This window comes from Primulina tabacum, chromosome 8 (assembly GCF_025594145.1).
Source record: "Primulina tabacum isolate GXHZ01 chromosome 8, ASM2559414v2, whole genome shotgun sequence".
Lineage (NCBI taxonomy): Eukaryota > Viridiplantae > Streptophyta > Magnoliopsida > Lamiales > Gesneriaceae > Primulina > Primulina tabacum.
Genome location: NC_134557.1, coordinates 36,985,459 through 37,129,637, shown reverse-complemented (window position 1 = coordinate 37,129,637; position 144,179 = coordinate 36,985,459). Strand labels below are relative to the sequence as shown.

General features: G+C 37.2%; 6 protein-coding genes, 1 long non-coding RNA gene and 1 other non-coding gene across 9 annotated transcripts; 5 read left to right on the top strand and 3 right to left on the bottom strand.

Moving 5' to 3' along the window:
- Window positions 1-32,786: 32,786 nt before the first annotated feature.
- LOC142554035 (7-deoxyloganetin glucosyltransferase-like) lies at window positions 32,787-34,614 on the top strand. Its single transcript, XM_075664644.1, has 2 exons — window positions 32,787-33,319; window positions 33,531-34,614. Exons 1-2 carry the CDS (start codon window positions 32,830-32,832, stop codon window positions 34,457-34,459), a joined length of 1,419 nt encoding a protein of 472 aa, XP_075520759.1. The 5' UTR covers window positions 32,787-32,829; the 3' UTR covers window positions 34,460-34,614.
- An 11,269-nt stretch (window positions 34,615-45,883) lies between these two features.
- On the bottom strand, window positions 45,884-55,913 carry LOC142554034 (protein HIGH CHLOROPHYLL FLUORESCENCE PHENOTYPE 173, chloroplastic-like). Its single transcript, XM_075664643.1, has 13 exons — window positions 55,081-55,913; window positions 54,333-54,545; window positions 52,980-53,184; window positions 52,783-52,858; window positions 52,318-52,453; window positions 52,104-52,208; window positions 51,894-51,974; window positions 51,656-51,745; window positions 51,509-51,574; window positions 51,353-51,409; window positions 51,194-51,271; window positions 50,960-51,007; window positions 45,884-46,183 (listed from the first exon to the last, which is right to left on the bottom strand). The coding sequence occupies exons 1-13, from the start codon at window positions 55,651-55,653 to the stop codon at window positions 46,112-46,114; spliced, it is 1,800 nt and encodes a 599-aa protein (XP_075520758.1). The 5' UTR covers window positions 55,654-55,913; the 3' UTR covers window positions 45,884-46,111.
- Window positions 55,914-77,330: 21,417 nt separating this feature from the next.
- Window positions 77,331-77,416, top strand: TRNAY-GUA (transfer RNA tyrosine (anticodon GUA)). The gene is given in 2 exon segments: window positions 77,331-77,367; window positions 77,381-77,416. It is a non-coding gene; the product is annotated as a tRNA-Tyr (tRNA).
- Window positions 77,417-86,460: 9,044 nt separating this feature from the next.
- LOC142554736 (uncharacterized) lies at window positions 86,461-88,056 on the bottom strand. The gene is made up of 4 exons (XM_075665410.1): window positions 87,857-88,056; window positions 86,873-87,371; window positions 86,679-86,789; window positions 86,461-86,631 (listed from the first exon to the last, which is right to left on the bottom strand). Exons 1-4 carry the CDS (start codon window positions 88,054-88,056, stop codon window positions 86,461-86,463), a joined length of 981 nt encoding a protein of 326 aa, XP_075521525.1.
- Window positions 88,057-89,658: 1,602 nt separating this feature from the next.
- On the bottom strand, window positions 89,659-91,407 carry LOC142554033 (uncharacterized). Its single transcript, XM_075664642.1, has 2 exons — window positions 90,486-91,407; window positions 89,659-90,267 (listed from the first exon to the last, which is right to left on the bottom strand). The coding sequence occupies exons 1-2, from the start codon at window positions 91,321-91,323 to the stop codon at window positions 89,855-89,857; spliced, it is 1,251 nt and encodes a 416-aa protein (XP_075520757.1). The 5' UTR covers window positions 91,324-91,407; the 3' UTR covers window positions 89,659-89,854.
- A 12,260-nt stretch (window positions 91,408-103,667) lies between these two features.
- Window positions 103,668-112,361, top strand: LOC142554032 (uncharacterized). The gene is made up of 2 exons (XR_012822074.1): window positions 103,668-103,978; window positions 112,070-112,361. It is a non-coding gene; the product is annotated as an uncharacterized LOC142554032 (long non-coding RNA).
- A 22,838-nt stretch (window positions 112,362-135,199) lies between these two features.
- On the top strand, window positions 135,200-138,833 carry LOC142554031 (ubiquitin carboxyl-terminal hydrolase 4-like). The gene is made up of 6 exons (XM_075664640.1): window positions 135,200-135,617; window positions 136,225-136,338; window positions 136,772-136,870; window positions 137,523-137,708; window positions 137,971-138,152; window positions 138,224-138,833. The coding sequence occupies exons 1-6, from the start codon at window positions 135,477-135,479 to the stop codon at window positions 138,630-138,632; spliced, it is 1,131 nt and encodes a 376-aa protein (XP_075520755.1). The 5' UTR covers window positions 135,200-135,476; the 3' UTR covers window positions 138,633-138,833.
- Window positions 138,834-139,377: 544 nt separating this feature from the next.
- Window positions 139,378-143,886, top strand: LOC142554030 (ubiquinol oxidase, mitochondrial-like). 2 transcript variants are annotated; one of them, XM_075664638.1, is made up of 4 exons: window positions 139,388-139,811; window positions 140,861-140,989; window positions 142,624-143,112; window positions 143,491-143,886. In XM_075664638.1, the coding sequence occupies exons 1-4, from the start codon at window positions 139,506-139,508 to the stop codon at window positions 143,548-143,550; spliced, it is 984 nt and encodes a 327-aa protein (XP_075520753.1). In that variant the 5' UTR covers window positions 139,388-139,505; the 3' UTR covers window positions 143,551-143,886. The 2 variants fall into 2 exon arrangements, with proteins under 2 accessions (XP_075520754.1, XP_075520753.1); XM_075664639.1 differs by lacking the exon at window positions 140,861-140,989 and having other exon boundaries at window positions 139,378-139,811.
- Window positions 143,887-144,179: the final 293 nt, after the last annotated feature.

Genomic DNA, 144,179 nt, shown 5'->3' with positions numbered 1-144,179 from the left:
GTATAGATGAATTAAAGAAACAAGGTGCATTTGGAAGTGATGAAGTTGGCAGGCTGAGTTTCTTTGAACATTGTGTGCTAGGCAAACAAACTAGAGTGAAGTTTGACACTGCCAAACACACAACTAAAGGGACAGTAGACTATATACACTCGGACATTTGGGGGCCTCCCACTGTCAACACATTAGGTGGAGCCAAATATTTTATCACTTTCATTGATGATTATTCGAGGAAAGTGTGGTTGTATGTCCTAAAACAGAAAAGTGAGGCCTTCAAAACTTTTAGGCAGTGGAAAGCCTTAATAAAAAATCAAACATGAAAAAGAATTAAAAGGCTTAGGACTGATAATGGACTAGAATACCTTAGCAATGAATTCACAGAATATTGCAAAGAACAAAGTATTGCTAGACACCGGACAGTTAAGAACACTCCTCAACAAAATGGTATTGCGGAAAGGATGAATAGAATCATCTTAGAAAGAGTTCGATGTATGCTAAAGTTTGCAAACTTAGAAAAGAATTTTTGGGGGGAGGCTGCATCTACAACAGTTCACCTGATCAATAGGTCACCATCAACTGCTCTAAGCTTCAAAACTCCCGAGGAGGTGTGGTCTGGAAAGAAACCTGATTACTCAAATCTGAGGATCTTTGGGTGTCCTGCCTATGTACATGTGAATGAAGGTAAGCTTGAACCAAGGTCTAGGAAGTGTATATTCTTGGGGTATCCTGATGGAACTAAAGGATACAGATGTTGGGCCAAGGATGGAATTAAATCCAAACTCATCACTAGCAGAGATGTAATTTTTAATGAACAAGAGATGTGGGATGATAAGCCTACTCAAACGGTTACAGAAAATGACAGAGGCACTATCAAAAATAAGGACAATCATGAAGCATCTGGAGATAAAAGAAAAATTACATCTGCTATAAAGAAAGAGGTAATACAAGCTCATGTCAAAGAAGAAGAAGAAGAGATTGAAGATCATGAGGATTTAAGTCATTATCAGCTAGCAAGGGACAGACAAAGAAGAAATATAAAGCCTCCCAACAAGTTTGGATATGATGAAGTTACAACCTATGCTCTCATGACGGCAGCAGACTTCATGAACAATGAACCAAGAACTTACAAGGAGGCCATGAGCAGTGATACATGTAAACTCTGGAAATTGGCTATGTATGATGAGTTGAGATCTCTGAAGAAGAATAACACCTGGATTCTAGTCCAAAAACCAAAGAATCAAAGGATCATTGGAAGCAAATGGATATACAAGCTGAAAGAGGGAATCCCAGGGGTTATGGATCCCAAATACAAAGCTAGACTAGTTGCTAAAGGGTATGCACAACAAGAAGGCATAGACTTTAGAGAAATCTTCTCTCCCGTGGTGAAACATATATCAATAAGAATCCTGCTGTCAATGGTGGTTCATTATGATCTGAACTTAGAGCAAATGGATGTCAAGACAGCTTTCTTGCATGGAAATTTGGAGGAGACAATCTTCATGACTCAACCCGAGGGGTATGCTCTGGATAATGACACAGATAAGATGCGTCTACTGAAAAAATCGTTATATGGCCTCAAACAAGCAACTAGAAAATGCTACTTGAGATTTGATAAATTCATGACAGAGAATGGTTTTAAAAGAAGCTGTTATGATGCATGTTTCTATTACTAACATGTTCATGATGATGAGCAACTCTATCTGATTCTATATGTTGATGACATGCTCATAGCAAGCAGCAAACAGAGTTCCATAAACAATCTAAAGGGTCTTTTGGCTACTGAGTTTGAAATGAAAGATATGGGTCAAGCTTCAAAAATACTGGGGATGGAAATTCAAAGAAACAGATCGAAGGGAACCTTACACATTACTCAGAGCAACTATATCAATAAAGTTCTGAATCGGTTTAACATGGCTCACTCCAAACATGTTATAACCCCAATAGGAGCTCACATAAAGCTATCAGCTGTGAAAAGTCCCAAAACACATGAAGGTAGTGAACAAATGAAGGTAATACCTTATGCCAATGCAGTAGGGAGTATAATGTATGGGATGGTGTGTACAAGGCCCGATCTTGCCTATGCATCAAGCTTAGTCAGTAGGTTCATGTTAAATCCAGGACCAGAACACTGGCAAGCTGTTAAGTGGATACTCAGGTACCTGAAGGGCTCTCAAGATATTGGACTAACTTACACAAATAGGTGGAGTAACAGGGAAAAAGTTGAAGGATATGTGGATTTAGACTTCGCTGGTGGTCAAGACAGAAAGAAGTCTCAAACAGGTTATGTTTTTACCCTCTATGGGAATACAATAAGCTGGAAAGCAAATCTACAACCCATAGTAGCCCTTTCAACTACTGAGGCAGAATATGTTGCTGCCACCGAAGCCTTTAAGGAGGCATTACGGACTAAAGGCATAATGGAAGAAATAGAAGGCAATAAAACAGAAGCTGCCATATGGTGTGATAGTCAAGGGGCAGTTCAGTTAGCCAAGAATCTCATACACCATGAAAGAACAAAACATATAGATGTGAGGCTTCATTTCATCCGAGACATAATAGCAAGCGGAAAAGTCAGTATCAAGAAGGTTGCAAATGAAGACAATCCCTCTGATATGCTAACTAAAATAGTAGCTGGAGTCAAGTTTCAACGATGTCTAGCCCTACTCAAAGTTGGAAAACCACCTTGAGTGAAGAAGGTATTCGAACTCGAGGAGCAAAGAAGATTTTGGAATAATAATGATCAGGTGGAGATTTGTTGAGCTTTGATCAGTATTTCCCAACGCCAAGTGATGAAGAAATAATTAGTTATGCTCATGAATTAAGGAGTACGAGACATAGGCCTGTTAGGATAAAAATTAATGGGCTGGGCTAATTCGAGTAGTGGGCCGGGTATTAGATTTAAATCTTTGTATAAACGGCCTAAGAAATCAGTTAGCGATGATCATCTTCTTCCTTGCTTCATCTCTGTAATTCTGGATATTATCTTTTGGTGTTCATCAATAAACTTTGCTCCAAGTTCGAAGTGGATGTAGGCGGGTTAAGCTGAACCACTATAAATCCTTGTGCACGCTTGTATTATGATTTGATATATGTTCTTTGTACTTAATATCTGATTCTTTATCTTGATAATTTTTGGGTGTTTTCGGGAACTCTTAAGTGTGTGAAAGGCTTGGTTTCATAACATAAACACAAAAGACGAGATATATCTTTTGAGATAATCAGATGATAGAATTTCACGGATATAAGGTCTGTTTAATTGATTCATGAATCGAGTTCAAGTCACAAACATGAACTCAATTTTGATTGAGTTTCGACTTTTACGTGATAATATAATATAATTGAATATTATAATTATTATTGGAATCAAGAAAATATGTCGATGACAAAACATACATAAACGAAGATCTCAATGTTATTTGGTGCAATTCATATATGTGAGGTCAATAATTTCAACATGGTTTGTTTCTCACCGTTGGATCGAATATTTGGCACGGCCGAATTCACTCTCCCACTGGTACGTTGATAATAAATAAATAAACAATTTAATTTAAATAATTGAGTTATTGTGAGCTAACATTTTCCGGACGACTCAACTACTCTTTGCAACTAGTTGATAATAAATAATTAAACTGTTTAATTTAAATAAGTACTAATAATAATTGAATGAAGTAGGTCTCTTGTGAGACGATCTCACGAATTTTTATATGTGAGACAGATCAACTCTACCGATATTCACAATAAAAAATAATACTCTTAACATAAAAAATAATATTTTTTCATGGATGAACCAAAGAAGAAATCCTTATCACAAAATACGATCTGTGAGACCGTCTCACACAAGTTTTTGTTAACGGAATATTATTAAATTTACTCCTGTTTTAGGGTATCGACGAATAATATATAGTTTATATTATTGATAAATTAATGTAATTTCTTATTAACTAAATAAAATACGTGCTGAAAGTATTCTTGTGAAGGAAAAGATTTAAAATTAACTATAAATGATTTTGACATGGTACGATTAAAAATTAATATTCTTATATTCAGAAATTATCATCTAAATTTAAATACTAAAATTGGTCAGATAAAAAAAAGTTTTTTTTAAAAAATAAATCCAGACTTACTTAAAATAAGTAGAAAATAAATTTAATTATTTTATCATATCTTCACGTCTTTACCATCATCATCTTCATTATTATGATTATTACGTATACTATATGATATTTGAGCCACCCAAAAATTTTCCTTGGTCTAATTTTTAGATTTCCCAAAATACCCCTCTTTCTTAGATTTTTTTTTAAAAAAAATTTCCTAATTTTTAAAACCTAATAAAAAAATTATTTTAATTTCAAATATTTTAATATAAGTATTTATTTAAAAAAAATGATTGAACATGCACAACTAGTTATTATTATACTAGTAGAACCTTTCGAAAATAGAAAAAGAAAAAATATAGAAAAATTTATCTACTTTAGACAAATTCATGTGTTCATTAATCTATTTTTACACAACCACTTCTCACACACACGCAAACCTTTAATATGTTTTCATGTTGTCAATTTGATTAAAATATTAGTATATCAGCTCGATTTTTTTTCACATTTTATATTTAAAATTATCCTATTTTATAAATAGATTAAAAATAATTCATTGATTTTTAACCCAACCTTAAAACACTTTTAAGAAGTTTCACACATATCCTTACAGTGTGTTTGGATGCTTAAAATTTTGGATTTGAAATTAGAATTGGATTGGATTGAAATTCATAGATTTGGAATTTCATCTTGTATTTGGTTTAAATTTTAAAAATTCTATTTAGAATTCATTTCTTGTTTGGAAAAAACTAGATTTTTTATTTTGAAAATTTAAAATTTTACTAAAATCATCTTAATTATCTTTTACAAAAATCAAGATTTAAAACATATTATTCACATTATTAAAAAACTGAAAAATTAAAATTAATTTTACCATATATTTTCCTATATCATTTCAATTAAGAGTAGGTCTCTTGTGAGACGGTCTCACGGATCTTTATCTGTGAGACGGGTCAATCTTACCGATATTCACAATAAAAAGTAATACTCTTAGCATAAAAAGTAATAGTTTTTCATGAATGATCCAAATAAGAGATATGTCTCACAAATACGACCCATGAGACCGTCTCACACAAGTTTTTGCCTTCAATTATATATTTTTGTTATACAAACTACATAAACTCTTATATAATTAATTAACTAATCTTAACGAACACAAAATAAATTATTAAAATAAAATAATCAAACATCACACCTACATATTCAAATTTAAATTCTACAAAATAAATTATTTCAAAATTAAATATTCAACCACATCCTAATTTTATAAATAAAAAATTAAATTATTATTGAATAAAGAATTGTTCAATATTAATGACAACTATAAGAAAGATTTCAAAAAACAAATATACAAAATAAAAAATAAATAAAATTATCATTTAATCCAAGCATTACATATAAAGATGATATAATATTTGAGAATATTTGTTTATACACAATGAAATCCAGACAAAACCTGTCAAATCTCTTAAAATCAAATTTCATTTTTAAAATCCAACTAACCAAATGGTTAAAACCAAGATTTACAAATCCAAATCTCAACAAATCCCTCCAAACTCTTACTTTCAAACATAGGGTTAATGTAACATGTATAAAAAAAAAATACAATAAATTTTAATTATATATTTCTATAAAGAAATAAGAACATTGATTGATTAGACATAAATTGATATTTATATATAAACTCCAGTTCCCCAACATATAAGATTCATAAAAAAAGAGACATGTTGGCATATAAGACCGAGAGAGATGACGCTGATTTTGAGAAGTTGACAATTATCAGTCATATTTTATAATTTTTTAATTTTTTTTTATAGAAATAAAACTAAGGCTAAAAATAATTCATGTTCATTTATTTAAGTCAAGAGCCTAGCAAAATAGTGGTTGATGACTTCAAATTAATGCCCTTCATTTTTTCCTCCAATATTTTTGGATATAAATTTCACGTCAAGTTGAATTTATTTTATTTAAATTTAGTATATGCAACTATACTCGTCTTCCCTATTAGTTCGTTTATCTAAAATTACCCAATATGTACGCATATCATCTTTTTTTTTTTTAATTCATAAGATTATTTTACATCTCGAACGACAATGATCGGAATCATTTCTCCCAAATAAAATTGAACAAAACAATTTCAAAGAATTTGTTGTCGAAGAAACAGTGTGAGGAGGATTCTGTCGAAAATGAAATATTTCGACGCTCAAGTCAACATAAAAATAGAGAAGAAAATTGAGTCGTGGTATTTTTTAATTTTAAATTTGTAAGTTAATGAAGTGTCATGACCTTTATTTTAAACGAAAAATGCTTTAAAAAAATAGAAGTTTATATAACCAGATCCATATCCATCTCGATAATAACAAAAGATGTCTTCAAAATATAATAGTACAGTTATATTATTGTGAGGCCATGTTCATTTATGTGACCAATTAATTATAAATAGAAAATTAATTGATAATTGAAATTCTGACAGCCAACATTGCTGTGGTCATTATATCATTAAAATGGAGAACACATCCATAAATATTGGGCATCATTTTTTTGCTTCAGGCTTCAGCCATCCTGATTCCCTGCAGTAACATGGATAAAATTTTAAAATAAAACATAAATTTTAAAATCTAATAATTTTTTGTGTAAAAAATTGTCAATTAGATTTTTTAATCAAAACGAAATTAATGTTTTGAGTTTTTATTTTTATCATATTTTATTTTATAAAAAATAATATGATAGGGAATTAAATATCATATTTCATTTTTTTAAAAAATTAATACGAGGGAACTAAATATTTTGGGAGAAAATTAGTGTGGATATAAAAAAATATTTTATAGACTTTTTGATGACTTTTGTGATGTTTAAAAGAATAGAAGTATTCAATTTAGATTTTATATACTCTATAAAAATTTAATGGTATTAAAAATAAACTTTTGTAGAGTTTTTAAAAGTCATGTGATATTCAAACTTGACTTTTAAAAATTCCACAAGTCTAGAAGTATTCAAAATATCTATAGACTTTTAAAGACTCTATAAAATTTTGTTAAGTACAAAAATTAAAACTTAAAGTACAATTATAAAGTGTTGAGAGTTGTCTTTCCTTTAGCTTAAAGATTTGGATGGAATTTAAATGAACAAAGTCTCAAACTCACATAGACTCACTTTCATTTCTACTGTAATTAATCTCTATACAAACATTAATGATGCTACTACAGAAAACTGAGTGAATTGAGTAAGCAAATTTTCGGGCAGAGACGTGTTCCTCCCTTGAGAGTGATGTGAACACATTGTGCAAAATGTTCATAATTTTTCGGATGAACTTGAGGACAAAAGACAACTTCGATAGTTCTTAGGAGTTGTTAACTTTACTGGAATATTCATTAAAAATCTAGCAAATCACATAAAATTGTTTAATCTATTACTGAAGAAATATGCTATATTCATTTGGACTGAAGAACACACTAAGAGCCTTAGCAGGTAGAATGAACCCGAACTGGATGGTCTGGACACTTGAAAACAAGGAACATTAGTTGGGCACCAGAAGGATTTTCGGCGTGGCCACTCCGATTCTCAAGTCAGTCAAATATCCACGCAAAAGAAATAAAGTGCTTTTAAGAGAATATAGAGCAAGTGTTTGGGAGAATGAAAGTGAACTCCATGATTTTACCTCTGTTAAGGTTATTTATAAGTATCAGAGTCAGGTGACCACTCCAAGATGCTCGAGTAATGGCCATGATGCAAAGATGTGGCCCACTTCTTGGATTCCAAATGATACGAGATCGTGTAGGGGAACATGCCCCTTGATTATCAGTGGACATGTTCCATGATCAACTGACTTAATGTTCTCGTGTTGCCCAATTGAGGCCATGGGCTCAAGCTTTTATAAGTTGTTAGTGATCTGACAAGTTTCCTAGGTTGATTCATGCCCGGATTGATTTAAACATAGTGCTCTTTCTTTGTCCGGACTGGATCCCACCCGATCTCCTCTTGGCTTACGGGACCAGCTCTGGGGTTCTCGGTATTTCTTCCCTCACTCGAGTACAAGGATGATCTACGCCCTTTCGGGGGTATCACCATTTCCTCCTTAAGTAGTCGGGATAGTCCTACTGTCCCGAGTTGTCATACTTGGACTAAGTTGGGAAGCGGTTGCATTTCGAATTTTAATTTGGCTAGGGCTGACAGAAGAGTGACATCATCCCTAGCAGTTGAAAAGATGGGTGTCATCTCAGATGTCGCTTCACCTACCTGACCTGACCTTTCGTCTTCTTGGGTGACCCGGTTCAATTTTTGAGATACATCTTGTTCATTCTTTATCCCGAGATCAACAGTCCAGATTACTCTTTCCACGCCTATAAATACTGATCTCCATCCCCCATTTCTCACTTTTTAAACCTCAAACTTTCTACTCTTCTGCTTTCGCAATTCCAGCATCCCATGGTTTTTCCGGCGAACTCGTTTCCACAATTCCAACCAATTCTTACTCTTCTCCATTCTTGTAAGTTCTTTTCATTTCCAACATGTCTAAGTTTACTACTTCAACTTCTGGTGCCAATGATAGCGGTTCATTGGACTTAAGAGTGCGATGTTGCACTGCGACTCCACCCCCTCCATGTCTCCAGTTATCCCTTCCACCGACACCTCTAAAAACCCGTTCCTTCCCTTCCCACAAAAAATTCCAAAAAACCCAAACTTTCCTAGGCTACATAGATTTTAAATCTACGGGAGAAAGAAAAAGGAAAAGCTACCCATGAAGCCGGGATCGAGGCCCTGGGTGCTCCATGGTTCTCTACCTTGGCTATTACCTTGCACCCAAAAGCTGACGAGGACATTCATGTCCACGGGTCCATCCTCTCCACTTACTCTGTCATTATTCTCGATCTCTCGAACAGAGCTGACCAGCCCCCACGGGCTATTACACCTTTTTATGGGATCAAATTCATAGTGGTCTCCGATTCTCATTCCTTTCTTCTATCTCGAGGTGCCAATTTTCTCATTTTCCCTTTGAACCAACTTCACCCTAAATCTTTTCACATAATTGTCAAGGCCTTTGTGCTATTTAAAATTCATAACATCCTCATCAACTCTCTCATCCTCTATTACTACTTTGTCTGTCACTTTAACGAGTGTTAATTCTCACTAAATGGCTGATTGAATAGCCGGTTCCTTGATAATATCCCTTCTTTTTTGAAGGGTTGGAAAGGTTGCTACTTTTACATATGAATTCCTTCTGCTCTTGCCTAGCGACTCTTTTTCTATCCAAACTACCTGCCCAACACGAGATTCCTTATGACTATAAGACCCACGAGCCCTATGTATAGAGCTAGGAGCTCGTGCAAGGGCATAAATTTACCTCATCTACCCAGATCTCGGAGGGGAATCTAATAGCCTACGGGTTGGGCACTTGGGATAAAGATCCCATGGAGTGGGCGATTGATGACTTCGATGTCCTGGATGCTCAACTCGGTACGCTTTCCTTTCATGCTTACGTTTTGTCTTCCGAGTCTTAATCATATCTGACCCTGACTCATTTGGCTCTTGCAAAAAACCCGAAAATAAAGCAGGCCTTTGTTAAAAAAAAACATATTGCGTAGAAGACAACCAAAGAGAAAAAACTGGCAGCCCAGAAGGTTGATGCCAAGAAGAATACTCTGGCCAAGAAATCGATCGAGGAGAAGAAGAGAGCTGCCGAGGCCTCAGATGCTAAACTTGGGAGGCCCGAAAGGGGGCTGTAGTGGAGAAAATAACCTCGTCTTGGGTGGAAGAGTTTGACCAGGGTCCCAATGAGCGAGATGAACAAATCTCTCTTTGTATATGATAGAGGAAAACCATTGCTGACCCCGAGCATATTATCCTTTGCGATATTGAGGAGGGGGTGCTAGAGGCTACCTTGGCAACCGGCCCGTCTTTCCCAAAATTGACTGTTCCAGGACCATATCCGTCGATTCCTCCAGCGGCCATGTGAACATTTTCTTTGATGGGGTTTCCTCGTTGGGGTCCGGCTGGTGAATAGTTTGACTTCCTTGCCCGAGCAGGCCCATCTTCTGAGCCTGGGCTCCGACCGCAAGTTCTTTGAGGGCACCACCCTGGGCCTTCTCAGTAAGTCCTCTTCCTTATATTAACTTTGCTTTCCTTAAAAAAAATTGCAAATATTTTATGTGCTTGTGCAGGGTATCTGTATATTGATAGATGCTTACTATGATGCCGCCATCCTAGCCTGATTAGAGACGGATCGGGCCTTGGCTTCTGGGAAACATTATTCCCAACTCCATGGCGAGTTAGCCGGGTTCCAAGGTATAAAGAATAAAATAGTAGATAGGCTAAGGATGGTCTTCGTAGTATGGGCTCGGGAGGCCAAGGATGAGGTCTCTGCTTTGACGTCCCAAGCAGATGCTGCGCTCCTCCCCGGCCCCCGGGGACTCAGCAAAATCTGAGGAAGAATAGTTGGATGTCTTCCTCCTGTCCAAGGAGTTTTGATAGGCTGTCGACAACAAATAATATTTATTCTTTCAGACGGGCTTCCAAAATTGCAGGGATCACTTTGAGAGGATGGTCTTACTCTTGTGGAAATGGATAACTTCCATGATTTTGATGAGGCCATTGACTCCTTCTCGGACGAGGTTGCTGAGGAAACATGGGAGAAGGTAGCCGATGATGCCGAGCCCGAGAACATGGAGAAAGTATAATAGGTTTTGTAATTCAGGGCCTCAAGCTCTTCTTTGTAATTGTCTTTATTATTAATAAAAATATTGTTTCTTCATAGACAATATCCTCTATTTTTTTCCTTAAGTTGACTGAGCTGATCAAAATATATCACGTAAGGAAAACCCTCTAAGTGTTAAGAGATAACCGGGCTCTCTGGGATGAGCTGATAAAATCCGAGCACCCGGCCTCTGTCCAACCCCATTAATGTATGAGTATTCAAACAAGCTTAAAAATTATAAGTGTTGAAAAATAATCGGACTCTCTGGAATGGGATGGTATAACCCGAACACCCGATCAATGATTGAGTATTCAAACAATCTTTAGAATCCTAAAAAAAATTAAGTTCTTAAAAGTAATCTGGCCCTCGGGGATGGGTTGGTATAACCCCGTCACTCAATCAATGATTGAATATTCAAGCAATCCTAAAAATTGTGGAACATTTAATGAAAATTGATCATAAAATTAATGTCTATGACCCGGACAGATGGGATCTCTGAGAAGTGGGACCTATAACCAAGATGGGGCTCTAGGTTTAAATAATATTTCGAGGCCTCATGCTTCCCGAGCTTAAATAATATATTGGGGTCTCATACCTCCCAGACTTAAATAAGATATTGGGGCCCTTACCTCCAATGTTTAATAAGATGTCGGGGCCTCATGCCTCCTGGGCTTCGATAAGATGCTGAGACCTCATATATCTCGGGCTTAAATAAGATATCGAGACCTCAAACCTCCCGAGTTTAAATAATATTTTGGGGCATCATACCTCCCGAGCTTAGATAAGATTTTGGGGTCTCATGTCTCCCAAGCTTAAGTAAGATGTCAGGACCTAATACATCCTGAGCTTAGAATAAGATGTCAGGGTTTCATGCCTCCCAGGCTTAAATAATATGACGAGGCCTCATAACTCCCATGCGTAAAAAATATGACGGGGTCTCATACCTCTTGGGCGTAAATAAAAGACTTATATTGAAAGTGATAAAATGAATTCCATTGATACTCAAGGGTAAATACTGAATACAAGAATTAAGCATAATACATCTTTAAATGAAAATCATTCCAAGGGCTTAAGATATCGACCTTAGTCACCTTGCAAATATAAATCTCCCAGTCTGACTCTCAGGACCACTTTGCAAGGACCTTCCCATTGAGCTTGTAGCTTTCCTACTTCTCTTGCCAGGAAATCATGAGGTCAGATTCATTTGTTGTAAGCATGCAAGACCTGGCCCCAGTGAGATTCAATTCGGATAACAACTCTATCTATTTTCTCCTCAGTGAGGTCCAATTCCTGGGCTCAAGCTTCTTCATTCCCTTCTGATAGGTTTTCACCCGGGCTTAAGTTTGCCCTATATTAGCTGGTAGCACGCCTCAGACTCGTATACCAAGCTGAAAGGTGTTTCCCATGTGGCAGGCCAGGGTGTAAGTTGGTAGCCCCACTGAACACTTGGTACTTCTACGACCAACTTTCCCAACTACGTACAACATGGCTCTTAGGGCCTGGAAAATGGTGTGATTGGTGACCTTGGTCTGTCCGTTAGCTTGTGGATAGGCAACTGGGGTGAAAGATTGTGTAATTTTTATTTCTTTGCATCAGGGCGTCACCTTGTGTCCTTGAAACTGTCAACCATTGTCGAATACTAGCTTTCTTGGCAACTCGAACCGACACACTATATTTTTCTACAAGAATTGAACACCTTCCAGGGGTTCAACCTCTACCCACTTAGAGAAACAATCCACATCTACTAGCAAGAACTTCTTCTGGACCCGAGCAATGAGGAAAGACCTCACAATATCCAGGCCACATTGATCACATGGAAAAGATGCTCGGACTGGTCTCATGACTAAGGTCGAGGCTTGGGGAAAATTTCCATGCCGTTGGAATCTTTTACATGATCAAACCACCAGGACATAATCCGATTTCATAGCAGGCCACAAAAATTTCGCCAACAATGCTTTTCAGGCTAACATCATGGCCTTGACATTGTCCCCACGACACCTCTCATGGATCTCTCGAAGCACGTACTCGGCCTCCTCCCACCCCCAGACATTTAAGCATTGAACTGGTACGATTGCCGGTACAGAGCCACATTCAACACCACAAATATGGAGGCCCGTCTTATAATCTTCTGAACTTGACCCGGTCCTTAGGTAAACTTGTGGTCAAGATGTACTCCAGCATAGAAATCATACTGGTGTATTCCCAATGAATTGATGATCCGGACACTATTATGGACATCAACTCGGAATGGCATAGAATTTATCGTTCTTTTACCTCAGCCAAGGAGGCGACCATCTTGTCCAGGGTGTCGGCCTTCGCATTTTCCTCCTGAGGGATTTGTTCCACACTCTAGATTGTGAAATTTTCAGATAACTCATGGATATTTCAAGCATCTCACTAATCTTTCCACTCGGGCTTCGTAATATCACCTTACTTATTGGATGAACGAATGTGAATCCGAGTAAATAATTTGTCGGGTTGCTCTAATTTCTCGGACTGCTCTCATACTGATCAGAACAGATTCATACTCTGCCTCATTTTTAGAGGCCTGGAAATCCAATCTGTAAGGATCGTGTATCGTATTATCGTAAATCCTTTGTTGATTATCGATAATTCATGAAATTGTTATGTTATTAAGTGTAAAAAGTATATAATTGACAATGAAAGTGAGAAAATAGGTGATGATAATGAAAGATTGTATTAGAAACTGATTTGTGCTTGAATGACGTGCTGAACTGCAATAAAAAAAATGACACATTTTACGGTTTTTATTATAATTATCTGAGTATTAGTCCAAATAAAATGAGATAAATTGCATTGGAAAGATAATACATAGTACTAAAATTTCATGTTTTTTGTTTTGTCCAAATCCATTTGGAAATAGGGACAAAATCATCTCGAAGTGTAACGTGTGCATTGCATATCCTGCACTGATGCATTCTGGGATAATGAGTGAGGTCAGTGGCAAATGAAAGATACGACATAGAGCTACAACTTTCGTGTTGACCATTTTTGCAAATTCGGAATCTAAAATAGTGTTTCGGACAGAACAAGACGCGCACCTACACAGGCCTGCGCGCGGGGACAGAACAAGGCACGCACATGCACGCACTGCCCTGTTGCACACGATTTAAGAATGATAAGGATGAGTTTTTGTAGAGATTTCTTCATTCCTTTGCTGAAGCTTCGAGAAAAAAGAAAGAAAATCGATTGTATCGTTTGAATCTACCTCGAAACATTATCCGAACTCGAAACAAATTATAGATTTGAAATCATCGCGTTAAGAGCTTTCTTTTGAGGGAATTTTCTTCTAGTTTCAGTACCTTTAATTATTAAAGTAGTGGAATAGCATGTATTTGAAGTCAAGATCCATATATGTGGTAGAATAACTGACAAGAAACGAAGTTTTACAGTTGGAATTGATTTATGTTATGATTTCAATTTGATATGAATTTTCAATGTTTCAAAAGATATTTGAAACTTATATTGTTGAATTTGAATGAATTTATCGATTGAAATGAATATGTTATGATTGTAAATAGATTTTTATACTGAAATCTTCAAGATACATCAACTGGAAACAAAGAATTGAGGTATGTTGTGACCGAGTAACATACGACAGGTATCTGTATCATATGATATATGTTTGATTGATTTGGTTTAAAATATATGTCTATATGCCTTATTTATTGAGTTTATGTGTCATACATGACATACACGTTTAGCTATGATCATTGGATACTTATTATGATTGGATTTGATTCTGGAGTTTGTGAACACGATGTTATGTTTGACATTATGTGGCCCTTAAATCATAGCCATTAGTGGCCCCGATGATTTTTTGAGATTTGAGATTTGATAGCGCTTTGTCAACGTTATCATACGCGTATCCCTGATTGAGGTCGGTGTGCCAGCTCGAGCATTGATTTGATAGCGATTCGTTTGATTTTGATATGTGCTCAGTGGATGGGCATTTGACCTGATACCTCCACGACATACATGCATTTCATATCATATATCATTATTTAGATACTTGTGGTATATATTGTGGTTGTTTCAGACTGAGCTTTGCTCACCCCACAGGGGGCTGTTGTTGTCTTTTTATGTGGACAATGACCAGGATATCAGGAGGCCGGAGAGGGTGCTTCTGGAGGGAGTCACAGTTTGAGTTGAGGTTTTATGTTTTGTTTCCCAGTATATTTATGTATCTATATACCGGGGCATGTCACGAGGGTATGAGTTTGTTTGTATGTAGTTGATTTTGATTATATGTGGGCATATTTTATGATGTGAGATGAAATACTATTTTTAGTATTCAAATAATATATTTTGAGCTCTGGTAAAGAAAATTTAAACTCGTTTTCTGCTGTAATTAATTAACCCTAATCAAATTACATTGTAATAAAGATTAGGAGTTAAGGGCCCTACACAATCTTACTGTTATCTTTATATTCTCCCCAGATGGGGAGATTAGGATGACTCCCGTGCCACTTTCATCTTTATTAGATTCTCCATCCACAAATACTCTTCATGCTTCTTACTGCCCAAAGTGATCAATCTCAGTTTGGAATTCTGATAGGGCCTGAGCTTTGATAGAATTTCTCGACTGGTACACTTATCCTGGTTCTTTTTCACCTCATACTTCCTTAAAGATGAAAATGTTTCCTCAAGATATGGGATGAAATAAAACCTTGCTCGGGATCTGATCAAAAAATCATCCACATACACCTCCACATTCCCGTCGGTCTGACTTTCGAATATTTTGTCAATGAAGCTTTGGTATGTGGCCCGATCATTCTTCAAACCTAAGTGCATTACCACGTAAGAAAAAGTACCGCCCGAGGTGATGAACCTTACTTTGTCCTGGTGTTCCCACGCTAGAGGGATTTGATGATATCCCTGATAAGCATCCATGAAGCATAGGAGCTCGTACCCTGAGGTGAAATCCACCAGTTGGTTGATTCGGGGTAGAGTATAGCAATCTTTTGGGTAGGCTTTATTCAAGTACCTGAAATCCACGCACATGCTCCATTTTCTAGTGGCTTTTGGGACCAGGATCACATTTGAGAGCCTGGTATGGAATTATACTTCTATGATATGCTCGGCTTTAAAAATCATGGGACATGTTCTGCATCACTTTATCTTTCTAGGGTCCAAGATGCCTCTTCTTCTGCTTTACAGGTCGAGAACCCAAAATGATATTTAGTTTATGCTCAGTTACATGGGTCGGGTTCCCTACTAACTCCATAGACCATACACAAATATCAACATTCTTCTTAAAGCAGGACAACAATTCGAATCAGGCCATTGGTTTAAGATCTTAGCTATTTTGCTTGTTTTTCTGGTATGCCCGGGATGATAGGATCGATTAACGTATCAAGAAATTTTAGAAAGGGGGGGTTGAATAAACACTCACAGTTAAAACTGGTCTTTTCTAATTTTGAGTTCAGTTTGGTGTCAAACTGACTCTCGGAATCTTGTTGGTCAATGACAATCAGTTAAACTAAAGTAGTTGCGGAAAATAACTGACCGAAAGATAGAATACGAAACTGAAATAAAGTAGGCAAGGGTTGTTTCTAGATGTTCGGAGAATTTAATTACTCCTACGTCACCCCTTCTATCTCAAGGATAGGATATCCACTAAAAGACTTTGATCAAATATAAGAATTGTACTGACCCACTTCAGTTTGGACTTAACACTGCCAAAAACTGAAACTCTTAGTTTAACAGAATGTTCTCAGTGCGTAACTGATCTTAGCACTATCGAATTTTAACGATTATTACAACTTGCTAGTGAGCTCAAATTGTAGCCTTAACTGATACGAATATATCAAGTAAGAGTGAGCTAAGATTTTGACAGAGTGACAGCAAGCATTTGAATAATGTTGACTCCCCTTTTTGCTTCAGCTGTTCTTCTGTCATATTTATAAGCTTCTTTTCTCCAACGGTAACTTGAGATGAATTTGAATCTTTGTATCTGTTGATTTCTACTTGATTATTCCTTGGACATTGTTTGCTTCATTTATTGTGATGCGGCGTCTTAATTGCTTTCGCCGAAATGCGTTTTTCTAAGCTGTATTGATTGAAGTGCGGCGTTGCAATCTTCTATGTCTCTTGACGGTTGAATGTTCTTTCCCGAGACATGTTCAGTTGAAGGGTGCTTAGCATACGGCTGAATATATCAACTGATCAGTTTCCAAATGATCAGTCTTCTTTATTAGATCAGCTGATTTCAGTTGTTAAGTCCAGTTGCTGATTTCAGTTTACTCGATCAGTTGGTTCGTATTTTCAGTTGGTTCATATTTTGTCAAACGCCGGAATTTAGTTTCCAACAATTTTCCCCTTTATGGTGTTTGACAAAACTAAGTAAATAATAACTGAACATCTGATATCATTGTAGATAAAATAAGAGATTGAATATCTTGAACTGAAAGGGATCTTGATTTAATAACAGCTGAATCTAATAATCTGATTAACTGCTTCTGCTGTTTCTCAAGATGCTCTTTGATCTTTGATTTCTTCCCCCTTTTTGTCAAACAAATCCATCTTCTCAGATAATTTTCGAACGTCAGTGGAAAAAATTTTGACATCTGCGGAGATACTTGAGACAGCAGTTTGTAAACAAGTCTGCAGCAATTCCATTTTATTAGAAACAGAAGTTTCCAATCGCTCAACTCGTTGACTGATTATATCCCGAGTTGTATAGAGACTTTGAGCTAGACCTCTGTTATTCTTCATCTCAAGTACAGTTCGGGTAAGAGACTCCATGTTTGCTTGAATGAATTTCAATTTTGCGGAGTCATATTCAATTGAATAATCCAATTTGACAGTATGAGAGAATTGTGTGGATTGAATTTTCTTGATTTCAGTAATCATCTGCTGCATATTGTGCTGCATATTCTGGATTTCTTCAAGAACAAGATCCATTTCTGTGGATTGAAGAAGAAGTGACTGATTAGATGTTCTTGGTTCATGTGAGACTTGATCAAAGACCACCATGGTCCTATCAGATAATATCGTTTCTGAAACAGTCTGTGCTAGAATGTCTGTTGCAGCAATTTCTTCGTGAATTTGAGGTGGTGAAAGTGGATTTTGATCAACAGATAACTCTTGGTCAGTTTCCACTGGTGCCTCTTGTTGAGAGTTTACTGAACTTGGTTCTGGCTCCTTTGTTTGAATGAGCAATCGACTCACCACATTTTCAGCAACTGCTTGACCTGGAGATTTTTCTAGTTCATCAGTTTGAGTGACTTGTTCAGCAGAGATTTCTGGCTGAGCTGGTGCTTCTTGTTGTTCTTGCATTGAATCTGGGACTGGCTCTTCAGCAGCAAGTGGTTCAACTAGTTCTTCAGATGGTATCTGAACTTCTTGTTCTGGTTGTTCAGTTGAAGGAGCAACTGATTCAGAATGTATTTCTTCTAGCTGAGCTTTCAGAGCTCTCAGCCTGAATGATTTCATCAATGTTTGCAAAAGATAGTTCAGTTTCAGAATACAGCTGATGTTCAACCTGAGAAGATTGAGGCATATCCTGAACTGGCTCTTCAGCAGCCGGTTGTGGAGATGGCTCGTTCTGTTGGGAGGAGGATGAATCTTTTTCTGCATTCGAATTGGAGGATTTTTCATGAAGAACCAATTCCTGATCTTGTTCCCAAAATCTGATTTCCCTTTGTAGGCTACTAAGATCTGAGTCCAGTTGGGTGAACACAGCTCTATCATGATATGCTGTTGGACCTATGGGATTGTAGTTGGATTTCAGCTTTTCAACCATTCTTGTCAGCTTTTTGACTCGAATTTGATCAAAGAAATATTTTTGCCTCTCCAATGCCTGAGCAATAGTAGCAGCTTTGACTATATTTAACACAATCTCTTCAAGTTTAATAAACTTTTTCAGCTGGGATTTGTGCTTCAGCTCTTTGGCAAAAATTTCAGTCCTAAAACTCTTCCAGCTATCAAAAGATTTTAGTTTCGATGTGGCAAATGCATTTACATGTTCCCAAACCAGGTCAATGTGAGTTTGGATGGTATTAGATGGCCTTGGTTCTTCAACTAGCTTGCCCTTTCCTTTTTCAGTTGTGAGAATGTGAGGAATATCCAAACCAGAGTGAGTGGTTTCCACTGGTTCCTTCAATATAACACCTTTAGATCTGGCCCGAGGCAAAGTGGTAGGTCGATTTACATGAGTCAAAGGAGCTCTTGCTTTAGCAGGTGCCTTTTCTTCAGTAACTGAATCATCAGGTGAAACAATTTGCAAAGGGATAGCATGAATAGGCTGTTGGGCAGGTGATTGAGTCAATCTCTCAGTTGGAATAAATTCCATCGCTGTTATTGGTTTAGTTCTTTGCGTTCTTGGTCTCTTGACAAGTTTAGGAGAAGGAGTTTTCTTCGAATCTGATTCACTGATAATCAGTTTTCATTTTGCAGTCTTCAGTTGGGCCAAAGTTTTGGTCTTCTTGATTGGTGTTGGAGCAGGTGGTTGCATTCCAACCTCCTGTTTGGTTTTCAAAAACTGTTTGGGAGAAATGTCCAGTTTGGTCTTTGGCGGTAAGATGTTCTTGGCATTGAATACCTTGAACTTTGAAGATTTTCCAGCATTGTCAGCTACCAATCCTTTTAGTTTCAGAAGATAACTGATTGGAATAGCAAAGCCTCTTGACTGTTTGGTAGATTGAAGCATATTCCTCAGAATATTGAAAATAATATGCCTCCAGTTAGCTTTCTTCTTTCCCATGATGATGGTCATCACTTGGAATTTTTCAAGAGTAAGGGCAGCATAGGAGCCAGCCTTAGCCAATATGCCTTTTGCAACAATGTCGGCTAATAATTGAATTTCTGATTTCAGCTCTTTCTTTGGATCGGAAACTTTGATTTTCCGCCCATCAGCAGACAGCAAAGATTGCATTTCCTCAATGTCAGATGTTTTGACTTCAGAAAAACTGACGTACCTATCAGTTGGCAAAGAGAAAATTTTTCCAAAGTCCTCTTCATATAGGATCAACAGTTGATTATTGAAGGTTACAGAGATACTTCCATCAGTAGTGACGAACCCCTTCAGATAGAATTCATTTACTTCCTTGGGGTATATCTCCTGCGAAGATTGTCCCAAAAACATCCTGAGACCAGCAGATTCAATCTTCGGAAAAACGTTCTTAACTTCTGCTTCTTGAACTGATAAAACTGAGTCAAAATCGATGGCCATAGCGTTCAACACGTGAGCTGGGATTTGATTCGCCATTTCGACAGATAAAATGATCTGAAATTCGTAAACGATAAGCTCTGGAATTAGTATGCTATTAGAAACTGATTGTATGCGTAAGAAGAAAACTAACTCTTAGTTTAACAGAATGTTCTCAGTGCGTAACTGATCTTAGCACTATCGAATTTCAACGATTATTACAACTTGTTAGTGAGCTCAAATTGTAGCCTTAACTGCTACGAATATATCAAGTAAGAGTGAGCTAAGATTTTGACAGAGTGACAGCAAGCTTTTGAATAGTGTTGACTCCCCCTTTTTGCTTCAGCTGTTCTTCTGTCATATTTATAAGCTTCTTTTCTCCAACGGTAACTTGAGATGAATTTGAATCTTTGTATCCGTTGATTTATATTTGATTATTCCTTGGACATTGTTTGCTTCATTTATTGTGATGCGGCGTCTTAATTGCTTTCGCCGAAATGCGTTTTTCTAAGCTGTATTGATTGAAGTGCGGCGTTGCAATCTTCTATGTCTCTTGACGGTTGAATGTTCTTTCCCGAGACATGTTCAGTTGAAGGGTGCTTAGCATACGGCTGAATATATCAACTGATCAGTTTTCAACTGATCAGTCTTCTTTATTAGATCAGCTGATTTCAGTTGTTAAGTCCAGTTGCTGAGTTCAGTTTACTCGATCAGTTGGTTCGTATTTTCAGTTGGTTCATATTTTGTCAAACGCCGGAATTTAGTTTCCAACACGGGAACTATCTCTACCTCTTCCTACTCTTCTTCCATCACTGCCTACTCTTTTCAAATCGAGTGAACTTCTCCTCTTCCCAGCATTTTATCATATCTCTTTCTCGAAGCCCTAGATTGAAAGCTCTAGTCTTAGTCTCACTGGTACAGGATGGTACCTCCAAGACCGCTTTATTAAACCATCAAATGTATGCTCGCAATTATTCCTCCACGTTCTGCATCACTTTGAATAGGCTAAAGACAATCTTTTTTACTTCTTGATGTTGTTTAAGTTATGCAAGAAGATGTGCTTGAAGTCTTCTAAGTAATGGATGCTTTGAGGTTCGAGCTTCTCAAATCAACGCTGGTCAGTTCACCAGTGTGGTAAAAAAATCTTTGCACTTGATTATGTCCTCAAAGTAGTGCAACATGGTCATGCTCGAACTGGATCAGGTGTTCCTCTGGATCGGTATTTCCATTATAATCTATGATCTTGGATGACTTGTAGTGTATAGGTAAGGGCTTATTCACTATCTGGAAAGAGAGAGGACATCTCCCCAAATAGGTTTGTATCCTTCTAGCCTCTTCACCTTCTTCCTCAGTTCTTCTAACTCATCGGCCACGGTAAGAGCCTTTGAACCCACCTGAGAACTCTCCTCATTCTTTTTATACTTGTCCCGATGATGTGTTTCTTCTTCAGATTCTTCCTGATCATGTAAATGCTTTTGTTGGGAGGTAATTTCCCAACCATACCTCCTAAAAACTCACTGAGATCCATTGGGCTAGCTTTTCAGGGAAATAATGATGGTTTGCTGAGGACCGTTTGGGGGCGGATTGCCCTGGGGGACCCCTGGGTCCGAGGTCTCCTAGAGATATTTATCTGGGATGATTTTTAGTGGAAGCCATATCTACGCTTATATATTTGATTTCCCAGACGCCAATGATGCACCTCGGGAAAATTGTGTGTGTTTGGTGAGCAATTTCAAGGAATGTTAGTGGAGTGTAGGAAGGGCTTCCGACATGGCATATCTGATGCTAAAGTCAGTCAAGTATCCACACAAAAAAAAGAAAGGACTTTTAAGAGAATATAAAATAAGTGCTTGTGAGAATGAAAGTGAATTCCCAGATTTTGCCTCTGATGGGAGTATTAATATAGTATCAGAATCGGTGACCACTCGAGATGCTCGGGTAATGGCCATGATGTAAAGACGTTTCCCAAGTCTTGTCTTCAAAACTACTTTAATTTGTGATTAATTAAAAAATGTTAGGATCGATGGAGGTATTTAGAAGGAGGATGGATAAACACCTCACCCATTTTTCTTCTTAAATCTGAGTAACAGTGATCTCAACTGGTTTTAGCAGCCAAAACAAATCTCAACCTTGAAATTTGTTGGAACATTTCATGTTCGCAATCTTGATTTTGATGTTAACAAAACTTGTTATTTTGTTACTAATGATTCTACCTAAGTGCGCAGGAAGCTGGAACTGATTAGAATTCGAATTGATCAGTTATCAAGCCAAAACTGAAGCTATCGAGACGCAAACTGAAATGGTCAACTGATCGCCCAAACTGAATCAGTTCAACTTATATATCAAAGAACAATTCAACTGATTGTCCAGCTGATAGGTAGTTCAGCAGAAGACCTTCAGAAGCCCGGCCAGCCGATGAAGAGCTCAATTGATGAAGAGTCCAGCTGACCAATTCAACTGAATAAGCGAAATCAGTTCAGCTGACTAGCCAACTGATTTCATTGAACCAGTTCAAGATCAATTCAACTGACCAGTTCAGAACATCAGTTATGAATCAATCAATTTGCCAAACACGACAAGCTTATTCAATGGAATCCAGTTGTGCGCACCGAGGAAAAGTTATTTTACGATCAAAGGTACAATAATGGACGTCACAACAAAGTTTAAAGACAAAATGTTCCAGCATAGATGTCAGAAAAGTCGAGACACATATATCAAGAAACACATTCAAGCTGCAACGGATACAATTATTGAGTATCACTGTACATCAGTTTTCCGCCTATAAAGAGAAGATCAGTGAAGACCAATAACAATAACAAGTGAGTGGAAAAACAGAGAGGGCACGCATAATGCTTATCAGCTTTGAAGAAGCAATCAGCTCAGAGGGAACACTTCAACGTGTTATCAGCTTAGTTTTAGAAGCATATTTCCCTCAATGTGTGAGAACACTTTCGGGTAGTATCAGAGATCAGTTCTCACACACACACACCACCACTCAAATATCGTCTAGCACAAAGATGTAAAACTTGTGTATGAAGTCTTTGACACACAGATGTTAAACAAGTGTTGGCTGGAAGGTGCTGTCTTCAGTCTAGTCTAGGAGTTCAGTTAGGCAGTTGGGTAAGTCCTAAGCTGAGTGTGTTTGTACAAATCAATTGTATAAATCAAAGTCTTTTAGTGTATCCTATCCGAGGTGGTAGAAAGGGTGACGTAGGAGCAGTTGAAGTATCCGAACATCCATAAACATATCTTGTGTATTTAATTGTTTAACTACTGTTTTCAAACTGATTTGATCAGTTAGAGCATCACTCAGTTCAGTTTTCAACATAACTGAACTGATATATGGCACAAATGATTTCCTTTATTTTCAGTTATTCAGTTACACATTATATAAAATATATCAGTGTTTCTCAAAGGATTACTTCGAGTGTTTTCCGCTTGATTTAATATCAAATTCGATTTAATTAATCGGTGTAAATATTCTTAGAACACGAGCTATTGCAGCTCTCGGATAATATTGTGTTTGAGGCACCTGAAGGTGCCCAGCACCCGATCATTCAATTGGTATCAGAGCTAGCTTTTCTAAGAAGGACATTTGAAAATTGACTAAAATTATTTTACTTTAAAATAGTTTTAAAAGCTATTTAAAAGTGTCTTATACTATTTTCAAAACTATTCGAAAATGTTTATCTAATGCTCATTGCTAAGAGTTGAGAAGATTGGCTCTGGAATTATCGTTGTAGCCACTTCGCTCGACTCAGAGCTTTGGGGCTTTAATTAGCCTACAGGTGTATGAGTCCTACCTGTTGGCTATTCAGCAAAACTGATCGGAAGACAAGGTTTCAGCTGCTAACCTTCCAGTTGAAGCTGATCAACAGACGAAGCCCGGGTATGTTGAGATGTTGGATTATTAAAGTGGAGCTTAATCATCAGCAGTATGCCGCCGCTTAACTGTCATATCAGATCAAGTAGATGATCAATGCGGTTCAATATTAGCTGAGTCCAGTTTGAATCAGTCCAAGTAGTTTGGCAACACAGAGATCATGTCCAAGGCAGCGAGCTGTTTGTCTGGCAACAAGACTCAAGATCGTTGCAGCACTTCAAGAGTTCAAGACAACCATGTGTTGGTATATTCAGTTCTGTCATGCGAAAACTGATTGATATTTGATGTTGTTTAAAATATGCTATTGTAGTAGCAATTTTCCCTTATAACTGATGATGTACTTAAATGTTTAATAAAAGAGAGATCTGTTTGATTAAATAAACATCATGTTTATCCAATTATGTTTCTATATAATTGAACTAATATCTCAAGATTTCTGGTCTAACTTGTTTGAATGATTAAAGTACTAAATTTTGGCATGGATAATTATTTTTAAAGAGGAGTTTTCATTCAATTAGTGAGGGGGAGCTTTATTTTCCTCAAACTGAAAAATGTTTTAAACTTGTTTTTTAGCCCGTTTTTAAATTCAATTATTGAGGGAGAGCTTGCATTCCCTCGAACTGAATTTTTTTTTAAAACTCGTTTTTAATTCAGTTAGTGAGGGGGAACTTTATTTCTCTCGAATTAAAATTTTTCTTTTAGTTTTAAATGTTTTTTATTCTCACAAAGGGGGAGAATCAGTTTTAAATTTTAAAATTTGAAATCTCTTTGACTGATCAAGTTTTGTGATCATAAAAAATGAGTAGATTGTTGGAACATTTCGTTTTCGCAATCTTGATTTTGATGTTAACAAAACTTGTTATTTTGTTACTAATGATTCTACCTAAGTGCGCAGGAAGCTGAAACTGATCAGTTATCGAGCCAAAACTGAAGCTATCGAGACGAAAACTGAAAGGGCCAATTGATCGCCCAAACTGAATCAGTTCAACTGATTGTACAATTGTTAGGCAGCTCAGTAGAAGACCTTCAGAAGCTCGACCAGCTGATGAAGAGCTCAACTGATCAAGAGTCCAGCTGAACAGTTCAACTGAAGCAGTGAAATCAGTTCAGCTAACGAGCCAACTGATTTCACCGAACCAGTTCAATATCAATTCAACTGATCAGTTCAGAACATCAATTAGAAATCAATTAGTTTGCAGAACACGACAAGCTTATTCAATGGAATACAGCTGTGTGCACTGGGAAAAAGTTATTGTACGATCAAAGGTATAATAATGGACGTTGCAGCAAAGCTTAAAGACAAAATGTTCCAGCATAGATTTCGGAAAAGTCGAGACACGAATCTCAAGGAACACATTCAAGCTGCAACAAATACAATTATTGAGTCTCACTGTACGATCAGTTTCTCGCCTATAAATAAAAGATCAGTTAAAACCAATAACAAGAACTAGTGAGTGGAAAAACGAAGAGGGCGGCACGCATAATGCTTATCAGCTTTGAAGAATAAATCAGCCCAGATGGAACACTTCAACGTGTTATCAGAGTTTTAGAAACATATTTCCCTCAGTGTATGAGAAAAATTTCGGGTCGTTTTCAGAGATCAGTTCTCACACACACACACCGCCACTCAAATATCGTCTTGCACAAAGACGTAAAACTTGTGTATGCAGTCTTTGACACACAAATGTTAAACAAGTGTTGGCTAGAAGGTGCTACCTTCAGTCTAGTCTAGAAGTTCAGCTAGGCAGTTGGGTAAGTCTTAAGCTGAGTGGGTTTGTACAAATCAATTGTATAGATCAAATTTTTCTATTGTATCCTACCCGAGGTGGTAGAAGGGTGATATAGGAGCAGTTGAATTCTCCGAACATCCATAAACATATCTTTGTGTATTTAATTGTTTAACTACTGTTTTCAAACTGATTTGATCAGTTAAAGCATCCATCAGTTCAGTTTTCATCATAACTGAATTGATATATGTCACAACTGATTCCTTTTGTTTTCAGTTATTCAGTTACAGATGACATAAAATATATCAGTGTTTTTAGCGAAGGATTACTTCGAGTGTTTTCTGCTTGAGTTTTTTTATAAATGATGCTTTGTATTCACCACAATCGAAAAGAAATTTGTTGAGTTTTAATGACATATATTAAAACGTCTACTCGTTTTTAAAGTGTGGAAATATTTTTTTAAAAAGCTCTCCATTACAAAATAATATTTAAAATAATCGTATTTATTTACCGATAAAAATAGCACAGTTTTTAAAAATAACCAACATCCTCCAAAATTAACGAAAACATGAACTAGTAAAAATCGTAATACCACCAACGTATAAAAATGTTTAACTCCTCTCAAAAACTCATAATCGAATGCGGAAAAACACGCGGTCCTCAGGTCATGTCACGGCACTAGAGCTGCCTACTCAGAGTTCAGCACCTCCAGTCTCCTCAGCATCGAACTCACCTGCATCACACACGCTTAGTGAGTTTAAAAACTCAACACACCTGTACCAGGAATAACGAGTACATATACAGACATACAGCAGTGAAAAATATCATACTCAACATATCTTCCATGAACTTAAAAGCATACATAAACGTGTCGTGTAAAATCATATCATGTCAAAGCATGTCATCTCATGTCATCATATACGTATATATTTTCTTTTTATTGAATTCAGTTCATTAGTTGTGACTTTCGTATCAGCTCTATCGTATCATCTCTATCGATGGATCCATCTATGTGTAACCACAGTACCCGGTGGCGGGGACATCAGCGACAACATTACCTATCCACTGAGCCCGGGCTTCAGCTCATCATATCTCATATCATCGTATACATATACATCTTCAGTCACAATCAAATCTCATCTTTCAAAAATAACATCATAATCACCACTTAATAAAAAAATGTATAAGCTTAACTTTTTCCTTAAAACCAAGCATGCAACATATTTATCATCATTGCGTAAAAATCATAAACGTGATGCGTGAACATTTAAAATATCATAAGTTTATGCTCAGGGCCCTGCCATGACCAAAATCTCACCTCGGGTGCAAAATGACCATTTTGCCCCTGGAAACCGGAAAATTATCGTTTCACCCCTAGATATCTAAAATTGACCCGAAGCTTACCAAACTCCTTAAAATATCCCAAAACATTATTAGAAGCATTCCTAGATGTAAAATCGAGCCAAAATCACAACTTAACCGATTCGTTTTAAAACTTGGACCAGGTCCCGGTTTTAACCCGAATCGACTCGAAAATTAACCGAAATTTTCCCAACTCTTTATCACACCTTAAAAACACTATAAGGCCCCTAATACTATAATAACAGCCCCAAAAACCTTTGGCTGATAAATTCAAAAGAACAAAACTCTCGGCCCTTCCTCAATTGCCTTGTGCACTCCTTTTCTCAAGAATCGCTCCATCGGCCTAACCCCGACGTACCAGCCCTGAGCTAGCCCCCCATGGACCTAGACCAGACCCTAAAGAGACCACCTTAACCTCGCAACTAGCCCCATGCAGCCTATGCAAGCCACAAACGCTAAAAAACCCAAACAACCACCACCCGAACTCCCGCTCTACAAGGTGTGCAGCCGGCTCTTCGATGGTCCCAGCAGCGGTTGGCCCTTCCAAGGCCGTGACTTAGACCCACCAGGGTCTAGTCTAGGCCTTGATTCAGCCTTCGCACCTCTCGATCCACCCCAAGCCCGCACCACAGCCCCACCAAGCTAAACCAAGCACCACCTCTCGATCTCTTCTCATACGGCAACGTCGAACCGTTTCCCTTCCAGGACCCCAACATGACACCACTATATTACTCTAGAGAGTCCTAAGCCGCAGCCCCTTGCCCCTTAATTCATAAAATGTGAGTGACAATAAAGGAAATGCATGGCATGAACAAAAAGACAGAAAATCCTTCATGTTGTCGATTGGATCGAGGATTCTACACAGGTAAAGCACACGTACAACAATATATGACAGATTTGATGCGAAAACAATGGTGTAAGGCGTTCCTAATGATGTAAAAACGTGAGGAGGAATGAAGAGAGGAGCGCCGGAGAGCTTTGGATGCAAGAACAAGCAAAACTGTGGCCTTCAGCTGGTGATGGTTGCTGAAAATGAGAGAGTTTGCAGCTGAGGGGAGGTGTCGGCTATGAGGGATAATTAGGTTTAGGTTAAAGGGTAATTTATATACTAATTACATGGTTAACAAATAATTTAATGGGCCTTAATTTGATTAATTAAAAGCTTAAGAGTTTTAGGCCCAATAAGCTTAAAAGTAGGCCCAATAAATCTAAACACACTCCCGAAAAATATTTCGTGTTGGAATGATTTTGAAAATATTAGCCGAACCCTCAAAAAGTCCCTCGATTCGATAAAATTTGTATACCGATAAAAATAAAATCTTGCGGGTAAAAATACTCAATTAAATCTCATTTTTGAAAAATACATTTAAAAACACCTTATATTAATTAATAAAAATAAATCATGTAATAAAAATAATTTTCCTGAAAAATTCTCCGGTCTCTGATCCTCGTTCGAGCGTGAAATGCATCTAGAAACCCTAATACATGAACTTCTAAAATTTCGTGAATTTAAATCCTATCATGCATGAATTATGCATAAAATGCATAAAAATAATTAAACACATAATTTAAAATAAAATCATAGAATGCATGCATTAGGTTACGTGAATTAAATTTCTGGACCTTACATATATTCTCATGGCCATGATACTCAGACAATAAATGAAAGAAATGACAAATATATATGTCTTACCACATATAAATCAAGAAAGAAATATGTAATTGAAAAACTACCAATGCTCTCTACTGGATTGCATTATACATATTTAAGTCCAATTGAATCAAATATGGTAGTTGATAATTCAACTGATCAGTTCACCGAACCAGTTCAATATCAATTCAACTGATCAGTTCAGAACATCAATTAGAAATCAATTAGTTTGAAGAACACGACAAGCTTATTCAATGGAATACAGATGTGTGCACTGGGAAAAAGTTATTGTACGATCAAAGGTATAATAATGGACGTTGCAGCAAAGCTTAAAGACAAAATGTTCCAGCATAGATGTCGGAAAAGTCGAGACACGAATCTCAAGGAACACAATCAAGCTGCAACAGATACAATTATTGAGTCTCACTGTACGATCAGTTTTTCGCCTATAAATAAAAGATCAGTTAAAACCAATAACAAGAACTAGTGAGTGGAAAAACGAAGAGGGCGGCACGCATAATGCTTATCAGCTTTGAAGAATAAATCAGCCCAGAGGGAACACTTCAACGTGTTATCAGAGTTTTAGAAACATATTTCCCTCAGTGTATGAGAAAAATTTCGGGTCGTTTTCAGAGATCAGTTCTCACACACACACACCGCCACTCAAATATCGTCTTGCACAAAGACGTAAAACTTGTGTATGCAGTCTTTGACACACAAATGTTAAACAAGTGTTGGCTAGAAGGTGCTACCTTCAGTCTAGTCTAGAAGTTCAGCTAGGCAGTTGGGTAAGTCTTAAGCTGAGTGGGTTTGTACAAATCAATTGTATATATCAAATTCTTCTATTGTATCCTACCCGAGGTGGTAGAAGGGGTGACATAGGAGCAGTTGAATTCTCCGAACATCCATAAACATATATTTGTGTATTTAATTGTTTAACTACTGATTTCATACTGATTTGATGAGTTAAAGCATCCGTCAGTTCAGTTTTCATCATAACCGAATTGATATATGTCACAACTGATTCCTTTTGTTTTCAGTTATTCAGTTACAGATGACATAAAATATATCAGTGTTTTTAGCGAAGGATTACTTCGAGTGTTTTCTGCTTGATTTAATATCAAACTCGATTTAAATTATCGGTGTAAACATTCTTAGAACACGAGCTATTACAACTCTTGAGGTGCCCATCACACTATCCTTCAAAAGTCCAGTAGACAATTGAAAAAGTTGTGCAGAAAGAGTCCAGACAAACTTTGTGAACATAATTTAAAATCTGTAAAACACGACCAGTAGATTAGTAGAGTAAAATACAACTGAAAGTCAAACACATATGAATTGTTTGTGGAAGTTCGAAAGATAAAACCCTTCTATGTCTCTCTTTCTTATGTTTCAGAAGGCTTTCACTAAAAAAATTTGATTTTTACAACTCTTCTAAACACCCAATTAATTAGTGTCAGGCCCCGAGATCGAGGCGTATGGACACCGACGTTGTTTAACAATCACACAATTATAAACAGCAAGCCTCGTAGTACAAATCTTGCTAGCATCAATCTATATTATAAATCATATAAATGTCTTTACAATGAGTTTAAAACTTAAATGAAATGCAGAAGAGTAAATTATAAAAAGATAAATAAAAACGGAATAACTAAACTGGTTTTGATTGAATTGGATTATTTACCATCCCAAATTTTTTTCCCTTCAATTTGTTCATCAGTTCTTATCTAGGGTGATGTAAAGGATGAGTATTTTGTGAAATACACAGTAAATGGGGTCGATCGAACACAAAACAATATATACATATATATATTTATATATATACACACACATATACATACACTTTAAAAATTTTACAAGCATGACATAATCATAACATGAATTTGAACATACTCTTATAATAAAAACAATAACATTGAAATTCATCTCATAAACCATGGTGTTGTTGATAAGTCCCCTATATATAATTCCTCTAATGGATGATGTCATAAATCAGTTATTATTACACATCGCATTAGGGTCACAAACTTATCAAGTTCGAGAAGTTTTCCTTTTATTATTTCTACTTTGAATCATAACAGTGCTCATAAACTTCAAAATATGCTTGTGACACAAAGGAACATACTTGATCTTGTATTGAAAATGTGCAAAGAGATTGGCTGAAATATGGTTAGAACTTCACTCAAAGTTGGACAATGTTTTGACAGAACTTTGACTCGATATTTTGACAGCACTTTAGCTCAAAAATGGTACAAAACTTCGTCCCTCCATTGGAAGTTGGTGCTAAAAAATATTAAGATTGTGGAGTGATTGTGCTGTGCTTTCCTCATCTTTGAGCCACTATTTATAGGCCAAGAATACGAGGTGAAGGGCTATCACTTAAAGGCCACTAAAAATCTTTTAAGCGTCATGATACCACCTTAATGTGGTTGTTACAATTTGTTCCTATTCCGCTCATTGTGTCCCTTGGTTTCGAATTCTTGTGCTTAATTGTGCCATAATGTTTTAGGTTTTCACATCTTTTAACCACTAGATTCGACGACTATCTCCAATATATCAATATGAGTCTTTCAAGTATGCTTATGTCATTATTCACACGCTCTTTGAGAAACTTTTTAGGGGGTCACCTATCTCAGAATTTTCTCAAGTTAAGCACACGTTTAACTTAAAAGTTTTTAAGTGATGAGATCCTAAAAAGAAGATACACCTTGTTGATATCAGCAATAACTAACAAATCTTTTTAAGCCCTCCATTATGATACAAGTATCACAATCACTCATCTTTCAGAACGTGACGTCCTCGTCACGACCATGCAAAGTCTCTCTCTTATTCTGGTGTGAGATCAATTAATTCATGTTTCTTTTTGCCTAGAAGTCTTTCTGCAGTAGCTCATTGTTCGTGCAACCTCTTGACACCGACGATCACTCTCCGCTCTTTTCACCCACACACATACCCATTAGCTTCAGCTTGGTTTGTCCTAGAACCACGCCTTACTAAGAGACATTGTCTCTTATACCAACTGACATACCATATTCGATGACTATCCTTACTATATCAATACGAGTCTTTTCAGTATGCTTATATCTCCACTCACACGTTCCTTGAGAAACTTCACAGGGGATCACTCATTCCGGAATTTTCTCAATTCAACGACGCTTAACTTTGAATTTTTAAGTGATAAGATCACATAAAGAAGATGCACCTTGTTAATATGAGTATTACAAATCAAATATTTTTAAGCCCCCTTCATTCTAATATAGGGTATCACAAGTAGGACGTACACATTTCTTACCGAAACTCTTAGCAATAACTTCTCACAACCTAAAAATTAATTCTGAACATAAAGATTTTTTTATCAGTTACAAAACTCACACAAAATACAATATACACTATAAAATAATTGTGAGTAAATGTTCTACATAGATGATCTCCGAAAAGATCTGCATCTCTCTTAAGTTTGTGTTATAATATTTTCACTAAAACTTTGAATATCTGAAAGAATAGACAACACGTAGATTGTTACAATTGTTCGAGTGTCTAGATAGTTAATTGAATCTCGAGATGACTTTTTATAGATGAATTTCAGCATTTAGACTTGAACGAGTATAAATTAGTCGTAACAAGACTATAATAAAAAATAGTACTTGATGTCACATTCAATAATTCTTATTCCAATTACGGTATGCTACAGTAAATGCCCATAACACCTATATTCAACTACCAAAATATTTTTGTTTGTATTATCTGAACATTCAGTTATTGTCAGATTTGCTAATAAAATGTCTTTTCATCAGTGTGGCCGAAAATAACTCATTGGGCATTAAAATTATGTGGTCACTCTGCGAATCTTGTTTCTCCAAGTTCGGTAGATCTTAAATTATTTTTCTTAAAAACACGTGAGAGACCAACTAAATAATTGGACTGATGAAATTGTTTGTTTGCTGAGTTTTATTGCTTCTGAATTATTAATTATCTTAGAACACATTACTAAAACTTATAATTACTTTTAACACAAAAGATAATCTATTGGGAGCAATTAAAAATAGTCAACCATCAACCTTTATCACTCGGCATCTCCATGTTACTACAAGTTGAATTGAATGTAATAATTTATTTCTACCTAAACCAAACTTATAAAATTCGAACCTAAACCATAGACACGTGCGTGTGTCTATATATATATATATATATATATATATATATAGATAAATCATCATTTCCCACCACCAAAGTAAGACCAAGATCGATCAATATGAAGCCTCACGCCGTAGTTATACCATATCCAGCACAAGGCCACATCGCCCCTGTCCTCAAACTAGCCAAACTGCTGCACCACAGGGGCTTCTTCATCACCTTTGTCAACACCGAATTCAACCACAACCGTCTCGTTCGAGCTCGAGGGCCCGAATCCGTCGCGGGTCTCGAAGATTTCCAGTTCAGAACGATCCCCGATGGGCTCCCACATTCCGACAAGGATGCGACACAAGACATACCGCAGCTCTGTGATTCACTTAGGAGAAATGGTTTGCCCCCGTTCTTGGAACTCGTCAAGAATCTCGACGAGTCGGCCGATTGCCCGAAGGTGAGCTGCATAGTGTCCGATGGGGTGATGAGCTTCACTCTCGATGCTGCGGAGCAGCTCGGGATTCCTGAGGTTGTGTTCTTTACTACTAGCGCTTGTGGATTCATGGGGTACTGTTACTATGGTGAACTCGTGGAAAGAGGAATGTTTCCTCTTGAAGGTAAATGAGATTTAGATATGTTAAGCGGATATGACGCATTCTTTTTTCTTGATGGGTCTCTACCCTTTTTGGTGCATGAAACTGGAAGTATTTTTAGTCAGGCCAGATCTAAATGTCAGTTGATATTAGCACGTCATGCAACTAATGGATATCTTGAAACCAAGCGACAATTGGTAAGATTAATATTAATTTTAGTTTCTTGGTGTTGCAGATGAAAGTTACTTGACTAATGGACATCTTGAAACCAAGCTAGATTGGGTGCCGGGGATGAAAGATATCAGACTGAGAGACTTTCCAAGCTTCATCCGATCTACTGATCCCAATGAAATTATGGTTCATTACAATATTTTGCAGACCAAAAACGCCTCCCGGGCCAAGGCAGTGATAATCAACACCTACGACGAATTGGAGAAGGAAGTGCTGCTCGCCATCGGGCAGAAATTTGATCGTGTCTGCACCATAGGTCCACTCCAATTGCTGGAACGGGCCGTCGAAAGGCCGGAGGTGAAGTCCATCGGCTCGAGTTTGTGGAAAGTAGACGACGAGTGCATCAAATGGCTCGACCAGAGAGCACCGAATTCCGTGCTGTACGTGAATTTCGGCAGTATCACGGTCTTGTCCCCTGCACAACTGCTGGAGTTCGCGTGGGGGCTTGCGAATAGTGATCAGCAGTTTCTATGGATCATTAGGCCGGATTTGGTTAGTGGGGATAAGGCCATTCTCCCCGAGGAGTACTCGAAAGAGGTTAAAGACCGTGCCATGATGGTAGGGTGGTGTTCCCAAGAACAAGTGTTGGCTCACCCTTCGGTTGGCGGATTTTTGACGCATTCGGGATGGAACTCGACCATCGAATGCATATCGGAAGGCGTACCGATGATCTGTTGGCCGTTTTTCGCGGAGCAGCAGACTAATTGCCGATACGCGTGCACGGAATGGGAGATCGGATTGGAGATCGAGGGGGATGTCGAGAGGGAGAAGGTGGCGAATTTGGTGAAAGTCTTGATGGAAGGAGAGAAAGGGAAGCAGATGAGGAAAAAGGCTTTGGAGTGGAAGGATAAAGCGCAGTTGGCTGCTAAGCCTGGTGGCTCTTCTTACCATAATTTCGAGGTTTTGGTCAATGAGATTCTTCTCAAGAATTAGTACCAAATCTGAAACAAGACTTGTTCTCCTTTATTTCAAACATAATAAAAACAAAACATTCGAGGGAAACCTACTTTTTTCTTACATGGTTTACATATGAATTTTTCTTCGATTTCAATGTAATGTAACATACCAAAAAAAAAGCCCAGCATTTTTTTTGTTTTGGTCAAAAGTCACTAACACCATCGAACATTATTTATTTGATATTCGTTGTTCTTCTACGTAACTCTTGTAGCGAGAATAAACATATATTACACACATTAAAATAAAGAAAAACAAAAACAAAAACAAATGGATGAATTAAAAGAAAACCACACTTATTATTTCAAAATGGGAGGAAAAAACTCTTCGTTTCCTTTTATTTTTGTATAGATAAATTTTAATGTGTATAATATATATTTTATTCTCGCTATATGAGCTATGTAGAAAGATATCAATGTCAAATAAATAATATCTGACAGACACAGTGGCTTCTGGCGAGAAAATGACCAAAAAAATCTAAATAATCGGATGAAAAAAAAAAATTGACAAACTGTATGATTAAAACTCAAACCGACAATTTTCTCTTATATTAATCATAATGTCTATTTTCTTTAGTTAGAGCTATAGCGTATAGCAATTATTAAAGAGAAATGTTGATTAATGATTTGCTAAATAATTTCTTAGAGGGAACCAATGAAAATTTGACACTATGAGTACCTAAATGTTTCTTAAAAAATCATTTAAAAGGGATTATTAAAATTTTTATGGTAAAAAAATATTATTACTTTGAGTTCCTCGAATCTTTCGTATCATTAAATAAATAAAGTCAACCTGAGGTGTACAGTGAGAATAAGTAATTTTTTCATATTAAATAATAGAAAAACTAAATTTTTTTTTTTTAAAAAAAAATTGATATTTTCCAACGGTGCAAACACATATACAAAAAAATGGGTTGGTGGTGCCACAAACCTACCAAATAGTGTGGGTGGGGGGGGGGGGGGGAGATGTGTGGGTGTTAGGTAAGGCGGCAGCTTTGGCAAATCTCCAACGACCCTTCAAATTTGTCAAGCTTAGGGTAGTCAACCAAATAAATACATTATCTTTACTTTAGTGTGTGAGGCAAATTGTACATTATATATCGTTACCAAAATTTTGATGTGCATACCAATATGGAAAAATAATAATTTAGATCGGAAGTCTCGTGCACGCGTTGCATGTTTGTATAGTTACGTTTTATAAATTTGTTGCTCGAAAAATTATTGTTTTTGCAATTACAAGTTGATTGTATCACAAGGAGTTGTTCTTAATAGTTCAATTGTAAATTGTGTATTATGAATTTGTAATTTGAATAATGGTTAATATAATGGATCATATATTAATTAAACTCAAAAAAAAATGGTCTCATGGTATTTTTTTTTATTCAATAATCAATTTTACCCTAGTGAATTTTAATACTTTAATTAATAATTTTACCTTTATACATATTGATATTTATAATATTACCTTATTTTATAATATAAATCTAACTAATTGCAAACTTTTATTAAATTTAAAAAAAAAGACTTTTTTTAAAAAATTGAAATTGTACATGAGCGCAACACGTGCATCGAAGTTATAATATATATTAGGCAAAAAACTTGTGTGAGACGGTCTTACAGGTCGTATTTTGTGAGATAGATCTCTTATTTGGGTCATCCATGAAAAAATATTATTTTGTATGCTAAGAGTATTATTTTTTATTGTGAATATCGGCAGAGTTAACTCGTCTCACAGATAAAGATTCGTGAGACTGTCTCACAAGAGATCTACTCTCTATATTATAGTGTAGCTTGGTCTTGAAATCACACATATTTTAATCATTGATGAAAAAATTTGTAATAAGAAGATTGTATTGAATTTTTTTAGTTGATCTAACGTGAGACCGTCTCATTGACTTATATCCATGAAACTAGTCGATCTCATCCATATCTACCATAAAAATTAATAATTTTGTTATTAAAAGTAATATTTTTTTAGAAGCAAATTCATGTAATCTCTTTTTTGTATAGATTTTGGTCTCATTCTATTCTACTGTATTGCTTTTTCCAAAAAATTTGAAGAAATAGATTAATAAGTCTGTCAAACCCCAAAGCCACGGATCTGTAGTGTTAAAAAAATGGCACATTGGATTTTTTATTGATAAATGTTGCATGCTCATAATTTGTAGATCAGTTATTCGGCTAAATATAAATAAATAAATTCTTCCAAACAAAATTAAATAAATAAATTCAATTACGTATATTAAGATTATTATATATTAAAAATAACAATTTTAGCAGCATGCAATGGGTGGTGGCGCAGTTGGCTAGCGCGTAGGTCTCATAGCTTTCTGAGTTATCCTGAGGTCGAGAGTTCGAGCCTCTCTCACCCCACAATTGAGACTTTTTTCTTTTCCTTAATTTTATTATTAGCATTATTATTAATTTCTTAAAAAAGCATTATTATTATTATTATTATTATTATTACTCACATATATTATCAAGAATACCAAAAAAAAAAAAAAATATCATGTTTATTTTTTTAAAAAAAAATTATTTCAAAATTGCAATCAATTTTTTTATTAATTTTTACAATTGTGATATTGTCTCAATTAAATATAATAATTTCAAATTGTATAATGACCTTTCATTAATTTTTACAATTATGACATTACTCGTATTTTAATATAAATCAAATTAGTTCTAAAAAAATAAAATACAAAAATTCAATATGTGCGTCAATACACTGGTTATTATTATTTTGTAGGTTTTCAAGTGCATTTGGACTCTTTCATAACATTTCTCTCGCATTTACTAATTTAAATTTAAATTAGCGTCAAAACAATATTAACACTTAAAAAAATAAAACGGAATTTAACAATAAAAGTGTATACTATTATATAATTTTGCAATTACTAAAACCAAAAAAGCATACCTATTCCACCTCTCTCAGGTTCCTTCGAGCAAGAAAACAGAGAGTCCCAAATAACTATACAAGCATTAGCAAATACGTATAAACGTATTCATCAAATATTTAAGAAAAGTGATAGTCCCAAATGATCGTCAAATTTAGTCTCTACGTTGGTTCTCGTTTTTATTTTTTCGTTTGGAGTCCTGACGTGATGTTTAAGATTACTGATGTGTCTGATATCATATCAACACTCAGATAAAAAAGATTACAAGTGAAAACGAAGACTAAACACTAACGAATTATATGACTAAAAAATAGAAAATTATAAATTGTCCAATTATCATCATCAACAACAACACGGCAATCATTCAACAACGAGATAGTAGTGAATGCGGCCATCGAGATTTGTACTATGCTTTCATCTATTTAGGTAGGCTGTAAAGATTGATATACTTTAAGTTTGAATTTAAATTATAGAAAGTATTTTCAACAGAGCATTTAAAATGACTTCATATTTAGATGAATTTGGAATACATTATTATGACCCAAAAAATAATCAGTCGAGTATTTGAAACCATAAGTTTTAATTTATCATTCCAAATATAACCCAACAGATTTTCACCAACTCGCGTGCTATCATATTTGTGAAGTTTATGCCCCTGCCGGCGAGATAAGTTGGTACTTGAGTGGTAGATTTGAGAAATTACACTGAAGCGATAATGATCGTGATGATAAAAAATATGCGGAATAAAATAATCAGCAAGAACACAGGGTTTTACGTGGTTCACTCAAGATAGGCTACGTCCACGGAGCTACTGTAAATCTTTATTATAGGGAGAAAATATTACAAGTGTATACAACACTCAATCTCTCACAATCTCAACCCCGAGTATAACTGAGAAAATATTTTCTCTAACTCACAAAAGAATAACACTCAAATTTTTTCTTCTCACTTGAGTTGCTCTCTTGAGCTTTGGATGCTTAGAAAGCTTGTTGGGATTGGATGTCTAGCAAAGGAGCTCTATATATAGAAAACTCTTCAAATATGAAAGCATGTAAATTCAAACTTTGCTAGTCACCATTTAAACGGTAGTGCGCACGTTCGCATTGAGGGGCAATGTGAACATAGATATAATTTTCTTGCCTAAAATTTTGGTCAAAAAACACATGTCCAAACCTTAACACCTATGACCAAGATTCGAATAATCTGAGATTCATTTCCCTTGGATATTTCACCTCCAAGCTAAAAGGTTGTTCGATCACCGTAATTTACCTATGTTCCATATGCTTGGGGCAGGAGTTGAAGAGCCTTGGGGTGGAGAATTGTGAAGGTCATAGATTACAAGAACTTAGTTGTCATTTAGGTTTCCAACTCAATGAAGGAATTAATACTTACCACAATCATATTTGGATCCATGTAGCCCTTTTAACTTGTTTTTTTTCTGCAGTTGTTTTCCCATGGGTGGCCAAAACTTGTGGCTTGCATCATATAAACTCCAATTTATATATAAAATTAATTTGATACAAATAAATTGAGGAAATGGATATCAAAACTTGATAACTATATAGTTCATACTCTGTGGAGTGAAATATGATTCCGTTGTGTTGTATATAAGCTCAATTCAAGGCAAAATTTAGAAAATGATGGAAACTTTGTAGTTAAAGCACCGAAGAAATTGAAAAGGTTTGCCATGCCTCCTCATTTGCATCTTATTCCTCACAAATTGACGGCAATATATCTCGTATGTCAAGCTTAGCATCACTATGTATAAGACAAGTAACTATCAACAAATAGTAAATATTTGTAATCGACAAACTTTCTCAACTTGTAATATGATATCAATCCTTATATGCATGAAAAACAAACCTGATCTGACTTAATTCGCGCCCTCGATTCAGTAGATTCGTGTATGTTTTTATCCCGATCTTTGAAAAAAGTAACAAGTGATATTCAACCATAAACTACGCGATTTAGTAATAAGTAACAAAAAAAAAAATTGAATTCAAGAGAACATTCAAAGAACTCTTCTTTGACAATCTACATAAATAACGATTGACAAACACTACAAAGATTGATAAGTTTGATTTTTAAAAAACAAAGCCAAGGTTTTTAGTTTTGAGAGAAAACTCACAAAAGTTATCAATAATTGTCAAAATCTTCTAATAGTGGTGTTACTAGATGTTCCATGTAAAAAAAGACATCAAATCAGTTAAAACTCGCAATTAGGGTTTTCCTTAATTAATTTGCACAAAATAGTGTATTTTGCACTTCTTGCTGAGCAAGGGGAGTTGGGTGTGCTGGAGCGCGCTAGCTTGATCATCCACGATCGCATCATAACAGCAGAAAATAATATATGTGATCAACAATATAGGATGAGTACTAGCAACTTGCAAAAATTTGCTTGTCCAGTGCAAGAAACTTTGTGACAGAGCCATTCTCCCTATATTGAACGTGAGCAGAAATTTTGCAGTGTATGTGCAGAAAACCAGTGGGAAGGTTTCAACTTTCGGAGCAATTCTACGGCAGCTCGATTTCCCAGTGTTCCTTCCTCAATCTGAAAAAATAGCAGAGCAAAAGGTAATGGTGACCAAATCTCATCACTAAATCAACATCTTTACGTGATTATAGAGGACCAAAAAACACAAAACAACTAGCTACTTGAAATTACATCTTATTTGTAAAGAATAAGGCAAAAACAATATCATGGCGAACATCAGTAATAAAAAAATTCAAAAAGTATTTGATATGCACAGGCTGATCTTTCAGCACTCTATTTCCTTGAGGAATTATTTATCACCACAATAATCCCGAGTTTTTATCAACGTAGTCGATGGAATTAGCAAAATAAACAATCAAAAACAAAAAAGCAGATGGATAAGTACCTCCGGTTCAAAAAAAGGTTTTAATTTCGACGTAGAAGGTTATTCAAATTTCCGCATGCAATAATGCCTAGTAGCCAATCATGTAAAATAAAAATACCAATTAGTTCCTCAACTTGCATGAGCTTATACGATGCAACCAGACCCTGTAAAAACTAGCCAAACTGAAATAATAATATAGTATGAAATCGAACAAGACGAGACAATTAACTACTGGTTCTTCGTACAAGTTTTATTTAACTCAAATACGTACGATGAATGATGAAATTTAAGGATGATTAAATTTAAAATGTGTTGAAAAGTTAAGACTCAAACATCAAGGAAAAATCTAAGCATCACATTAACCAATACGAACGTTTCCAAACTTGATGACGCCTGCAATTCCAAGAGAGTACATGTGAGGTGCAGCCCATCCCCCATAGTACCTGCAAGAATAGATAAACCCGGAATTAACTTGTCATACTTTACTTGGCAACGTCATAAGTGTTGGGGCACCGATTTCTCGTACCCAAGGCGCTCTACATTCGAAATTATCCTTAGGCGTTGTATGTTTAAAACCATTCATAGAGTGTATGAATGGTTATACATGTGCGTATAAAACGCTTGGACTCCAAATTATTCTGGATTTAAGCGGAGATAGTTCTTCTTGTAACTCCCTACGAACGGATCACTGGCTTTGATCGTCTAATCAGGTCTACGATTGAATACTTTGTTCCTCGCTTGGCTTGCACTAGAAATCGCAAGCGCTTTGTGCGTTGAGACTATAGCCTTCGAATTCCAAAATCCGAACGGCGATGGAAGAAAACAATGATGGCCAAAAATTTCTTGACAAGAAATTTGTGATGGCCGTGACTTGTTTTCGAAGAAAAGGAAAGGTTGTGTTAAATTTTGTGTGCAAATTTCAGTGCAAGAGTTTCGTTATGTTATATAACCCCTCATAGTGTATATATAGAGCGCGACTTTTGATACCATCAGGAATCCCTCTCCCACCAGGACTCCTATTCCTTGTCCCACTAGGACTTTATATTTCATTATATTAAAATTCTCATATTAATAATATATATAATGTATTTATCAACTTTTGATAATATATGCACTACAACAAAAATGGCTTTCCGCAGCGTGCATTTATTGTGCGCTGTGGATACTACTATCCGCAGCGTGCTTTTAATGCATGTCGTCGATAATAATATCCGCAGCATGCTTATAATGCACGCCGTTAATAGTATCAAGTTACAATCTGCAGCGTGCTTTTAATGCACGCCGTCAATAGTAATATCCGCAACGTGCTTTTAATGCACGTCGTTAATAGTATCAAGTGCAACACTATTAACAGCGCACATATGGGTGCACGCCGTGAAAAGTAGTATTCGCAGCGTGCTTTTAATGCAAGCTGTTGATGACGTGCTGCGGAAAATCATTTTTCTTGTAGTGATGCTATATTAATATCAAATATACACATATTTTATATCACCATATAAAATATATATTAATATATTTACACATGCATAGATATATTAATTAAATTAAATAACCATAAATGATTATACTAGTAGTGATAGTTACTAACATATACAAATTCTCATAAATGTTCTAGAGAAGTCTATAATTAAATTAATTAATGAGATAATTATATAAATTAAATAATGGTTATTTAATTTTTATAATAAACACATTAGTTAATTTAATTCTAGACTCCTCTAGAACATTTATGAGAATTTGTATATGTAAGTAGTCACCACTACTAGTACATAATTTAATCAGTAAATTCTCAATTCATTAAATAAATGATTCTGAACTCAGTATAACTCCGATCGACGATCCGAGAACGTCGATGTATCAAGGATACAAGTCTTATTCATATAATGAAAAACAAAAATTCTGAAGATCAAAGTTTTCATTTATTATATTGGGTAGCTGTCAGTTTTGTGAATTCCTTCACTAAAACAGACAGTTCCACTCTTCTTCCTTAATTAAAAATTAAACTAACTTCCATTTCTTCCATCATATGGAATCAACTCATAAACTCCTTTAAAAGCTTCATGTTTGATCTCCATCAAACTATATATAGTTGTCAAATTCTCGCCAAATTCAACTCCTTGAATTCGACGACTATAGTTTGAATTTAACTTTCTCAATGGGAACACAGAGTCCGATACTTGTGTGACTCTCAATGGTTCAGAGATACAGCTAGCCATGTGTTCACAGCTCCATGTGATTCAGAATAATATTTATTCTAATTCGGGCCGGCCCTAGTTAGCCCTATTTTTTTATCAACTCCTTGATCAAGAATATCATAATTCATTTCTGATTACACTCATCGGATTATGGTAAGAGCTTCTAGTAGCATTGTCTCATGATCTCCTGGATATCGCTGATAGTGCCTGCAAGAACCTTAAGTCATAGTTAGCGTACAGTATGGTCCCTTCAAAACATATATCTCGATCGAATCTGCAACTATTGGCATATCGAGAGTTGCATATGAATTCGATAACGACGTGATTTATCTTTGAGTACCAATAGTGACATGGTATGTGCAACTAGGAAAAAATCTTTCCCTAAAGCACATTTCTTGCTTTGGCCAGAGTCTTCGTGCATTATTAACTCATCAGATCACATAGGATATCTACACCCATAGGCAAACAGTAAATCCTCGACTACAATGCATTTGCTCTTACGTGATTTGATGAGTTAATAGTACAAGAAATCTCTGGACAGAACAAGAAATGTATTTTAGGAAAAGGTGTTTTCCTAAGAAAAAATCAAAGTCTTTTGTTCAAACGTGTTTTAATTGTAGCATAACAAACCATTTCATTTGCTGCTTGTACCAGACCCAAGGAGTATAACAAGAGTTCATCTTACAAGCGAAGAACCAAAGAAGAAAATAGATCATTCATAAATAAAAGAAAACATAAATTGTTGATATCATAATAGAGAAAAAACAAATGGGCTGAGTTAGACTCAGAGACCATCAGCTTAGATGATACCTCCAGTTAAAGTGATGAATAGTTAGTTAAGTTTTTAATGGCAGATGATGATCTAGAATCTAACCTTGATAAGGTATTTGATTTTGCCTCTGACAAATTTACACGAGAATAATTAGTCATTGCACTTAACGAGATGGTTATGGAGTACAAAAGACTTTCGCAGACATTTGAGGAAGCCAAAGCAGAAAACAAATGTCTGGTAGCTCAAGTTGTGAACATCTTGAGGAGTTAGATAATCTTAAGACAAAAGTTACATGATAACACCTTAAAATAAAAATATGTGATCTAAATTCCAAGTAATAATGATTGAAAATCAAAGGTTGAATAATTTGGTCAACACTTGAACAGAATCTTATGTTTCACTTGAAAAGACCTGAAGGTCAAAAATAAGGTAATGAAATATCAGGTTTAGGTTTTGACAAAAATGATTGCAGTTCTTCCAAAACAAGTACTCAATTGTGCCTGGATAAAGATAAATCTAAATTCATAGATTTTGTCAGATCCAGCACCATATATGAACATCTAAAACCAGAAATTCAAATCAGTCAACATAATTATCAGAAGAAAAAAAATGTATCATGGACTTAGATACGTAGAACCTGAAGTCTAAGTCAGGATGGCTCAAATGGTTTTGATTATAATTCTAAATCGAGCTAGTCTGATAAGAATCATATCAGACATTGACTTGATTCTATAGAAAAATTCCCATATCAAAATATTTAGTTTCAAAAAAATTCTCAAAAATAATTAGGTAAATGTATGTGGAACTCAAAATAAATACCAGAGAGAAATCTGACTAAGGAGACTGTGCTGGTTGTACTTTAGTACCATTTTTATTAACCATATCATGAAAAGTATTGATTACTAAAATAATCAATTTCAAAATAAAATGAATAAATTAAATCTATTTTTTATGTGTAAGTAAATATATAGTATAATTAATTTTATTGATATCCTTATCAAAGTATGAAAGATTAAGAAATTACATGAAACAAGAAATACAGAAAAAATGATGTTGGGTTAATGCATTTATAAGATAAAATTTTCATTTATAATGAAATGACATTTTATTGATTTTGAATTATAAGAATTTCAAAAACGCATATTATTTTTGTCATTGTTTATATGTATCAAATTTATGAGTCTTTGTGGGAGAAAAGGAGTTAGACTTGAATATTTAATCTTTGTTATCATATTTCAATTAATGGATTGGTCAAATACAAAGATCATTTGATGATTTCAAATAATATGTGCTCCATGCGCAATGGATGTGTTACTTACTAGTATCTATAAAAGTGTGGATGAAGGACAATGTTTTCCAAAATTATGAATTGACAAAACTAGTCTTTCGTATGTGTAAAGCATGAAAAATCACGTGGACATTTTCGTAATTTATTTATATAATAGAGAAATATATGAAAAAATATCTCAACAACTTAATATTGCTTTATCTCATAAATTCCACTTAATTGTCCTTCTCAAAACTCCACTTAATTCTCACGACGTAAATGTTATATACTTGTAATTATATACATTGACTAATTTAACTTCCCTTCTAAAAAACAAGGGAAGAAACATTCAATTTTATTATATTCACAAATTTTCGGTATACCGAACTTAAATTTAAAAAAAATAATAATAAAAAATACCGAAATACCGGAAAAAAAAATATTTCATACCGATACCGAACATTTCGGTACGGTGCCGATTTTTTCGGTAAGTTCGGTATTTTTTTGGGTACGATTTTTCGATTTTTCGATATTTCGGTATTTTTTACCACCCCTAATTGTTAAGATAAATGATTCATTATCGCATTGATACATATTTATTTCTTCATTGAAATATTTAATTTCTTAATGTGGGAAAGAACTTTTTTACTCCACATAGGAGAGATGAAAACAAGCAATTTTAATAATAAAAAGTATATGATATATTATCTTGCAAGAAGTGAAAATATTATAAAATCATATAGTAAGAGATGGAAAAATAATCAGTTATCATAAAACCAAGGGTTATAAATGAGAACGAAATACATCAAATAAATTGCATAATTAAATTAGAATTAGAAATTAAGTTCAGAAATTTAAAAGTTATGAATAGAAGCAAAACAAATTTAATAAATTGTATAAATTTTAGTACGTTATAATCTAAATAATAGTACGAAGCTATTACAAGATTTCGAATGGTTTGCCTTAAGAAACTCTGGAAAAAAAAAATTAAAAAGTTCAGTAAAATTATTTGTAAATATGTATTATGGAAAATTTTATAAGTTTGAATAAAAATAAGTGATACATAATTAACTCTATTTACTTTTTTACATGACCATGTGAATTATAGTATAGCTATTTAACATCATTGTGTGTGTGTGTGTGTGTGTGTATATATATATTAGGATTAATTTTCATAATTTATATAATATTCAATGCAATACCGTGTGAGGCACATAATTTTTGCATTAAAACAACAAAATTAACTGATTATTTCAAACATTTAAATTCATATTCACACTCCTATAAATTAATTATGTGTTTAAAATAATATAGCGATACAAAACATCATTATATATATTATAAAGACTTATAATTTACATAATATAAAATTAAGTATTCCAAAAGATTCTAAAAATAATAATAATGTGAAAAATGTAGAAACAAGAGTAATTTGTACAATATAAAATATAGGTTTGCGTGCGAATATACATGCTACATGCTAGTAACACAAAAAACGTGTATATTTATTTACTTTAAATGATTGGGATTTAGTTGGAATAGCACAATGTAACAGCACAATGAAATTCTTGGGAAAAAAATTTATACAAATATACACTACTTTACAACATGTACCTTCCTTTGAAAAAGAGCCTGTTACGTATATATTAGGTGTTCTTCTCAAGAACAGAGAGAGCTGGTGTTAGGTAGTTATTTGCTTTGTCTGGTAAATGAGCAACCTGTCAAAAACAACATTCTACACTGTTAAATTTCATGAATTATTTAATAAATCTGTGTTGCGCACTACTGCCCGAGCTATTAGTTAGTAGCTTGTGAATGGTTTGTGTTGAATAATACAGTTTATTTTCCTTCATTTTCAATTAATTCAATGAAAAATTCAGTGTTCTCAATAATTCTTTTTCCTAAAACCATGACTACAAGGTATCAGAGACGGGAGAAACGCCATGACCAAATACAGCATGGCTTCACCGTCACTTCTTCCAATTCTGAAGGCCACATTTTCGGAGGTACCCATCGCACCTACGGAAGCTGAAACCTCTTCCATCCCGATAATGAACCACAGATTAAACGGAGAAAACTTCCTACAATGGTGCAATCTGTTCTCATGTTCATTCGAGGAAAAGGAAAGAGGACTTCATCTTTGGGGTAGTGGCATGTCCTGAATCAACCAATCCAATGTTTAAGGCGTGGAACTCACTCAGATAATAATATGATTATGTCGTGGTTAATCAATTCAATGACTACATAAATCAGTGAAAATTTCCTCTTAGATCGTACAGTGAGGGAGATATGAGATGATGCCCGTGATATTTATTCTTCCAAAGACAACAAGTCAGACCTATTTGGAATTGAAAGCTACCTCCATGATCTTCGACAAGGAGATTCCACTGTCACGGCTTACTTCACTACCCTTACTCTTCGACAAGGAGATTCCACTGTCACGGCTTACTTCACTACCCTTACTCGATACTGTCAGCAACTCGATCTGTTGGAAGTCTACGAGTGAAAATGCCCAGACGATGAAAAACGTTACCGGGCAATTTTTGAACAAAAGCAAGTTTTTAAATTTTTATTGGACCTTCATAGCACGCTTGATGACTTACGTGTTCGAATTTTGGGAACCAAACCAGAGTGTTCTTGTACAGTCTTCACAGCCCTTTAACGACAACGGGAAATTCAAGCAAGGGCATCCTTAGTGTGAAAAATGCTGAAAGCCTAACCACACACTGGATACTTGATGGAAAATCCATGGGAAAGTCGTTGATTGGAAGCCGGCTCGAGAAATGAGAGCAAATGTTGGCGTCACCAAAAATCAATCCCATGATCCCCAACCTTTTATTAAAGAGGAGCTTGACGTACTCCAGAAACTGTTCAACCAAACTAATTCGACACAACCTCTTAATTTGTATGTTGTACATCAAGGTAATTCTTCATTTGCCTTAAATACACAACATGAATTATCAATTGTTGGATTGTTGACTCTGGTGGACCACATGGTTGGAAATTTGGAATTTTTAACTATTTCAATCCTTGTAAAGATTCTCGTATAGTACGCATTGCAAACGGTTCATGCGCACAAGTGGCTGGTTATGGTTCAATTCAATTAACTCCGGATATTGCTCTATAATCTGTTTTATTTGTGTCAGATCTTAATTGTAATCTCTTATCAGTGAGTAAGCTCAACCGCAACCTCAAATGCACGACTAAATTCCTTGTTGATTTTTGTGTTTTCCAGGATTTGGTATCGGGGAGGATGATCGGCAATGTTAATCCGTGTGTCAGTTTATATCTCCTGAAGATGAATGTTTCCAAGGGAAGCTGAGCAATAATCTTTTCCATACATAATATACTCTCTTATTCTGTTTCGACCTTGAATTCAAATAAGGATAGTGAGATTTCGTTGTGGCATTATCGTTTATGGCATCCGAATTTTTTGTATCTTGGCAAATTGTTTCCATTTTTGTTTAACATTCCGGTGTAAAATTTGTCAATTGTCCAAGCATTCACGTTCCACTTTCACACCACAACGTTACAAACCATCAAAACCTTTTTTTCCATTATACATAGTTATATTTGGGACCCCTCCAATGTGACAAATATTAGTGGTGCATGTTGTTTTCTATTATTTGTCGATGATCACACCCATCTATATTGGGTTTTTCTAATGAAAGATAAATCTGAAACTTCTCATATTTTCAAACAATTCTACACCACAATTCTCTACCAGAATTCAGATTTTACGAACAGATAAAACACGGGATTATTTCAATTAAGTTTTGGGAGGATGCCTACAATCCCGAAGGATTATTCACCAAAGCTCATGCGTTGATATTCCCCAACATAATGGTGTGTCCGAAAAGAAAAATTTTCATCTCCTGGAAGTTGCCTGATCCTAGTTGTTCACAAAAAATGTTCCTAAGCGCTATCGGGGTGATGTATTTCTCATAGCCACTTATCTCATCAATCGAATGCCGAGTCTTACATTTCAAGACCCTTACCTAAACTTTCCTTTAATATTTTCCCAACTCACACCTACTTCATGATATTCCACTCATCATTCACATTCATTCCCATAACCACAACAAACTCGAGCCACTCGCTGTTAAATGCATATTCCTTGGATATTCTCCAAACCAGAAAAGTTATAAATGTTATTCTCCCACCTTAAAGAAGTTGTACACATCCATGGATGTCACATTTTTCGAAAATGATACTTCGTATCCCAATTCTTCACTTCATGGGGAGAAGTTTAATGTAGAACCGCAAAATTGGGATCCCATCACACCATATCTCAAGCCAGCAATACTCCATATTGAACCAAAAACAATGTCTAATCCTGTGACCAGCGATCTCTCAACCTCTATTGAGAAAAATATCATTCTACCGCTTTAGGTGTACTCTAGAAGGAAACAATAGGATCAAAGGAGCCAAGATCCGATAAAAACTCAGCATGTCCAAGAATCTTCAACAACACTAAATTCATGTAACCTTGAAAACAGTACTCATATATCGGAAAATGATTTCGACAATAGAACCATTACTGTAAGAAAAAAGGGTGAGACCTTGCACACAACACCCCATTGGGAATTTGTCTCAATGAACCAAAATAGAAAGTAGTTGTATTTGATGAGATTTGATGAGATAAAGGCACTCGAAAAGAACAAAACATGGCATATTGCAGATCTCCCACCGAGAAAGAAAAGAATTGGTTGCAAATGGATTTTAACGGTCAAACACTTATATGATGGAAGCATAGATCGGTTCAAAGCACCACTTGTAGCCAAAAGGTACACACAATCTTATGGAATTGACTATCAAGAAACATTTGCTAATGTAACCAAACTCAACATCGTCTGAGTCCTCTTATCAATTGTTGCCAACATAGATTGGTAATTGTACCAACTTGATGTGAAATATATACTACTTAATAGAGATCTTGAAGATCTTGAAGAAGAGACGTACATGGACATTCCACCTGGTTTTGCATCAGCAGCTACAAATAAGGCCTCAAACAATCACCTAAGGCTTGGTTTTTTCGATTTACCAATGTTTTAACGAGGGATGGATGTCAAGCTGACCACACTTTATTTGTAAATATTTGGGGGAAAGCAAGATTCCAGTACTCATTGTCTATGTAGATGACATTGTCCTTACAGGGAATTACAAAGAAGAAATGGCCCATGTGAAATTACTACTTTCAAAAGAATTCGAAATGAAAGACCTCAGACATCTTAGGTACTTTCTTTGAATGGAAGCAGCAAGATATTTTGTAGGTATCTCAATCTCGCAACGAAAGTATGTTCTAGACCTTCTAAAGAAAATCGGTATGTTAGAGTGCAAACCAATTGATACGCCAGTGGATTCAAACATCAAAATGGGAACATAAAAGAATAGTACTCCAGTTGACAAGGGAAGATATCAAAAACTAGTGGGGAAACTAATATGCATGTCACATACATGACTAGATGTTGGATTTGTTGTGTGTGTCATTAGCCAATTCATGAATAACCTAAGTGAAGAACACATGGGTGCTGCATACCGAGTGCTAAGATATCTAAAGGGACTCCTGGGAAAAGACTAATCTTTAGAAAAACTTCAATCAAAGCAGTTAAAGTTTATAGTAATGTTGATTGGGTGGGGTCTACCACATATAGGTGTTCCACCTCTGGATATTGTTAGTTTGTATGGGAAAACTTAGTGACATGGCGAAGCAAGAAACAGACATTAGTTGCTCGGAGTATCGCAGAAGCTAAATTTTGATCATTAGCACATGGAATTTGTGAAGGAATGTGGCTCAACAGACTACTAGATGAGCTGAAGATAGAAGAAAATCACCCAGTGGAGCTTATGTCTGATAATCAAGCAGTCATTAGCATATCCAAGAATCTAGTCCATCATGATCGGACCAACATATTGAAGTGGATTGACATTTTACCAATGAAAAGATTGAAAAAATGATCGTTTGTGTTGAATTATATCTCTACTCAATTACAAGTGACAGATATTCTGACAAATACACTCACCGACCAAATTTTCAAGAGTTGTGTTCCAAGCTAGCTATGATGAACCTATATGACCCGACTCGAGGGAGAATGTTGAATAATAAATATTTAATTATTATCAATTAACTAAGATTAGATATGCATTTATCTATATTTGTTTGTATTCGAATTCTTAGGATTATGATAACTAGTATCTGATTTATCCCTTAGATTAAGAGATTTAGCTTGAGTAGAGTTCTATAAATTATAGACTACAATGTATTTTCCTTATTTTCAATTAATTCAATGAAACATTCAGTGTTCTCAATAATTCATCTTTCCTAAAACTACAGTGCGGTCCAACTGAAGCTCAATTTTGACAAAACTAAAGTTGTCTTTGAGCATAGCATTTGTTTATCATGTCAGATTCAAGTAACAAGATTGATAGAAGATTCATTGCCATTCTAATTGAGCTCGAGCAACTTAGTAAACTAGTCGAGACAAGGTTCTTACCAGTTCGTAAAGCTCCTTCCCAGGCTCAGCTACATACTCATAACAAACCTGGTCAATAAAACGAATGTTTTAGCTGCATTTGCTTATACAAATCAAGGAAATATATATATAGATCGAATTAGATATTCATAATGGGGAGCTGCAGAGCACTTTAAATGAGAAAAATAAGCCAATAGGTTGGGGCAAACTTTACACGGGTCGTGAAATATAATAAATGAATCGAGTGACACTCACATCAAAGCTCTTGTTTCTTGCTGTTGAGTCATGCAATGCTTTTACACAGATATCAGCAACGTCCGCACAGCTTATTCCCTGTACAATTTTTCCAAATACAAGCAAACGAAAGTCCAACAACTATAACAAACAACCACAAATAGACATCATGTTTTGTACCTGTGATATACGATTCCCTTGATCAAAAATCAGAGCCCGCTGCCCACCGGGTTCTTCCTGGAAAAATGATGTCTCTTGTCAATGCTCGTGAAGATCGATGAACGCATAATTTAAGGAGCGCTGGACAGAGGAATAGAGAGAGGTCCACATATTTACCATCAAGGGACCAGGACGAATGATTGTGTACCCAAGTCCAGATCTTCTGAGTGAATCTTCACCGGCCTATAGAATTTTGATCGTGATGAAAATCAGCAGCAATAGTAGAATGTTCGTGTGAATATAGAAAAGTGTGAAGATGGAGACCTTCTTTGCTTTCAGAACCTGCCCTCTTCTGGTGGGCTCAATTCCTGATCCTGTACATGAAACTAAGATAAAATCTGTTTCTTGTCCAGTCTGCCAAGATCAGAATTCAATCAAATATCAGAACGGGATGTGATAGGCTAGGTTTTAAACAAGAAACTCAAATCTGTATATCATATGCATGTATAAGCACTATTTTAATTCAACAAAATATTTTCAAAGAACATAGACTGGTGCATACAGGCAAAGCTTTTATGTATTCAAGAATCAACTGGAAACTTCTCAAGTCTTGATTCCCCCCAGCAGGTCCATCAACGGATTTCTGCAGTGTAGCATTTCGAACAGAATTATTATCTGAGTAAAAAATATATATTTATCATCTCATGTTTCAAAAAATATTCGAACAAACATAAATAGCTATAAGAAAAGGAAAAACAACACTTTGAGCAACCTGCCGTCTTGGCTCAAAACGAATGGTCAAAGTATGCACAAGGAATGGATCCAGCGTTGGATCTTCTGGATTCACCGGTCTGAAAGATGAAAATGGCACTCTTACCTAAAAAGAAGAATAACTTGTCAATAATTTGATTTTCTAAACGAAAAACTTAAGCTATTCATAGAAATATTAAGCTTATATTACTTTCAGCTTTATGATTTAAACTTACCCTGCAAAAGCCAGCTTTTGTGCTAATTCTGGCAAAGTACAATTTGCTTTGTGACATGTCAGCTAGAGGGCCAGCTTCAAGAATTATAACATAAGATCTTCCATTCCCACCAACCGAGAATACTAGACCCTCGTACCTATGCATTACAACAACGAATGAATTGATTCTTTAATTTGGAAGTTGAATGAACGTTTTGACTAAAAAAGAATCAACATCCCACAATCAATATGTTGAAGTGTCAGTACTTTAACTGCTATACACTTTAAAATAAATATAGAGAAATTTTTAAAAAAAAATGTGGAAGAGTTTCTGATCTACCACCATGTGACCCAAGTGGGCTCTTGCTTGCGCAGTAAGAGTGCTACACCATATGAAATATGCTAGCAATCTGAGAAGCTAATCATAAACCTGAACCACATAATCAGAAAATAGGAATTGGGAGAACGTTTATTAACTGATGCATACCTGTCAAGAGTACTTCCCAAAGGAAGCGAGAGTTTCTTGGACAGTTCAATATAGCCTCCTCTTGTGAAAACGTATCCTTTTAAAACAAAACGAGTGTAAAACATCAGTTAGAGCATAGAATATGTGAATTTATGTGGTATTCTGTAGTTACAGACTAGCTAGACAAGATTTCTCATCTTATATGAACTATGTTTTACCAGAGAAAACAGCAGTTCCCTCTTCAGTGAACTCGAATTTAGCATCCATTCCTCCATCATATTTGGCCGCAATAACATCCTGAAAATAAGTGCCTTGACGAACTTCCCAGCCATCCAATGCATCCTCAGACTTGAATTTCGAAATTAAAAGCTTGCTTTTGCTGCTTTTTCCAGCCCGTAGTTGTGCAAGTTGATTGTTGTAGTCCTACAATTCAGCAGCGATAAAGAATCGAGCCTTAATTGGAATTTTTCAGATTGTATAACTGCAACTTGCCAAATCAAAGAACACCGTGAATGGAATTGTTAAATTTTAAATAGCAGGAATTTGGGGATGAGTCGATAGAATGCAACACAGAATTTACCTGGCTCGGAGATAAATATCTACACACATGACACAATACCCAAAGGATGAAAACTCTTTTGATCTTTCTTAGTAAAATCATTACTCCTTTATAAAGGTGAAAATACCTAGAAATAAAATCTGATGGCAAATCTTTCTTAATGGTAAAATCATATCAAAATTATATCATAATTTTATTAATACCAAATCGGATTTTAAAGTTTATTAGATTTCTATCGAGAATCATGCTACACAATTTCATAAGATGATTGATACGATTCTTCAATCACGAAAAGCAAAAGCGTTCAAAAACAGAGTCACGCCCTAGATCGATAAAATAAAGAACGTTGGGTTATCCCGATCTTTTGAATTAAACAACGATTTGTTATATTCATCTCTAAGCAATGAAAACTTAGCAACAAATATTCACGATATGAAACAATCGAATTTCAAACGAACCTTTAAAGAACTCGTCTTTGACAATCCGTGCGAAAACAATTGACAAACGCCACAAAGATGAAATCTTTGAAAAGTTTGATTTTGATGAACAAAGCCAGAGCCTTGAAAAAAGCTTGAGAGAAAACTCAAAATATTTTTATAAAACTCAAGATTAATGTGTTTCACAATGATAAAATTCGTCCATATATAATTACAACCAAAAACGCAATCTAGGGTTTCTAGGAAAATTCTGCATTGCGGCGCGCGCTGGCATTCTGTCCTTCGCCAGCAGGGGGCGCGCGGTGGCGCCTGTTTTGGTGTGGGTGCGAGCCTGGGCACGCAGCTGCACCGCTTCTAGCGCGGGTGTGCGCGCCGTTCTGCCCTACATCCACATTCAAAACAAAATTTGGGCAACAAAAGTGTGATTTGAGATTAGCTGCATGGAGTTATTATTTTAGACAAGGATAAAAAGTTTACTTGAAATTATGGATGTGAACCTTAAAAGCATTCAAATGGCAACTCAAAAGTATAGCTTTGCAGTATAAGATATGCTTATATAAAACAAGATATCAAACCTGGAGTGCTTTGGTAATATTGTAAACTCCAAGATTATCGACCCTATTTAGATCCCCGGTGATAGAGGACCGCGCCGTAGCACAATAAATAACCTTGTTGCATCCCTGGACAGCGGTCTTGAGAGTTGAAGGCTCGCCAACATCCCCTTTCACTACCTCCACAGCAGTTGGAAGCATTTCCACTACTTCTTTATCATCATTCCTAACTAAAGCCTGTTAATGATTAAATATCCAAATCCATTCACGAATTGAACCCAATTTTTACCAAGTCCGAAAGAAATTTAGAAGGCCACTGCTATATGTAGAGTGTGTATTTCATAAATGAAACGGTGGCCATTGAACCATGAGGTGCTTTTTGCCACATTATTCATGAAGAACCAACTCTTGAACCACTAGGTGTCTTTTGTCACATTATTCATGAAAAATGAACTCTTTTCACTAATTTGTGAGCAGTAGATTCATAGATAAATTGCCCAAAACAGACGCAAAGAGATTAACTCCTTTGGTAATGCCAACTATATGCAAAAGGATAAGCCAAATTCATCATACCAAAGCAAACTAATAGACTTGCATTAGCAGCAAAAAAGCATTTAAACTCAAGCAAAACACATCGCTACTAGAGTTAAGAAACAAAAACTCCAGAATAACAAATAAAGATCAATTATTCATCTTCCTCAATGAACTCTATAGTTTGAAACAAGAAAATGCATTCTTATCGGATAAGAAGCAATGGAGATAAAGAAGATACCTTGACAGTGTAACCCCTGAGCATAAGTTTACGAACCACAATGCGACCGACGCGGCTGGTGGCGCCGACAACAAGCACCGTTGTGTTCTGCGCACCAGGAATAGCGAATTCGCACATGGGTCCACCCTCCCTCAGCAAAAGCGCCGCCTTATCATCATCAGCCCGAGTGGTCCTCGAAATCTGCCCCAGCCCAGAAAATTTCCGCCACACCTCGTCGAATATTTGCCTCGACCGCCGCCCCAGACCTATCGGACTCACTTCCTCAATCTTAGTTTTGATAGACGAAACCGAAGATGTAGCAATACCAGCAGCAGGCAAAACTTCCTTAATCTCTCCACTTTCTTGCGGCAACTTCCCCTCTTCTTGCACCTCTTTCCGCTTGCTCTTCCTCTTCTGCGGGGGGGTCTTCTTCTGCTTGTCAACTGAAGAGGCGGCCCTTGTTACAAACGATTTTTGGCATACTTTCACCGCCGGCGGGCTCGAATGCAGGTCTCTCCAATTCAATCTATGGTTGCAGGGATGATTATTGCCGAAGATTGAAGATGTCAAAGCCGCAGAAGCAGCTGTACTCATTCTTGTTCCAGTTTCTCCAGAATAGCTGGTTTCTTATTTTGTTTTCGTGAAGTGTGAAGCTCGCTCCGCCGCGAGAGGTGATCAAAAATGCGGCTTAGGGAGTCAGCTTCGAAAGCGACGGCCTGTGATTTCAGACCACATAAGATGGGCCAATCCGAAACATGGATTTGGTTGTGCGTTTTCTAGCACGAAATTCGGACAAGACACGCATATATGTCCAGGTCCTCTCAATATTACAACTCTCGAATCTCTACTTCCCTCTCGTTTTGGATTACATTTGTTCTAGTTTCTTTTTGTTAGAAATAAAGTTTGATAATTGAATCGAATATTTTTTTACATTTATTCTAAATAAATTATAAATTAATAGACCTTATAGATTATTTTGGAGACTTATAAATGATAAGATTTTAAATTTTTTTAAACCGGAAACATTCTATTTTTTATTGAAAATTCTTTATCGTTGTCATTCTAGTGTGTTGTGTTAAACTCATACTAACGCAATAGCATGTAAATCATGTTAGTAAGGTAAACTACACTGAAAAATCATATATAACAAGATCGTCCGAAATGATATTGGTAGAGAAAATCGAACGTCTTATCATTGACAAAATTTCAACTACTCCACCAACTCGAACACTTCATTTGAGGCAAAGAAATATTCTATTAAGAAGACCTGATATGCAATAACAGACATGTACAAAAAAAAAAAAAAAAACCTTTTAAAGAATATATCTCGTAATCGAAAAACACATGATGCAATGGATTGCATTATTTGTTAATGTTCAATTAGGTCGACTTTGGAAAAAAAAAATTGTTTGTACACTATTCTTGTAAAGTACTTGCATCAAGTCATATATTACAAAGTGTGGCATAAACATGAGAAATCACATTCAAGAAACCAAACTTCTGAGCGCTTCATTAATGATCAGGAGTTCGATTTTCCTTATCAAGAATTTCTCATGTGAGTTTGTCACACAGGATTTGTCGAGTATGATTTACTTGATTGACGTGGTTCGTAAGCTATTGTGTTAATTCAAAAGTTTATCCAATGATAGCCTCTATAGTTTTCTGTGTCATAAAAAATATTTAAAAAAAAAACAATTTGCTTCTCGTGTTTAAAATTTTTCGGGCAAGCTCGTGAGCCACGTGGTTTGCAACACTTGAATGCCCAAGTAGTGTAAGCTTCGGGTGCACCGTGCACTTGAGCATAGGTTGGGGACTTTCTCAGCTGTTGGTTTTTCCATGCAAAAGGGAACTTGACTTTGAATAGCTTGATTTGAGTCGATAAATAAGAGATGATAATTGTCAAAAGATGTAGTAAATTGGTATATGCAAATATATATTTTTGGGATGTATTTTGAAATTGTGTTATTGAATTTTGAAATGGTATGTATATTTGAGATATAAAAAAATTTAGGAATATCATGTTTTACAAATATAATATTTTAAATATACCTAATATAATGCATGCAAGATTCCTTTACCAACCATAGGTTCGTCTGAAAATAGTTAATCTTAACAAAGTCGTTTACAAGACGTTCAATTTTTACATAGAAATATATTCGTTCCGAGATCTACATATATGAATTGAAAGGTCCGACTGATCAACTATGCAATCAGTTGTTAGAATTAATAGGTCTTCAAATTGTTTATTTGAAAAAAATAGAAACCCTTCTTATTGGATGATCATGATACTTCCCGAAAATCGAAATTCTTGATCAATGGAAGAATAATATCACTCTTTTTATTCAATAAGATATCAAAGTGAATGATTGACTCATTCCATACTCAAATTAGGTTAACCCGCATTTTAAAACAAATTATTTGATATTCTATGTTGTTTTGTTTTCTCGCCAAATACTTCTTTCATAATTTGTAAACTAAACACCCTCCAAGAATGTATAATATTGAATTCACTGGGAATGAGAATTTTTTTTGAAAAGGGATATTTTTTAGTCTTTTTGTTAGCTGGATAATGTTTTCTTTGAAAACGTACAAAAAAACTTAAAATGTGTTATTTATGTTGAAAATAATATATTTGAATGTTGAAAAAGTAATAGTTGAATATTTGAATGTTGAAAATAAGAGTTGTAAAAATTAGAAATTTGTGTGTGATGATGTAGATAATGATGTATTTTATTTTTGGATTATTTGTAAAGAAATTCTATAAATAGGCTCACCATTTGTGAAGAAATTCACAATTGAGTAGAGAGAAAAATATTATAAAGTGTGTAGTTTGGTAAATTTTGAGAGTTTGAGTTTTTACTTTTTACCATAAATTTTTACTTTTTCACAACACGTTATCAGCACGAAGCTCTAAAAGTCCTCCATACTTTTCCAAGCTCCAAACAGAAGAAAAAGGTAACAAAAGTAATAATATTTATTTTACTGTTATTTATTTATTGTGTATATATTTAATATATAATATAATGTTATTATTAGAAATAATAAAAATAATTTTTTCAAAAACTTGTTATAAATCCTGGGAGGATGTTAAGAGGACATCCCACACTCCCGGTAAGGGATACGACAAGTATAAAAGCCTATAAGATTTTTAAACAAAATAACTTATGACACATCATTATAATAATGTGATATGATATACATAATTAATTTAAACATGACTAATATTATATACACCATATTATTACCATAAAATTATACAAATACATACATTTATTTTTTTGTACACCAACGGTCATAAACGGTAACAAAACGGCTAGTTTTTGCCATATAAATATGATCTCACAAACTCTTTCAATCACTCCAACTTTCTTCTATTTTCTAAAAAATTATTCTTCATCAAATTTTTCGAAGAAAAAAGAAGATGACTTTCTCAAGGTTATTTTTAATTATTTTGGTTATCATACTCACGAGTCTTTTATTTATCGGAGAATATCCTCCTCGTGTGTTTTCTTTATTTTTACAAATGCTTGTACTTGTTGTTTATCCATTACTTTGTATTGCAATATTCATTAACTAATAAAATGCATCGTAATTTTATTAGTACCACCATGTCAAATTTGACAAAGCTCGAATTTGTTGCGCTCGACATCACGGGAAAAAATTATATGTCATGGACTCTCGATGTAGAAATGCATCTTGAGTCATTGGGTCTAAGCGAGACCATTAAAGAAAATGGTATATCTTCATCACAAGAAAAAGCAAAGCTATAATATTTTTGCGTCGACATCTCGATGAAGGTTTAAAATGTGAATATCTCATCGAAAAAGATCTCATGGCTCTGTGGAAAGGATTGAAAGAAAGATTTGAACATATAAGGGAAGTTATACTTCCGACCGCCCATGATGAATGGAATATGTTAAGATTCCAAGATTTTAAGAAAGTCAGTGATTATAATTCAGCGATGTATCGAATAATCTCGCAGCTAAAATTTTGTGGACATGAGGTTACAGAATCGGAAATGCTTGAAAAAACATTTTCCACGTTTTACGCATCAAATATAACTTTACAGCAACAATATAGAGTGCGTGGATTTGCGAGATATTCTGAACTCATCGCCTGTCTTCTTGTGGCGGAAAAGAACAATGAGCTATTAATGAGAAATCATCAGTCCCGACCCACTGGATCAACAGCATTTCCAGAAGTAAATGCTGTGAGTAAAAATGAATTTAAACCTGGAAACCAAAATCAAATTCAAAGACAAGGTTTTGGTCGAGGTCGAGGTCGAGGACGTGGTCATGGTCGTGGACGTGGAATTGGTCGTGGTCGTGGTCGAGGCCGTGGTTTTGAAAACAATAGAGATAGTTATTTTTATAACTCATTTCAAAAGGGCGTCACGAACCACCCACAGAAAAGGCATCATGAGAACATGAGTGTTAATGAAAATCACACGAAAAGATTTGAAAGTTCTTGTTTCAGATGCGACACTCCAGGACATTGGTCTCGTATTTGTCGAGCCCCTGAGCACCTTTGCAAGCTCTATAAAGAATCGATAAAGGGGAAAGAAAAAGAGACCAACTTCACTGAACGCAGTGACCGTTTGAGTGATTCAACTCATTTTGATGCTGCTGATTTTATGAATGATTTCTCTGGAAATGATCAATATGTTGGTGGGATAAAAATGAACAATATTGATGCTACTGATTTTCTCAATGATTTCTCTGAGAATGAACAATATAATGGTAGAATATAAATGTACAATAATTTATTTTTCATGTATTCATATAATAATGTTTTTTGTACAATTATGATATGTGTTATATTACATATGTATTGTCAGTAATCTTTTTTCATTGCATATTTTTTTTGAAGTTCAAATGTGGAAAATGCTATGAGCAAAGCTGAAGTTTGCATACCCGATAGTGGTACAACGCACATTATCCTCCGAGATAAAAGATATTTCTTGGAACTAAAACCAACAAAAACAACGGTGAATACAATATCAGGTCCTGTAGACTTGATTGAAGGATGTGGTTAAGCACAATTTTTGTTACCTAATGGTACAAAATTTTTGATCAATGATGCTTTATATTCACCACAATCGAAAAGAAATTTGTTGAGTTTTAATGATATATATTCCTATGGGTATGATACTCAAACAATGAATGAAGGGAATGAGAAATATATGTGTCTTATCACGTATAAATCAGGAAAGAAATATGTGATTGAAAAACTACCAATGCTCCCTACTGGATTGCATTATACACATATACGTCCCATTGAATCAAACATGGTAGTAGATAATTCTTCAATATTAACCAATTGACATGATCGATTAGGACATCCTGGTTCAACAATGATGCGAAGAATTATAGAAAATACATATGGTCATCCACTGAAAGACCAGAAGATCTTTCAGAATAATAAGTTTCAATGTAAAGCATGTTCTCTTGGAAAACTTATTATAAGACCATCGTCAGCCAAAATCCAAACTGAATCACCAATGTTTCTTGAACGTATTCAGGGTGATATTTGTGGACCAATCCATCCACCATGTGGACCATTCAGATATTTTATGGTATTAATTGATGCCTCCAGCAGATGGTCACATGTATGTTTATTGTCTAACTCGAAATGTTGCATTTGCAAGATTACTTGCTCAAATAATAAAATTGAGTAATCAATTTTCCGATTATAAAATCAAGAAAATTAGACTTGATAATGCTGGTGAATTTACTTTCCAGACTTTCAATGATTATTGTATGTCTATGGGAATCATTGTTGAGTATCATGTTGCTCATGTACATACACAGAATGGATTGGCTGAATCATTGATTAAACGTCTGCAAATAATTGCTAGATCAATGATTATGAAAACAAAGCTCCCTATTTCTATATGGGGACATGCAATTTTACATGCTGCTTCATTAATTCGCATCATACCAAGTGCATATCATAAATACTCCCCATTGCAGCTTGCATTTGGTAAAGAACCAGACATTTCTCATCTGAGAATTTTTGGATGTATGGTGTATGTGGGGACCCGGACGCTAATCATCTTCTTAATTTAATTATCAATTAAGATAAACAGGGTCAAAAAAAATTTTCTTTTAAAACACAAGTGCGGAACGTAATGGAATTTACTAATATACATCTCAGTATAGAAGTACAATAATGTACAACAATTATTCAAACTAGTCTAAGTTCAACTACTAAATTTCAAGTATTAAATCAAGTCTACAATAAGTCCGGAATCTCCACTCTAAACTCGTCTTCTCTCATCATCTTCTTGACCCCGATCTTGTCCCACCTGTTGTCATGCACACATACAAACAAGACAACAGCCGGATAACTCCGGTGAGAATAAATCCCAGTATAAATAATGTATACATGCAGTTAACTAAATTAACATAAAAGCATGAATTATATCTTATCACATGTAGCATAATCAAACAACATGTATCAATACCAATCTGTAAATAATATCTGAATCGTAATCTACGAAACATAAATCAATACAAATCTGTAAATCAAGTTCTAGTCTCGATATCTAAGACTCGACTCATCTCTCATTCTAATATAGGGATCCCGGTGAATAAGAACGTAACAAGTCTCCCATCTACTACTACCAGTCGCGGTGGCGGTACGTTCCTATTTCTGGACTTTGGTCTAGCTGTATCGAATAATCTACAATAAGAACAATGTCTGTATCTTAAGCATATCGATACACCAAACGTCCAGTGCCTTGCCGTATCTACCAAGACTAAGCCTAGTCTGACAATGTGCAATGGGTCAGTGACTATACTGTCAAAATCTAACCCCTCTGTCAGTGACTCTCACTCAATAGCTCTCTGCTTTCTACTTCTAATTCAATAGAATAACATAATCATTAAAACACAAAGGTAAAAAAACAATACCATACAAGTATGTGGTTTAGGGAAACTCGAGTTAAATCTAACTCAAGTCGATCTCCCAATTAACATCAATTTATACCTTTCTCTTCTCGGTCTGATGAAGACGAAGTCTTGTATTCCAATCTGTCCATACCGAATCTGACAACGACGATCGCATAAATACAATATCAGTATATAATTCAGTTCAAAACCTGTTCTGATCAATACTCAAATCAAACACAATCTGATTAATGTCAATGACATAACAATACAATCTCAATCAATACTTAATCTGATCAATATCAATCAACTGATGTTTCGACGGCATAATAATACAGTCTCGATAACCCCGTCAATCTCAACATCACAGAGATACTACCAGAATTCATAATCAGTATCAATAAAATTCCTAATCTCAATATCGGTACACTTAAAATCAGTAATAACTCAACTCTGATATCAAATCTCAATCAATTCAACTCTGAAAATCATAACAATTTTATAAACAGTCTATTCTTTAATCTGACTTCAATTATACAATGTCTACTGTAGCAGAAACATCCTATCTGATTCATATTCAATTATGACAATATCATAAATTCAAATCATGTCTAAACGTAACAAAACTTACGTCCAGTTGTAGCCTGCGTTGATAGGAACACAGTACTGAAGTCGGATTTAAAATCAGATCAGCGGATGTTTCACAATCCTAAATCTACGATCAAAGAATTGAAAATTCCTCAAAGCTTTCCTTCGGTTTCATTTTTCTCCCTCTGAATTGATTTGTATAATGTATATATATATATACACACGTTGCACTCCAAGAGACCAAGTGGCAATTCGACAAAATGCATGCCGCGTGCATATACGCGCACAAAGCCGCGCATATGCGCCGGTAGTTCTGCCCGGCTGCCTGCTGCATAAATCTTCTCGCGCATATGCGCGAGATGTTCTGTCTCGCATATTCCCTTACTCGCGCATATGCGCGAGATGTTCTGTCTCGCATATTCCCTTACTCGCGCATATGAGCGCCTCTAGTCGCGCATATGCGCCCAAGGGTCTGGACGTTCCGCGCATGTGCGCGCATTCAAGCCGCGCATGTGCGCACATGGTTCTGTCCTCCTCGCGCATGTGCGCCCATACATGTCGCGCATGTGCGCGGGGACTTCTTTTTGTACCTCTTTTGATTTTCTTTCGTCCTTCCCAGTCCGATCCGTTCTGTCTATAATCATATCAATTATCACCAATAGATTATAATAATCATCGCCAAATCATTTCGGATTAATCTCAAATTTCAGTAATAAAATTTCGGGCCTTACATTTCTCCCCCTCTTAGCTCTGAGTTCGTCCTCGAACTCGCAGATAATCAATTCAGATATATCAGAAGAATGTATACAGAGTTTAAATCAGAAACTCATCTCAATGAATCTATTCTGAAATCTCAATCTTATATTAGATTTTATCTCTCAAAATAGCTCTGACAAAATCAATCTCGCAATATTGGCTATATAACATCCGTATATACCAAACCACAGCTCATAACAAATCACTACCATCAGCTGTTATCAAATCTGTTTATCCCATTCAAGGATATATTAAATCTTCAGTCTCGAATACCAATCGTCACCATCCGACGTTGGCATATTAAGTCTGTCTGGTCTGAGCTATCTTCATTCTATTCTGAATTAGCTACCTTTTCTTTGTCATATCTCTGACCGTATCAGACCCTATCTCAGGTATCTCTGAGATATTATTCTTATATCAAAGAACTCTGCAGTACTCACTGTACAATGTGTCATATGTAACTATCTCATTATCCATCTGGTAATCTGAATACAATAATTCACACAAGCGACCATATGTCATATCAATCAGTGCTAGCATCCAGCACTGCAGCTCCCTGGATACCTTCCAATATCTGGATAGTACCCTCTGACTATCTGTCAGTCGGTGGATAATATATAAGAAAATTTATGGTATATTTTGCCACAAGTACAAAATCAATCCAAATTCACAATCTGATATAATCTATTTCAACATTCTGGTTAATCTGACCATTTCTTTGACATCGATCTTTGTCCTCTGGTCATGTTTGTACGATATTTTGTACAAACTAATAGATATAGATTGAACAATCTGTCAATCACAATCATATCATATCATAATCTGGAAAGTATTACAGTGGTCTCATTACGAAATTCATCGAAATATACTCCCTAGGTCTAGTCAGAAATATACAAATTCTGTAATAAATCTTCTGAGTTCTATTTTTCTGTCTTCATTTATTGACAATTCAGACATATCAGTATAATTTTGCCAACATTTCAGTATAATTCTATCATAACTGATTTAATATGTCTATATCAAAACTGTCTGTTCGAATTATCATACACTTTCTGTTACCTGAACGACTACTGAATCCATTTCTGTGCGCTTCTGACCCTATCTGTCATTTCAAATTCGAACTATGCAGCACAAGAAATCAGTTAATAATATAAATTAAAAAAATATACCTACCTGGTATTCGGTTCTGACTATCGATATCAAATTCTGTTGTGCAATTCTGAAACATTAGACATCACAAGATAATCATTCTCATACAGTAAAAATCACATATCTGTCACTTTGATCACGTTCTGAACTGCTGTAATTCTCGAATTCAGCTCTGATTCGGTTTGAAATGTATATAATCTCAACGGTTCACAATAATCTGTATCAAATACGAATTCAAAACATGATACTATCGAATCACATTCGAAATATCACTAATCTATACTGATCTAGTAACTAAAAAAATTTAAAGCAGTTCAAAACAACCATCGGACAAGATAATCTACTAAACTGAAATGAATTTCTGACATTTCTGACATCTCTGAAATTTCTGATATTTCTGATCGTTCTGATATCGGTATCATTCTCAATCACTGATCATGATCTCAACTTGTGTCAGAATCAATCGGTATACTAACTTCAGATATCGCATACTTTGAATACAATCTGTTTCAGGCAGGATTCATATCTGAATAATTTCTGAATACAATAATCACAGTTCTCAGAGTATTCAATACAATTTTCAGATATTCGATTCAATCCATCAAATGCTGCAAATATATCAAAATATCATAGATACAATAAGCATGAAATCATCAGAATATCTCTGAACATACTGAAACATGCCAAAGAGAAACACTAAATCAGATGTAACTCCTGGTCGGTATTCTTCTACTGACCTTTCAATTCTTTCAATTCATTCAGTGTCATTCTGTACATTCAATATCATTCTGTACCGAATTCTAAAACGACAATCAATACCTGGTATCGATTTAATTCTGAAATTCATCTTTCTAATACAAGGCAAATCTGAAATCTTATCTGGTCAAATATCAGCCAACTTGTACATCACTGGCAAATCTGCCAATGCTAGGCTCGATTTCAGTACATCTACTGAATACATAAGGATACCATCTGTTCCTTTCTGTAACTATCGAGTCATAGATGATATAAATATCAAAGGAATTCGGGATCTAGAATCCTTACTGTGGAATCTCCACTTAGCCATATCTGGTCTGAATCTTATACTCTCCTAAAAGGAGTCTATAATAATTCTGTACTTGGTCAGCATATTAATATCAATAATGCAGTCAAATCGGACAATACAAGTACAACACCGTCCAACTCAATCTCATTCTCATCTTATCGTAGTATACGATAGGTTATAGAATTCACTGATATCAACATGTCTCCCAAAAGGTAAAGAAATCGATACTACAGTACAAACAGACCCAACCGATAAAGCATATCTCCATGCAACTCATTCCAACATATTCGTAATGAATGCATTAGTATATATCAATACATATGCAAAATAATCATAGAGTAACAATACCTGCCACTATATTATCAAGTGCCTCCTGGGGCTGTTCTTCGGTCATTGCCACCAGATGATTCTGCTCCCTGAAATCTTCGGGAATCTCTCTGTGGACAAACTCTAGCAAAGTGTCTCGGCTGTCGGCAGATACGACAACTACCAGTCACTCCCTGGCATTGCTCTGTGGAATGTCTCCCTCCGCAAATCCTGCAATACACTCCAGTATAACTTGGGCTGGAACCACTGGAGCTAGATGAACCGCTCAGTTCGCTCCCTAACTTCTTAAACTGTTTCTTTCGAGCTTTCAGCAAATCTTGCTTTCCACTCGTACTGCCTTTATCAAGTCTAATGGGGAATTGAATCACCTCTAACCTTTCTCGTTGTCGAATCAAACTCACCTCAACTCTCTTTGCCCTACTCAAAGTATCAGCAAAATGGTAAGGTCGCTGCATATTTATCAATGCAACTATCTCTGAATTCAATCCTTTGATGAACTGCTCAGCTACAACTTCATCATTCCCAGCTATCTGAGGAACAAAACGCAGTAAAGTAAAGAATTTAGCAACATATTCTTCAATATTCAGTTGGCCTTGTCTCAAATTCTCAAATTCTGCTCTTTTGTCCTCCCGGTACGAAACTGAGAAAAATCTTCGATAGAATTCAGCTTTGAAAACTTCCCACGTGATCACAGTACCACGTTGTTCTAATATTCCTTTGATCGTAATCCACCAACTTCGGGCAGCCTCTTGTAACTGGTGGAATACCAGTTTAATTCTCTGTTCCTCTGAATAATCAAGTAAATCAAACAATAGTTCTATGTCATCTAACCAATTCTGACACTCTTCAGACATCTCAGTACCAATCAAAATCGGCGGTTGAAACGACTGGAACTGCTTCAACTGTATTTCCATCGGAGTTTCTGATATATCTATCTGTTCAACCGAGGTACCGCCCCGTTCTGGAATTCTTCAAGGAGGTATATCTGCTTATCAAAACATTAGTAACCAAATACCACAAATCTGTTCCAATCTTCCTCTGATCATCTTACTGCTGATCAAGAATCAAATCTGATTCATACTCAATAATACATAATACCAATTCAAATCAGATAATCAGGTAAACATGTATTTCAAAGCAGTAAAACATAGTGTCATGCTAGCATACGCAATGTCAATCAACATTAAAATAATTCTCATGCTAGCAATCACATGCAAGGAAAGAAACTCAATCTACCCCGCTCATTCTCTTCTATCTCAGTCTAAAGGATCTATCGCTCTGATACCACCTGTTGTGGGGACCCGGACGCTAATAATCTTCTTAATCATCTTCGGGATTTAATTATCAATTAAGATAAACATGGTCGAAAAAATTTTTCTTTTAAAACACAAGTGCGGAACATAATGGAATTTACTAATATACATCTCAGTATAGAAGTACAATAATGTACAACAATTATTCAAACTAGTCTAAGGTTCAACTACTAAATTTCAAGTATTAAATCAAGTCTACAATAAGTCCGGAATCTCCACTCTAAACTCGTCTTCTCTCATCATCTTCTTGAACCCGATCTTGTCCCACCTGTTGTCATGCACACATACAAACAAGACAACAGCCGGATAACTCCGGTGAGAATAAATCCCAGTATAAATAATGTATACATGCAGTTAACTAAATTAACATAAAAGCATGAATTATATCTTATCACATGTAGCATAATCAAACAACATGTATCAATACCAATCTGTAAATAATATCTGAATCGTAATCTACGAAACATAAATCAATACAAATCTGTAAATCAAGTTCTAGTCTCGATATCTAAGACTCGACTCATCTCTCATTCTAATCTAGGGATCCCGGTGAATAAGAACGTAACAAGTTTCCCACCTACTACTACCAGTCGCGGTGGCGGTACGTTCCTATTTCTGGACTTTGGTCTAGCTGTATCGAATAATCTGCAATAAGAACAATGTCTGTATCTTAAGCATATCGATACACCAAACGTCCAGTGCCTTGGCGTGTCTACCAAGACTAAGCCTAGTCTGACAATGTGCAATGGGTCAGTGACTATACTGTCAAAATCTAACCCCTCTGTCAGTGACTCTCACTCAATAGCTCTCAGCTTTCTACTTCTAATTCAATAGAATAACATAATCATTAAAACACAAAGGATATAAAAACAATACCATATAAGTATGTGGTTTAGGGAAACTCGAGTTAAATCTAACTCAAGTCGATCTCCCAATTAACATCAATTTATACCTTTCTCTTCTCGGTCTGATGAAGACGAAGTCTTGTATTCCAATCTGTCCATACCGAATCTGACAACGACGATCGCATAAATACAATATCAGTATATAATTCAGTTCAAAACCTGTTCTGATCAATACTCAAATCAAACACAATCTGATTAATGTCAATGACATAACAATACAATCTCAATCAATACTGAATCTGATCAATATCAATCAACTGATGTTTCGACGGCATAATAATACAGTCTCGATAACCCCGTCAATCTCAACATCACAGAGATACTATCAGAATTCATAATCAGTATCAATACAATTCCTAATCTCAATATCGGTACACTTAAAATCAGTAATAACTCAACTCTGATATCAAATCTCAATCAATTCAACTCTGAAAATCATAACAATTGTATAAACAGTCTATTCTTTAATCTGACTTCAATTATACAATGTCTACTGTAGCAGAAACATCCTATCTGATTCATATTCAATTCTGACAATATCATAAATTCAAATCATGTCTAAACGTAACAAAACTTACGTTCAGTTGTAGCCTGCATTTTTAGGAACACACTACTGAAGTCGGGTTTAAAATCAGATCAGCGGATGTTTCACAATCCTAAATCTACGATCAAAGAATTGAAAATTCCTCAAAGCTTTCCTTCGGTTTCCTTTTTCTCCCTCTGAATAGATTTGTATAATGTATATATATATATATACACACACTTTGCACTCCAAGAGACCAAGTGGCAATTCGACAAAATGCTATGTCCGCGTGCATATGCGCGCACAAAGCCGCGCATATGCGCCGGTAGTTCTGCCCGACTGCCTGCTGCATAAATCTTCTCGCGCATATGCGCGAGATGTTCTGTCTCGCATATTCCCTTACTCGCGCATATGCGCGCCTCTAGCCGCGCATATGCGCGCCATCTCTGGACGTTCCGCGCATGTGAGCGCATTCAAGCCGCGCATGTGCGCGCATGGTTCTGTCCTCCTCGCGCATGTGCGCCCATACATGTCGCGCATGTGCGCGGGGACTTCTTTTTGTACCTCTTTTGATTTTCTTTCGTCTTTCCAGTCCGATCCGTTCTGTCTATAATCATATCAATTATCACCAATAGATTATAATAATCATCGCCAAATCATTTCGGAATTAATCTCAGATTACAGTAATAAAATTTCGGGCCTTACAGTGTATGTACCTATTGCACCACCGCAACGAAAGAAAATGGGACCTCAAAGAAAGGTTGGAATTTATATCGGTTATGATAGTCCATCAATCATTCGATATCTTGAATCTCAGACAGGCGACGTGTTCACAGCACGTTTTGCTGATTGTCATTTTAATGAGGAAATCTTCCCAATGTTAGGGGGAGAACAAAAATATACCGAAAAGGAAATTACATGGTTTGTATCATCATTGTTACATCTGGATCCAAGAACAAAATAATGTGAAAAAGATGTACAGCAAATTGTGCACTTGCAAAGAATGGCAAATCAAATACCAGATGCATTTGCAGACACAAAAGGGGTAACTAAATCATATATACATGCTGCAAATGCCCCTGCTCGAATTGAAATTCCGAAGAAACAAATTGAAAATACTCATGATGTCATTAAACGCCTGAAGCGTGGAAGGCCAGTCGGTTCCAAGGATAAAAATCCCCGAAAAAGAAAATTCATAGAGAAACACGATGATCACAAAATAAAGAATGATGTTCCTGAAGAAACACGTGATTATCACAAAATAGAGAATGGTGTTCCTGAAGAAACACATGATGATGAAAATGTTCTGTCAGAACCACAAACTGACGAGAATCATGAAATCTCTATCAATTATATTAATACTGGAAAAATATGGAACCGAAAAGATATAGAAAAAATTGATGATATATTTTCTTATAATGTGGCAATCGACATCATAAATGATAATGAAGATTATGAACCAAAATCTTTTGGTGAATGTAAAAATCGGCAGGATTGGATAAAATGGAAAGAAGCCATCCAGGTTGAATTGGATTCGTTAAATAAACGTAATGTTTTTGGACCTATAGTCCTTACACCTGAAGGTGTAAAACCTGTTGGATACAAATGGGTTTTTATTCGAAAGCGAAATGAGAAAAATGAAATAGTAAGATATAAAGCTCGACTTGTTGCACAAGGTTTTTCTCAAAGGCCTGGAATTGATTATGAAGAAACGTATTCTCCCGTGATGGATGCAATTACGTTTCGGTGTTTGATTAGCTTGGCGGTATCTGAAAATTTAGAAATGCGTCTTATGGATGTTGTTACAGCTTACTTATATGGATCACTTGATAGTAATATATATATGAAAATCCCTGAAGGATTTAAGATGTCCTGAAGCACAAAGTTCAAAACCCAAAGAATGTTATTCTGTGAAATTACAAATATCGTTATATGGGTTAAAGCAATCCGACCGAATGTGGTATAATCGGCTAAGTGATCACTTGATGAAAAATGGATATGTAAATAATTCAATATGCCCTTGTGTTTTCATTAAGAAAACAACATCTGGATGCGTAATTATTGCTGTATATGTTGATGATTTAAACATCATTGGAACAAATAAGGAAATTCAAGAAGTTGTGTCATACCTGAAGGAAGAATTTGAAATGAAGGATTTTGGAAAAACCAAGTATTTTCTGGGTTTACAAATTGAACAAAAAGAATGTGGAATGTTTGTTCACCAGACAAATTATACAGAAAAGATCCTTAAACGTTTTAATATGGATAAATCAAATCATTTAAGTACTCCAATGGTTGTTAGATCATTAAACATAGAAAATGATCCATTCCGTCCATGTGAAGATGATGAAGATATTTTTGGTCCAGAAGTACCATATCTAAGTGCTATTGATGCCCTTATGTATCTTACAAATTGTACAAGGCCTGATATATCTTTTGACGTAAATTTGTTGGCAAGATTTAGCACATATCCAACAAAGAGACACTGGAACGAAATTAAACATATATTTCGTTATCTACGAGGAACGACAGACTTGGGACTTTTGTATTCAAAAGATGCTAATCCAAGTATAATTGGTTATGCCGATGCTGGATACTTATCTGATCCACACAAGACACGTTCCCAAACTGGATATGTATTTACTCGTGGAGGCACTGCAATTTCTTGGCGTTCACAGAAACAAACGCTTGTAACAACTTCATCAAACCATGCCGAGATTATTGCACTACATGAAGCAAGTCGTGAATGTCTGTGGTTAAAATCAATGACCCAACATATCCAAATCTCATGCGGATTATCATTCGACGAGAAGCCTGTGATACTATATGAAGATAATGCTGCATGTGTTGCTCAAATGAAAGAGGGATACATAAAAAGCGACAGAACTAACATATTCCTCCTAAGTTCTTCGCATTCACCAAAGAGCTAGAGAAGAATAAATGTATTGATGTTCGTCACATTCAATCAAGTGAAAACTCATCAGATCTCTTCACAAAGGCACTTCCTACGTCAATATTCAGAAAGCACATATATAATATTGGGATGCGCAATCTACGAAATTTGTGAAGAATTGTTCGTGTCAACATAAGGGAGAGCTTATGTGACTGCACTCTTTTTCCCTTACTATAATTTTTTTCCCAATGGGTTTTTTCTAGTAAGGTTTTTAACGAGGCAGTACAAAAACACGTAATGAAACATCATCGTATCATGATCATCATCACAAGGGGGGGTGTTGAAAATAATATATTTGAATGTTGAAAAAGTAATAGTTGAATATTTGAATGTTGAAAATAAGACTTGTAAAATTAGAAATTTGTGTGTGATGATGTAGGTAATGATGTATTTTATTTTTGGATTATTTGTAAAGAAATTCTATAAATAGGCTCACCATTTGTGAAGAAATTCACAATTGAGTAGAGAGAAATAAAGTGTGTAGTTTGGTAAATTTTGAGAGTTTGAGGTTTTTATTTTTTACCATAAATTTTTACTTTTTCACAACAATTTATATTTATGTTGTAATTTCTCTTTTTAAATTTTTTTATTAACTATGCAAGTATTAAAATATATATATTATTTCTTTTTTTATATATTAGTAAGCTGTATATATTATTTTTGTTAATTTCCTAGTAATACAAAGTGGATGTTAATTATTTTTGTTAAACTCGGACTAAAGCAATAGAATGCAAATCACGTTAGTTAGGTAAACCATACTGGTAAAGTCATATGTAACAAGATCATCTAAGAAAATGTTGATAGAGATAATCGAACTTCTGATTATTGACAAAACGTTCAACTATTTCACCAACTTAGACACATCATTTGAGACAACTGGAAACGTTCTATTAACTAGACCTCAAGTAGATGATTTGCAATAATAGACATGTACAAAAAAAATTGAAAGAATAGATCTCGTAATTAAAATACACGTGATGCAGTGGATTGCATTATTTTTCTGTCTGTCTCTGTGTGTGTGTGTGTGTGTGTGTGTGTGGGGGGTGGGGTGGGGGGGGGAGGGGGGGGGGAACTTGAGAGTTCACATTCTTGAAAAGTACTTACGCGTAGAGTTGATGTTCTGTAAGCCAACTGTTGGCTAGGGAATTTATTGACTCGGTTGTAATAAACAATCTTTATTTTAATATAATTCATTATTTCATGGTTTGTTATTTCTTTATCTGTATACACATGTGATTAACATAGACAAAGACCTTGATTATACTTTAATACAAATGAATCGTAATTCGACAGTTGAAACTCATTTGTAAACATTGTATAATCTAAATTTGTTTCTAGTCAAATCAGCCGCCTAAAACATGGATAAAGGTCAGTTTGAGCTCGAGACTAGCATCTGTGATGTTGTGTACCGCGTTTCTTGGTAAGGGCATAGAGATGTCCAAACATGTAGATTGGTAGTCATATGATGATTATACCAAACTACCCTCCCTCAGATTTTCCAAGTGGTTATCATTCATCGAGATGACAAGTCTGTGGTTATGATTGTACACCATTAGTCCTTACGACCCGGGACAACACTGAGACTCTATATTCTAAGGTTCTGCTTTGACTTGTTTACTGACTCCAGGAGAGTCATCATGTGGCGATATTGGGTACAGTTGCCACAATGTAGGAGCCAGTGCATTGTAGTCGAGAATTCACCGCTCACTTACGGGTGTGGATATCCAATGTGATCTGATAAAATAATAGTGCGCGCATGAAATCTCTGGCCAGAGTATGAGATGTATGTTAGAGAAAGAGTTCTCCAATTGTACATGCGATGCCACTATTTATTTTCAAAGATGTATCACATAGTTATATAATTATTATGCACCCCTCGACGAACCAATGATTGCAGATTCGATCGAGATGTATGAGATGAAGGGACCATACTGTAAGTTAATCATAATCGACTGGTTCTTGCAGGCACTATCAGTGATACCTAGGGAATCATGGGGCGATGCTATTAGACGATCTCACCATGAATCGATGGGTTTAATAAGAAATATGATTTCTGACATTCTCATGATCAATAGTTGATATATAGAATGAGACAAATTAGGGTAAGCCCGAATAAATGATTATGTCCTGAATCACAAAGAGTTGTGAACCCACGGCTAGCTGTATCCCTGAACCATTGAGCGTCACACAAGCAGTGGTTTACTTGTTCCTGTTGAGATAATAAATTCAATGAGTTGAATTTATAAGAAATAAGTTTGATATAATCAATCGATAAGCTTATAAATAAAGTTTATAAAAGCTTATAGAAATTTTGAGAGCATGACAGCTAAGACAGTCAAAATGAGTACACTTGCCTTATTTAGACATTGATGATCTCGAAATTAAAGTGTGCATCATAATAACAAATAAGTTGAAATTGTCACATCGATGATGTTGGATCGTTGATTGGGATTATGATGATATTAATACAATGGGAAGCATGGATCATGGGCTTGTAAGAAGTATAAGCACATCATGCTAATTTATTAAAGTTCAAATGGACTTCAATAGTTATATTTTAATTGAGTTAAAATATAACCTATTAAGTTTTTATAAAATATGATATTGATTTATGTAATATGAAAATATTCATGATATCATAATTTTAAAAACTTGCACACAAAACAAACTAATATTGATGCATAATATTCTCAAAAATTATGTATTGATTCGAGATTGACCATGAATGGAATGCAATAAAAATATTTCATTAACTTAATTAATTAGATTAATTAAGTAACAGAAAGATTAGTATTAAAATAAAGATTTATGATTCTTATATTAACAGCATGCATTGGAAAGAAATAAAGGGCATGGATTTTAGAATGTATAGTTTACTTAATTAATTAGACTAATTAATTAAATTATGGATTAAAGAAATAATTAGAATATTTTTCTTCTAATTAATATAGCATCATTCGAGACGTGCAAGGCATTGCAAGATGATGCTTCGGCTCTTCCAAATTTTCAAAGAGGCTCTCGAAATCTTTTTCAAAAACAAGAAAAATTTGATCACTCCAAGTTTGAGAGTTGTGTCGATTTTTAGTGTTCTATCTCTACGAAAAATATCTTCTACTTGTCTAGTGCAATTTAGAAGAGAAATAAATATTTCAGTCGTAGACCTGATTCAGATATCGAAGAAAGTTCGTAGGAAAATTCAACAAGAGCTATATCCGCATATACCGGAATAGTTGGAGCCGAGTGAATTAATTCACTAAAGGTATATTACTAAATATCCTTTGTATGTTTATTTTATTGAAACCATATGTGTTCAAATGATATTTTGAACGTCAAAATAAAATTTTAAGACTTCCGCTGCGTTTAGGCACGAGAAAAACGATGACCCAACACTTGCATCATTGAAACACTTACATCATTGAGTCATGTATTACAAAGTGTTCTATAAGCATGAGAATTCACATTCAAGAAACCAAATAGCGCTTGACTAATGATCAAGAGTTCGATATTTTTTACCAACACTTTCTTAGGCGAGCTTGTCATACAGGAGTTGTCCAGTGTAGTTTACATGACTAACACGGTTTGCAAGCTATTGCGTTAATTCAAGAGTTTACCAAGTGATAACGTATGTGATTTTAAAAAATATATATAAAAAAAATCATGGTATTTAAATTTTTTTTAACAAGCTCGTGAGTCACGTGGTTTTGCAACACTTGAACCCCTAAGTAGTGTAGCTTCGGGTGCACTTGAGCATAGGTTGCGGACTTTCTCATCTATTGGTTTTTCCATGCACAAGGGAGATTGACTTTGAATAGCTTGATTTGAGACGATAAATAATGTTAGGATTATTTTGTCCGACAGATGCTAAAAATAATAAGACTTTCAGTATAGGATGTAAAACAGTAAATTTGTGTTTTATCAGAATTAGGTGTTGTTCCAGATGTTACAACATCTCGGACAACATCTACATGCAGCGGAAAATTAACTTTTATAACACAAATTGACTTGAAATAAATAGATGGACTAGATTAAATATGCACGGTGCCTTATGGCAAAAATTAATCACTAGAAAATCAAACCGATTACAAAAACCTAACACTAGTGATTATGACAAAAATCAATTTTCTCAACAAGTTGAGAAAAAAAAGCTTTCTAAAAACAAACAACAATATTAAAACATGGATAAGAAAGCAAAAAACGAGATCCCTAAAAACACGAGCAGCTAAACACGATCTTCAGCTAACATCGTTACGGATTTTGTCTGTAGATGTTGGCAACATTCAGGGCAACACGTAAACCAGCACTCTTCAAAATAGCAACGTCTCTTGAATAAAGTTTTCTCTGAAATTCTGAACATGCAAAAGTGCATCAGTTATGCATTCATGAAAACCTCCAAGCGAAGAGTGAAAAACAAAACGGACGACTCCTCTTCAAAACAGCAACGCCTTTGTAGGATGTTTTTCTATGAGAACCATGACGTGCACAGTGCGTGTATATTGATTGAGAAGAGAGAGCCGCCGCATCAATGTCCTTGATCTCTTATATATAGAAATAGACTTTATCTTCACAAGAAAACATATTTCACAAGGAAAGTGAGAGTTTAATAAGAAATAAACTCCTTTTAAACATTGATATCATATCTCATTAAATCATTATCATAAATATAATATCTAGAAAAGGCAAACCCAATATTCCACATAATCTTATCAATAGTAAATTAAATTCAAGGAAGAAATCATATCACAATAAAATTTTAACATAATTATCTAGAAAGGCAAAATCATAATTAAATATTAAATATCATATCAACAAAATAAAGATAATATTAGGGAAATAAATCAATAAGATATATCAATTAAAATTAGGAATAAATATTTCCCTTCAAATAAGATGATGATGTTAAAAGATGCAGTAAATTGGTATATTTGATATTATAAAATTATGCAAATATATATTTAATTTGGATGTATTGGGAAATTGAGTTATTGATTTTTGAAATTGTATGTATATTTGAGATATAAATTTTTATTAGGAATATCATCTTTTACAAATATAATATTTTAAATATATCTAACATAATGCATGCAAGATTACTTCACCAACCATAGGTTCATCTAAAAATAATTGATCTTAACAAAGACGTTCAATTTTTACATAGAAATATATTTGTTCCGAGATCTACATATATGAATTAAATGTCCGAATGATCAATTCCTCAATCAGTCGTTAGAATCAATAGGTCTTCAAATTGTTCATTTGAAAAAATAAAAACACTTCTTATTGAATGATCATGATGCTTTCCGAAAATCGAAATTATTGATTAATGGAGTAACAATATCACCCTTTTTATTCAATAAGATACCAAAGTGCATGATTGACTCATTCCATACTCAAATTAGGTTAATCCGCATTTTAAAACAAATTATTTGATATTCTATGTTGTTTTGATTTTTTGCCAAATACTTCTTTCATAATTTATAAATTAAACACCCTCCAAGAATGTATAATATTGAATTCACTGGGAATGAGAATTTTTTTTGAAAAGGATATTTTTTAGAATTTTTGTTAGCTTGATAATGTTTTCTTTGGAAACGTACAAAAAAACTTAAAGTCTGTTATTTAGATTTATGTTGTAATTTCTCTTTTTAAAAATTTTTATTAACTATGCAAGTATTAATATATATATATATAAAATATCTTTTTAGTATATTAGTAAGCTGTATATATTATTTCTGTTAATTTCCTAGTAATACAAAGTGGATGCTAATTATTTTGTACATTTTTTTATAGTTATATATATTAACAGAACAAACTTCCCAACAAAACCGACCTTAGCTCAGTTGGTAGAGCGGAGGACTGTAGTTGTAAAATAGCAATCCTTAGGTCGCTGGTTCGAATCCGGCAGGTCGGAATTTTTTTGTTGTTTAATCTATTAATTATATATAGTTAGCCCTTACAAGTAATTAAGTCCAAATATAAATTATCTTGACAAATATTCTGTATTATCTTTCTTATTTTGTAAATTACAAAGTGCACTTAATTAATATGGATTCTAGTAAAATTGATAAAAAAATAATATAATTTTAAATGTATTTCTATAAATATAATATAGGTAAAATAATCAATTCCTCCCTACAAAATATTAATCACAGAGTTCAAAATCAAATCACAAGTTTGCAAAGGTTGAGCGATTTTTATCTTTAAAAAAAAAAAAAGATTTTATGGATAACTTTTTTCGAGACAGGTCTCATTAATCTATATTCGTTAGATGACCCAACTCATGACCAACATGAAAAATAATACTTTTTAATGAGCTGAGTGGAGTCGAGTCGAGTTGGAGATTCGTCTCACAAAATTAACTTGTGGGACAATCTCACAAAAGTTTATGGTATAATAAATACTTATCGTGAAATAAATTCAGAATTATCGTTATATGTAATTTATCTCAAAGTTCAACACTCGTTCATGCGATACTATAGCATATATAGTTTGTGTTGAAAATGAAGAAGAAGAAATGAGAGCACACCGTGGAAGTTAGCGGTGAAAAATATGCTCAATGATTAATTTGTCCCAATATGTTTTTAACAGACAATTACCTTATTTATATACAAAGAAAAGTGTTTTCTCAAAGTGCACTTTTATAATTTAAAACACAACTTTAACACTCTCCCTCAAGCTTAGAACAAGTCCAACATTCCAAGTTTGAACAAAAGATTTTGATGTTGAGTTTTGCTCAAAACCTTGGTGAATAAATCTGCTGGTTTTTCTCCAGTTTTGATGTGCGATGTCTTGATTAAACCATCGCGTATTTTCTCTCGCACTTGATGACAATCGATCTCTAAATATTTCGTTCTTTCATGATACGTTGGATTTCTGTAAAGTGCAGAGCAGCAGTACTATCACAACACACCATCGCTGAAGTGTTAACTCCACTCCCATGTCTTTCAAAATACCAACCAACCAAACTATTTCACATGTCGTGTTATCCATCGCCCTATATTCTGCCTCAACTGAAGATCTTGAGACAATAGCTTGTTTCTTAGTTTGCAAGAATTCGAAGATCCTCCCAGCTTAATGCCATAACCAGTAATGGATCTTTTAGTCATGTGACAAGTTCCCCAAATCAGAATCGCAATAGGCTATCAACGACAGAGTAATGTGATGAGAGCAGATTCCCTTGCCAGGTGAAAATTTTAGATATCGCGATACTCTTAATGTTGTCTCCAAATGTGATGGCGTAGGCTTGTTAATGAATTGACTTAGTGCCTGCACTGCAAAACAAATATCAGGCATCGTCATCGCGAGGTATATGAGTCGACCAACTAATCTCCGTTATGCACTAGCATCTTTTAACAGAGGGTCTACACTAGTATCTTTCCCTGCACTATCATCAAAGTCTTTTGATGTAAGTTTACCATTTTGTTCCATAGGAATATCACAAACATTTGCACCAAATAAGCCTACATCCGATATGAGTTCGAGAGCATATTTTCTCTGATTCAAACACATCCCTTCCTTTGATCTAGCAACATCTACGCCAAGGAAGTATCCCAATGTTCCCAAATCTCAACTTTGATATGGAAGTTCAAATGCTTCTTTGATGTTTGGATTGATTCATCATGGTTACCGGTGATTACTATATCATGAACATACATTAGTAATATAGTAACAAAATCTTGCTCTTTCTTAATAAACATTGAGTGATCATGCTTCGATTGACAGAAACCTTACACACCTTATTGCTTCTTATCTCCTTTTTGTTTCAAAGTCCCTCATGAAACTCTCCTTGACTTCGAAATCTTTGAGGTAAGACCATGTAAATCTCTTCATCAAGATCACCGTGAAAGAACACATTTGTGATGTCCATCTGGTATAAAGGCCAGCCAGACATGGCAACAACACTTAGAAGGCATCAAACATTGGTGATCTTAGCCACTGGTGAAAAAGTGTTATTAAAAGCCACACCATAAATTTGGGTGTAACCTTTAGCACCAAGACGTGCTTTGAACATATCCACACTGCCATCGAGATTGTTTTAATATTATAAACCCACTTATTGCCGATAGGAATTTTTCCTTGAGGTAAATCAACAATGTCCCATGTGTGATAACTCTAGGTCCATAGCAGACATGATTGCCTCATGGTAGGGGGATGGTTCTTTGATGACAGAGAATGAAGAAAGGAAAGTATTATATGCAGGGGACAACCATAATACTGAATATAGTTGGATATAGGATGGACAGAAGATGAATATGACTGTGACTGAGAACAAATGTAATCATGAGACCAAATTGGTGGTCTGTAAATGCGAGGAGAATGTCTAATAGGGCATGTGGCAGGAGCAAGAGTAGGAATAAGAGTAGGAGCTTGTGGTTGGGAAGACTTTGGTGAGGTGTCAGAAATAGAAATGGCCACATCCAAGTTAGAGAATACAGGTTCAGTAGCTGGAGCATGTGAGAAAGGAAAGATGCTTTCATGAAATAGGACGTCTCGAGAAACAAAAATCCTTTTGGTGTTGAGATCTTGGACCTTGTATCTTTTTTGGGTACTGGGATATCAAAGGAAGACACATGAACTTGCTCGAGGGGCAAATTTATCTCTCTTAGGCAATGTTGAAACATAATAAAGGCAACCCAATACCCGTAAATGGAAATAAGAAGGCGAAGAACCAAAAAAAGCTTCAAAGGGTGTCTTATTCGATAAAATAGGTATTGTTGTTCGATTGATGAGGTAACCAGATGCGAGCACACAATCTCCCTATTATTTATTTGGAAAAGAGGCTTGAAACATCAATGAACGAGCAACATTGAGGATATGCCAGTATTTACGTTCCACTAGGCCATTCCGTTGGGGAGTATAAGGACATGAGCTTTGGTGGAGGATACCCGAGTTATGGAAAATGGCAGTACACTCCTGCTGGAAAAACTCCATAGCATTATCAGTCCTAACGGTCTTAACAGCAGCAGAAAACTATGTCTTGGTGAAAATCAAGAATCTCTTTACCAAAGAAAGAAAATCTAATTTGGAATGCATAAGGTAAACCCAAGTTTTCCATTGTGAAATCATCTATAATAGTAAGGACAAAACGCTCCCCATGATACGTAGGTGTATTGAAGGGCCCCCATACATCCATATGAATCAACTGAAAGGCCTTAGAGGAATTAAATGACCTTCTATGTGGAAAACTCACACGTGTTTTCTTGAACAAAAGACAAATAGAGCAGTGGGATAATTCAAAATCAGCATGCAAAAAATATTACATTTTCATTTGAGATAAAGAAATATGTCCAAGTCTTTGATGCCATAGAGTTTCTTGTGACACAAAATTACATTGTGTATTGTTTACAGCAGAAAGTGACGACTTGTACTAAGGAAATTTAGAATTGGTTGGAACACCACTGGATTGCAAACTTGAATTGTCTAAGTACTATAATCCATGTCTTATTTTACGAATCCTCATTATCTTCCCACTTGAGAGATCTTGAAACACACAAAACCATGGGAATAAGGTGACAAAACAGTGATGATCCTTAGTGAATATAGAAATGGAAAGGAGATTGTGGTGAAAATCTGGAACAAAGAGGATATCAGAAAGAGTGATGGCTTTGTTAATACACATGGTGCCTAAGATGCTAATCTTGGAGGTACTACCATTTGGCAATTGGATTGAGCTTGTGGCATTTGCATAAGAATTAAAATTACCAAGTAATCCATTATGCTCAACCATGTGATCATTTGCACCAGTATCAATTATCCACTTGGTGTCAATATTAAAACAGGATTTATCAATACCTGCCATGTTTGCAGAGGGAGCAGAGGTGTTTGTCTCAATGTCTGGTTGTTCCTTCGAAAAGAGCTCTAGAATAGCCGCATATTGTTCAAGAATGAAGAAGGACCCAGTATTTTTGGATTAAATGAATTGTTCAACATCTCCAGAACCAACAACAGAAACATTAGCGCTTCCCATAGTTTTACCTCTGACGTCTCCTTCCTTGTTGAATCTTTAATTACCACCTTTCCACTGTCCTTTATACAATTTGTGTCCTTGAGGATTTCCTATCAACCTAAAACAATTCTCCTTGCTATGAACAAGCCAATTGCAGTGCTCACATCGGACATCATTTTTCTTCTTACTTTGAGCGGGAAAAAAATAATGGATTCAGGTTGCTGTGGAACCAGAATTAACAAATTTAAGGAACTGAAGGAGCTTATGTTGCTGATCAAACTCAACATATTTCCTCGAAGATTCACATGAACATGTAGTTTATGTCACAAAAGATCTGTATTCATCCACAATTGTCTAAGTTTTGAATAGTATACTAAGATCGAGTTGTTACTTTAAACATGGCAACTTATCTCTAGATGAAATGCGAAAATCCTTGAGCAATTTACTTTGTTGAATCGTTCACGCAAATCACTCCAAACCACATCTGCATCAGTTGAATACACAATACCACTAAATATCTCCTTCGACACGACATTCATGATCCATGACAAAACTATCTCATTACATTTCTTCCACCTCAATATCTTATCCGATTCAGAATTTGGCCTCTTATAACCTCCATCTATGAATGCAAGCTTATTCTTAGCTCGTAGTGCAATTAAAATTGTGCGACCCCAGATCCCATAGTTCTCAGTACCAATCAGTTGCTCATTTATCATATTGAGCCCTAGTGTATCAGATGGATTAACATAAAGTTCATAAAAAACATCGGTCACAACAGAAGCCATCTCAATCGAAGCAAACTTTCAACAATACGAAGTAACGATTCAATTAAAGATTCAGATTGAAACGACATCGACGCATTTTTTTTATTATCATAAACTCGAAAATACTAAATAAAATAACTTATCATACCATAATCACAATAATTTAACATTTGAAGTCTCGATTGCATAAAAATCCTAAATCGTCAACTAACCAAAAATACTATGTCGACATTTAAAAAGATCAACTAACCCATAAAATAAAGCATAAAAACTTCTCTAATAAAAACTTTAACATGATATTTTAAATCTTTTATCTAACAAGGTAGTACGGAAAATAAAGGTCCTTCGGGAGTGTACTGTCGCACTCGATCCACTCAATTGTCAGTGTCTGCCATAATATCATTAAATTTTGCATCATACAAACTTAGTGAGTCTAATAACTCAGCACGTTCTAAGCATGAATAGCAAATAATACATATACATTCACATGTATTTAAAAATCATATTTTTATTTAAAATAGCTTTTAAACATAAATAAATCATTTAAAATAATTTTAAGCATAAATAAATCTAAAATCGTAAAAATCATTTTTAATCGTAAAGCTTTCAATCTTTTATCATTTTGGGTGAAGTTTGATCCTTGAAAGTGACTACAATTTATCATTTGGTTGACTGATCAGACTTCAGCTCCACATGGTCCATGGGGACGGGCATTAGGCTCCTCCATAGAAATACGATCGTTGGGGTCTCTATGGGCCTTGTCCCGTAAACGAGGTCCCTTTAGGGCCTTTTCCCTCACAATATCCTCACAAAATTGTAAGTTCACCGTTCCTTCTTAAAACGGATCCCTCAACATATCATATATCATTTCTCACAATTAATTCACATCCCTCAAAATATTTTTTCTTTTCTTAAAAAAGTATAAAATATCATAACTTTTCAAAAATAACATTTCAACAGTAAAAATTGCACGGCTTTACCATACATCATAAAATATCATATTTTCATCAAAATCATCATTTTAAATCATTTAACATAAGTTATGATACTTCGGAACGCTGTCAAGCTTTTACGTATTTCCCAAGTATAATGATCGTTTTGCCCTTAGACGTAAAATTTCTCGATTTTTATTTTTTCTTACTTTTAATGACATGGGCTTATCCCAAATAATTATTTAAACTTAAATCTAATTTTCTATTATTTTATTCATCTTAATTCGAGGCTTTTCGATTAATTGTTTAATTAACAATCCGTGAGACGTTTAATTCTCGAATAAATTCAAACTTTAATATTTTGATCCCAAATTTTAAACATAGACTTTTTGTTTCCTAAAATACCCTTGTGAGCCATGAACCACCCCCGTGGACCCATGGTTCCAATTTTATTATTTAATTCTTGTTTTTTGACCCTTATAAGAAAACACCAAGACATCTCGTAATTTACTCGAGCCACTACCAAACCACCTCCAGCCAGACCCTAGCCAACCCATCGAGGTACCCTCTTGACCAATCCTGACCCTTAGAACCTGACCCTAGCTCGCTCACAGACCCTGCACAAAAGATGCAAAGCTGCGCGTGAACCTTCCCTCTCGCCTAAGACTCCTAGCCAAATAAGACTCTTCTACTCGAGCCACCAGCGAGCCCACCCGACCCTTACCGACCCTGGACCACGCCCAGACCCAACCAAGCCCAGCCCAAGCCCCTGACCAGCACTGCAAGCCACTTGAACCATAAGCAGCAGCCGCACGCTTGAAGTTGCTCTTCCACGTTAAGCTTGAGCCCACGTCAAGCCACCCTGCACCAACCCATGACCCAACCCCTAGACAACCTCCCTTGACTCTACTGGACCAACCCTGAGCCACCCAGCCCCAGCAGCGAGTCCCCTTGGCCGCTGCTGCCCTTGCATGAGCGTGGGGGAGAGTCCTAGTTCACCAGGACTCTTCCCTAGCCATTCCTCGGACCCTAGCCATCCTAGGACCCAACCTAGCCCTAGGCCGAGACCAACACTGCCCCTGAACCAGCCCTGGCCGAGCCCCAACACCCCATGAACAGTAGCCAAGCCACTTTCCTCCTAGTGCACAAAGAATGACTCTAAAACCCTATGACTTCTCTCCTCGTTTTACCTTTGATTTCCAGCATGTAATTTTTTTAAAATGTGTTCATGTTTTATTCAAAAATCATCCCTAATTGGAAGCATATCCCTTGGAAACATAATGTTTTCAAAACAAGCGTAAAAGAATCCAACCTTATAAAAATATTTGTTCTAACGATGAACCAATCATACAAACGTATTTTTCATGCAAGGATAATCATAACATACATAATATTATTTGAATGATGCGTCAAAGAGTTTAGAAAATATGCCTTTGTATTTAAAGCGCTCGAATATTCAATCATTGGCGATGGTGCGAAGATGGACGATCGGACGTCGAAGAACCCTAGCTTTTCTTCCTTCCAATATTTCGAAATTTGTGGTGTGTGTATTGTGTGATTTTCGGCTGATAAGAAATGATTTATGGGGTGGAAGAAGCCCTATGTTCTTATTTATAGATTTTAAATTACATGCTAATGGGCTTTGGTTTTGGGCCTCCAAGTATAGGAGTAATTGAGCCTACTCAATTTAGTTAAATTGGGCCCAATAACTCTTATTTAATTAAAACATAAAAGTTATAAAATTAGTTTCCCAAAAATAATATTTTTGATTTTTTAAAAACTCCTTGTCTGCCCAAAACCGGCTTCCCAGGAAAAATCGAGCTCGGCTCGTAAAATAATTCGAACTCTAAAATTTTTAGAAAATTAAATCATTTTTAATCATTTTAGGAAGCCTTGCAAATATTTCAGGAAAATAAATATTCTTGTCTTGGTCATCCCCGGTTTCATTTCCCCTTTCTATTATCGAATATTCGGGTAAAATCCTTCAATTTCATGATATCATATCATATAATCAGGCAATCAAATCTTTAATCATTTAATAAATATCACGCAAGCATTTATAATCAATTAAGTAAAACAATTAATCAATTAAAATAATTTGCATACATGTGATTTACATAGGTTGGTTTTTCGGACGTTACACTGATCAAGCAATTAGAAATCAAATCCAAATGATGAATAGCATGTCTCTGATACCATGTTGAAAATGAATGATGAATATCCGGATGAACTGGGTATGAGATACGTGGGCAATCCAACAGATAATGAAAGTGATTAAATGTTTAGGAAATTGAGTGAAGGTAATGGCCTCGATAATACATGCAAATAAGGAAAAGAACTCGTGAATTGGCGCCGGAGGAGTGTCCGGCGTAGCCACTCCGATGCTTAAGTCAGCAGGTTGAAGATGAAGAACACAAGCAATATATGTGAGAATATGTGGGTCTGCTTGAGAGTTCAAAAATCCAGAATTCGTAAATGAAAATTGTACCTGCTATTTATAGTAGTAAATCCAATCATTACCTTGTTTTCAGTGCCACCTGCTAAGTATGGTAAGACAGCTGCCCATACTTTCTGATGACTTCTATGACACGCCAAATTCATGCTACTCTGACATATTAGATAGCTTATACCAATCACACTCGAGTGTGGTGCAATTTTCGAGGTAGCCCATTGTAAGAAGTTCCCGGGAGCTTGCATGAGAGCCCGGGCTCTTGATTGCCCGGGAATAGAATATGTGTCCGGCTGATGAAGATAATACCCGGCATACTGTTCTGAACTATCCACTTAATACTCCGGGTCGTCCATGACCCGGATCCTTATGGGAGTATCACCACTCATCCCTAAAATAGTCGGGCTAGAGTATACCACTCGCTGTCCCGATCAATCATACTTGTGCTTCTATAAAAAAAGTAATTTGGAATTTTGTAAAAATATCGGGGGCTTCAAATATCCCATAGATGAGATGAATTGCCCGGGCCTCATGTCTCCCGCACTTTAAATATTTTGTCGTTTAGTATTTTCGGGCAATCAAAATGATGTCATGATGACGCATGCCCTAGAATTACAACGGTCCAAAACGATTCGTATTCTGAGATAATGATGAAGTCTGACGCCTCGATAACCGTACACGTCCTTTCGCATACCCGCACAATTTCCAAGATTCATTCTGATCGTCCGATCTGATCTAGATCAATGGTGGAAATCAACTCCTTCCCCTATATATATTAGCTCACCAGATTTTCTTAAATCACTTGCAAATTCAAAATCTTGGCCAAACTCTTACAAATTTTTCTCTCAACTCTCCGGCGCATCAGTTTCTCAAAGCCTGAGGTGGAGTCCACCAAATGGTCAATCCTGGCAGGGGATAGTGGTCCTTGGGGAAAGCTTTATTAGGTCCCGAAAGTCTACGCACATTCTCCACTTCCCCGTGGACTTTGGCACCAGCACCACATTTGAGAGCCAAGTAGGAAATTGTATTTCCCTAATGTGGTCAGCTTGCAGCAGATCCTTCACCTATACATCAATAACTCTGTCCTTTTCAGGACCAAAGTGCATCTTCTTTTGCTTCACCGGGTGAGATCCCGGGATAATGTTCAGGTGATTCTCGGCTACCAAGGGTGAGATCCCTGTCAACTCCTGCTGAGACCATGCAAAACATTAAGATTAGTTTTTAAACAATGGATTAAACTGACTCGGGTGGATGAATTGAAGTCCCGAGCCACCTGGATCTGCTGGCCTGGTCCGATCTCTACAATCTCATGCTCCTCCTCAGCTACAAAATGCATCTCCCCATTCTCTACCATTCTCCCTCCTCCCTCATCAAGTCTCGCCTTCTTCTCCTCCTTCCTGGCTTTACCTTGGTCCACCCGGACTGCCTCCATATTACATTTCCGGGAAAAAAGCTGATCTCCCCGGACTTCCCCCACCCGGCTTCCTACAAACTTGATCTTTTGATGGTAAGTGGAGGCTACGGCCCTCAGCTCATTCATGGCAGATCGCCCCAACATGATATTATATGACGATGGGGAATCCACCACAGTGAAAGTGGTCATCATTGTTTTCTTAAGATCCCGGGAGCCTAAAGTCAAAGGTAGGACAATCTCCCCTTCAGGATAAACAACATGGCCAGCAAAGCCAAAGAGCGCAGTTTCCACGGTTTCCAACTGAAAACCTTGCAAATCCATTTGCACCAGGGCATCTTTAAAAATAACATTAATAGAACTGCCCAAATAAAAAAAAAAACCGTTAGAATATCATAATTTTCCACCCGGGCCTGAATGATCAGGGCATCATTGTGGGGTAGATTAACACCTTTCAAATCTTCCGGGCCAAAGCTAATCACTGACTCATTCCTCCTTACCCCTTCCATTTCGATGCAATCCCGCCTACTTCTCGAATTCCTAGCCCGATTAGAATCTCCATCTGTGGAGCCTCCTGATATCATTTTGATTACCCCCATGACATGGGGTGAGGTCATTTTCCGGGGCTCCGGTTCTCTTATTCTACTCAGATCACTTCTCGGGGCATTCCTAGAATCTCCCCTGGCGCTGGGTCCTGATTGCCGAGATGTCCAAGGTGGCAATCTCGGCTTCTTGTTAGCTTGATTATGTCCCGGGACGAAGGGTGGGACATAATTTCCCTACAACGTCTGGCAATCCTCGGTGTTGTGGTAGCACACTTTGTGGAGGGTACAAAATCCCTTCTACTCAGGCCAGATATGCTGATGATCCAGGGCCAAATCCCTGCTACACTCTTGAACCTCCCTCTCCCAGATAATCTTTAAGGGTACATGGTGAGAAAAATGCCCCTGCTTATCCCTCCTCGGCCCCCTCTCCTCGGATTTAGCTACCCGGTCTTCCTTCTCCATTCTTACCACCTCTCTTTTATGCTTTTGCGCCTCCTCCATGTTAATATATTTATCTGCCCGGGACAACAAATCCTCAAAGTCCCTGGGCGCTTTCTTGGTTATTGATCGGAAAAGATCCCCCTCCCGCAAGCCCTGAGTAAACGCTGTAATTTTTCTCCGGGGCACAAGAAGGGACATTCAAGGCGACTCTGTTGAATCTTCGGATGTAAGCCCTCAGACTTTCTTCCGGGCTCTGCTTTACCTCAAAAAGACTAAATGCAGTCTTCTTATACTTCTTACTGCTGCTGAAGTGATGGAGGAATACTTTCTGAAACTCTTCAAAAGAGTGTATACTCTGAGGGGCCGATCGTTCGAACCACCTCTGGGCCGAGTCAATCAGAGTGGTTAGGAATACCTTGCACTTAATTTTATCAGCGTAATAGTGCAGCATGGCCATATTCTCAAACCGATTTAGATGCTCCTCTGGGTCTGTACTGCCATTATAATCTTTGATCTTACCAGACTTGAAATACCCAAGAAGAGCTTCCCGGATGATAAAGTCATCAAAGGGGCATCCTCTACTGATCGCGCCCGGGTACTGCTTTTTCTACCAACCTGTCCTTCCAGCACCTTCACCTTCTGCCTCAGCTCCTCCAACTCCTCAGCCATTGTAGGAGACTTAGAACATGCACTAGACTCCCTCTCCTCCACCCTCACTCCCTCTTCCTCTCCTACTTCCTGCTCTTGTTCATGCTCCTGCTCTCTTCCCGGCGGGGTAACGTGATGAGAAGGGTCTCTCTGGGCCATAGCTTTTTTCACCGCCTCAGATACAAACAGAGCCAGATCTTCCGGAGACATGGTAATGACATTCGGTGGTCCTGGGGGTGGGAAGACCACCTTGTCCAGAGGTAAACACATTATCTCCTAGAGCCCGAGAAGTATCTTGGTTGGTTCTTCTGGTAGGAGGCATATCAACGTCTTAGACTCAAATTTCCCACATACGGCGCCGATGATGAATATCCGGATGAACTGGGTATGGGATAAGTGGTCAATCCACCGGATAGTGAAAGTGATTAAATGTTTAGGAAATTGAGTGAAGGTAATGGCCTCGATAATACCTGCAAACAAGGAAAAAAACTCGTGAATGGGCGCCGGAGTAATGTCCGGTGTAGCCACTCCGATGCTTAAGTTATCAGGTTGAAGATGAAGAACACACACAATATATGTGAGAATATGTGGGTCTGCTTGAGAGTTCAAAAATCCAGAATCCGTAAATGAGAAATGTACCTGCTATTTATAGTAGTAAATCCATCTTTATCTTGTTTTCAGTGCCACCTGCTAAGTATGATAAGACGGCTGCCCATACTTTCTGATGACTTCTATGACATGCCGAACACATGCTACTCTGACAGATTAGATAGCTCATACCGATCACACTCGAGTGTGGTGCAATTCTCGAAGTAGCCCGGGTAGGAAGTTCCCGGGAGCTTGTATGAAAGCCCGGGCTCTTGATTGCCCGGAAGAGAATATGTGCCCGGCTGATGAAGATAATACCCGGCATACTGTTCTGGACTATGCACTTAATACTCCGGGTCGTCCATGACCCGGATCCTTATGGGGTATCACCAATGAAGAAGAATAAATGAGAGCACACCGTCGAAGTTAGCGGTGAAAAATCGGCTCAAAAATTAATTTGTCCCAATGTGTTTTTAACACCCTAGTTATATACGTAGAAAAGCGTCTCAGAGTACACTTTTATAATTTAAAATACAACTTTAACAGTATGTATCTATAATCAAGACATCGTCCGCTAATTTTCGCATTACGAGAAAATTATATTATATATACATGAAGGTCTCTAGTTCGACCCTAGGTGCTGGCCTGCGGGTAGCGCTTGCAAGAGCCTGGTGCGAGAAGCAGCAAACCACTGAGTGTAGCACGATCGGAGATTGGGCCAATCCGAGGCTGAGCAATAAGAGAAGTGGTGGAGCCACACAGAGAGCACCCTTTCTTGCTCTTCATGATCGTCATCCAGTGTCCAGATTATATCTTCCATTATCATCTCCAGCTCCACCCTTTCGCTCATGTTCACGATTGGCGCATCCGTGCCATTGTTGGCGGCACAAAGAAGCGGCAGCCATGAAATCAGCATCTTCATCTTGATTTGCCTTGTTTTTTGTTGCTCTGCTAATGCATCATTGTGGGGCTCTTCTTGTTGCTGCTGTTCTTCTTCGGTACTGCCCAATTCCTTTGCTTGCTTGATTAAGAATGCTATATATACAATATAAAATAGTGGAGTGGACAATTATAAAATGTTGCAGCGTGAACATATATATATATATACAATAATTGAATAACCTGCAGTAGATTCTGGTACAATTCATTACCAAGAAAATCAATTAAGATGCTTTTTAATTCGAATTCACGAAATAATTGACAAGTATATTCCAAAGAATGAGAATTTGGTTCTTTTTTTTTTAATTTATTACCAGCGACTTTTACTAGGGAGCCTTGAAGTCGCGGCTCAGTCGTGAGAGCAAGCCAAGCGAGGTTCGTGGACGCAGCCCACTTACGAACGGCTTCATCAGCACAACCCGAAGCCGCCATCTTCTGTGCCAACCACAGAATCTCCGCCGCCAGCTTCTCCGCCGAGCTCCTTGACCGGCTCAGCTCATCCCTCGGCTTCGCATAGCTCCACGCCACCTGCCCGCAGTACCTCACCCCTCTAAACAGACGACTCGCCTTGGTATACAGCAAATAATCATTCCCACGGCCCTCATTCGTCACCTCCCCTCCGCCGCCGTCATTCCCGCTCCTCCTCCCCTGCTCCGCCACAGCGGATTCAAGCTGGCTCAGCGTCCTCGCAAACGCCGCCGCAAGCACGGCGCAGTTCACCTCCTTCAGAGCTTCTTGATTCTTCCCCGACAAATTCTCATCAATAAGCTTCTCTGCTAATGATCTAACAACTTCGTATTTTCTTGAACTCACCGGGATGTCATTCATTATCAAGAGTAACTGCGTAAGTGCCCGCTCAACACCCGACCGTCCGCCGTACCGGAAGCCGCCGCCGCCACGAGCAGAAGAGATGTCATCTTTTTTGGGATTCAAAGGGTGATCATGGGATTCCGCAGAGGGTCTCAAAGAAGGGAAGAGGGAAGGCAAAAGGCCGAGAAAGAAGAGGAAAGCTGAGACCAGAAAACGGTTTAGGATTAGAAGAAGTCGGGATTTTTGTACCAGATGGATAAGGGGTTTGTCGGCAAGGATGAATAACGAAGTTAACAAATTTCTGAGGATTAAGGGAGCTATGGCGGATGGTGAATCCTCCATTAACGAATCCTTCGGCTCCTTATTCTGATAATTTAGTATATATTGGTTTATCTTTATTCCGAATTTTCGTCTCCTGTAATATATATGGGGATTTTTTTATTAATTTAAAAATAAAAAAAATATTTCTAAAATAATTCAAAATAAATTAATTTTACAAAATTACTTTAATCCGTGTTTCGTAAGTACAGATCAGAGTGAGGTGGAGCATTATCCGTGCTTTGTAAGCACAGATGCTCCACGTGGATGAGCATCCATGCTTACAAAATACAGATAATGTTCCACCTCACTTTAATCCGTGCTTACAAAATACAGATTAAAGTAATTTTGTAAAATTATTTTATTTTGAATTATTTTTGAAATATTTTTTTTAATTTTTAAATTAATAATAAAAAAACCCAATATATATGTGATAGTTTGGACCGAAAAAGAATGGTGAAAACTTCAAGCTACGATTGTTTGTTTTTGTTTTTTGTTTTTTTTTTTGTACTTGTAAATTTGTAAGCCTTATTATCTTTATAACAATCACTCCAAAATCAAATAACACATAATTCTCTATTTTGTTGATTGGACGTTGTCAGATTTTTTTCAAAGATTCCAAAAATATTGTTTTTAACATTTGTTATAACATTCACATCATTGTCAGAACGTTTAACATTTTTCAGGTATAAAATGATCGTATTGCCCCTGCAACCCTAACTTTTTTAAACTTATCCTTGGACCTTAAAATGACGACCCAATTCAATCCAAACTTAACATATCACCTTAAAATACACTTATAAATATTTCTTAAACGTGAACTTAAGCTTCTCGTTTGATTTCCCAATTTGTTTTTAAACTTAGACGTACATCCCGATTTTGATACGTATTGACTCGGAATTTAACTAAACTTTACCAAACTTGAACCATAGCTTAATAACACCTAATTATACCATTTACAACCCAAATAAAGCCAATTAAGACCCTTGAACAAGCCTAGACCAGCTACTGAAATTTATGTCCTATATGGTTCGAACCCTAACTCATGCCACCTTCCAAACTTTCGAACCTAGACCCTAACCAATTGTACCAGCCCCTGACCACCCCTCATAGGACCTATATCGAACCCTCTAGGACCCCCTTAGGCCAGCCCCCACGGCCCATGCACGTAAAGGTGCAGGGTTCATCTTAAACACGCGGTCGCGGGTAGGAAGAGTCCTAGCCGTTCGACTCCTCTTTTCCTGCCCTTCCAGCCTTGCATGGACCACCTTGGCTCGAGGCTAGGACCCTAAGAGCCCATCCCTTCCCCTGGACGGCACCCCGTGTGGCCTTCCTTCCTAAATCACCCAAAACCGAGCCCTAGCCGTCCTTAAAACCTCGAGTCGTGCAGCCCTTAGTCTCCCTCATTTCAGCCTTGAATCGTGACCCTTTAAGCTTTTAAACATTGTGAATTTGACCCCTTTTCACGTCCCTACTATGGCAGCCCCCTTGGTGCAATGTTAACAAGAGTTTTAAATTATAAAAACACATGTTCTAAGCATAATATGACATAAAAAGGAAAATAAATATGAGGCAACATATTTTTCATGCAAATATACATCAAACCCATAATATGATATGATAGATGAGAAAAAAGATATTAAGGAATGTATTTGCGTATATTACGTACGAAAAACGACTTGTGATGCGAGGAACGTTGGCGGAGTTGGACTCTTGCTGAATTTCCCTCAAAATTGCGTGAATTTCCTTCAAAATCTTTCGTGTGGTGTGTGCTTATTGCCGATGAAGAGTCCTAATAGGATTTAGAGAGGTTGGGGCATGTGATTATGTGATTTGAGGGTAGGGTTTTAGGCTTTTTATTCTAATTAAAATACATGGTGCAAGTTTAGGCCCATTAACCAAGTATAATAGGCCTATTAAGCCCACTAGCTGATATTTAAAATATTTTATTTAAGAAAGATTGTGAAAATATTAGCCAAATTCTGAAAAAATTCATATTATCGTCGAAAATTGAATACCGTTTAAAAATACGACTCGGCGTGTAAAAACATCTCATTTTAGAAAACTCCATTTAAACACCACACACATTAAACAATTAAAAAATAATTATTTAATAAAAATATTTTCTCTCATATGGTCCCCGGTCTCCGTTCCTCGATTGCGTCTCGAATAACCTTTAAAGCACAGTTTTATGCATTCTAACAGAAAACCATATTTTAAACATGTAGTCATGCATATCATAATTAATTCATGCCATTAAAATGATTTAATTAGTCATTTTTTATTTTCTCTATATTTGCACGCAGTTGGATTACGTCATGGTATTTTGGACCTTGCATTCGGCCTGTTAAACTCATTAGTTTGGAGATGTGTGTGCCTAGTTGTTGATGTTGTCTCATATTCATTATATATTAATCTTATTTTTTCTTCATCATCGGCCTTGTCTTCAACAGAGATATCCGTTAAGATCTGTCATCATTTTTTTATGGCGTACCTATCAAACCAGATCAAGCAACATATGTCAGCAGCATGATGCACGGAACTTCTCAGGAGATCTTTTATCTCATTATTATTCTCATTTATATACATTCAATCCAATAATAATATTAATTTAGGACATTCAAACTTTGTTTCTAACCTAAGAGTTTATATAATATAATAAATTACAATTTAAAATGCTAATTAATTTATTATTTAGATTTTTTAGCCATTTATAGTTACATTTATGCAATTTTGGTACAATATTGTAAAGTCAGAGTCTTAGTCATATTTTTTTTCATTTTTTTTCAATTTGGTCGATTGATTTGTAGTTTTTAGTTTTTCCGTGAAATATGTATGATATTGGACATGTCAATTCACGCATAAATATAAGTAAAATTGTGAAAAAACAAAAAAAAGACAAAAATAATTTATTATATGTTATAATAATGATTGAATGTATCATCAATTGACAAATAATCATTCTCCTGTATATAAACCACTCCACATATTTTATATACACGAGTTCTTGCATTAAAATGAAAGACAATCAATTCTCTCATTTGTGTTATTTATTATTTTTATCTAGATTTTTAATAAATTTGTAACATATTATCGATATGAGTGTTTTTTGAAATATAGAATTAATAATAATTTTTATTTTTATTTTTTGTATCAATGCTCGTGATGTAGTAGAATATTTAGTTCTAATATTGATGTTATCAAAGTAACACAAATTTTTTTTTGACAGCTGAAATCTTGTAATTTATTAAGAAGAAGATATGTCCGCAATTACAAGTTTAATCAACCACAAAGAAAAAGATCCATGCTCCCAAACAAAATGAGAGGAGGATGAAAAAGCAAAAGCAGCAACCGAGTGAGCCACCCGGTTAGCCGATCTCCTGACATGAAAAAGATGAGGGCTCTCGAGTGCCTCCATAAGTATGCTAATATCCGCAGCAATAGAAACCCACATAACTAAGATCCTCTTCTGGCCTTGTGACTGCTTGCACTGCAAGAAGAGAGTCCGAGGTGATTTGATGAATCTGAACGTTGTGATGCCTAGCGACTTTCAAGCCAACCTGGATGGCAAGAAGCTCGGCCATTGTAACAGATTGGGCCTTGTCAATCAATTCTCCGAAAGCAAAAATCGGTTGTCCCTCATGATCACGAATAACTCCACCGACTGCACAACTAGGATATCTCTCTTTATAAGCTGCATTCACATCCAACCGGAATTGGTGAACTAACGGGGCAGACCAAGTGCTTTGAGAGCTGATCAAAGTTGACTCTGTGCCGCTCATAACTGAATCACGTGCCGCACGAAATTCCCGGAGCAGATTTTCACACCAATCAGCATCCAATTCTCGAGCCTTACCATTACATTCATGAAGATAGCGAAGCCTCTCATTCCAAGTGGCCCAAGTACGCATGATAAACAGTTCGAAATTAGGTTTACTCAGCTTCTCCTTCATCCCTAGAAATATATCAAACACGTCTAAGTGGCGAAGCTGCTTAAGAGACGACCAAATCCAGCTTCTTTTCCAACAAGATTTCATAGCCGGGCAAGAAAATAGGGCATGACTAGTAATATCCCAGTTAAATTGACACAACGGACACCTTCCAGTAACCGGAACATGATGTGTAAGTAGGTTTTGTTCCGTTGGGATAATATTATTAAGCGCTCTCCACCAGAATATTCTCACTTTTGGAGGAATCGATAATGACCACAGGAACTTCTACCAGCCCTTTTGGAGAGGGGCCAAGCACGAGGGGGGCTGTTCATAGAGGCCTTGGGCAGCCTTATACCCATCCCGTACCGTATATATACCTTTCTGGTCATATTTCCAAAATCTCGTATCCTTTCTACTTGTCAGAGTGATGGAAATAGAAGTGATTTTCTGAGCAATAAGTGGAGAGAAATTCTTTTGGATCAGAGGCATGTTCCATCTACCATCCACCATGAGAGACTTCACTTTAGAAAATGAGGCATAGTCTGGAATTGGTGCTAGGCAGGTTCTAGGACCCGGAAGCCAAATATCCTCAAACGTATTAATAACCCCATCTCCCACCTTCCAACACAAACCTTCAGCAAGTAAAGGCCTGCTCCACATCAACGCTCTCCAGATGGAAGAAGGATTGCTTCCCATATCGGCTTCCATAATATCCTGATGGCGAAAATGCCGGCCTTTCAAGACTCTAGCCACCAAAGATTCAGGTTCCGAGATAATGCGCCAAATCTGTTTAGCTAGTTGGGCCTGATTGAAAGTCTCCAGCTGTCTGATCCCCAAACCACCCATGCATTTCGGCTTACACAAGGCTGGCCACGATTTCCAGTGCTTTCTCTTTTTCCCTGCGTCTACTCCCCACCAAAAATTAGAGCATTCACGCTCTATTTCTTCACACACCGATTTGGGAATACGAAAACAGGACATAGCAAAAGTGGGGATGGACTGGAGCACCGATTTGATCAATGTTTCCTTACCCCCTACCGAGAAAGTTTTGTTTCCCCATCCTTGAATTCTCTTCGCTACTCTCTCCACCAGGTATCTGAATTGCAGTTTCTTACTTCGAAAAGAGACGGCCGGGAGGCCCAAATACACTGAATGGGCGTGAACCACTGGGATAGCTAACACAGACTTAATATTCTCAGCCAGTTGCTCATTTGTAATCGGGCTGAAGGAGAGGGAGGACTTTTCGAAATTAATAAGCTGTCCTGAAGCCTTCGCATATGATAACAGACAATTGTGCACCGCCAAACAGTTCGCCATTGTAGCTCTGAAGAACAAGAGACTGTCATCAGCAAAGAACAGATGAGTAATAGATGGGCAAGAAGAAGCTAGCTGAACCCCAGAAATCAGACGTTTTTGTTCAAGTGAGACGAGAGCAGATGATAATCCGTGAGCGCATAAGACAAATAAGTAGGGAGAAAGAGGGTCTCCCTGTCTCAGTCCTCTACTCGGAACGACGTTCCCAACCAGATCACCATTCAGCGAGAAAGAGTACCTAACTGTTCTGACACATCGCATAACCTTTTCCACCCAACATCGTGAGAAGCCAAGTCTGATTATAATGTCTTCAAGAAAAGACCACTCAACTCTGTCATAAGCCTTACTCATATCAATTTTTAAAGCAGCATAGCCTTTTTTTCCCTGTTTTCTGCTTCTAATCCAGTGCAGAGTTTCAAAACTCAGTATAATATTGTCAGAGATCAGTCTGCCTGGGATAAAAGCACTCTGAAACTCATTCACAGTATGTTTGAGAATGGGACGCAATCTATTCGTGAGAGCGCGAGCAACAATTTTATAGCAGACGTTGCACAAACTGATAGGCCGATAGTCCTTCATAGTCATTGGAGACGCTACCTTATGTATCAAAGTAACAGTAGTGGCATTCAAGTCCTCAAGAGGGGCCCCTCCATTCAAAATATTTAAACACTCCATCGTGACCTCCTCCCCAATCACTTCCAGAACTTCTGAAAAAAGAACACCGACATACTATCCGGCCCTGGCGCTTTATCTGGATGCATATCAAACAGAGCCTTCCTAACTTCGTCTCCCGTAAAAGGGGCACAAAGAATAAAGTTTAACCGATCATCAATCATAGGGCAAACTTGATTCAATATCTGTAGTTTGTCTTCCTCCGAAGGGTTACTAGAGGAATACAAGTCGGAGAAATAATTTTGAACGATCTCCGCCATACTCTCAGTGTCAGTGCACCAATCCCCGTGAGAAGAGACAAGCCCTCTAATATGGTACTTAAATTTTATTTTGATATTTTTGAATAAAAAAATTTTAATTTTATGTTGATACTGCCAATAATCTTGATAGATATACAATTCAAAATACAAAGATAAAAATTTATCAATATTCCTAAAAAATATTGATATAAGATTTAACACACGTCAATATTCCTGAAAAAAATTATTTTTATCTAGATTTTTAATAAATTTGTAACATGTTATCGATATGAGTGTTTTTTGAAATATAGATTTAATAATAATTTTTATTCTTAGTTTTTGTATCAATGCTCGTGATGTAATAGAATATTTAGCTCTAATATTGATGTTATCAAAGTAACACAAATTTTATTTTGATATTCTTGAAATAACACAATTTTAATTTTATGTTGATACTTCAGAAATAATATAACAAAATTTTATATCAATAATCCTAACAGATATACAACTCAAAATACAAAGATGAAATTTTTTTATTTTAGATCTAAAATTATCAATGTCCCCGAAAAATATTTATATAAGATCTAGTATTTATCGATATTAATGATGAATATCGATACAAAATTTGACATACATAAATATTCATTAAGAATATTTTCATTCACTCCTTCTCCGTAGTTTTTCTTTCATAAATTCACAAAAACTCATATGAGACGATCTCACGGATTGATTTTGTGATACAAATATTTTATTGTGATAGATGCTACAAAAGTAACTGATAAAGAAGGCTACTGACAAGCCTGTGGCCTCTAGAGGTCAAGTATCCATTATCCCAACACCACTGAGAGTTATAAGCTTTCAGTTGCTCATCCAGCTCCTCGAACCAAGGGCATTGTGATCAGAGATCCCATCCAACCCACCCGATCTGGATTTGAATCAAAATTCTCAACAGCCTCATCTGAAGGAAAAGAGCTGATGGTTTATGAATCTGAATCTATATCTGCTATCAAAACTCAAATCAATTTGCTGATTGATTAAGTCAGTGAATATGCAGATGAAGAGATTCACTTTTTATGGCTGGATGAAGATTAGATCTGTCAAACATTTAATTAAATTGAAGAAGAAATATGCTTGGACAAGGCGATTCATCTTGAAAAGAATATTCTGAAGCTGGTTAAGACAAAAGACATTAGAGAATCCCTTCAGAGGAGATCGTACTTGGTTGATCTCATGAAGATTAAAAAGTTGATTGCTGAAAGAAGGCAGGACTACAATCCACTGCACCTAAATGATTTAGATTATCTTGCAATAATCAATCAATTAGACATGGATCTACTGTCGTTGCAGATGAAAGTGAAAGTGTGGAGGGTGATCGTGAGCTTAAACTTCCAGTAAATTGGACAGAACAGAAGGCCACTGAGACATATGGTCGGAAATTCTCAATCCCAGTTGAAGAGCCTGATCAGTCAGGCTCTCAACTATCAGGCTCTCAACTAGTTGAAGATTTGGTTCATCCTTCCTCCTCCTAGGCACAAAAGATTCCCATTGTGAAATTTGTTGAAACCCTTTCCCTCTTACTGTCCAGATTACTTCTCTCACTAAATCAGAATTATTGCAATCTCCATCCAAGTTCTCATTTTCACCTACCGCAGATAATCAGAAATTGTACTATTGTAGGATCGAGTGCTTACCGTTTTACCAAAAGTTATAACTGGTGGTAATGATGCAACTTAAATCTTTTAAATTGCACAGCAGCTCAAGCACCAGGGTTCGATCGCTCTACCAAGCAGGGACAATTATTGCACCCAACAATCTCCATCCCAATAATTGCACTCCTTGCAATCAGTGGGAATCGAACCCGTGACCTTGGCTCTGATACCAATTTTAGGACCGAGCGCTTGCCGCTTTATCAAAATGACATATCTCTTTGCTCGAGTGTCCAAACGACAAACCGCTTTTTGCGTTGCAAACTAGACTCGTAGAGGATTGCAGCAGTATAAAATTTGTAGCCTAATTATGCTCGATAAAAAACAGTTTATTCGTTGAAGGCAGAGTGTATGTGCTACTACAGAAAATGAGCAATTGGGAAAATTGGTTAGTTATTCCTCTTCTTTATAAGTTTTAAAATTTTAAAAATATAGGGTGAGAACTAATTATAACTTTAATGGAGATATTATTTTTAAATATTTAGGGGGAGAAAATTTTGTGTTTAAAATATTTTGAAAATATGATTTTTTGATTCACACAAAAAGAGGGAGAAATATGTTAGTTGAATCGATTGTTTATCCAAGTTTTGTGATCATCAAAAAGGGGGAGATTGTTGGAACATTTCATGTTTGCAATCTTGATTTTGATGTTAACAAAACTTGTTGTTGTGCTTCTAACATATTTACTCAAGTGTAAAGTTATTAAAACAAGAAGCAAACTGAAACTGAATTCTGCACAAACTGAATTTCTGGCAAGTTTAGGTTTTTTTATAATATCTCTCAACTAGATGATTAAAATGACAATACGCTAATTGACTGATCAGAAAACTCAATTTCGAACAAGTCGTATTTCACGTCAGTTGGGCAAATTCGGATTTTATCAAGGTCTAACTGATCACTGAATTACCGAACTGATTGCACAAAAACATCAATCAGTTGGGTATGAACAGTTTTGGTATTTTGGTCATATCTCTCAGCTCGTTTATTAGAATGAAGTGATTCAGTATGCATTGGAATGATAAGATGATGATCTAAAAATAATATTCAGAAGTCAAAGTCTGAATCGAAGCTTAAGATGCTGATAAATGAAGATGAATCTACTAGTTCTGCACAAACTGAAATCAGCTAGGATGATTTCAGCACACCAGCTGAAATGAACTGAACCAGCTGCTGACCAGCACAACTGAACTGAACCAGCTACTGACCAACTGAAACTGAACCGGTTGAACTAAACCAGACCAGCTGAAACTGAACCAAACAGAACCAGCAGCTAACTAACTGAACTGAACTGAACCAGCTGCTGACCAGTTGAACTGACCGACCAGTTGAGTAGAACTGAGTTGACCAGTCGGGAAAAAGTCCAGCAAGACAAATTTGACCGTTACAATCTCAGAAACAGTACAAAAACTTTCCAAACAATTATATTCTTGTGTCTAATGTATATATCATTGTTGGGGCCTATAAATACAACATCTAGAAAATCAAACAAGAGCTTTTGAAGAGGATTCAAAGCATGGGCAGTTAGCATGAAGAAATCAATTAGTTGAGATCACAAGCCCTTGTGTGATGATACATTTGATATGTACACTGTAAAGGATAAATTCCTCACACACAATCACTCACACATATACAAGAGAGTTGAACTTCAAGTATTAGTTGAGTAAGTCTTTACACAAAGACGTAAAATATTGTGTTTGTAGTCTTTGCATATGTGACATTAAAAAATATGATGATTGAAAGACGTAAAATATTGTGTTTGTAGTCTTTGCATATGTGACATTAAAAAATATGATGATTGTGAGGTGCTGCCTACAATCTTGAGTCCTAGGAGTTCAGTTAAGCAATAGCGTAAGTCCTAGCTGAATGAGTTTGTACGAAGAGTTGTATAGATCAAAGTCTTCTAGTGAATCCTTCCCAAGGGGAAGAAAGGGTGATGTAGGAGCATTTGAAGTCTCCGAAAATCCATAAAAAATTCGTGTCTATTTGTTTATTGCATTACTGTTAATTTCCACTGTTTTTAAAAAAGCATTGTTGAAACATTTTATGTGTTCTTCAAATGCCAAACTTCAACCAAAATATTTTTACTCATTAAACCTGCATATATTTTAAATGTTTTACAAAATGTTTAATTGGTTTCTACGAAGGATTATTTCGAGTGTCTTCCACTTGGTTTGAAAACCAAACTCGATTTAATTCATCAGTGTTCAATATTTCAAGAACCGAGCTATTGTAGCTCAACGATGATCCCCCTAACCGATCCTGTCAACTGTCTCCACATCTAAGGGAGATTTCTTTAGCTAATGTTGATGACATTTTTGCAGTAAACTGCACAACAACAGGAGGATGCTGCTAATGATAATGATGTGCCTTTACACAGTCTTCTATCGTTCTCTCTTGTAGTGTACAAATTAGATGTCACAAAGTTTGCTGAAGATGTGGTGACTCCAGAAGAAGAAGTCATTCTATCTGAGGAAGAATTTTTGAAAGAAGCATAAATGTTAATGGAAGAATAAGTTTTTTTTGATAAGGTATTCCCTGAGTCCATGGAAGCAATACTTGAAATTCTTGTGGATGAATCAGCAGTCCATCAGGGAGAAACTACTGAAGTTGTAGAAGTTTTTATGGAAAAGCAGTCAGTCAAGTAGAGAAACAAGAACGAGCTATTCATCAGATCATTCAGGCTACGCCTGAAGTTTCAGTGCAAGAGCCGTTCAGCCAAGATGACCCAGGAGTGTTGATATATAGAAAGTATGTCCTTTAAGCAGTTAGGCTCCCGTTCTGACTCTTGCTGTTGCTAAGGAATTACCCAGGATCAAGCTTTCCTCTCCAGATATTAATCTTACTGATGGCAATCTCTAGACATAATTCACACAAGTTTGTCCTCCATTACATCAACTCCTACTATTATGAAGAGAGGACACTCGAACACTGAAAATGATTTGAGTTGTTTCAAGGATAAAATGCTCAAGGAGGTCTCTGACTTATCCAAGAACATGATTGAAATTTTTATTAAGATAAATTTGATCAAGAAATATAAGGTGGCTACTGCTACTCATCTTGGTTGATAGATTCAGACGAATAGCTTTCAAATTTGCACCAAGATTGAAGAAGTACAAGCAAATCTTAATGAGAAGATTAACGAAGTTGGCAGTCGGTTAGCCACTGTATTCACCTACCTGAAAGCACTTTCTAGTGTTGACAAAAAGAGGTAAAGGGAAAACTAAACACACCAGCAGTCAACAACCTAAGCCAACCGGCCATCCGAGGAAGCCAGCTGATTATAGCAGCAAGCACTCACACTCTGGACATAAAGATCATCAGAAGAGATAAAGCAGTGTCTAGAACAATTTTAGTACTTTCAACTTATTCAGCTTAATAGTTTGTTTTTGAAACCAATGCATAATTTTGTCAAAAACCAAAATGAAGAAATTGTAGGACATTTACACTTTGATGTCTTAACAAGATAGCTGATATAATAGATAATTATAGAGGCTAGCCGAATTAAATTCATAAAAGAAATTTATTATTCATGTGTACATTTGTTTATGAAGAAAAATTGTTCTTCAGAGCCCTACCGATTACCTAAGCAAAACTGTTATTATATTATTCGAAGGCACACAAGATCACTGATAGTAGTCAAGATGATACAAAGGGTTGCCGAACAGAAGCACATCTAATAAAAAGTCAACCGATACAACATGTTGCCTCGGTAGATCAATTAGTCTAATCAATGGACATTATCTAAACATCTGATATTCATTCCCGAAGAGCAGAGCCAGGCTTATGATTGGATAAAATATCGTGTAACAACTTTTTAGTTCGTTGAATATCAGAATCCATGCACACTACTCGGAGTGTACTATCTGCCAGAAAATACGATAACATGGCACAACGACGTTGATATTTGTAATTTGATATAACAAGCACACGTTCATATTTGTAATTTGATCATTAAGGATCAATTTGTACTTAAAATTTCTTTTGAGAAATCTTTGTGATTGAGAGTAAGAAGTCTTACTGCTCATTTTGTTAAGTTTGTGATATTAAGAGTTTCAATAAGACAGTCTGATAAGTCTCGTTGAAGTGAGCAATTTCAAAGTGTTGTAATTGTCAAAATCTTTAAATGAAATCCTTCCGCAAAGAAGAATGGGTGACATAGAAATATTAAGGTATTCGAACATCTAGAAACAAACTTGTGTCATTTATGTTTCAGTTACTATATTTTAGCTTCATACTTGATAACCCAACTGTTCATGCACTCAAGTCATTTTGTGTTCAACCAGTACCAGTTAGCTTCCTCTCGTTCAGTTCTTAACTGTTGGCTTATTGATATCTAACCGAGAATAATTACATTCAGTGTTACTAATCCAATCGAAATATTTTAAAAATTTAATGATATTAGTAATTCATCCGTCTTAATCAATCACATATCATTACAAAATATAAATTTAGTAATAGATTTATATTTATTGTATTAAAACGTGAAGTTGAGTGAAATGGCCAGCTTAGATCCGGTAGCAGGTAACGCCCTCAACATGTGTCTCTTCCACCACATGACAGACAAGGGATACAATAGCACGTGGGAATGTCTCTGCTCTCCACCACAACACATCACTGCAAGTGGGTTTGGCTTCCTTCTTTGCCTCTTCGTTTCCTCTTTTCTTCCTTTGTTTGGGAGCCTCGGTCTTTGTCTTCCCACCATGGCACCGAGCAAAGTCCAGCAAAAAAAAGTTTGCTTGTTGTGTTGTCTGCCTCCTTCTTGTTGCAATTTCTCGGGCTTAACTCTGTTGCGTGGCATTCCCCCTTCTTGGCATTGGTAAGCTTCTTATGTGTTAACCTCCTCAAGAACCTTTACTTTACAGCAAATGGCATGTTTTAAGAATTAGATTAATTTTAACGAATTATTTCAGTATATTTTTATTGTTTCAGCAATTGTCCCGATATATAAATGATGTGTAATTCATAAATTTTTCTGCATACCTTTTGTTCTTATTTTTTAAAATAACTAAATTATTATTATATATAATTCTTAAAAAAACCACTCGGAGCACGCAGCGGGAAGACTAGATTTGATCATACGCATTGATAATTTATGTGAGCAAGTTTCTTGTATGGACCGTGTATCGTATTATCGTAAATCTTATTTGATTATCGATAATTCATGAAATTATCTTATGATTTGTGTTTGAAAAGTATGCTGAGTTGCAATAGAAAAGTGACACATGTTACGGTTTTAGCATAATTAACTGAGTATTAGTCCAAATGACATGAGATCAATTTCATTGGAAAGCTAATACATAGTGCTAAAACATTAGCATGTTTTGAGTTTCGAAAAATTTATTCGTTTGACTGGTCCAAAAAGATACACCGGTGTTAAAATGTTAAATATTATATATTATATTATATTATTTTATTATATTCATAGTAAAGAATATGCTAATTCGTTTTAGAATAATTAACTGAGTATTAGTTAGAATGAATTCATAGTAAGTTTCCATATAAAGGTGGAAAAGAAAAGAGAGAACGAGATTTTGATTTTCTTTTCGATCTTGCGACTTATCAGTTTATCCAATTGACGAATCGACTTCAGTTCTGGGATCGTTGACACGAGGTCTTCGATTTGAGCAATAAATTTTATATTTTTGGTGAGGTTTGAAATTCGTCAATTTTTTGAATAAATCCGATAAATTGTTAAATCATACAGAAATTGAAGATTGTTAAGTAGTGTATAATTTAACGAAGAAGAGATGATTATAGTGATGTTATTTTGAATTATTCTCAATTTATTATAATTAGAAAATTTTAATCATTGGATTGATATTGAAGAATTGTTTGTCAGTTGTTATTAATTGAAATGAAAATGTTATTGATGTGGATAGATTTTTATACTGATATCTTAAGCTACATCAACTGGAACGAAGAATTGAGGTATTTTGCGACCGAGTAACATACGACAGGTATCTGTATCATATGATATATGTTTGATTGATTTGATTGAAAATATATGTCTATATGCCTTAATTGTTGAGTTGATGAGGCATACATGACATACATGGTGAGCTATGATCCTTGGATACCTTGATATGCTTGGACTTGATTCTGGGGTTTGTGAACACGATGCTATGTTTGGCATTATGTGGCCCTTAAAGCATAGTCATTAGTGGCACCGTTGATTGATTGAGATTTGGGATTTGATAGCGTTTTGTCGACTTTATCATACGAGTATCCCTGATTGAGGCCAGTGTGTCAGCTCGAGCACTGATTTGATAGCGATTCGATTGATTCTGATATATGCTCAGTGGATGGGCATTTGACCTGATACCTCCACGACATACGTGCATTGCATACCATATATCATTGTTTAGATACTTGTGGTATATATTGTGGTTGTTTCAGACTGAGCTTTGCTCACCCTAGAGGAGGCTGTTGTTGTCTTTGTATGTGGACAATGACAAGTACTCCAGGATATCAGGAGACCGGAGATGGTGTTTCTGGAGGGAGTCACAGTTTGAGCTGAGGTTTAGTGGTCTTTCCCAGTATATATATATGTATCTATATACCGGGACATGTCCCGAGGATATGAGTTTGTTTGTATGTAGTTGTTTTGGATTACGTGTGGGCTTGTTTTATATTATGACGTGATGAGACGAGACTATACTATATACTATTTTAAGTATCATAATTATAGTTGAAACGTTTTGGGCTCACTGTAAAGAAAAATTTAAACTGTTTTTCGATGTGATTAATTAACCCTAATCAAATTGCATTGTAATAAAGATTTGGAGCTAAGGGCCCCACACAGCATGGTATCAGAGCATAGCTGGGAATGCTCGATTGAATCTTTTGTACACGTAATAGGCACAAATGAATTGTGCGTATGTGTTTCATTATTTGTATTACTTTCTCCTACTTGATTTAGTTTGAGTAAGTTATTGATGAGATTAATGATTTGAGATAATGTTGATATATCATTGATATGTATTTGTGATATTCATATTATATTTTGTAGATGGATCCCACAAATGAAACTGCGAGTAGTAGTACTTAGAGGATGGTTTGACAATTCGAAGGAATGTCCATGGATTTGGTTATGGCTCGATTCCAGGATTTGAAATCACCGAGGTTCTTTGGCATCGAGAGTGCAGAAAGAGCTGAGGCATGGTTCAAGGACATCGAGCACCTATTTAATATTGTTGAATATTCTAAATCTTTGAGAATGAAACTTGCCATTTATCAATTGAAAGACTAAGCAAAAATCTTGGTGGGAAGCCGCTGAGATTGGGCTGAAAGAGGTCGCGATTGAAGTCAAATGGGATGTCTTCAAAGCCCAGTTTTTGGAGCAGTATTCTCCTCCTTCGTATTATACTTCCCAAGAGAATGAATTCAATAGTCTGCAGCAGGGAACGATGACTATTGCAGAATATGCTTCGAAATTTTCGATGTTGTTGAAATATGCACCTCACGTCGTGGCTAATGCAAAAGCAAAATATAACAGGTTTGTGAATGGATTACATCTTGCTATATATACTTTTGTCATTTCTGGTTTGCCTATGAGCTAGGCAGAGGCAGTTGAACGAGCAAAGGCAGCCGAAGCTGGACTAAGGCGAGGAGGTCCTCAGTACGCTCCTTCACCTCAAGTGTCAGCTCAGCAGCCTACTTTGCGTCCAAGAGGTAAGAAGTTCAAGAAGACTGGTTCTGCTTCTTCATCTTCTTCGAGTTCGAGTGGATCCCAGCGAGGGAGTCCCGTGATTGCTCCTTATTGTAGTCATTGTGGAGGCAAACATACTATCGAGCAGTGTCGAGGTATGTTTGGTACTTGTTATCAGTGTGGACAGGAAGGTCATTTCTCTCGTGTATGTCCGAATAAGGGTACGACTTCGTCTCAATCCCAGCCAGAATTTAGAGGTGGCCCCAGTATGATGAGACATGTTGTTCCTATTCCCTCCTTTCGACACTCAAATGTTCCACGATATCGGGATCTGGTAGTCAGACTGTCCAGGGCCCTCCTCAAGTGAAAGTGTATACCTTTACTGAGGATCAGGCAAAAAAAGCTCATGGTGGTGTGATTGCAGGTATTTACATGCTTTGGGATTATCCTGCACGCGTTTTATTTGATACATGAGCATCTCACTCATTCATATCTCATGCATTTGTTGTATCACATGATATTATGTGTACTCCATTGTATGATACTTTGTCGATAGCCACGCTAGCAGGAAAGATTATTCTGTCTGAGCAAGTTGTGCATAACTGTGTTGATATACGAGGATAATGTGATGTTCATGAATTTGATTGTCCTCCCAATGCACGACTTTGATTGTATTGTTGGCATGGATATTTTGACAACAAATCGAGCTACTGTTGATTGTTTTCAAGGAGTGATTCGATTTCGACTTGTTGATGGACCCAAGTGGAATTTTTATGGCAAGGGTTCTCAAGCTAAAATTTCATTTGTATCCTCTCTGGAAATGTCTCGACTTTTGACTAGCGGAGATGAGGGTTATCTTATTTACGCTACTATAAGAAGGAGCCTTCTTTATCTGATATTCCTATTGCGAAAGAGTTTCCAGATGTATTTTCCGATGAAATTCCTGATTTTCCTCCTCCTCAAGAAGTTGAATTTAGTATTGATCTGATCCTATTTCTAAAGCTCCTTATCGCATGTCACCATTAGAATTGAAAGAACAATTACAGGATCTTCTTGATAAGGGATATATTCGACCGAGTGTATCACCTTGGGGAGCTCCAGTTTTATTTGTTTGAAAGAAATATGGTACTATGCGAATGTGTATCGATTATAGGCAACTGAATCGGGCTACTATGAAAAATAATTACCCACTTCCTTGTATTGATGATTTATTTGATTAGCTTCAGGATACTTTTGTATACTCTAAGATTGATCTTCGTTCTGGTTATCATAAAATACGAGTTCGAGAAGAAGATGTACCTAAGACTGCTTTTCGTACCAGGTATGGCCACTATGAATTCTTGGTTATGCCTTTCGGTCTCATGAATGCTCCTGCTGTATTTATGGATCTAATGAATCGTGTCTTTCAAAACTTTCTTGACTGATTCGTTATTGTATTTATCGATGATATTCTTGTATATTCGAAATCAAAAAAGGAGCATGCTGAACATTTGAGATTGGTACTTCAAACTCTTCGTAATGGTCATTTATATGCTAAATTGTCCAGATGTGAATTCTGGATGGACAACGTGGTATTTTTAGGCCATGTCATTTCGAGACATGATATATCTGTTGATCCTACTAAGCTTGAAGCTGTATTGAATTGGCCAAGACCTACGAATGTCCCTGAGATCCATAGCTTCATGGGTTTAGCTGGATATTATCGTCGTTTTATTGAAGGGTTTTCGAAAATAGCTAAACCTATTACTCAGCTGACACAGAAGAATCAGAGATTCATTTGGTCAGATGAATGTAAAGCTAGCTTTCTTGAATTGAAGACGAGATTAACCACAGCACATGTGCTTACTATTCCCTCAGGTACCGGAGGATTTGTAGTGTGTACAGATGCATCTGGTAAAGGTTTGGACTGTGTTCTGATGCAACATGGAAAGGTGGTTGCTTATGTGTCTCGTCAATTGAAATCTCATGAAACTCGTTATTATGTTCATGATCTGGAATTGGCCGCCATTGTATTTGCTCTGAAGATTTGGCGTCAATTACTTGTATGGAGAAAAGTTTGTTATTTATTCAGATCATAATAGTCTGAAATATCTCTTTTCTCAATCCGATTTGAATATGAGGCAACGCAGGTGGATGGATCTCCTGAAGGATTTTGATTGTGAGATTCAGTATCACCCTGGATCGGTGAATGTTACTGCGGATGCCCTTAGCCGTAAAGTTCATGATTCTATTTTAGCTTATGTTAATGTCGCCAAAGTACATGAGGATATATGTACTTCTGGTTGAACTTTTCACTCGAATTAGAATTCTGTCACTGTCTCAGCATTGCAAATTGAGCCGAACTTGATATCTAAAATACGAAAGACCCAACTAAGCGATGCTCAGACTCAAAAGTAGAAATAACTTGTATCTGCAGAACATCAGTCTGGATTTCAGATTTATTCTGATGGTTCTTTACGACTTAATGGTCGATTAGTAGTTCCTGATGATTCTGATTTGAAATCTGCCCTTCTTCGTGAAGCACATTGTAGTAAATACAGTATTCACCCCGGAGGCCGAAAAATGTATTTGACATTGAGACCTCAATTCTAGTGGAGACGTATGAAGAAGGACATTGCTGAATTTATTTCGAAATGCCTTATCTGCCAGCAAGTAAAAGTCGAGAGAATGAAACCTGTAGGATTACTCCATAGTCTTGAAATCCCAAAGTGGAATTGAGAACATATTGCTATGGATTTTGTGACTCATTTACCCCGTTCGCCCAAGGGCTGCAATGCTATTTGGGTTATTATCGATCGACTTTCAAAATCTGCGCATTTTATTTCGTATGAGCGGACTTATCCTTATAAGAGAATGACCCGTTTATACATTGAGAATATTGTGAGACTGCACGGTGTGCAAGTCTTAATTGTATCAGATCGTGATCCAAGGTTTGCTTCTATATTCTGAGGTAGTTTCCAAGAAGCGATGGGTACGCGTTTGGCTATGAGTACTGCTTATCACCCTCAGACTGATGGCCGGCCAAACTGAGCGTACAGTTCAAACGTTAGAAGATATGTTACGTGCCATAGTAATGGATTTTCAAATTGGATGGCAAGATCCCTTACCATTTGTAGGATTTTCTTACAATAATAGTTTTCAAACCAGTATTGGTATTGCACCATTTGAAGCCTTGTATGAGAGACGATGTAGATCACCGTTATTCTGGGATGAAATTGGTGAAAGACAAATGACTGGACCTGAAATGATACAGGAAATGAATGATAAGGTTAAGTTGATTCGATAGCGGATGAAAGCTGCTCAGGATCGTCAAACGAGTTATACGAATAAACGAAGACGACCCTTAGAATTCCAGATAGGTGATAAAGTGTTTTTGAAAATATCTTCATTTAGAAGAATCGTTCGATTTGGCATGCGAGGGAAATTATCTCCTCGATATGTTGGTCCATACGAGATCCTTGATCGAGTTGGAGATCTTGCTTATCGACTGGCATTGCCACCATCTTTATCTGACATTCACGATGTGTTTCATGTTTCTATGTTGAGAAAGTATGAACCATATCTATCACATGTGCTTCAGCCTGATGAGGTTGAACTCGATCCTTCTATTTCCTGTGTTGAACAACCTGTTTGTATTATGGATCGAAATGAGAAAATATTGCGTAACAAATCGATCCCTTTAGTTCGAGTGCAATGGACACAACATGATGTGGAGGAGTCAACGTATGAATTGGAAAGCAAGATGCGAGAATCATATCCGCACTTGTTTGATTATATTCCACATGTTCCATTGTATTCAATGTATAATGATCCATTTACTGATTTTAGTTTTGATATGTAATATAACTGGTGATGTACTATATGTTTACCAATGTTATGTATATATGGACACTTGAGATTTCGAGGACGAAATTTTTTAAGTGGGGGAGAAATATAAGGATTGTGTATCTTATTATCGTAAATCTTATGTTGATTATCGATAATTCATGAAATTATCTTATGATTTGTGTTTGAAAAGTATGCTGAGTCGCAATAGAAAAGTGACACATGTTACGGTTTTAACATAATTAACAGAGTATTAGTCCAAATTACATGAGATCAATTTCATTGGAAAGCTAATACATAGTGCTAAAACTTTCATGTTTTGAGTTTTGAAAAATTTGTTCGTTTGACTTGTCCAAAAAGATACACCGGTGTTAAAATGTTAAATATTATATATTATATTATATTATTTTATTAATATAATATAATATAATATTAAAAAAATAAGTTTGAAAACTTACGTGAATTAATTCACGGTAAATTTCCACATAAAGGTGGAAAGGAAAAGAGAGAACGAGATTTTGATTTTTTTTCGATCTTGCGACTTATCAGTTTATCCAATCGACGAACCGACTTCAGTTCTGGGATCGTTGACACGAGGTCTTCGATTTGAGTTATAAATTTTATATTTTTGGTGATGTTTGAAATTTGTCAATTTTTGGAATAAATCCGATAAATTGTTAAATCATACAGAAATTGAAGATTGTTAAATAGTGTATGATTTTAACGAAAAAGAGATGATTATAGTTATGTTATTTTGAATTATTCTCAATTTATTATAATTAAAAATTTTAATCATTGGATTGAGATTGAAGAATTGTTTGTCAGTTGTTATTAATTGAAATGAAAATGTTATTAATGTAGATATATTTTTATACTGATATCTTCAAGCTACATTAACTGGAATGAAGAATTGAGGTATGTTGCGATCGATTAACATACGACAAGTATCTGTATCATATGATATATGTTTGATTGGTTTGATTGAAAATATATGTATATATGTCTTATTTGTTGAGTTGATGTGGCATACATGACATACACGTTGAGCTATGATCCTTGGATACCTTGATATGATTGGATTTGATTCTGAGATTTGTGAACACGATGCTATATTTGGCATTATGTGGCCCTTAAAGCATAGTCATTAGTGGCCCCACTGATTGATTGAGATTTGATAGCGCTTTGTCGACGTTATCATACGAGTATCCCTGATTGAGGCCTGTGTGTCAGCTCGAGCATTGATTTGATAGCGATTCGATTGATTCTGATATATGCTCAGTGATGGGCATTTGACCTGATACCTCCACGGCATACATGCATTGCATATCATATATCATTGTTTAGATACTTGTGGTATAAATTGTGGTTGTTTCAGACTGAGCTTTGCTCACCCCAGAGGGGACTGTTGTTGTCTTTGTATGTGGATAATGACAGGTACTCCAGGATATCAGGAGACCAGAGAGGGTGCTTTTGGAGGGAGTGACAGTTTGAGCTGAGGTTTAATGGTCTTTCCTAGTATATATATATGTATATATATACCGAGACATGACCCAAGGATATGAGTTTGTTTGTATGTAGTTGTTTTGGATTACGTGTGGGCTTTGTTTCATATTGTGACGTGATGAGACGAGACTCTATTATATACTATTTTAAGTATCATAATTATAGTTGAAACGTTTTGGGCTCACTGTAAAGAAAAATTTAAATTGTTTTCCGCTGTGATTAATTAACCTTAATCAAATTGCATTGTAATAAAGATTAGGAGCTAAGGATCCCACATTGCTAATCAGACCTACTTGTTTGGTGAAGTTTTATTACCAATTACTAATCCAGACAAAACTAATTGGTGTATTATTTTAATTTTTTTCAGAGAAAAATTTTTGCAAGAATGTCATTTTTTGTGTGAAAATTTATGAAGAAATGAAAAGGATAGATAAGTTTAGGAGATCAAGTAAATTTTTTTTTTTGGCTAATAATAATTTGTGTACGGACTTCGGATTATTGGATTTTTTAATTTATTGATTGATCAATTAGTTCGTGAAGAATAGAAAATCACCCACCCCAATTAATCTATCCATTATGGATGCCATGCCCTCCACGACACTGGAAAATATTTATTAGTGGAGGAATCTGATCAGAGATATATGAATTAATGAAGGTATGGATTGGCCTTATATATGAAGGTATGGATTGGCCTTATATATGAATAAAAATATGATTGAATTGTCATTGAGTACCCATTTTCGCTCCGTGTATGAAAGAAAACTGTGTTCCTCCTAATAATACACAATTCTTTATTTACTCAATAAAAACCAGTCCATTCATGCATGTTATAATATAAAGGAATATTAAGTAAACAGCTGTGATCTAAAATTGGGAAAATTGGCAAAATAATCTCGTTCAACTATTTATTTAAGAAAATGACATCCTCATGTGTATTTCAAATTGGCAAAATAACCTGGGTCAACTATTTATTTAAGAAAATGACCTCCTCATGTGTATTTCAAATAAACATGAAGAGATCATTTTCTTAATTAAATAGTTGATCGATGTTAAACTTCAGCGATGTCTATATCATCTCATATTCAATAAAATCTTCGCCTATAAGCACTGTCATTAGCATGGCGGAAGAAAAGGAAAAGCACCACCACCACCACCACTTCCACCACATGGAGGAGGAAAAGAAGCCGGTTGAGGCGGTGGTGTACACGGTGTTGGAAGTTTGATGCTTAATGAATAAAAATTAAGCAAAAAAAATCAATATGTTTGATTGGAAAAATTCGAAACGAAAAACGAAGTTTAATGAACGAATATTAAGTTCGGTGGTTCTGGATAAAACTCAAAACGAGTTCATCAAATGTTGGACGAACTTAAAACGAGTAGTCGGAACATGTAAGGGACGAAAATTGAAAAAGAAAAAAAAATATTCGCGTGCGGGTGCGCGCACCTGCCTCCTACCAGTGGCAGGCGCTGCCGAGAGCGCTCGGCAGGAGCTCGGCAGCGCGCGCGCGCCTGCGCAGACGTGCGCACAGACGCGTCCCTTCGACTTTTTCTGACATTTTTTCATTTCTTTGGCATTGTTTGATGATTGTGATCAGTTACAATGGCCAAGGGACACCTCCTATGGATGAAAGATCATGTCTTTTAACATGAAAACATTAAATGATTGATTTTTGAAAATCAAACACAACATTACATCATATGCATCTTCTTCTTCTTCCTTCTTCAACAAGAGAGAGTTTTTTCATTTCCTTGTGATAGAACTTGAATATTTGAGTGCTCATTATTCAAGTGTTGTAGTTGTATCTTGGGAGAAGATTACCACAACCTCTAGCACATTGTGAGGGGCAAATTCTTCTTAAGGAGAAAGTGTTCAACACTTGCCTCTACAAGCCATATTCATTTGTTTTCTTCTTGCTACTCCTCTCATATTTGAATACCACAAACAACAATCTTAAGAAGAATTTGGATTTTTGATCATTTGCAAGAAGAATTTCAATGGCATCAACATCTACAACACCACATGCAACCATTGCACAAGGAGAGAAACCAAAAAGTTTTCTGGTGCGGATTTTAAAATATGGCAACAAAAGATGCTTTTCTATTTCACAACCTTGAGTTTGTCAAGGTTCTTGAAGGAGGATCCTCCCACCGTTGCTGAAAACGAGACAGATACCAACATGAGGGCCGCTTTGGATGCATGGAACCAAAGTGATTTCTTGTGCAAGAACTACATCCTCAATGGACTTGACAATGCATTGTACAATGTGTATTGTCAAGTCAAGACCGCCAAAGAACTTTGGGATATGCTTGATAAGAAATACAGGGCGGAGGATGCGGGTTTGAAGAAATTCATTGTTGGGAGATTTCTGGACTTCAAGATGATAGACTCAAAATCTGTGATGAGTCAAGTGCAAAACTACAATTTCTCTTCCAAGTTGCTGCAATGATCGAGAAACTCCCTCCATTGTGGAAGGACTTCAAGAATTATTTGAAGTACAAAAGAAAGGAGATGGGATTGGAGGATCTCATTGTGAGATTGAGGATAGAAGAGGACAACAAGAGCACCGAGGCCAAGGCAAGTAAAATGACAGCAAGGGTGAATGTTGTTGAATCGAGTCTTCAAGGGAAGAAGAGGAAATTTGAGAAGCAACCACAACAAGGCCAACAACCACCAAACAAGAAGAAGTTCAAAGGCACTTGTTATAACTGCGAAAAACCGAATCACATGGCGAAGGATTGTAGGAAGCCAAAGAAGGGAAATCCTCAAGCCAACGTAATTCAAGAAAGGTCGGTACCATTTGATTTTTCTCAACTCGATTTGTCTTCAGTTATTTTGGAAGCCAATTTGGTGGAAAACTCCAATGAATGGTGGGTTGATACGGGACCAACTCGACACATATGCTCCAACAAGGGGATGTTCTCCACATACACTCCATCGACCGGGAGAAAACTTTGCATGGGGAACTCCGCTACATCTGAGGTGGTTGGCACCGGAAATGTGGTATTGAAGATGACATCGGGTTCGGAAGTAACCCTTGTTGATGCACTTCATGTACCAGACATAAGAAAGAACCTCGTGTCGGGGTCTTTGTTGGTCAAACATGGGTTTAGACTAGTATTTGAGTCTAACAAGTTTGTATTGACCAAGAATGGTCATTTTATTGGAAAAGGATATCTCGATGAGAACCTTTTCAAGTTGAATGTAATGGCTATACGCCAAAATGTTGTTGAAAGTAATAAAGGAAAAAGTTCTATTTACTTGCTTGAGTGTTCTCATTTATGTCATGTTCGTTTAGGACACGTAAATTTTAATACCTTGCAACGTTTAATGAAACATGAATTATTGCCTAAACACAACGTCGATCCAACACAAAAATGCGAGATATGTGTTGAAGCAAAAATGACCAAAGCGCCTTACCACTCGATTGAAAGATGTACAACTCTTCTAGAATTAATACACACCGATCTTGGTGATTTAAAGTTTGTACAAACTAGAGGAGGGAAAAGATACAACGTGACATTCATTGATGATAATACAAGGTACTGTTACGTATATCTTTTGAGGTCGAAAGATGAAGCTCTTGAAGCATTCAAATGTTATAAGACCGAAGTTGAGTATCAACTAGGCAAACAAATAAAGAGGGTTCAAAGCGATAGAGGGGGCGAATACGGAGCACCGTTTGATGAATTCTGCACATCTGTGTGTATAATTCATGAAACGACTGCACCTTATTCACCACAATCGAATGGCATTGCCGAAAGAAAGAATCGAACTCTGAAAGATATGATGAATGCTATGTTAATAAGTTCAGGACTACCCCAAAACTTGTGGGGGGAAGCAATACTATCGGCTAATCACATCCTGAACAAGATACCCCACAAGAAAAATGACAAGTCACCTTATGAATTGTGGAAAGGTCACAAACCTTCCTACAAGTATCTCAAAGTGTGGGGGTGTCTAGCTAAGGTTGAAATACCAAAGCCTAAACAAGAGCGAATTGGACCAAAGACGGCCGACTGCTTATTCATTGGATATGCACATAATAGTAGTGCCTATAGGTTTATAGTGCACAAATCTGAAAATACAGAAATGAATACGGGCATGACAATTGAGTCAAGAAATGCAGTATTCTTTGAAAATATATTTCCTTGTAAAGAAAGGAAAGAAAATGGTTCTAGCAAGCGAAAACTTGAGATGGAGCATGAAGGTCAAGTACCTACACATGATCCAACTCTAAATGAAAATGCTATACCATTGGAATGCTATTCAAAAGAGCAAGAGCCAAGAAGAAGCAAAAGGGCTAGAATCTCAAAGTCCTTTGGTCCAGACTTCCATACTTTTATGTTGGAGAATGAACCAAAGAACTTACAAGATGCTCTGGCTAGCCCTGACGCTCCTTATTGGAAAGAAGCCATCAACTCTGAAATGGATTCTATTTTGCAAAACCATACTTGGGAACTAGTGAATCTTCCACCAGGTACCAAGCCATTGGGATGCAAATGGATATTGAAAAAGAAAATGAGAGTTGATGGAGGTATTGAAAAATACAAAGCCAGGCTTGTGGCCAAAGGCTATAGACAAATAGAAGGTCATGATTTCTTTGACACGTATTCACCAGTTTCAAGAATAACATCCATTCGTGTGCTCATTGCTATTGTAGCTTTGCATAACCTTGAGATACATCAAATGGATGTCAAAACGGCGTTCTTAAATGGTGAACTTGAAGAAGAAATATATATGGAGCAACCTGAAGGCTTCATAGTTAAAGGACAAGAAAGAAAAGTATGTCATTTAATTAAGTCGCTATACGGACTTAAACAAGTGCCCAAGCAGTGGCACGAAAAATTTGACAAGGTAGTATTGTCAAATGGATTTAAGATTAATGAGTGTGACAAATGTGTTTACATTAAAGGCACTCGAAAATCTTATGTGTTAGTATGTCTATATGTGGATGACATGCTAATAATCGGGAATAACCAAGAGTTGATTAAGGGTACAAAGAAAATGTTGACAAAACATTTTGATATGAAAGATATGGGTATTGCTGATGTAATTCTAGGGATTAAAATCTTTAGAACTCCAGAAGCAATAGTCATATCTCAATCTCATTATGTAGAAACAGTGTTAAAAAAGTTTATCGCTTATGACTCTACCCCAGTAAAAACGCCTTTGGACGTGAATGTCCATTTGGCGAAGAATCGTGGAGAACCAGTTTCCCAACTGGAATACTCCAAAATTATTGGAAGCCTTATGTACATCACTAATTGTACTAGACCTGATATCGTTTGTGCGGTTAACAAGTTAATTCGGTTTACAAGTAATCCTAGTGATGCACACTGGAAGGCGTTGACAAGGGTGCTTAGATATTTAAAGCACACCTCAGAATATGGACTAAATTACACAAGGTATCCTGCAGTACTTGAAGGATACTGTGATGCAAATTGGATTTCTGATACCCATGACTCCAAATCCACCATCGGCTATGTATTTAGCATTGGTGGAGGAACAGTTTCTTGGAGGTCATCGAAACAAACTTGCATTGCTAGATCTACCATGAAATCGGAGTTCATAGCGCTAGATAAAGCTGCAGAAGAAGCTGAATGGCTTCGCAACTTTCTAGAGGACATTCCATGTTGGACAAGTCCAGTGCCAGCAATCTTGATACATTGCGACAGTCAGTCGGCAATTGCAAGGGCACAAAACAGTATGTACAATGGCAAGTCTCGACACATTCGTCGAAGACATAATACTGTGCGACAGTTGATCTCTAATGGAGTTATATCTGTTGATTATATTAAATCAAAGGATAACTTAGCGGATCCGCTTACAAAAGCATTAAATAGAGATCAAATGTACTGTCTGTCAAGAGGAATGGGTTTAAAACCTACCAAATAAAGTTTTCATAGTGGCAACCCAACCTTGTAGATTGGAGATCCCAAGATCTTGGTTCAATGGGACAACTAAATTATGAAAACTTGAGGAATCACTCCTCATTCCTAAAACGATGAGTGAAGTTGCCTACAAAGGTAGTGAGGTTAAGTATTGTACTTTTAATGATTCTGTAGCTTGCAAAAGCGAGGTAAGTAGGATACCCTTTTACAAGGAGATCACCTATGTACGTGTGAGGACGGGCCGCCTCGATGAAACACGTATGAAGCCAAGATGTGTTCCAGGGCCAAAACGGACACAACCGATAACACAAAATGGAAATGGAAGAAAGGTTATCATGTGGATACAGTTGTCTGGGTTTACATGAACCGCCAAGAAGTTCAAGACATCACGTTCACTTCGTGGCCTAGTAAATCCGATTGTATTCCACTAGGGAAGGTTCAAAGCCAAAAGCTACCTCTCCTGATGTGATAATTTTTCGTATATATACTCTCTCTTATGCATCACAAGCATTCATGCATTAATTTCATTCATGTGGGGGATTGTTGGAATTTTGATGTTTAATGAATGAAAATTAAGCAAAAAAATCAATGTGTTTGATTGGAAAAATTCGAAACGAAAAACGAAGCTTAATGAACGAATATTAAGTTCAGTGGTTATGGATAAAACTCGAAACGAGTTCATCAAATGTTGGACGAACTTAAAACGAGTAGTCGGAATATGTAAGGGACGAAAATTGAAAAAAAAAATATTCGTGTGTACAGTAGCCGGCGCGCACCCGCGCGCGGGTCTGCGCGCGGGTGCGCGCACCTGCCTCCTACCAGTGGCAGGCGCGCACCCACGCGCTGGCCGGCGCGCGGGTGCGCGCACCTGCCAGTGGCAGGCGCGCATGTCTGCGTTCGGCAGGAGCTCGGCAGCGCGCGCTGCGCCTGCGCAGGCGTGCGCACAGACGCGTCCCTTCGAATTTTTCTACATTTTTTCATTTCTTTGGCATTGTTTGATGATTGTGATCAGTTACAATGGCCAAGGGACACCCCCTATGGATGAAAGATCATGTCTTTTAACATGAAAACATTAAATGATTGATTTTTGAAAATCAAACACAACATTACATCATATGCATCTTCTTCTTCTTCCTTCTTCAACAAGAGAGAGTTTCTTCATTTCCTTGTGATAGAACTTGAATATTTGAGTGCTCATTATTCAAGTGTTGTAGTTGTATCTTGGGAGAAGATTGCCACAACCTCTAGCATATTGTGAGGGGCAAATTCTTCTTAAGGAGAAAGTGTTCAACACTTGCCTCTACAAGCCATATTCATTTGTTTTCTTCTTGCTACTCCTCTCATATTTGAATACCACAAAGAACACACGGAAACCGCCTACGAGGTTGATGCTGAGGGTCAACGCTACGACACTACAGAAACCGTTGGTCATGGTCCAACGCAACCAGATTATGAGAAAGAGTGTAAGGCTCATCAGAGCAAGGAACTCCTCGGTGAACTGGGAACTGTGGCTGCTGGTGCTTACGCCTTCGTAAATTCCTGAATTATTGCCTAAAATTTCATGTTTTTCTCAACCTACCATGCATGGCATTGGATCATAGAATAATACTGATGTGAACTCGTTGAAATGGATGAGCCGGGTAAGGAGCTCCAACGGATCAAACCAACAATTTATAGTATTTGGGAATTTTGAGTGAAGATAATGGCTAAGATTAACACCTGCAAACAAGAAAGTAACTCGTGAATGGGCGCCGAAGGGGTGTCCGACGTGGCCACTCCGATGCTAAAGTCAGCAGGTTGAAGATGAACACAAGCAATATTTGAGAGAAAATATGTATAATGCTTAGAGTTCAAAGATTTTTTAGAATCCTTTAATCTCATCAATACCTGCTATTTATAGTAGAGGAATGGGTAGTTACCTCGATTTTCGTGTCATCCACTAAGTCGGTTTACCATACTAACTTCTGATGACTTCTCGGACACTCCAAACCCAAGTTGTTCTGACAGATTGGATTACATGTATCAATCACATTTGAGTGTGGTTCATTTATCGAGGTAATGCAGTTCTCGAGGTTGCCCAGGTGGTGATGTAATCGGGAACTCTGCCCGGGAAGATGAGAAGCGCCCGGATGGTTCCGTGTTGGTAGAGAGCTCGAGTAAAGTCATAAGCCCGGGAAGAGAAGACTTGTCCGGATCTTTAAGAAACTTATCCTATACATGGGTCATGATCTCAGCCACCCCAGTAACAAATCGGGTTAACGATGACCCGGCTCCTGATGGGGGTATCACCACCCATCCCTAAAATAGTCGGGCTAGAGTTTGACTCGTTGTCCCGATCAGTCATACTTGTTTATTTTAAGACGCAACCCAGAGTAAATAAGAGTATTGGGTCTTCAAATATTCCACAGAAGTGATGGGTTGTCGGGGTCCCATATCTCCCGGGTTTTGAATAGTTGTCGTTTAGTACTCTCGGGAAGTCCAAGAAGTGTCATTATGACGTATGCGTCAGTATTGATACTACCGAAAATCGTTCGTACTCCGAGGTAATAATGAGCCTACCTCCTCGATATGCGTACATGTCTTTTCATCTGCCCAATACAACTTCCAAAGTTCATCCTAGTCGTTCATGTGCTCATAGATTAACGGCTGCGATTGGCCCTCTCCTCCTATATATAATAGGTCACATATTTCCCCATCATACCAGCAAATTACAATATGAGAAGTATAATGGAAGTTTCCAGTAATTAGAAGGCTCTCGATATGGCAGAGGAGTTCATGGAAGCAGCTTTCGAGCAACGGAAATCTGAATTGGAAGATGAAGTCTTCCAGAAGGTCCTTCGCTACTGGGAAGAATTGCAAGGACTTCAATTTCTCTACGAGTGTGGAGAGGCTACCACTCCTCGGCTGGTGGCGAAACTTGAGAAATATCGGGAACACTTGCGCATTTCTGATACGGTAAATCTCTTTGAGGACGACTATGTCCTCCAGCTAATGCTTTATAAGGAAAGGAAGACGCTGCAGAACATTGCCAATTCTGCCAGTTTTCTCAAGGCGTTCACTGGCAGCTCTGTAAAGAGCTTGATGATCAAGTGGATGGCCTCTGTAGAGGAGGAATTTTTTAATGTAACCGGTGAAACCTTTCCTGAATAAAAGATACTTATCTGGTTTACTCTTGTTGTCAGCATTCTAATTTCATCAATTGATACATATTTCATGAACTGAACTAAAATAGATGATCGTAACTGATAAATGACCAGCTAAAATACCGGGACCTAAAATTTCCCGAATTTTAAAATAAGATGTCGGGGCCTCAAACCTCCCGGGCTATAAAATAAGATGCCGGGGGAGGTGCCGGGGCCTCAAACCTCCCGGACTATGATGTGGTATCATAATGATGCACGAATCAGCATTAAATTCCCGCCGAGAAACGTTTTGTATTTCGAGGTAATAATGATCTCGTGTCATCGATACTTGTGTGCGCCCCTTCGACTGCCCGGTACAATTTACGAGGCGCATGCTGATCGTCCACGTGTGTTTAAATCAACGGTTGTGATCAACTCTCCTCCTGAATAAATGGGAAAACGTTTTGATTGGTTTGAAACATTCCGACTTCTTCCATATTGAATGCCATTTGCCTATAAATAAGATGGTAGAGATGAAAGGTGATCATCAATTCAATATGTCGAGTTCAAGTGATTCCAGTGATTGCAGCAGCATGGTCTCTTCCATTGGTGCACATAGTCAAATACCAGTTGAGCTACGTCCTTATGTGGAGAATCTGAAAAAGACGGTCGAAGAGTACATCGAGGTAAAGGTTATGTCTACTTGGTACAAGATCCAAGATATTAACAATGCGTACCAAAATGGCTTGGCTCTCAACCGTGCACAAAGGGCAGCAGTAAGGAAATACCGGCGAGAGCTTGGAGTAGCTCGAGTTGCAGACCTGGCCACTGACCAAGTTTTGTTGCATGCGATGCTGTGGAAGGAATGGCATCATCTGAACAAGATATCAACCTCCGAGTTATTCTCCAATCTTCACATTCGGGAATTAACTGATTGGATAACTGAGTGGAAAGACTATGTAGCCTCAAGAATGGCACAGATGTAATACGCCATTTGATAATTTCCTTAAAGAAGTTATTTGGTTTATCTCTGTCTTCTACTCTGTTGTAAGAATTTAATTTCATCAGTTGATATATATATCATGAACTGAATAACTGACATGAGACTAACTGCTATTAGTTGCAGCCGAATAACTGATAGATGACAAACCAAAATGCCACGACTTAATATTCCCCCGAACTTTTTTAGAATAAGAAACCGGGACCTCAAATCTCCCGGGCTATAAAATAAGATGCCGGGGCCTCAAACCTCCCGGGCTTAAGATGAGGTGCCAGGGCCTCAAACCTCCCGGACTATAAAATAAGATGCCGGGATCTCAATCCTCCCGGGCTTATGATGAGGTGTCGGGGCCTCAAACCTCCCGGATTTTAATAAGATCTTGGGTAACCTAAGGGGTGTCATGATAACGCGTGCCCTCTTACTCAACGGTCAGGAACGTTTCGCACTTCGAGGAGTCGATAAGTCTGACATTTTAATTATTGCGTGTGTCCCTTCGTATATCCGCACAATTTCCCAGGTTCAGCTCAACCGTCCGATTTGATTCAAATCAACGGTGCAGATCAATTTTCCCCTTCTATAAATTTTGGGCGCCTCATTTTTCAGAAATCACCTTCAAATTCGAAACTCCGGCGAAGCCCTTGCAAAAATTTTTCTCGAAGCTCTTCCGCGCAAACTTCTCCATTTCCGGTGAATCTCCGTCGCTGCAACCACCCGTTTTTCTTCAGGAACCGTAAGTCTTTCCTCTCCTGTTTCAAAAATATGTCTAATTCTACCACTTCTACATCAGGAGCAAATGCACGAGGCTCGCCGAGTGACGAGTCTACCGCGCTGCGCTCTGACTCCCCTCCGTCTCCCCCTCGCCGTTCTATCACCCAGCCTTCTAAAAAACCCTCATCTAACCAAGCCCAACCAACCTCTTCAAAACCCTCTACTTCGAGCCACTCCCGAGCTCTTGCCAAGAGCAAAGGTAAGGGTAAAGCCCGGGCTTCGAGCCCTCCTACTGAGATCCTGGGAGCCCCTTGGTTCTCCTCCATGAGTAGCACATTGCGCTTTGGGCAGACCAGGAACTTCGGGCCCTGGGCAATATTCCTTCCTCTTTTTCTATCTTGATACCCGGGCCCTCTGACAGAGCCAACAACCCTCCTCCTGGGTATACTACTTTCTTTCGGGACCAGGTCAGAAATGGTCTCCGATTTCCCGTCCATCCTTTTTATATTGAGGTCGCCAAGTTCTTCGGCGTACCTGTTAATCAATTACATCCTAATTCCTTCAGGATTATGGTCTCGGCCTATGTCCTTTTCAAGATGAATAATTATCTCATCACTCCCCTTATTCTCCACTATTTCTTTTCTTGTCGGCTTGGGGATAATGCATTTTCCCTGACTGCCCGGCTAAATGCCCGATTCCTTGATGACATCCCTTCTTCTCAAAAGGGATGGAAAGGAAAATTTTTCTACGTTCAACTTCCAGGTCCTCTTCCCTGTCTTACCGGGTTCCTCCCTTCCCTTCCCCAACAACCTATCCTTCCCCAGTCCTACAAATTCGAGGAGCCTTTTCTTGTGAGCCAAACCTTGGTGGAAGGGCGGAAGTACTCATCTTCTGTTCTTATCTCAGATGAGAATCTGATTACCTACGGGTTGAGTGCCCGTGCTGAGGACCCTTTGGACAGGGTGATTGACGAGGTTGCTGTCTCGGGCGCTCAACCCGGTAATTCGTGATATCCTAGTCTTGTTTTTAGAGTTTTATACTTACTATTTGTGCTGAAATTCCTTCTTACCCTTGTGCAGATAACTCAAAAATGCAGGAGGCTGTTGCCAAAAAATGGGCGGCTGAAAAGGCAGCCCAAGAGAAGAAAATGGCAGCCCAGAAAGCTGTCCTTGAGAAGAAACTAGCCGAGGAGGCGATAGCCCGGAGTACTGAGTTAAACCAGGGTCGAGACCCAACTGAGAGGAGGTGACCCGGGAATTATCCCAAGAGGACCCTGAAGATCTTGTCCCTCTAACCCAGAGGAAGCGAAAGGCTACAACAAGCCCGGAGCCGGTTTTGGTTGATCAGAACCAGGAGGGGGGTCAAGACTCCTCTCAAGCAACCCGGTCAGCCACTCCTCCCCCCCGGGAACAGTCCATCCAACAGCCTCCTTTCCTGGAGCAGCCTCCACGAATAAATATTCTCGAGGAGGGGCCTTCCCCACGGGGGATGAAGATTTTCAAACAGCTTCTCACTCCTGACGAGGAGGCTCGTTTGAAGGATGCTAGTGCTTCTGTCAAAATTTTTGAGGGCTCGAACAAGATCTTGTCGGTAAGTCTTTGTTGGTCCCCATAACCTTTTCTTGCTCCGATCACTGTTGATTCATATTGACCCCTCTTCTCTCTTTTTTTTTTTTTTTTGACAGGCCGCTCACCTGCTGATCTCGGCTTTTGAGGAGGTTGGAAGGGCTGCTACTATCTCTGGCAAGCGAGCCCGGTCTTTCCAAGATGCTCAGGAGAGGCTGCAAGAGGAACTAGCCCGGGCTCGAGCCACCCATGAGGAAGAAGTGGCCAAGCTGCGCTACTGCTCTGGACAAGGCTCAAGAGGATATTACTGAAGGCCTTGTCCGAGAGGAATGTCTGCAGGGCTTTCTATCTGTCTCGGAATCGAGTCTCTGTGCCGTGTCCGAACAAGCAGAGTTGCAGTTGCTTCGGGCTGAGAGAGCTGAGAGTGCCTGGCCCGGGCTGAATACAATAAGGACAAGTGGCAGGCTTCCTTCCTCCAATCTCGTGAGTTCAAGAAAGCCGTGTGGACAAGGCCTACCCTCTTTTTCAGACCGGTTTTGAAAAATGCCGGGAACAATTTGAGGAAGCCGGACTCTTGCCCCAAGATAAGGAAAATTTTCCTGATTTTGGTCTGGCCATTGCATCCCTTCCCAAGGATGGTGAGGAGGAAAAGAAAGCGGCCCAAGAAGAGCAGCCCGGGCCTGAACACGTAGACATACACTAGTATTTGTATTTTCTTATCTTTTCCTGTCTTGTAACTTTTCGGCCCTCGGACTTTTATTAATGCAAATTTCATTTTCCTTTCATCTTCTCTGTAGTCATATCTTGATAAGTCTTTCAATAACTAGGGTGATATAACTGCTTGCATGAAAATAACCAGAAATTCTTCTAAGTGTTGCGAATTAACCGGAAACTTCAGATAAGTACCCAGGATCTTGATCCTCGTAATGCATAAAATGCATCATACTCCGCAAGTGACTCAGATATAAGCAACCTAAAACCCGGATATAAAACGTGGCGCGTATACCAACTAGAAAAGTTGGTCAAGATAGCATATTTCGGGGTTTAGACTGGTCGAGGTGTGGTGCCCCGAGTCAGGGTGTAGTGCCCTGGGCTTTTAAGAACCAAGGCACGGAGCCTTGGGCCGGGGAACATGTCCCAGGACTTGGAAATGGTCGAGGTGTGGTGCCCCGAGCCAGGGTGTAGTGCCCTGGGCTTTTTTAGAACCAAGGTACGGAGCCTTGGGCCGGGGAACATGTTCCGAGACTTGGGAATGGTCGAGCTGTGGTGCCCCAAGCCAGGGTGTAGTGCCCTGGGCATTTTTAGAACCAAGGTACTGAGCCTTGGTCCAGGGAACATGTCCCGGGACTTGGGAATGGTCAAGGTGTGGTGCCCCGAGCCAGGGTGTAGTGCCCTGGGTTTTTTAGAACCAAAGTACGGAGCCTTGGGCCGGGGAACATGTCCCGGGACTTGGGAATGGTCGAGGTGTGGTGCCCTGAGCCAGGGTGTAGTGCCCTGGGCTTTTTTAGAACCAAGGTACAGAGCCTTGGGCCGGGGAACATGTCCCGGGACTTGGGAATGGTCGAGGTGTGGTGCCCCGAGCCAGGGTGTAGTGCCCTGGGCTTTTTTAGAACCAAGGTACGGAGCCTTGGGCCGGGGAACATGTCCCGGGACTTGGGAATGGTCGAGGTGTGGTGCCCCGAGCCAGGGTGTAGTGCCCTGGGCTTTTTTAGAACCAAGGTACGGAGCCTTGGGCCGGGGAACATGTCCCGGTACTTGATAACAGAAGTATTTAGAACACGCTCTGAGAAAATATTCCTTTCATTTATTTCATCCATCAAATAATTACATCTGTCATGCATAGTACTGCTTTAAATTAAATACATTCCAAGGTCTTTTGAGAGAGCGCCCCTGCGCATCTTCTAGGTAAAAAGATCCCGAGCTGACTCTCCGAGTGATTTTATAAGGTCCTTCCCACCGAGCTTCCAGCTTCCCAACTTCCCCAGTAGGGTTGACTTTTTTCATTACTAGATCCCCGACTTGGAAGTCTCGGATGCAGACCTTTTTGTTATATGATTTCATAACCCGGCTCCTGTATGCCTCCATTCGAATGAATGCCCGGTCTCTTTTTTCTTCTATTAAATCCAATTCCATGGCCCTGCTCTGGTCATTGCCATCCGGGTAAGATTCTACCCGGGAAGAAGTCTGCCCAATTTCTACTGGAAGGACCGCTTCGGAACCATATACCAAGTTAAAAGGAGTTTCTTGAGTAGGTGCCCGAGGAGTAGTTCTGTAAGCCCAGAGAACACTGGGTAATTCTTCCACCCAGTCCTTTCCTTTGCCTTGAAGCCGGGTTTTCAATGCTTGTACAATGATTCTGTTAACTACCTCTGTTTGGTCATTTGCTTGAGAATAGGCAACAGAGGTGAAAGACTGAGTGATCTTCATCTCTCGGCACCATGATATGATTTCTCTGCCCTGAAATTGTCTCCCATTATCTGAGATTAGTTTCCTGGGCACTCCAAATTGGCACACGATGCTTTTCCATAAAAACTTCAGTACTTCCTGCTCAGTAATTTTTGCCAAAGGCTCAGCTTCTACCCATTTGGAGAAGTAGTCAACAGCTACTAACAAGAATTTTTTCTGAGCCCGGGCAATGGGGAAAGGACCCACAATATCCATGCCCCATTGATCAAAGGGGCAAGATGCCCAGATAGGCTTCATGAGGGTAGCCGGGCTGTGTTTAAAATTTGAATGATGTTGACAGCCTTCGCAAGCTCGGACCACCCTAGCAGCGTCTTGACTTAAAGTTGGCCACCAGAAACCAGCAAGCATTGTTTTTCGGGCCAAAGACATTCCCTCAAGGTGCTCGGCACAACAACCTTCATGAATTTCTCGGAGTACATAATCAACCTCTTTCTCAGATAAGCATTTCAAAAGAGGTCCCTGGAATGATCTCCTGTACAAAATATTATTTAAGAGAACAAACCTGGGAGCTTGTCTCTTAGTTTTCTGAGCTCGGGCTCTGTCTTCGGGCAACTCATTATTTATCATAAACTTGATCAGATGTGTCATCCAGGAGTTCTCTGGCTCTGGTAACATTTCTTCCTCAGTAGAAAGGATCAAACGGGAAACACGCAAGACCTCCCGGGTATTTACCTCTGACAAAGAAGCAGCCATTTTTGCCAGAGTATCTGCCTCACTATTCTCTTCTCGGGGTATTTGTTCAATACCCCAATCCGCAAAAACTTCTGCTCGGGCTTTAATGAGCTATAAATATTTTAGCATCATGTCATCCTTAGCCTCATACACGCCCTTTATTTGTTGAGTGATGAGTTGCGAATCGGAATATAGAATAATCTGGGAAGCCCCGACTTCCCGGGCAGCTTGAATACCAGCCAGGACAGCCTCATACTCAGCCTCATTGTTGGTTATCTGGGAGTCAATTCTAAGTGCCAGTTTAATCTTTTCTCCCGGGGGAGATATTATCACAACCCCTACTCCACATCCAGCAAGGCTAGACGCCCCATCCACGAATACTCTCCATACTTCCTCTTCATTTGGTTGGACCATCTCGGATAAAAAATCTGACAAAGCTTGTGCTTTGATGGCTACCCGAGGTTTGTATTCAATGTCATACTCCCCCAACTCTACTGTCCACTTGACCATACGCCCGGACACCTCAGAGTGAGTCATGATCCTGCCAAGAGGACAATTGGTAAGAACAACTATTTGATGTGACAGGAAGTAAGGCCTTAACTTCCGGGCAATTATGACCAAGGCAAGAGCAATCTTCTCTACTTCACTGTACCGGAGCTCGGGTCCTCTCAGAGCATGACTGACATAATAAACAGGCTTTTGATCGGAGCTCTCTTCTTTTATTAAAACCGAGCTGACAGCATACTCCGTGGCAGATAAATAGACATATAATTTATCTTCGGGCTCCGGCTTCACCAATACAGGGAGTTCTGCCAGATGAATTTTCAAGTCTTGGAAGGCCTGTTCACATTTATCATCCCATCCAAATTGCTGGGCCTTCCTCAAGACTTGAAACAAAGGATAACTTCTATGCGCTGACCGGGAAATAAATCGGGACAGGAAAGCAATCCTCCCAGTCAAATTCTGTACTTCTTTGACGGATCGGGGAGACGACATGCACAACACAGACTTGACTTTCTCCTGATTCACCTCGATCCCTCGATAGGTCACTATGAATCCCAAGAATTTGCCACTCTTTACGCCAAAAATACACTTGGCAGGGTTAAGCTTGATCCTGTATTGCATGAGAGTGGCAAAAGTTTCTTCAAGATCACCAATAAAGCTTGCAACCTCCCGGGTTTTGCCCAAAATATCATCCACATAGACTTCCACATTTCGCCCCAACTGCTTCTCAAAGACTCTGTTAATCAGACGCTGGTAAGTAGCCCCTGCATTCTTCAACCCGAAAGGCATTGCAATATAACAAAATGTACCTCCCGAGGTGATGAAGCTGGCTTTATCTTGATCACTCCTGGCCAGGGGGATTTGATGATACCCCTGGTACGCGTCCATGAAGCTTAGCAATTCGAAGCCCGATGTGGAATCCACCAACTGATCAATGCGGGGCAGAAGATAATGAACCTTGGGACAAGCTTTATTAAGATCGCGGAAATCTACACACATGCGCCACTTCCCGGTAGACTTTGGCACCAAGACCACATTCGAGAGCCATGAAGGGAATTGAATCTCTCGAATATGGCCGGCCTTCAGGAGCTCTTTTACTTGCTCATCAATAACTTTGTCCTTTTCAGGACCAAAGTGTCTTTTTTTTTGCTTCACCGGGTGAGATCCCGAGAGGATGTTCAATTGGTGCTCCGCTACCAGGGGAGAAATCCCTATCAACTCCTGTTGGGATCAGGCAAACACATGAATATTAGCTTTTAAACAGTTAACCAGACTAACCCGGGTGGATATGCTGAGATCCCGAGCAACCCGGATTTGTTTGCCTAGGTCCGATTTCTACCACTTCCTGCTCATCTTCTGCTACAAAATGCACCTCTCCTCTTTCCATCACTCCTCCTTCTACTCCATACATCTTTGCCTTTTTCCCTTCCCTCCTGGTCTTGCACTGATCAGCCCGGATTGCCTCCACAGTAGCATTTTCGGGAGGATGGCTGATCTCCTCGGACTTCCCCCACCCGGGCTCCCACTTGGAAACTTTATCTTTTGGTGGTATGTGGATGCTACGGCTCTCAGCTAGTTCATAGTCGGCCTCCCCAGAATGATATTATATGATGATGGGGAGTCCACCACGGTAAATGAAGTCATCACCGTCTTTTTAAGATCCTGAGAACCCAGGGTTAATGGCAAAACAATCTCCCCTTTCGGGTAAACCACATGGCCAGCAAAATCAAAGATGGCAGTTTCCACAGTCTCCAAGTGATAGCCCTGCAAATCCATCTGCATAAAGGCATCTTTAAAAATTACATTAACAGAGCTGCCCGAGTCCACGAAGACTCGTAGAATATCATAATTTGCCACTCGGGCTTGGATCACCAGGGCATCGTTGTGGGGCAGATTCACCCCCTCCAAATCTTCCGTGCCAAAACTGATGACCGCCTCACTCCTTCTCGCTCCCTCCACCTCCAAACACTCCCTCCTACTTCTCGACTTCCTTGCTCGGTTGGAGTCTCCATCAGTAGAGCCTCCTAATATCATCTTAATCAATCCCGTAGCAGGGGGCGAATTCATTTTCCTCTCGGGTTCATGCTCCCTTCTTCTACTGGGCTCAATCCTCGGGATTTTCCTCATACTTCCTCCTCGGGCGCTGAATCCTGATTTCCGAGACGTCCAAGGTGGCACTCTCGGCCTCTGGCTATTGTTACTGGGTCCCGGGATGGAAGTTGAGACATAATTCCCCTTCAGTGTTTTGCAATCTTCAGTGTTATGATGGCACACTTTGTGAAGAGAGCAAAATCCTTTCGGCTCTGGCCGGGATAACTGATGATCCGGGGCCAAATCTCTGCTGCATTCCTGCACTTCTCTTTCCCGGGCAATTTTCAGAGGCACGTGATGAGAAAAGTGCCCTGTATTGCTCCTCTTCTGTCCCCTCTCCTCGAGCTTAGACACCCGGTCTCCTCTCTCCTTTCTCACAGCTTCCCTCTTCTGTTTTTGGGCTTCCTCCATATTGATGTACTTTTCTGCTCGTGACAACAGATCCTCAAAATTCCCTAGGCACCTTCTTGGTCAGTGACTTGAAGAATTCACCCTCTCTCAAACCCTGGGTGAATGCAATAGTCTTTGTTTCAGTGGCACAAGTGGGGACGTCCAAGGCCACTCTGTTGAACCTTCTGATATAGGCCCTTAAACTCTCTTCTGGGCTCTGCTTAACTTCAAAAAGACTAAAAGCAGTCTTTTTGTACTTTTTACTGCTGCTGAAATGGTGTAAAAACACCTTCTGGAATCTTCAAAAGAGCTGATGCTTTGGGAAGTCAAGCCCTCGAACCACCTCTGAGCTGAATCCACCAGTGTTGTAAGGAACACCTTACACTTGATTCGATCAGTGTAACAGTGCAACATGGCCATATTTTCAAACCTGGCCAGGTGCTCCTCCGGGTCTGCGTTGCCATCATAGTCTTTTACCTTTGCAGACTTGAAATTTCCGGGAAGAGGTTCCCGGACAATGTTCTCAGCAAACGGGCATCCCCTAATGACAACCCGGGAAGTACCGTGATTCTCCAACTGTCCTTCCAACAACTTCATCTTCTGTCTCAACTCCAGCAACTCCTCTGCCACGGTAGGAGATTTGGACCCGGCGCTGGATTCCTCGTCTTCTCCTGCCCCCTCATCCTCCCTCCTCTCCTGCTCCTGCTCCTGCTCCTGCTCATGTCCCTGTCTATCCCCGGGTGGTGTAACAGGATGAGAGATTTCTTTCCTGGCCATAGCTTGCTTTATGGCATCGGATACAATCTTTTGTAACGCCTCCGGAGTTAATGTAATGAGATTTGGTCTGGTATTATTGACCTGACCACTCTGTCTTGAAGTCTGCCCTCCATCACCCTGGGCGCGAGAATTATCTTGGTTGGTTCTTCTCGTACGGGCCATATCAACGTCTTGAACTCAAGTTTCCCACAGACGGCTGCCAATGATATGAACTCGTTGAAATGGATGAGCCAGGGTAAGGAGCTCTAACGGATCAAACCAACAATTTATAGTGTTTGAGAATTTTGAGTGAAGATAATGGCTGAGATTAACACCTGCAAACAAGAAAGTAACTCGTGAATGGGAGCCGGAATGGTGTCCGACGTGGCCACTCCGATGCTAAAGTCAGCAGGTTGAAGTTGAACACAAGCAATATTTGAGAGAAAATATGTATAATGATTAGAGTTCAAAGATTTTTTAGAATCCTTTAATCTCATTAATACCTGCTATTTATAGTAGAGGAATGGGTAGTTACCTCGGTTTCCGTGCCATCTACTAAGTCGGTTTACCATACTAGCTTCTGATGACTTCTCGGACACTCCAAACCCAAGTTGTTCTGATAGATTGGATTGCCTGTATCAATCACACTTGAGTGTGGTTCATTTCTCGAGGTAATGCAGTTCTCGAGGTTGCCCAAGTGGTGATGTAACCGGGAACTCTGCCCGGGAAGATGAGAAGCGCTCGGATGGTTCCGTGTTGGTAGAGAGCTCGAGTAAAGTCATAAGCCCGGGAAGAGAAGACTTGCCTGGGTCTTTAAGAAACTTATCATGTACATGGGTCATGATCTCGGCCACCCCAGTAACAAACCGGGTTAACGATGACCCGGCTCCTGATGGGGGTATCACCAAATACAATATTTTAACATTAGTAGATTTGATATAAGTTGGATGGGGTTTGAGATGATATATTTCAAATTTATTATCTTGCTTGAATGGATAAAATTCAATTATAATATAAATTAACTTCATATCAAATTTTATTGGAAATTACGACGGATTTACAACTAAGATGAGTATTATTTGAATTTCATCAATCAAAAATTTCCCAAATCAGATCCCACTCTGTTAAATTCATCAACCATCCAGGCGCAAACTTATTATTTTGACACGACCTCGCAGGATTGTGGTTCACACAAATGAATTCGTCTTGTATGCATAAATGATACATCTAACGTCTAATTCTCATATATGTATTAATCTTACAAAATAATTACCTAAAATTCTGAGGAGACTACATTGTATGATTATATGAATTTATTCGGTCCGGGATATGCCTTTAGGTTTTCTCTTTAAATAAAAGTTAATAATAACAATGGATCAATCATTTTGTGATCAAATCGGTGAAATCCAGTGTTTAGGAATCCCATCAGCTTCATCACCCAAAATACAGTTATATATAGGTAATCAAATCATAATCATTTACCAAATTAGATTATGTTGAAAAATTCAATTATCATTATATTATTTTTGACATATTTACATGAAAATGATCAGTATGAACCAAGCCAAGAAGGACCCAGATAACAAGCAAATGCACAAAATACAGGATGAGGTTGCGACCGCTGTGACGGTGGGAGCCGGTGGCTACACATTCCACGAGCATCACCAGAAGAAGGAATCTAAACATGAACAAGAAGAGGTTGAGGGAAATCACCACCGCCACTATTAGTTATTTGCCCTCCCACAAATTTTATATATCATTATATTATTTCGGTCCTTACATTTTGTCACAGTCCATTCCATCCTACTCTAAATAAAAATTGTGTGTGTGGGTCTCTATTGTTATGTATGTGTATTTATAGAGAAAAATGGTTTTTTTGTCGCCTAATTTTTTCATTGTGTTATTTGGACCATTTATGTTATCAAATTTTGGTTTTAGTCTTACAGCTTTTTATTTTTGGCAATTCTATTTATTTGTCCATCCCAGAGTGCTGATTTGACACATACACATCAGCGCCACATCATCATTACATTGGTGTCACGTCAGCGTCAACTCGGAAAAAGACTAAAATTGAAACAATATATATATATATAGCAAACGAAAATGAAATTTGGCAATACAGAGAATCATAATTTCAAGAAGATAAATATACATGACCAAAAAAATAGTTTTTCATGTATTTATATATATGTAAGAGAATACTTTTTTGAGTGTCGATGTTGTATTATGTCATGATACTTCCATAAGAGTCCGGATCATGGATGACCCGGGAAACTAAATGGATAGCCCAAATCAGAGTCAATATGCAGACTAATTTCTTCAGCAGGCGGGCATGGGGATGCCCGGGATATTTTCTCCCCGGGCAATCAGGAGCCCGATCTCTCATACAAGCTCTCGGGAACTTTTACCCGGGCTACCTCGAGAAGCGCACAACACTCAAGTGTATCAGTATGGGTTGCCCTTATGCTTGGCAATCATTTCTGTCAGAACGACATGGATTTGGCGTGTCAGAGAAGTAGTCAGAAGCAACGTATGGGCAGCCGCCTTACCATACTTAGCAGGTGGGCACTGAAAACAAGGTAATCATGGTATTTTCCTCCTATAAATAGCAGGTATACTTCTCATTTACGGGGTCTGGAATTCTGAACTTTAAACACCCACGTATATCACCACATATACAGCCATTTTGTTCTTCTTCACCTGCTGACTTAAGCATCAGAGTGGCTACGCCGGACATTCCTCCGGAGCCCATTCACGAGTTCATCTCATTGTCTGCAGGTTACAGTTGAAGCCAGATTACAGAGAAATAACTTATCACAAGTTGTATTCTTTTGCTCACTTTCCTAAACACAAAACTTATATCATCATCCGGTGAATTGCCCGACCCAACTAAACCGATTCTACCCTGGATAAACATCATGTCACATTTCACAGTGGAGTCAATAAAGCTCTTATATTTTCTTGTCCATTAATGGATATCATATCAAGCTATAAAAATGGCAGAGAATATATGTAGCTGGAAATATGGCAGAGAATATATGTAACCAGCCTGCATAAAGCCATCATTTCTAAAACCTATACATGATTAGTGAAAAATGCTCATCAACCATTATTGGGCCGGGTCAAATCCCACTTTCAGACATGAGACCCAACTGAAGATGGACTTTCTCAGCAGTGGTGTCCAAACTTCAGATAAAACCGAAAAAATCGAAAATCCAAATCGAAGAAATCGAACACTGATCGAACCGAAAATCGAATTTTATAATTCGGATATAAATGTTAAAACCAAAATTTATTTGATTTGATTTCGGATTACATATGTCAAAATCGAAACAACCGAAAAAATCGAAATTTCATTAAATTAATAATTTTATTTTTATTATATATTTTTTGAGATGATATCAGTGAATGACACCCTTACACCCACTACCATGATTTAATTATGGATACTCTATTTTTGAATTTATAATAACCTTATTTATGAAGTACATCCTTGATTATATTTTAAAATGAGCAAATACTTTATGTCCAATTTGAAATATGTTATTAAATTTCTCTCATTTGAACACCAAATCAATCTTTTTCCTAATTATTTCCACTTTTATAAATTCCTTTTTTTTTTTCATATTTTTTACTTTGTTAAGCTTAGTATCAGCTTTAAATACTAATCATATGATCACAGATCTAAAAAAAAATAAAAAATTACTATACTCATAATATTTGTAGCTTTTAAAATTAAATTATTAAATAAGACTACACAAAAGTAAACATGATTAGTTAGTCTACATATAAATATAAATAATCATATATTAGACTACAAAGCTGGGTAACACACCTCAAAAATTGAGGGCACCGACCTATTATGTATTAAAGTTTCTTTAAGAATAAACGAATAATTAAAAAAATCTAAAGCAAATGAAGTAAACGACCGAATCAAGCGATCCTCGTTGTCGTTTTGGGTTTACAGAAAGATCTCGTAGACAATTCTCGTAGGCGAAGAAAACAATCGACTGAATTTTCCCAAACCCTAGATTCTCCTTAAATTCAAGAAATAGAAATTATCCACACCAATATCCATCGCCTCATTCTCAGAACCGATTGCAGTTGACGAATAAGTCTGGTTATTGTGAACGAGGAGTGGCAAGTTTGGAGGGATAGAGGAATTCTGGTATATGCTGGATGGTGTCACACTTACGATGGGTGTGACGGGTTCCAAGTTAGAGAAGGCTTTGGGCGATCAGTTTCCCGAGGGAGAGCGGTATTTCGGGTTGGAGAATTTCGGAAACACTTGCTATTGCAACAGCGTGCTCCAGGTGGGGAGTTGTGGCGCTCGTTTCTTGTTTGTTGGGATTTTTTTAATGTGTCGTTTTCCGGGGTTTTTGATGAGTTTTGGGATGTGAGTTTGGATTTTGGGTTGTTTTCCTTGGTCGTTTTTGATTATTATGGTCAAGTCAAAAGGAGAAGCTAGGAGCTTTTGATTGTGCATTTGGCTGTCTCTAAGGAAGACTTGATTATAACTTTATATCGCTCTGTTGATTTTGGTTTTCCTGAATGCCAATTTCAGGGCAAGATTTTTATTGCGTCTGCCATGTTTGTTTTATTTTTTTGTGAGTGATTAAATTGCGTTAAAGTTAAAATTTTGATGTGTTCTGGTTTGGTGAATTCGGTCTTGGGGAAGATGTTGATGTTCCATTCAAGGGAAACTGAAGTACTGAATTTCAATTGTTAGTTACCTCATAGATGGCCTCAATTTGTCCTTAGTGGAATCTTAATGGCTGTTGCTGAGATCTCCTGTTTATTTGTACCATGATGAGTGCTAAAAGAAATATGTTTTTGGAACTGTAGTGACAAGCCTTTTCTTGTATGACTGTGATGAGAATATTGAATGTTTCCTTGCTTTGATATCACTTGGTTCTGCAGGCTCTTTATTTCTGTGCCCCATTTCGTGAACAACTGTTGGAACATTCTTCAAATAACAAAACAAGCGAAGCAGATGAAAATCTCTTGACTTGTCTTGCAGAGCTGTACTCACAGGTAGTTGATTCAATGCTGAATCAAGTGTTAAGTCTTTGGCTGCTTTGATACATCTTTGAGGCATTACTTGACTGTTCAATTTATTTTTTCGGAATTTCATGAATTTAATACATGAGACCAAAGCATTTCTTGGTGAAAGAATACCTCCAATATGCATGTGTTTACCTGGTTCCTAGTGCATCTTGAAAAACCTTATGCATATTTTTCATGGCTTTTCAGATTTTTTTTTATCATCATCTGCTAAATAACAAAGGCAACTTTGGTAATTATCTAAACTATAGTTTCTTGACATTCGTTGCCCCGTAACTATCCATGAGAAATATGGCGAAACATCGCTGATTCATTCTTCGCTGATGCTGTTTTCGGTTTGAATGCCTGTAATTTGGCATGCTCTTGAGATTTTGCAAATTAATCTGTTAATAATTTTTTGCAGATAAGTTCACAGAAGAAGAAAACTGGTGTAATAGCTCCAAAACGCTTTGTACAGAGAGTAAGAAAAGAAAATGACCTTTTCCGAGGATACATGCATCAGGTGTGTTTTTGGTGAACAACAGCTTTTTTTGCCCCGTGGAAGCACTGAGGTGGTCATTAGAATCTAAGTTGTCCAAGCTTTTTTTTAGAGTGCCAAAAGTGTCCTTGTCAGTCCTTTATCACCATTTATCATCATTAATCTATTCTGATTAAAATTCGTGTCTGAAGTTTAGATATGTGTTCCTGGATGGGTAATTTGCACTCACCTTATCCTACACTTTTGGCACTCACCTTCTCCTACACTTTTGGCACTCACCTCCCATGATATGTTATAATTTGTATACATGATAAGAGAGATAAGTGTCAAATGCATAAAGCCTGCAGGAGGTGAATGCAAATACTTTATTCTTGGACACAAGGTTTTTGTACATTTGATTTCAATTATTCCTGAAACTCACGACAGGGATTTGTTGTTAAGAGAGATTTATTATAAGCATTCAGAAAATATATTGCTTTACTATGTGGTGGTTGTTCATGTAGCTATGAACCTTTTACTTCTTTTAATGGCAACTTATTGCAAGTTTCTACAATTAATTGGTAGCAAAAGTTGAATATAGATGGTCATGAACTTTACAATATAGAATACAGAATCTTCTGCATTATAACTTTCTTTTAAAGCTTCAACATAATGTGATATTCATGCCTTCATGCAGGACGCCCATGAATTTTTGAACTTTTTGTTGAATGAACTTGTCGACACTCTTGAGAAAAAGTCTCAAAAGGTGCCAAGTATTCAGCATACTTCTTCTGTTGAGGGTCTTGCAAATGGGCTAAGCAACGGCCCCATAAATGGTGTTAAGAAGGAACCGTTAGTGACCTGGGTGCACAAAATTTTTCAGGTTAACACTTTATGAAAATTATATACTTTGGATTCAGATTTTATTGGCTGAATCTCCACTCACATCAGAAATATGTTGTATCATGACGTAAAATGATCATTGCATGCCTGATGTGCCTTTTTAGCAGACCTCGAGCTTTATTATACATAGCACTATAGTAATTTTCAATTGCTTGAGAACTCATATAATCATTATGTGACGTGGTTGTCAAATGTTGATATTCTTCTTGCTCATTTTATCTCCGACTCTTGGCGAGATGCAGGGTACTCTTACCAATGAGACAAAATGTTTGAGGTGTGAGACTGTTACAGCAAGGGATGAGACATTCTTAGATCTAAGCCTTGATATTGAACAAAACAGTTCAATTACTAGCTGCCTCAAGAACTTCAGCTCCACTGAAACCCTGAATGCCGAAGATAAATTCTTCTGCGATAAGTGCTGCAGGTAGGCGCCTTTCTTGGCATTCATTCTTACTGAAACTATCAAAAAAATTAATCTCTCTACTCTGACCGCAGTTTGCAAGAAGCACAGAAGAGGATGAAGATAAAGAAACCTCCACATATCCTTGTCATTCATCTCAAGCGATTCAAGTACATGGAGCAGCTAAACCGGCACAAGAAGTTATCCTATCGCGTAGTGTTCCCTTTGGAACTAAAACTCACCTGCACCATGGACGACGCTGACTCAGAGTACTCATTATTTGCCGTGGTGGTACACGTGGGGAGTGGGCCGAATCATGGGCACTATGTCAGTCTCGTCAAAAGTCACAATCACTGGCTGCACTTTGATGATGAAACTGTGGAGATGATTGAGGAGTCGGCTATCCAGACGTACTTCGGATCAGCTAATGAGTATGCGCCCAATATCGATCATGGATACATTCTCTTCTACGAGAGCATGGCTGTTGATGATAACAAGAGCTGAAGAAAATGGGGAGCCCCGTTTTTATTTCGGGTTAAAGGCGTAGATCGTAAACACAAATCTTGTCGGTTTTTCTATTTTTCCATAACATGTGGCCTAGCTCGCGGCTTGGTTTTCATGTACAGTTAGACTCTTGTTACCGACTGCTTGGCCTTTTTCGGAGCATTTATACAGAAATAATAATAACCAATACTTGATATTTTATGGGGGACCTACGTTTAATTTTATCATTTAAAATTTATTCCTAAGTGGATCGTACTCGTTATAATATAAAACATACATACGGCAGGGTACATAAATGAACAGGAGACTTGTATTTGTTGGCTCAAGAACATTAATTTTTGTGATACTTGAAGAAAATGTTTTGAGAGCAGGTTTCTTGTGAGACGGTTTCATGAATTTTTATTTGTGAGACAAGTCAATTTTACCGATATTTACAGTATAAAATAATAATTTTTCATGGATGACTCAAATAAGAGATCCGTCTCACAAAATACGACACAAATTTTTGTCATTTTTAAATTCGTCTATCAAATTTTCTACCTTTTATTTTGTTATGATTTATTTTGAACAAGATAGAATTCTAACATATTTTACAGAGTTATACATACATATATATATATATATAGACTTGTAAAATAATTTAACTTAATTATCATAAAAATTTTCTTTTTTATTTTTTAACTATATGTATGAGAGAACTTGGAGAAAAAAGAAATGGTGCCTGGGATTCCGAGTAGACCTGGTCATGGGCAGAGATAACCTATTTTGGGGGCATAGACGAGGGTAATTTCGTAATCTTGACGTGGGCCTAAGCATACATGAGTCTTGGTGCCTTTTGACCCGTCAATTTTGCATCATTGCTATATTACGAAGATGAATCGCTTGGTGGTGAGTTCAGTGATGAAGCGCGTGGTTACCGGCGGTGGATTTAGCAGTTCTTCGGGTCCGTTTAATGTGTTTGGGGAGGTGGCGAAGGGTCAGAGTTTGGGCTTGTCGGTGGGATGGAGGCGGTTGATGAGCTCCGCGGCGGAGCCTTCGTCGTCGGGGATGGAGAAGAAGGGGAGTCACGACCTGGCGCTGGAGAAGGCGGAGAAAGGTGGAGTTTCGAGCTATTGGGGAATCACGAGGCCTAAGATTACTAAAGAAGATGGGACCGAGTGGGTTTGGAACTGCTTCATGGTAAAATGATATATCATGTAGCTCTGCTTCTGTTTGATTTACTGTCAATTTCGGATCAAAGTGATGATTTGATGTGAGCTTGTTGGTGGTGTATGGAATGCATCTCTTTTTGTCTTTATTTATCCGCTTTGTTTGTTTCGTGCTCCTTTTTTTTGTCGTATTAGATGATCGTTAGCATGCAGTCATGTTTCTCAGAATCTTTTGCAGTAGTTGATCAGCCATGGAAGCAACAAATCTCACATCTATTAAAAAATTCAAACCATGCCCGGAGTTGTTTCTGTATTAGGAAATCTGTTTACGTGTTGGAAGCTGAACGTGTGCATATCTGTATTTTTTAATGGCTTGGAGTTGTTTATGGGCAGACGTTCTAATTTTGGGCAGTTTGTGTAAGTATACCTTCAGAATTTTGATGATTCATAGAGTGGAATGTGTGTCTTAGTTTGAGCTGAAAAGGATGGGAGCTTGATGAGTTTGGGCAAGTAAAGTGATTTGGTGCGACACTGATCTTGATATATGAGCTTGTCTATCTGGAACTACTCATACTACAGCATTGCCTTACACGAGGTCCCTATCTCATTAGACTTGTATAAGGGATTGGGAGTGCTTGATCTGTCTTGATTGTCAATAGAGTTAGCTGGACGCAGTGTTCATTCTTTTAAGCTGAGATCTCTCAACTTCAGTAGATGCGTTGCTGCATTCTTGATACCAACTCCATAGTCTTGGTTATAACGACAGGAACTTCAAGTTGACAACCCAATACGATTCTAATTTAGACATTGAAAAAAAATTGTTATGAAATGTCTGGTTTATAGTTTGGCTATGCATGGGCCATTTAATTTATTTATTGAATATAAAAATAAAGCATCAGAAACTGCTTCTTTAATGTTTACAATAGTTCAACTGTGTGCTAGTGAACTGTTGAAGTTGTATCTAGTGGCTTGGTGTAGTAAAACATCACGCAGTCAAGCGCTCAGGTTTCTGAGTACTAATTACCTGTATTTTGGCTGCCTAAGGCCCGAAACCTTTCTGATTTCATTTTCATGGTGCAGCCATGGGAAACTTATCATTCGAACTTGTCAATTGATCTTCACAAGCACCATGTTCCGAAGAAATTTCTTGATAAAGTAGCATACCGAACAGTGAAGCTTCTTAGAATTCCTACAGACCTATTTTTCAAGGTATGCTGTTTTTAAAAATTATCTCCTTGTCTTCTTTTTCTTTTGTCTTGGATTCTGCTTCTTAGATTATTATCTTGACATATATGAGCCCTAATATTATTTTATTGTAATTTTCTATGAGCTTAATTGTTTGAGGAAATACAGCCACACCTGTTTAAATTTTCTACTAGTTTTTCCATATAATGTGTTACCCCGTTTCGTTTTTGTCAGTTGTAGGTTCTCAGTTGAGTGACAGAGCAGATGTTATTATGTTGTTCTAGCAGTGTGAACAAATTGCAACCACCCCGTAACCCACCCCACCCAAATCCATCAAGTTTAAGTTGTTTTTGGATGCATCCTGTACATAAATGCTTAATTATGAACCTTTACACCAATTACACTTACAAAATTTAGCGATTGAAATGGATACTCAGGCACTCATCTAACCTTCTACATCCATTTAACTTTTGCTCCAAATGATCCTGAGAACTAATTCAGCTAAAACAAGGAAGACTTGGTGGACTGAGTTTGCTGATTTTCCCATGCCAGTTCTTATTCCAAGCCTTTCTCCAACTGGACCAACCCATTATCTCTCTTCCTCATGCCTTCAGGCCCTTTCGCACCACCCTCCTTGCCATAACTTCTTTCAGGTGATAAAAAGAAGAAACCCAATAATACGAAATACTTGAATGTGACACAATTTACAGAAGATTTAAAATATTTGCGAGTATGGAAATGATTAAGAAGTTCATATATTTTCTGCACAATGTGTGGCATTGGCGCTGGTCATTTGGGGAGAATAACTAGCCAAAAGGGGTTGGTGAGCTTGGTTGATTTGCCACAAGTTAAACCACACTATTGCTGCATTGTTTGAGCTGGATTGAGTTGGAAAATTTTGTGAATTCTTAGCACTGTATACGATGTGTCATAATATAACTCATGCATGGACATGTAGGGCGTGTAGGTGTCGATGTGGATGGCTTAATTAAAAAAAAACGCAACCTATTCATGATCCAAAATATTTGGAACCTTTTTTCCTTGATGGGAGGATACGAATGTAAACTCCATTATACAAACTTTCCCTCTTTTCTATTCAATTAAAACCATTGATTTTTGGAATTACTAGAAGTTGAAAATGACTGCAACACATCACAAATGCATTTCACTGATGAAGTCATTGTTATTGCCGTTGGGTCAAAGTTAAAACTCTACAGCATTTTTAGATGTGTGGTACCTGAAAATGAGTCTTTAAAATTGTGTTGGAGAATGTAAAATATGCTTGATTTTGTTTCTTGAAGGAGACAGTTTTTACTGCAGATGTTCCATCATGCAAGAATTAGTTGTCTTGGGTAAATTTTTAATAGCTCATGGAGCATTTAAAATCTGAAAATATAGTCTTTTAGATTAGGATACTATACAATAATCAAGTTTTCTGGGATTAGTGAAAAATTAAATGAAAATGTAAATTTTTATAGGAAAATGTGAAATTTGATGGAAATGTGCTTTGAGAAAATAGTGAAATTGTTTTTCTTTTCCAGAGAATGAAAGCATGGTTTTGAAAATGAACGTGAAATGTAGTAACCACCTGTACGTTTAACTTGACAGCATAGTATGTATTTTAGTGATTTCATTGACACATAATATTCTTTTTGCAGAGGCGGTATGGATGTCGAGCGATGATGCTTGAAACTGTGGCTGCTGTTCCTGGTATGGTAGGAGGAATGCTTTTGCATCTCAGGTCACTGCGCAAATTTCAGCAAAGTGGTGGTTGGATTAAAGCATTACTTGAAGAAGCTGAAAACGAGAGGATGCACTTAATGACCATGGTAGAGCTTGTGCAGCCTAAATGGTACGAGAGACTTCTGGTGCTCACAGTTCAAGGAGTCTTCTTCAATGCCTTCTTTGTACTGTACGTGATGTCTCCGAAACTGGCTCATAGAGTTGTTGGTTACTTAGAAGAAGAGGCCATACATTCATATACCGAGTACTTGAAGGATATCGAAAGTGGTGCCATTAAAAATGTCCCTGCTCCAGCTATTGCCATTGACTACTGGAGACTTCCTAAAGATGCAACCCTGAAGGATGTTATCACGGTCATCCGGGCCGATGAAGCACACCATCGAGATGTTAATCATTTTGCTTCGGTATTGTCAGCTACCATCTTAAATGTTTCTTTGTTAGTGCCCTATCCTGTTGAAATGCCTGAATTTGTATTATTTATCCTTCATCTTTGATTATTTATCTAGTGTTTCATATTCTTCCACACCATATCTTTTCGACCGTGCTTTCGCACTCCCCCAACTTAGTTCTGAACAACCAAAGATCCAAATTCAAAGATAGTTGGCCATAGAAATGATATGAGAACCTCGTCATTTACGACTTGGGTTGGTTGAAATATTATCTTGTATGAAGAAATTTGTGAAGTTATCTAACTTTGATGTATAGGAATGACAAAGCATATGCATGATGTTAGAATTTTACATGTTTACGCAATACTTACAGAATGCAATTGTCATGCGCAGGATGTTCATTTCCAGGGAAAGGAATTAAGAGACTCACCAGCTCCTATCGGGTACCATTAATCTCGGTCGCGATTGAAGTAGTCTTCTTAGTGTCCATGATGAATGTTGCCGAGCATGAGTGGTTGAAACATTCCTGGCATTGATCAGATATAGCAGAAACACTGGCTTTTCTTTGCAAGGCACTATTTTGTTATAGTTCTTGGTGTTAGCTAGCTAAGAGGTCTATAAAGTGTGAAATTAAGTAATGTTGGTATTATCTTGGTTAAAAAAAGCCATTGTTGCTCGAATAAATGATATGCTTGCTTCTACATAATTTTTTTTTAATATTATAAGTAATTTTTGTATAAAAGAAATTAGAGATTATATTAAAATTAAGACTATTGAGATTATTTTTTTATATGATTTTGGTGATTTAAGTTGGATAACATTTGATATTTTTGTGTATTGGTAAGTTTATGTTAATAGAGTTCTTTTGTCGAATAGTTTTAAATTTTTAAAAAAACTTTTTATAAATTAATTTTCAAATCTATGATAAAAAAATATAAATTAAACAAAAGTGGACATGTAAAAAATAAAAATGTATATATGTATCAAAATTCTTTTTATATTTTCTGGAGAAATAATTTTTTTATCGACTAACTTCCTTTATACATTTATTATGGGTTTTGATCGATTAAATATAGGAGGGG

What these genes read in the sequence shown, in the direction of transcription:
- LOC142554736 (XM_075665410.1), bottom strand. Translation starts at nt 88,056, where the DNA reads ATGGAGGAGGCGCAAAAGCATAAAAGAGAGGTGGTAAGAATGGAGAAG. An exon ending in GACCAGGCCAGCAGATCCAG is followed by an intron (nt 86,790 to 86,872) that starts GTGGCTCGGGAC and finishes GCATGGTCTCAG; the next exon opens with CAGGAGTTGACAGGGATCTC. An exon ending in TTGGTCCTGAAAAGGACAGA is followed by an intron (nt 86,632 to 86,678) that starts GTTATTGATGTA and finishes TGACCACATTAG; the next exon opens with GGAAATACAATTTCCTACTT.
- LOC142554031 (XM_075664640.1), top strand. Translation starts at nt 135,477, where the DNA reads ATGCTGGATGGTGTCACACTTACGATGGGTGTGACGGGTTCCAAGTTA. An exon ending in TTGCAGAGCTGTACTCACAG is followed by an intron (nt 136,339 to 136,771) that starts GTAGTTGATTCA and finishes AATTTTTTGCAG; the next exon opens with ATAAGTTCACAGAAGAAGAA. An exon ending in TTCTGCGATAAGTGCTGCAG is followed by an intron (nt 138,153 to 138,223) that starts GTAGGCGCCTTT and finishes CTCTGACCGCAG; the next exon opens with TTTGCAAGAAGCACAGAAGA.
- LOC142554030 (XM_075664638.1), top strand. Translation starts at nt 139,506, where the DNA reads ATGAATCGCTTGGTGGTGAGTTCAGTGATGAAGCGCGTGGTTACCGGC. An exon ending in CTACAGACCTATTTTTCAAG is followed by an intron (nt 140,990 to 142,623) that starts GTATGCTGTTTT and finishes TTCTTTTTGCAG; the next exon opens with AGGCGGTATGGATGTCGAGC. An exon ending in ATGTTAATCATTTTGCTTCG is followed by an intron (nt 143,113 to 143,490) that starts GTATTGTCAGCT and finishes TGTCATGCGCAG; the next exon opens with GATGTTCATTTCCAGGGAAA.
- LOC142554034 (XM_075664643.1), bottom strand. Translation starts at nt 55,653, where the DNA reads ATGAGTACAGCTGCTTCTGCGGCTTTGACATCTTCAATCTTCGGCAAT. An exon ending in ATATTACCAAAGCACTCCAG is followed by an intron (nt 53,185 to 54,332) that starts GTTTGATATCTT and finishes GCTGAATTGTAG; the next exon opens with GACTACAACAATCAACTTGC. An exon ending in AGGTTCTGAAAGCAAAGAAG is followed by an intron (nt 51,575 to 51,655) that starts GTCTCCATCTTC and finishes AAAATTCTATAG; the next exon opens with GCCGGTGAAGATTCACTCAG.
- LOC142554033 (XM_075664642.1), bottom strand. Translation starts at nt 91,323, where the DNA reads ATGGAGGATTCACCATCCGCCATAGCTCCCTTAATCCTCAGAAATTTG. An exon ending in CTCCCTAGTAAAAGTCGCTG is followed by an intron (nt 90,268 to 90,485) that starts GTAATAAATTAA and finishes TTGTATATATAG; the next exon opens with CATTCTTAATCAAGCAAGCA.
- LOC142554035 (XM_075664644.1), top strand. Translation starts at nt 32,830, where the DNA reads ATGAAGCCTCACGCCGTAGTTATACCATATCCAGCACAAGGCCACATC. An exon ending in AGGAATGTTTCCTCTTGAAG is followed by an intron (nt 33,320 to 33,530) that starts GTAAATGAGATT and finishes TTGGTGTTGCAG; the next exon opens with ATGAAAGTTACTTGACTAAT.